This window comes from Chanodichthys erythropterus, chromosome 18 (genome assembly GCF_024489055.1).
Source record: "Chanodichthys erythropterus isolate Z2021 chromosome 18, ASM2448905v1, whole genome shotgun sequence".
In the NCBI taxonomy this organism is placed as follows: domain Eukaryota; kingdom Metazoa; phylum Chordata; class Actinopteri; order Cypriniformes; family Xenocyprididae; genus Chanodichthys; species Chanodichthys erythropterus.
The window spans coordinates 26,437,594-26,581,772 of NC_090238.1; the positions used below are offsets into that span (position 1 = coordinate 26,437,594).

The following is a 144,179-nucleotide window of genomic DNA, read 5'->3' on the forward strand; positions in this document are numbered from 1 at the left end:
GTTTGCACCGCGCAGAGAATCGGATCTGTTGGATTTACAACCCGTGAATTTATCCACTTCTCCCGAAATACATGAAATAGTGTGCCGGTGAACTGGGGAAGAATAGAGTAAGCTTTTAAGTTACTTTCACAATGTATATCTGATATGAATTAAACGTGTTGTCAAGTTATAATGGAAAGGGTTGTTATTTCCGCTTCTATGGACATCATTGTGTATTTTACAAACTCTAAATATATTGTTTTGTTAGTACTCATGTGTATTTAAATGTCTGAAACCTGAAATGAACATTATTTGGTTGAAAACACTGCATATATGTGATGAAAAGCGCTGCGTGTGTCTAGCGCCAGTTAAAGCGCGCACGCACATTTGAATTTGGCAGTTGATCACGTAATGCACTGAACGTTCTAATCACACCGGTGTGATCGTACGCGTCAAAGGGTTAATTGTGAAGCTGTGGGTTGTAAATAGTTCCTTCAAAAGTAGAAAAAATAGATGCTATAACTTTCTTTTTTTTAAGTTTCTAAGCTATTTTAGTGATAAATCACAGGACAGAGCTGACAACAAGTTTCTGCGTTCCTCTGTGTGCGCGCGATCTTCATGTTTTTCGCAGCTGTTTGTGTGAGTGTTCGTGCCACATGCAGCTGCGCGAGCGCGGCATAGATATATGTATATATCTATGCGAGCGCGGTAGCTCGATATAATAATACACATCCGATCGTCCGAATGTCCAAACCATAAACAAATACAACTGACAAAGTTTAGTGAAGACGCAAGGCTCACCACTCGCGCGCCACCACTATGTGTTGAACCGGCGTTCACCTCCGTGTTTTGCTTTTATGCCACTGACTGGACGGGGCGGAGTCACGCGGCTACACACGCAGTTATGTTTTTAAGGGGGAACTATTAACAGGATTAAAAAACCGAAATAACCGACATGGGGAAATTACGTCGGTTAGAGGTTCTGAATTTCGGTTTCGATTACTTTTCGATTAATCGTCCAGCCCTAACACAAATTAAGATATTTTTGATAAAATTCGCTGGCTCAGTGAGGCCTCTATTTCCAGCAATGTCACTGAACCTCTCAAGATCCAGAAAGCTACTAAAGACATATTTAAAACAGTTCATGTGAGTACAGTGGTTCATCCTTAATGTTATGAAGTGATGAGAATACTTTTTGTGTGTTAAAAAAAAAAAAAAAAAAAAAAAAAAATCAACTATGTCTAGTGATGGGCGAAACCGCGGGCAAAAAGACACCTCTGACCGCGGGCAAAAAGACACCTCTGACCGCGCGCGATCCCAATATACACATATACACAGAATTTCAGTATTTCAAATTATCTGTCTTGTAGAGAATTCAAGTAAACATTATCTGTTATGTCATGTAGGATTCATGTAGGATTTTAGGTTGCTAGGTGATTTTGTTTTGGAACCTTCAGAAAACTACAACTCAATTTTTCTCAAAATTAAATTTGCTGATCGACTTCAAACAGGTAGTTCAGTCATTTTTTTGTCGTTTTCAACAAATCGAACATCACTTCAAAGGGGTTTTAATAGAGACTGTGAAAATGACATTAATTCATTTTTGACAATAACATTAATTTTTGAAAATAACATTAATTTTTGACAATTTGCTCATTCTGATTCCTTTTGCCAGCACGGGTCACATATGTAAAGCGCTTTGAGTACCCAGAAAAGCGCTATATAAATGTCGCAAATTATTAGACTAGTATAGTATAGACATAGTTATTGGCATTTTTATCTTCCTTAATGTTAAAATGCCTTTAACATAAATAAAATAAAATAAATGTTTCATTACTCAAAAATAAGCTAAATTAAATGGATAATGGCCACAAAATAATTAAATAAGTTTTAGTTTTTTGTTTTTTTGTTTTTTTCAATTAAACATTTCTAAATGATACCAGTTAGCACATTAGCCTACCTTTAGAATCCCTAAAATATTAAAACTAAAACTAAAAAAAAAATTGTGATGACTACATTTAGTCATCACATACCCCTAAAAGCAACTTATGCTCCGATTCCTTCTGCAGTATTTAGGATTGGTCATTAGGATTTCACAATGTCCTCTACAATCAATTTAAATTGTGTTGTCACAAAGTCCTTCCGAAATCAAATCAAGTGGGGAAAAATCCTTTATCTGTGTAATTATTTCCCAATCATTTTCTCTCACTATCTCAGTGCTTTCTATCATGAGGAGGATGTGAGGCATACATTTGATGATTAGCTGGATGGCTCTCGTGCTGTTTGCCTTGTGTAGGTCACGGCTCACCTGTGGAGAGTAGCATGTAATCTGGACCGAAGCGCTACAGTGATTCTGGCTGAGAAATAGATGTGCCTGTCACATCGAATTAAATTTTTGAAGAGCTGGTCTGGACCTTGATGAAAAGAGAAGCTTCTCTACACCAGAAAACAGAAAGAGGTGAAGGGAGGTGGAGTACTGAAAAATACAAGGTATGAAGGACAAACACACAGCAGTATCAACAAGCTAAACAACATTCTCACAGATGTGAACCAGTCTGCCTTGTAAATGCTATTAGTAGTCTTTTATCTGACTCGACAGCACACTAAATGCAGGATGGTCCCTCTGGAGTAATTGGGCGGATGAATGTCTTTGCTCAAGGGCACAGAGGCGATAGCGGATCTGTGTAACTCTCCAGTTCATAGGTCAGTGTCATCTTGATTCAAAACCATGAGCTTGTGGTTGTCAAGTTTTAAAGGTGCCCTAGAATCAGAATTTGAATTTTCCTCGGCATAGTTGAATAACAAGAGTTCAGTACATGGAAAAGACATACATTGAGTTTCAAACTCCATTGTTTCCTCCTTCTTATGTAAATCTCATTTGTTTAAAAGACTTCCGTAAAACACTCGGATCTCAACATAACACCGACTGTTACGTAACAGTCGGGATCATTAATATGTATGACCCCAATATTTGCATAATGCCAGCCCATTCGACGCATTAGACAAGGAAAGGCAGTATTAACGTCTGGATCTGTGCACAGACAAGGTAAGCAAGCAAGAACAACAGCGAAAAATGGCAGATGGAGCAATAATAACTGACATGATCCATGATAGCATGATATTTTTAGTGATATTTGTAAATTGTCTTTCTAAATGTTTCATTAGCATGTTGCTAATGTACTGTTAAATGTGGTTAGTTACCATAGTTTATTACTGTATTCACGGAGACAAGAGCCGTCATTATTTTCATTATTAAACACTTGCAGTCTGTATAATTCATAAACACAACTTCATTCTTTATAAATCTCTCCAACAGTGTGTAATGTTAGCTTTAGCCACAGAGCATAGCCTCAAACTCACACAGAATCAAACGTAACCATCTAAATAAATACTTTACTCACATAATTCGAAGCATGCATACAGCATGCATGACGAACATCTTGTAAAGATCCATTTGAGGGTTATATTAGCTGTGTGAACTGTGTTTATGCAATGTATATATAGTCGAGAGCTCGTGGGGCAGAGGAAGCGCATCTCTTAAAGGGGCCGTGCTGAAAAAATCAGTGCACATTTAATGAAGCAGTTAGGCAGTTAAAAAAAAAATTAATTTAAAAAAATCTATGGGGTATTTTGAGCTGAAACTTCACAGACACATTCAGGGGACACCTTAGACTTATATTACATCTTGTAAAAAAACAATCTAGGTCACCTTTAAAACTAACCATACTCTTAAAAAAGGTTCCAAAAAGTTTTTTTGTAATAGAATCTGAATGTTTGTGTTGGCTAGTCTACTGGTCACCTAGTAAACACAGGAATTAGCCTATGTTTTCACTCTTATACAGTAGGGGGCATTGTTACGCATCTTCTGAAAGAGTACAGAATCTCCAGATCAAAACACAGGAGAAGAAGAAGCTGAAACAAGTGAAAAAAGATTGCTCACGCAAATGTAAATTGTAAAGTTTTTTGTTTGTTTTAGTGTTGATAAAAAAGGATGCATGAAGCTAGAGTAAAATATTTTTACATTTAGTTTAAGTACAGTTAAAGGTATTTTCAAGTATAAAAATGAATACCTAAATAGGAACATAGTGGTATACTTAAAGTGCAAAAATAATATATAAATATTAAACTATAAGTATGATGTTATGTTCACTTAACAGAACTTACACGTATACTTGCAGTATAAAACTACTAAACTAATAGTTTACTGAGTGTATACTTCAAAGTGTACTTTCATAAACTAAAATAATGTACTACAAGTATTAAAATAGTAAACTACTAGTATACTTAGTATGTACTACAGATACAGTACAAATGAGAAATGTAGCTGTGAACTAGTTGTACACTTAAAATTGACTAGCCTACTGTTACACTTTTTATATACTGGACCAATTTAGTCCCAAGCATTTTAAAATAGTACACTTACAAGTTTACTAGTATATTGATATTAGTATATTTACTACATAATGTATGCTTAAAAATATACTTAAACATTACTTAGTTATATTTCATAAAATGAACTTAAAATATACTTTTTCATTAGAGAACCAACAAACACAAGCCATGAAACAAGTAGATAGGACTTAGTCTTTGGATGCCGAAACAGCTGCCAGGCGTTGCAAATGGCCACCAAGTGAACATACTTTCCTTGAAAGGGACTTTATCTTTAGGCTAGTGAGTTTTCTGCTTTTGTCAATCCGAAACTAACCAGGAACTGTTACTGTGATGCAGCCTATACTACTTGTGTTCATTCGCTTGTACGTTAACAGAAAATATATATTTTTTAAAAACAAGTGTGATATTTCTGTGGCACAAATACAAGTAGTGTTACTAGAGTGCATGACAGCATCAATTTGGAGAAGGCCTATTTATTCTTAATACAACTAAGAAAAAGCCATAGCTTCTCTTTAAATGGACTAGCCTGATCAGTAGCATGAGAAAAAAAATAAAAGTAATTTTAGGAGCTATCAGTTGCTATTTGTTATTTTTGTTGATGATTTTGAATGTTATGTACTGCTGTTATGGAGATTTTGGTCTTTCCCATTCAAGTAGATAGGCTTACATAGAAATAAAGCTGCCCGACATCTTACGCATGCCTGCCACATTTTTAAGATGCCATTTCACTGCATCTAGTAGCTTTTTTTTCTTTAAACACGAGCATGTCCTGTATGAATGGTCCCTTTGAACATCTAAGACCTTGTCTGCCCTCTGGGAACACTTTCTCTCCCGCGCTCTCTGTGCAGAAGCTTCTTTGACAAGAGAGATTAATCTAAGATAGAGGAGCATGGAGTTTAATGTTTACACCCACCAAACAGATTAATTAGAGGAATAGAGGAAGCACACAGTCAGGGACAAAATGCTCATTTATCATGAAGGGAAATGATGGAGAGCGAGCAAGATGGAGTAAGAGAGAGGCGCAGATGTTAATGCACAGTCCGTCTCTACAGAAAGGAAGTCGACGTAGTGTTAATTGTAGCGAATCATATTACATGCTTCTCAACCTTTGAAAACGAACACCATTCGGACACATCCAGTTATGACAGTTTGCAATTCACTTCTTCCTGTGTGAGAAAATTTGGCTTTGGACTTTGAAACCTCCCACGACAGCCGTTCTTCTGTCAATCACTCAGTCGTACTCTTCACAGACTGCTTCAAGAAGTCAATGATCGTGCACAAGTCTATTGAATCCAGTCAGAGAGTATCAGAAAATGCTATATGAGCTGCAAGTTTTTTGTCAATATTTTGATTGATATTCACAAATTACCAATTCTTTGTGCATGTAGACTTATAGGTAGGTCATATAAAGTCTTCTGATGAATCAAATGAGTAAATTCTGTTTAAATTCCCTGTTATTTTACCCCAGCAAAATGAAGTGGAATCATTTTGTGGCCATTATGTGCACTGCAGTCCAACATTAACTATTGCAGTAAGGATACCACAATTATAATTTTCGGGAACCGAGTTAAACATAAATTGTAACCATTGATCTCTAAGTACAGCATCCCCGGGAAGGCCAAACAAAGGTGATTGGACTGCGGGATGAAAATAACAGCGTTTCGACGACATGAAGACAAACACACTCTACAAACGCAACTCTTGCTCTTCTCCGTGGGAGCGCAACAAGACCACGCCCCCCTTTTTTGTGTATTCCTGTGGGCGGAGGTTAGTCAAAAAACTGTTTTAGTGACATCATTAAAGAAGGAAGTAGAGGGATGTAGTCCAAACTGGCTGTTCAATGTAGGCGACTTCTGTTAAATAAAATATCTCGCTTGGCATTGAACTTTGAGCTTTAAAATTTTACAGATTTTATTTATACTCTAACAACAACATTACACACTATCTAAAGTTTGAAACATGGGATCACGAAGAACGGGACCTTTAAAGGTGCCCTAGAACTTTTTAAAAAAAGATGTAATATAAGTTATATATAAGGTGTCCCATGAATATGTCTGTGAAGTTTCAGCTCAAAATACCCCATATATTTTTTTTTAATACATTTTTTTAACTGCCTATTTTGGGGCATCACTATACTTTAATTCTCGTGCTCCACGCCCACGGAGCTTGCTCTTGCCTTGAACAGTGCATAAACAAAGTTTACACAGCTAATATAACCCTCAAATGGATCTTTACAAAGTGTTTGTCATGCATGCGGCATGAATGCGATGGATTATGTGAGTATTGTATACTGTTATATTGTTTACATTTGATTCTGAATGAATTTGAGGCTATGCTCCGTGGCTAACGGCTAATGCTACACTGTTGGAGAGATTTATAAAGAATGAAGTTATGTTTATGAATTATACAGACTGCATGAATACAGTCAGAAACGATGGTAACTTTAACCACATTTAATAGTAGGCTACATTAGCAACATGCTAATGAAACATTTAGAAAGACAATTCACAAATATCACTAAAAATATCATGTTACATTGGATCATGTCAGTTATTATTGCTCCATCTGCCATTTTTCACTATTTGTTCTTGCTTGCTTACCTAGTCTGATGATTCAGCTGTGTAGATCCAGACGTTCTGCCCTTGTCTAATGCCTTTCATAATGTTGGGAACATGGGCTGGCATATGCAAATATTGGAGGCGTTCATATTAATGATCCCGACTGTTACGTAACAGTCGGTGTTATGTTGAGATTCGCCTGTTCTTCGGAGGTCTTTTAAACAAATGAGATTTATATAAGGAGGAGGAAACAATGGAGTTTGAGACTCACTGTATGTCATTTCCATGTACTGAACTCTTGTTATTCAACTATGCCAAGATAAATTCAATTTTTCATTCGAGGGCACCTTTAAAGGCTCAATCTGTATTTTTTTCGTCGCTAGGGGTCGCTAAGCTCAGATTGATGACGCAGTGAAGAGCGTGAAATCATGGAACTTGTCTTCATTATGGATGAGTGAATGCATTCCTTTTTAACATGACTGTGACTGTGGTATTAAGCAGGGCGTGGCCGCGAATCTCGGGCGCGATTGCTAATGAGAGACAGATATAAGTGCCACACGCGAAAGAGGACATTTCATTCTACCGAAATATTTGCAAGTGCTGAAATACTTCTCATACAGGTCAGTTTATTTGATGAATTACAATAGTGAGGTAGCGCAGCGCTGTTTCACTTGGTCTAACGTTACACTATCATACTAAACTGCATTTGAGTGTGTTGCAAGTTGTAATGTTATTCTATGTATTAGTTTGTTGATCATCACCTTGGAATTCTGAGATTTTTGTCAAAACTGAGTTTGTCTTATACATATTCTTGTTCTGTGATAACTTATTTACATTATGTGATGTTTTTTTTTTTTTTTGAAAACAAAAAGGGTCTATTTCCACAAAGTAGTATAAAGTGCAAAAACTTTGAAGCTCAATATCTCAAAACTGCTGAGAATTCAGATAGATCCCTATAATTCCAAGGTGGTGAAATAGTATGTTCTTCCTCTCAATAAACAGGACTTGGAATGGTAGAAAGTTCTTAAACACCAGCTGGTCATTGAGACCTGAAGCACAAGACACCATTCATCAACCTCCACGAGATGCCAAAAACACATAGAACAGAGCATCTCTCTCCTTCACACACAGAAATACACACACCACACACAGCTGTGTCCTGATGAATGCTCCTGATTTATTCTGCAGGAACTGGGAACATTTGTTACTTGTGACACCCCCCTCTCTTCCTCTCTCTTTCTTGCTTTGATAAAGCTGCCAGCTGCTCCAGTTACAAACTCTCTTTTGATCTCTCGACTTCTGCTGGCCAAAACTGGCTTCCGTCTTTATAAAATAAAAAAATAAATAAAAAATCCCACCCAGAGCAAGAGACAATGGGGTGCCAGAGCACAGCCTAGCCATGGGGCAATGGATTGAGAGACGTACTGTTTGAGTAAGATATAAGTTTAAAATCCATTCTAAACTTAATCTATAGATCCCCCTTTTTAAGCATTCATGAAACGTTACAGTAGGTCAGATTCTCTAGGGAGATATTGTGCCTTCTGAAGAGAAGCGATGCGTTTGTGCAAAAAAATATCCATATTTAACAAGTTATGAAGTAAAATACCTAGCTTCCACACAAGCCGCCTTCCATATTCACTGTACGAAGAAATTGTTAAACTCTAGCAGTTCAAAGTGCTACGCCTTCCCTATTTAACTTATGGAAAGTGTAACTGAAATGCCAGTTTACACTTTCCTCATAACTTGAATATGTAAGGTGGTCTGATGAAAGCTAGATATTTTACTTAATAACTTGTTAAATATCGATTTTCTTCTTTTTTTTTACTTTACACAAAATGCATTGCTTCATTTCAGAAGGCAACCTTGTTGAAAGCTTGGATGCGTCAGGATATTTATTAATACTTCTCCGATTGTGTTCATCAGAAACAAGAAAGTCATATACACCTAGGATAGCTTGAGGGTAAGTCAAGCTTGGGCTAATTTTTATTTCAAAGTGAACTGATCCTTTAACTGTGCTCATCCATTTTAGACACATCATTGGCACCCCTATACATTCTTATGAGTAAAATATCTCATAAGTAAATTCCACTTCATATTTACTTTTTATTTTTAGCACACCAGGGTGAATAGGAACATGTCTGTCCAGCCATGATGACTATCAAATGACATCAGATTAAAAAAATAAAAAAATCAAAACTTACGCTACTGCTAGAAATCTTATTTGAATCTTCCATCAGGACAATGATCCAAAACAAACATCAAAATCAACACAAAAAATGGGTCACTGAGCACAAAATTAAGGTTCTGTCATGGCCACTCCAGTCCCCTGACCCGAATCCAATAGAAAACTGAAGAGGAGAGTGTATCAACACAGACTTGGGAGTTTGAAAGATCTGGAGAGATTCTGTATGAAGGAATGGTCTCTGATCTCTTGTCAGGTGTTCTCCAAACTCATCAGGCATTATAGAAGACGACTCAAAGCTATCTTGGCAAAAGGAGGTTGCAATAAATACTACTGAAAAAAGGGACACAGTAATTGTGGCTAATGTGTATAAGAGAAAACATTTATTTCATAATTATATTTCATAATGATATTTCCCTCCCATTTTTAATTGTTTTATTTCAATGAAAGGTTAGATTTTTTAAATAAAAGGTCAAAAGGATTAATGCAGATTTATTTTCACAAGTTTCATTGTTCATATTTACCAAAATTCTGACCAGGACTGTAGTTTATATTTAGATTGGATTTCAGAGTCTGTATCAAGTTCACAGTAAGAACAAATAACATCCATCAGTTTTTGCCCTACAGGTCAGACTTCACCGAATCTGCTTCATTGTAGACTGTACAGTAAATGAACCTGTGACATTTAGACTTGCTGCCATTTCTTTAATTGAATATAACTTACCTGAGCACCAGGCCACAAATTCAAAACTGCAGTGAGCTCGCTCTGATGTCCTCGGTGAAGAACGGTTTAAATAAAACAATCTTATCTTACAAGCAATCAGACTGTACCATACGGAAAACACTGCCCTTTATTTCACACATCACATGAATAACAGGTTGTTTTTTCACAACTTCTGTTTCATCTCATACTGTTTTATACAGAATATAAAAGCTATAATAAAGAGTGATTTCAATTTTTGCACGCTTTGATATATACTCAGTGTTCTTATGTATTTACGAAAAATAAAACGTATTGTTAATTCAATATTTTAATTAAATATATATATTATAAATACACACACATTAGCAAAATGGACATAAAAGCAAAAAAAAATATTGCTGAATAGCAAAAAGAATCAAAGGCTGCATATTAAATATTTGGGATTTTTTGATAACTTTTGAAAAACTCAATCTTTGCGCAAAATGCAAAGGTTTTGGGACATTTCAGCACCAATGACTTTAAAAACAAAAGAAAACACTCTTGCACTGAAGCTTTTATTATTCACAAGGTTTTACTGCTAACAGGCCATTGAGAAATGTGCTACATTAATTCAAATGATACCATTCAGTTCCTTGAAGTGGCTTGAAGTACAGGTGCATCAAAATCAGATGAATTATTAAAACAATTAATTAACCAATTAGAAGCTGGTGATTGTGACCTGTGAGGAAACATTCCCTGAGGGTTTTTTTTTTTGCTTGAGAAACCTTCCCTTTATTAGTATAATATTAAGGCTTTGTTGATTGCTCTTCAAAATGAAGATGAATACAAAGTCAGTAAACATATAAAGCACGTTTTTCATTCTGAAGCTTCACTCAGTGGGATGAAAATGGTCTAAAAAACACTTTTTATTTGTGCAGTTGCAATGCATTTCAAATGAGTAAAAAAAATTTAGGATGAGGACAAAAAAAAAAAAAAAAAATCACATTAATACATATTGTGCTTAGGTTGTGTTTACAAAACATTTCCCCATAGAAAAACTATAAATAAAAAGAAAATTAAATTTCACTTATCCTAAATATCTCATACAGTGAGGACACTGCCTTTAGTCTCCATGGCAACAAGACCCAAGCAGTTCCTACAAGGGTTAGTATATTTGCCCACTTAGATGCTGTGAAAGCAAACAGTCAGCAGCCCCTCCAGACACAATCTCGCCGCCGCCTCTGCAGGTCAAACGACCTTCAAAAACTCCATATGACCCGTTACATATGAAGTCTGATGGCTGAATGGAGGAGCAGAGTCGAGATCAGATGCACTAAAGAATACTGGACAAGATGGACATTAATTTGCTCTGACATAGGAGCGTGATAACTTAAGTCACGCTAAAACAATACATTCGATTCGGCAGTACATGCACTGATTCCTGAGGCTCGCCAGGTTATTACTGGACATTATTTAATGTTCAGAGCCTATTCAAGGGAGAGAGAGAGAGAGAGAGAGAGAGGAAAAAAAAGGGTCAAATACTTCCAGTTATTGTTGGGTTTTGTAGCAGAAAGTTATGAGGTTTAACTCTACATAGATCTAAATCCCAATTACATCCAGTTCTACAGAAAGCAGCGTTTTTCCCCCAAACAAAACAAAAAGGAAACACCAGTAGCACCGATAAACTGCGTGAACAGTGAGGCAGACAAGGCATGGCAGCACGCGCTTGGGAAGATTTCTACAGCGACAAAGATGAGAGTGCAGGAGCGGAGTGAAGGACGGACTGCCTCGTGCACATTTACCTGTTAGACTGCGTGGAAGTGAGTGAGTGTGTGTGTGTGGTGTAAATGTGTATGGACCTCTGAAAAATGCATTTGAGTGAATGCGTGTGTGTGTGTGTGTGTGTGCGTATCTGTGAGAAATTGTGAGGGTGTTCACACACCAGATTTAATCGTGTTAGTCCGTGAACCAGACCAAGGTAGTAGATTCATTAAACTTGTTAAAAAAAGAACACAACACAAAACAATATCAGCAAGTTAGTAAAATTCTTACTAAGAATGTTTTATTAAAATAAATGCCAAGGAGGTTAATAAGAAAAAAATAACAGCATACACCATAAAAACTAAATGCAAGCATGTAAAAATACCTATGACAAGAGGAACTAATAAGTTGCTAATGAGTTAAACAAGCTAAAGAATCAGCAAGAAAACAAAAACTGTAGGAAAAGGCAACGCTCCCAATGAGAGAGACAGATCTGAGTAAAGAGTGGGCCGGGAGGGAGGGCAGAGGAGGAGAGAGGACATGGAAAACCAAAAAAACTAAACAAAAAAAGGTGTAGTGGGTTTCATCACAAAAGGAGATCAGAAAAAATGACTTGTACATAGAAAATGAAGTTAGAAAAATACATTAGAAACCTGTAACAATGGCTGTAATTTACATTATTACACATGTAGTAGGCAGGCAGGAAGAGATTTCTCCATACACCTGATAGACAAACCCAACTCCAAAACATTAACAGCACGTAGTAACATGGCAGAGGGGATTCGTTTAATACTGTCCATTTCTCTGTAGTCATCTCTTCTCCTCTCTAATATTGCATTTCATTATTTCAATGATTAAAAAACATGTATTTAACACTGAGAAAAGAGGAAAAAAAAGACATTGACCTTTTTCGTGTAACAAAAGTGAAGAACAAGGCTAAACCAGAGCCTGCCAGGGTTACAAGACACAAAGTTGAACGTGATCTTATTAAATCTGACCAACACCTCCAGTTGTTTCAACGATTGAAAACTGCTCGGGGGAGATTTGATCTTTAGATCGTGATTTGATACTGCGGCTCTTGTGTGCCTGTTCGGGTTTGGCACTGACGGACATTCTTGTGACCTTCCTCTCAGTAATACTTTTAATAAATTGCTATAGTTTCTCTCCCCTTGCATTATTTGTTCTTCTCAGATCAGTGCACTGTAAAGCTACATATATCGGTTGTGAAACACAACACCAAGAAGGCCTTTCCCAAAGAGAGCTAAATATTTATTTTCCTTCTGCCCTTCTCTCTCCTGGTCTTCGAAAACAAAATGCAAAATGCAAAAAAAATAAAAAATAATAATAATATCACTTCCTTGGCATAAAAATAAGTAAGTTTTGGCAAACATGATTGTGAAAATGATCATAAGTTTCCAGTTTGCAAGTCTTGAAACAAGAGGAGGTTTCAGGTGAAGTCCAATTAAATGATTTCTTTCAGAAAACTCCATTCTAAAACACCTGGCAGACTTCCACATAATGATTGGCAGTTGTTCTTAAAAATCACAGTAACCAAATACATAGACAGCATTGCTGATTTTGTCCTCATAATATAAGAATAATAATGCAATAAAATAAAGAGAAAATAAAACACTTTGTTCAAATAGGGATTAAAAGGAAAAACAACAAAAAAAACCCCAACAAGACTTCAACTTAATTTTGGGAAGACGAATCATGGCACATATTTAGCTGGTCAAATGACTGCTATTCCTTTGCATAGAATAGATTCAGTGGCACAACACTGCAACAGCCTTGTGGTTTAACTCTTGGGGTGTTTCCTCTTCACAAACCCTCCCTCGCTCTGCGCTCTCACTAGTTGGTGCTGGATATTATTGAACAGAATGCAACACTCGGAAAAAGAAACGACCATCTGTAAGGCACTTATCTCTCTAACTGTACTCTTCTCCTCTCTCGTCATGCAATTCCTCCAACATTCCAAGGTTTGACTATTTTGGTCTGCTTTTTTCCCCCCTGGCCAATAGTATCCAAAGTCACGCAACATTTCTTTACCACCTTTTGCTGTACTACTCTACAAATGTTTTTATATATATTTTTTTGTATTACGTTTCATATTTTGTAACTGCAAGTTAAGTATAAAAAGCTAAAATTGCCAAAAATATATATTTCTTCTCCAGCACCCTGTAAAAGTATCTAATTTTGATCTTTCTGTATTATAATATGCAATGACATATCTACATTTGTATACATTTTATATATATATCATGTATGTATAAAGCAATTCGAACAGGCAGACATGGCTTTCACATCCTATGTTTTCTTGAGAGGGTGTATAGAAATGAGAGAGTGGGCTCAGTAGCTGGGGGTGTGCAGGACACATTGTGGATGGGCTATCTGATTCGGGTGTTTGAAACAAATCGAAATGACTCACTCGTGGATTTAAGTTCATAAAGGCATTTACAAGAACACCTGCATTTTGTTTCAGCTCAGCTGACTAATTTTTGAAAGGTGGGCAGGGGGAAAGATATTTAAGATTTGATTTTTTTTTCTTCTTTTTTTTTTTAAGATAAATCAGCAGAAACAAAAGAAAGAAAAGTGTATACATACAGCAGTGAGGTTATGCCCTCCCCCGTTCTGTCTACCTCATTCATCTTCCTTAGTGTTCTTTATTTTTTATACATCCAAGGAAATTAGCGTCTTGTGGGATAATAACACCATTTCATCCATTTTTGATTCACTATTATAACAAACAGATAGGCATGACATCAAACCTTTTTTCAAACTCTAGACTAAAATGACAGAACCCTTGGCGGTTAGATACATACTCATATATATATGAAATTCAATAAATGGAAACCCTTTGGCTAAATGCACACACATAATACTTCGTTTTTGTTTTTTTTTTTGTCTTTTTTTTTTTTTTCATCTTATCTCACAGCTCATTCAAAGAAAAAATTGTAGAAAGTTCAGGCACTGTATGTGGGGAGGGGTTGAGAGTTTTTGGGATGGCATAGTTCGGTAAACTGATTCCGGTTCATATCCCAGCTGTCCAACCCTGAATATCCTAGATTTAAAGACTCCAAAAACACTTCACCCCAAACTCTCCTGCTATTGCCCTGCCTGACTCTGCCTACTGCCCCCTAATGAGCTGGCACAGATACTGCAATGAGCAGCACGTATAAATCTCCAAGTATTGCCAAACGCTAATAAGATACATGGAAACATAAGCAATTAAATAGGGAGAAGTAACAGAACAAAGAAATCAAAACAAGCTTTTTGCAGTCTGTCATTGTAGCCATGCTCTAAGTCAGCTGGACAGGCACACCCAGAATGTGTCAGCACAGTAAAAACTCATCAACTGAAAAACACAGGATTACATCAGAGAAGGACAGGAAATACACAAGTTGGTGTGAGTGCAGATTTCTTTCCTTCTTTTTCTTTTGTTGATTCATAATGACAGTTTAAATGGGTGGGGTAGCGTATAGACATAAACTGGATCCTGATGCCCCGTTTAGCGTTATGACTGATAAAACTGGGGTCATCATTTATTTTTTTTAACTGGAGATTTGCAAGTATAAATGCATTTAAGGGCTGAATTAGCAGAAGACGCGTCTTTATTGCTTTTAAACTTCAGTGCAGATTTTTGGGTAACGCAACATCACTGTTAACATCCACCCATTCATTTGAGGTTTAAAAAGAAAAAGAAAGAAATAATAAAAAAACAACATAAAATAGAGTATCATCGTTGTTATCGCTACACAACGTGTTGGTATGGAGGGTTGGTGTGTTTTATGTTGGTTTGTGTTAGGATCACTGCTCGGACAGGTGCCTCTCTCTCTGCGTCCACCAGGCTAGCAAAAGGCAATTACCAGTTAATCTGATCAGCAGGCAGGCTTGGGCGGCTCATCATTGGGTGAAGAGTTCAGAGTTCAGAGGTCATTTGTTAGTTGCCGGTGGCGGCTAGGTGGTTAGGAACAAAAAACAAAACAAAAAAAAACAAAAAAAAAAAAAAAGGAAAAAAAAAAAAAAAAGGTAGAAAAGATATTAGTTAGCAAGAAGAGACCGGAATGACATCATTTTAACAGCAAAATGAATGCAATCTTTGTTTAAACCCCCTTAATTCCATGGCCAAGAGACAAACACAGGCTAAACCTCGTTATGATCATGACACACTAACATCATGATCAGAGTTCAATCAGAACGTTATTACATGTAATTAAAGCGCTAAAATGCCCCATGTTCCCACAAACAAAAGCAGAGAGGTATCACGTAGACAAACGAGAAACACATACAAACAAACTAGTAACATTTTAGTGTCGAGTCGAAATGCGTGTTACGAACAGTGTAATTAGTTGTGAGGGGGAATCAGAGAGCTAGTGCTATGTTACGCAAATAAACAGATAAAGGTCGCAAAATATCACTTTGGATTTTTCTCTTTATTTTCAGTGAATGTATACAAAGGATTCAAAAACACATCTGCTATATATATATATATATATATATATATATATATATATATATATATATATATATATATATATATATATATATATATATATATATATATATATATATATATATATAAAAAAATAAAATAAAAAAATAGTACCTTCAGTAAAACTAAAAGATAACTAGGTGTGAAGTACATTTTACACTTAGAGATGAACAAACAAAATCCGAACCTGAGACATAAAAAAAAAAGTGAGGTAATAACTTAAGCATTTAGCCAATGGCTTTGCTGGCAATGGAAACTTATTCCAGTCCCTTCTTTGTACTTTAAAACGATTTAAACAAATCAGAAAAACAAAGCAACACAAAACAGAGTACAATCTGTTTTTTTGATCTAGACGCAAGTAAGGAATGCACTGATATATAAAGCTATTAAACAAACGAAATTTAATTCAGTTACAGTCATGTGTTTCCGTAAACCTGAGTGTTTTCAGAGGCATTTGATATGTAAACATTTCCACAGTAAATATATGCAGTGTATATAAACATGTACGATACCCCGTTCAGAGATGATGCAATACAAAGATAAAAAAGGTAGAAGTATCTTTTCTAACTAACCTCTGTCTGTGGTCACTATCCTTTGGTAAGGATGGACCCGTGAATCATGTCTCCGCACTTTAGTAGCCATTGCACCTAGATTACAACAGGTCCATAAGGTTAGAAATGTTTCAGCCCAGGCAAAAAACACATGTAAAGCCTGTGGAGCACAGCTACAAACACTGCAGCAGAATTGTACAAACCAGAAATACAGAGCATTTTGACCTTTTATTTAAGAGATCCATTTAAAATGAGGCTCAATTTGAGCAGGCTAGCTGTGAAACAGGCTTTACATGAATTCTCCTCTATATGTTTAAATTTAAATTGTTTCTACATAGAATACATATTCACAATATCAACACATTGGGTAGAAAATTCATAAAAAAATACAAGCGTAATAAATGCATACAAAAAAAACCCAGAATTTAATAAATGTATAACTTACAACTTAAAATTACATAGTAATTTGTTTGACTCAAAAGATAATAAAATAGTTTGAGACGGGCAGGCAAGGAATCATGGGTTAAAAAAAATGTGTGTTTTAGGAAAAAATAAATGACTACAGTGGAAGCAGCGTCATTTGATAGCAAATTGTAAATCGAGTTTTGACACCCTGTGATTACTGTATGACAGCACCTGGCTTATGCTTTCTACATCTCAGCAAACCGGCTAAAATACAAACTCTCTCTGCTCACAAGAATACATAAGTAAAAAGACAAGATGGTAAAAGTGAAAACCAAAATAGATGGCAAATAGACGTTGATGATACAATTTATTTATTTACATTATCTCCTTGGCCAATCTCAAAGGTAACGCACAGAACTAATTGATCTGAAAACACTGGGGCAGTACCCTCAGGTACAAAAGTGTACTAATATGTACCTTTAAGGTACTAATATATACCATTTAGGGGTAAATAAGGTAGAAAGATATATCTTTTCACTTTTGTACCTTAGGATACTGCCCCAGTGACAGTGCCATATTTTTTTTCTGAGAGTGTAGCTGTTGATAGAGTAGTAATTGCTTCCATGGTGAAGGCCAAGAGCAAAAGTGAGTGAAAATGTACATGCACACATGAATGAAGAGTTGTTTTTCTTTTATGCCATGTTAATTGCTCTCTATGATCAATCAGTAAAATATATATATATATTTTTAATCTTGTGCCTGGAATAGAATGCCAGATAGATGTGGAGCCGGCATTTGTTAATATTGTTAGTCTCAGATTGAAAACAACAAACAAATAGTGATAACAGACAAGATGTACATATCAATGCGCAAAACTGAATGAGGCTTGCATTATCACTTGTATTATCTGTATTATCAGATTTTAGAATGCAACCAAACTGATAAAACAAATTTCACTTTCACTCAGATTCAAAGGTTATTTTGTTATAAAGTGAAAAAAAAAAGAAAAAAAAGATGGGTTGTATTTTTCATTTAAGCAAGATCATTTTGTATAATCAGATGGGTTGATGTAACATTAAATTGCCACAGTTATGTTTTGTTTTGCTCTTGGCATGCACAGACTTTGAGACAGATTTGTGAAGGAAGTCTTTTCAGTCTTACAATTATTGAGTGAGACCAGGAGAGGAATGAGTCTGAATCTTCATTATTGATTTAAGCATTAGTAAATGACTCTGTGGAGCTCCATGAGGTGTGACGACTATCAAATCACAATGACATCACAGAATAGTTGCTAAGGACAAATATTTTTACTGCAAAAGTGATTTTTTATTGCAAAATTCTGGATTCGCTAACCTTTCCCTTTAACTGTGTGTGTTCATGTGTGTGTGCATGTATACGCCCACATGCTATGCTGCAACAGCAGATGTCCAGCAAATCACTTCTGATTGCACAGAAGCCCAGCGAGTGAAAGAGAGAGAGAGTGTGAGAGAGAACATGGTCTCGTCTGGGGGTGGTTTGATGTTGGATCGATACTATAAGTAAATAAAAGGCTGCTAAGCTTGTGAGTGTTTAAGTTTAAAAGTGGAACCCGGCACTGTCAGAACAGCAGAAGACTCAAATGTGCCAACTGTACAAGATTCAGTTAAATGAACTCAGAAAGCCCTCCATCGAGTCAAAGATGAGGACAAACTGAAGCTTTTCAAGCGCAATATTAAGCTGCTGGCACATGTGACTTCATCATGCTATTGATTGCCATGTCCACTTAAACAATTGATTTGTAAATGTTTGCATTGCCTGTGTCTGTAAAAGAGGTTGTGATGTCGTAGTTATTATCTATCTTTGCGAGTGCTTGCAGAAGCCCATCGCTAGGCAGGGGAGCATGGGTAATTCTCTCTGAATAGGGTCGAGCACTCAAGTTCACAAGGGTAAAAATAAGACAATTGGATACAGTGAGAATAGTGGAAGAATTTAATGAACATCCCCAACGGGACTCTGGGCTCTTTCTCTCTCTCTGCCGCTCGGCACCGGTACCAAGGCCTGCTACAGCAGGGAAGAGAGAAATGATTTCAAAAGCCAGGAGAAATCCAAGGGGATCCACCAGTAGCCTGCCTGACAAAGCCTCCGGCAAGAAAGAGAGAGACGGGGAAAAAAAGAAAAGAAAAAGATGTGTGCAAGCAAGCATGTCGCCACTGTCTGCGAGAGCGAATGTGTGTGCGTCCTGAGAAAAGACTTCTTACGCAGCAGCAAAAAAAATAAACTTTAGAAAGACTAATATACCTCGTTTTAGACACAGTTAAGTGGTCCCTTTCCCAGCCCGTCTCAGTGGCATAAAACGTTTCTTTTTGTGCCTATGTAGCTATGTCTTTAATCACCTGAATTACCCAGCCCGCTAGCATGAGCTAGTCATTACATATTTACCTTTCATTGAGTCCTGAACGGGGCCGGGTGACGCCCCATCGAACATTCCCCCGTAAAACACCCCAGCAAAGCCCTCTTGCGGGGCACCAAAGGGTGAAGTGCCAAGCCCCCACGCCCGCTTACCTAGGACTCCGCTGTGCTCGATGGGATATTCCAGCAGAGACGTGGGTGCCAAGGCATAAGGGTAATCGTAGGGTGTGGTGTAGATAATGCCCCCGTCAGGTGTCGGGGGCACCAAGGTAGGGGTGCCGTTGGGTAGCACAGTGGCCATCTGAGTGGGCCGGATGATGTTCATGATGGGGGTCCCTGCCGGAGTGGGGGGCCTGAGGGCAGCCGGGGGGAGGACCTGACCCGCAGGGGCTGCGATCAAACGCGGGCCTTGAGCAGCCGCTGCCGCTGCTGCAAGAGAGAACGCAAGGGTGGCTGCCGTAAAACGAAAGAGTGAAAGATAGAAAGAGTGAAAGGGAGAGAAAGAGACAGGATGACACGGAGAAAAAAGTAATGGAAGAGATAGAGCCATAGGAGGAGGTTGGGTGTGTGAACGTGTGTAAAATTTTTAGAGCAGAAGGGGGAAAATAGAAATGGACAGAAGGCACAAAAACAGATGTGAGAAAAGCACAGGCAGGGAAAGGAAAACAGAAGTACATGAAAAGAGGGAAAAAAGAGGGTGGGGGGAAAAATAAAGGAAAATTAGTCCATGCGATGGTCAATGAACCACAAAAAAAGTTACATTCTAAAGCAAACTAAAACAAACCCCACAACCAAAATCATTACAAAAAATTAAATCAAAACTAAAACACAAGGAGAAACTGATGATTGATCATACCAGGGCAAACCGATCATCAAAACACAGGCACTAATACACAACATAGAGTAACTGATTCAAAGCAGCACATCTGATTGTAATGTCCTGTGGCATTTAGAGGACGCACAACTTCATTGGTTTGTGTGCTAAAACATGATGGAATTTTCTTATTGTTGTACAATGGACTTTCTAGAATAGATTCAACTAACTTGCCATAAGCTTTCCCACATGAATCAAAACCTCTACATGCCACTGGGACATTTAGTGCAGATGTGGAGAGGAAAGAACCACAACAGGGCTGAAAATTAAAATGCTTGTAAACATCTTGCACTGAAGCGAACAGAATCAGATGTGCTTCTTCCAAAGAAATATCCCCATCATATATATCCAAATATGCATGCACACAATCATAAATCCATACACTCATATGTATACAATCATGCAAATATTACTTTACAGAGCAGTATACAAGAGCCCAAATCTCTCTATGTCAATGTGGATATGCATTGCAGTAATGAATATGTATGACATGGGTGGAGTTGTATGCAAATACCTTTGAGCAATAATACACATTTATGACCTGAAGACAACCTAAAAATCACACAATCATGCAGTAAAATGATTCTGTGTGCCACACCAAGATTACGCAGGCTGTGATTGCATTTGGAACAGCTTTGAAAGGAAGTGGGAGAAAGAGAGAGGGAGAAAGAGAAAAAGAGAGAGGGAGGGATAAAGAGAGACAGAAATACTAGACTGTGGGCAGATGATTAGATGTTTTCATGAGGAGTCTGCAGTGAAAAGGATTCCTTCTAGAATTAACACGAGCATCTTATGTCTGATGACTCTAAAGTGCTCTGCTTTTTTTAATCGCTCATTTATGGTCAGAAAAAAATGTGTTCTATGTGTCACTGCGTGTGTGTGTGTGCATGTGTGTGCATTTACACATGGATTAAGGATGGATATAAGATGGATTATGGCTGGTTTTGATTTTATATTTTTGTGCAAGCTCTGCACATATGGGTGTGATTTAAACAAATGTCTTTAGTCACTGTGAACACAATCACAGCTGAACTCATTCTTTAATGGTTGTCTTGTGGGTGTGCCGTCATTTCATTCTGGAGTGTGTGTTTATGTAAAGTTCTTAAGTGTCTAGCTGTTGGTGTGTGAATGTCTCCTTACGCGTTTTGATGTTGGTGTCTCTGTATGTTCCGTTCAGAATGGCCAGCTCCATCAGCTGCATCTTCTTTAGGTTATCTTCTCCTTCAGCCTAAGAAAAGAAATCGACAAATCAGAGGGACTCTCATTACTTGCACAAACAATCACCAACTGGTAGAAAATGTAGAAATGAGGACAGTCTGGTTAGGAAAAAAAAAAAAAAAAAAGTTGAATAAAATCTAAAAATTAAAAAAGGGAATGCAAGTAAAGCATGTAAAAGCACATGCAATAAGGTAAAAATAAAGTTTTTCCTCTTTTTAAAAGTAAAATCAGAGACAAAATTATTCATAAAAGAAAATAATGCTGCTAACTAATAGTATCTAATTATATAAAATAAGAATGATATGCATAATTCCAATAATTTAAATGAACATTACTTTAACATACTAAGTGTTAGAGAAGAATGCAGTAAACACATCTACTCTCAGCAGGAACTAAAAGTCTAGTGCTTCTAGACAGAGAAAGATGCACACTTTTGATTACTAAGAAAGAGTAAAGAGTAAACCAAACATGAGATCTCTCAACGCAGAGCAGCTAAAATGCAAAAAATTGTAAAGGTACTCATACTTCCAACTGCAGAGAGGAGGAGGAGAGAGAGAGAGACGGAGATTTACACATCAAGCAACAGACACACTAGAGGACTGGGGTACCTTTAACTTTTCATGGTGTTTCAGAGTTAACTTGGGAGAGCACACATCAAAGGCTAAACTACTTTGACAGACACCATATTTGAGTGGTATTGTGAGAGTTGCCCTTAAGGGACTTGACTGCAGAATTAACGCTGCTCTAGATGCGTACAAATCTACACATCCACATGATTCAAAGCTTAGCGAGACCCCGAGTAATTTCCTCAATCAGAGAGAGGAAAAAAAAAAAAAAAAGATTAAAAACTGTGCACTAAAGCTACGGAATGCCCCCGCATGAATGACTCACCCATTCCTAAGCACTTCAGTAATTCAATAGAGACACAAAACATTCTCTTCTAGAAAGCAAAGCTTTTGTTTGGACCATTCACATTCAAGGAGCGCATGGAGAGCCAATGAAGATGCATCTATGAGCTTGTTACAATAACGCTACTCATGTGAAGACAGAACAAAGCAAGCAGACTCGGGTTAAATCAAACGCAGCACAGAAAGAGAAAAAAAATCTTAAATTGTCCATTTAACTTCTTCTGAGCCTGACAGTTGAAGAGAGTTTCCAGTGCCGTCCTGAACACGTTTCACCTAGGATTAGTCCTGTGAATTTTAAGACCAGATCAAATCCTCTACCACTAACCTACCATAAACAGTGAAACTGAACTGACATGCACACATTGAAAGTTTCCAATGACCGAGCAGCATTCCTGTCACACATCCTTCCTCCGCCTTACAAATGATGTCTGTTCACTCTTATACTGGCCAGCAGATCTCAGTTCCGGCACAGCTGCTCTAATACCGTCTGAACTGACAATGAGTCGGCCATTCAACAAGTGCAAAGATTTTCTCCAGGGTTTCCTGCTCAAGCAAATACACTGGACCTTAGCCAGTAAGGGTGAACCACCACTACAGAGCCACACCAATACAATAAGCCCAAAAGTGTGTCATTTACTTACCCTCATGTCATTCCAAGCCCATGTGATTAGCAGAATATCTTGCCTACTCTTTTTCCAAAATCACAATTTCTGCTTCAAGCTGACTTTAATGAGAAACAAATACGTAAATCACCACATACATCATTATATAAATTATTATGTAAAAAACAAAACAAAACCATTACTAAAAACAACCTATACAAGCAAAAAACAATAGGTAACTCATTATATTATAAGCAATGTGTCAGTGCAAGGAGGGAAATCAGAGTCTGGGGCAGCCGGGCCTATTTATCCCTCTAAGAGAGGTGAGGAAGAGGATAAACGAGTCAAAAAAAAGAGCCCCAAAACACCATAAACAATCATGCTCTTATTTCTGCTGAAGCAGGACTTTGTGTGGTTGGCTCAGCTCTAAATCCAAATAACAACATCTCAGTGCTGACCGTAAAAGCAGATGGAGTCGATTTTCTCTCGTCCCACAAACTAAGACAGTGTTTCTGGCTCATTCTGCAGGGTATTTAATGAGGCTGCAGTGCCTTTGGTCAGTAACAGTAACTCCCCACTGGTCTATGATGACACGGGGGTTAGTGGAGCACAGACTTCCTTCGAGTCACTGTAGAGTGGACATTTTCTGTTTGAGGTCAGGTCAGATTTTTTTCCTTCATTCCTTTTATAACGCCCTCTTTCTTTGATTCTTCCTCTCGAGATGAGGCATTGTCAGGATGTTTTTTAAAAAATTTAGAGATTATTCCAGGTGAGGGAGGGAGGGAGGGAGGGAGGGAGGAAGTAAAATAAAGTGTGTTTCAGAGAGCTGTGTGTCATCAGATGGTAAGAGGCTCTGGGGAGACATCCCTCTGATTTAAGCAACAAAAGCTGACACAGAGAGAACGTTTCCACACATACTCTGGGTGTGACACATCAGGAAAGGCTGCTCAATAATCCTGCTCTATCCACAGGAATCAGATTCAATCAGTGGGGTCTATTTGTAAGGGCAACGGAGTGAAGCGGCTCTCATTGGCCGTGGGGGAGGATGGGACGGTAGACTGTGAAAGCAAAGCTTTTGAGCACATCAATTTTGTTACACGCACAGAAGTACAGCATTTCCTCTACATATTAAAACGTTTACAGCCATTTCTGAGTCCATTTCCTTTTTCAGTGTAGCTCTGTGGGACAGCTGGTGTCCTTCATCAAGTGTCCAGAAGAGAAACTTGCATGCTTTATCTGAAGACAATTGGAATTAAGTATTACATACACAGAGCAAAGTCAGCTTTTTATGAGTTTAAATTATAATTGAAGATCATCTTTTACTAAAACACAGACCACCAGATAAGAAAAGCGCTGTCACACTACAAAAAAAAAAAAAAAAAAAAAGTAGAGAGAAAGCTCTATTTGACATCATAGGCTTATGACCATTACCTTTATCACTTCCAGCACTTCCAAAGTTCCCTTTTAATACAAAAATATCTTTCAACTCCACCGTCACCAGCAATTCTCCAACAATCCACATGATTCAGACAGTTTTAGCTCAGAAATGATGTCAAAAACCTTGACTGTGTTGTGAAAGCTTCCGCATGAACTTCAGCAGTCACCCAGTCAGCGGAGAGAGATTACGGTGCATGACAAGCAGTTACACCACCCTTCTTGCTGTCAACTACATGGAGGTAATGCCCTGTATATGCTCAGACAGTTGACTTGAGTGGAACTAAACCTGAGCTCAAGACATTTTCAGAGTAAAACTAATGTTATTACTCCTAATGTTTTTTTCTATTCAGTTTGTGGATGGAACACAGGGTTTCAAGTTTGGTAGAGTAAAGCACAGATGTGTTGCAGATGTGTCCCCTAGTTGGGAACTTTCACCGAAAAGCAGCCTGCAAACAAAGGCATCAATATCCTCAATGTACAGTGACAAAAAATAAAATAAATGTATAATTTATTGTAAATATATATATATATAAAAAAAACAAACAATAAAAAAAGGGCTTTAATTTTTTTACTTTTATTAAGTGATCAATAATGCCTTATTTTAAAAATATCAGCTGAAGAAGATCAGGAACTCAGATCCACACATAAAAGTAATAGATGGTGACTGAAATGAGATTACACGCATCAAGCAAGCATTCTCACAGTGAACCTAATTTTACTACATATAGTGACATCCAGGCAGTTACATCTCTAGGCTAAAAATGCAAAAGGTTGCAAATTTGATTTATGAGCAGTCTTCTTCTAAGTCAAGATTCACAATGCGTCATGTACAGTGCTTTGGATAAAAAAGATCTGCGAAATGATCACCATATAATATGTAGGCCAGGTTGGAGTGTGATAGCTGTATTTAAAATGCTGCACAGATGTTTACATGCACTGGACAAAGGCACCCATACGGGATTACGCTGGATTTCACCAAAGCGGGCTGTGAGGACAGAGATCAGAGTGAGCGAACAAACAAAATAGAGCACAACAGAAGATGAGGGAGGGAGGGGTGCAGAAACAGAGGGAACATTAAAGTGATCCATGATTTCCATTGGTGCAACACATTGTAAAACCTTCAGCTGACTCGCCCTCTTCTCTCTCTCTCTTTCTAATTTTCCCTCCTCTCTTCCTATTTCTCTCTCTCTCTTTCTCGCAGCCAGACGATGTTTTGTTCTGCTCCTATGATCCTTTAATGCCACCCAATCGAGCCGAGAATATCTTGAAAGGATTTGGGAAGGCTGATCTGGAGGTTTAAATACTGCCGGATTTGCATCAGATTCTGAGATTTGAGAGTCAAAGCTGATCCGCGTGCTCTCTGTGCCGCCTGGGCTGTCAGTTCTGGATTGTGACCCAACCTTGCCCGGTTTACAACCCCCTTAACCTTGTGTTCATCTGGGGCAAATGAGAGGAATGAATCAGCTGGGGAAAAAAGGCCTGAATAAATAAATCTGCAAATCCCAATAAAAGCAGCGCTGCCCCTTGAACATGCAGTGGGGACTGATAGACCATATTGAGGCTAATTTGAAAACAGTGCTTCCCCAACAGCCTAGACGAGGTTACTTCACAGTCAAGGATAGCAGCTGCAAAGCAAATACACAAAATGAAAAGTGTTGGCCAGTGCAGTCAAGGTCTCTACTGTGATAGCCAAACTGCTCTGTGGGTCAGGGCCAATATATTAGCAAGCAGAAGGCACAGAGCCTAATATACCAATGCATGCTGCGCGAAAAGATGCTTTGCTTGAGCAAAATTGAAAAACATTGAATTTGAAAGAGTCCACACACAATCTTGATGACGTGTTCAGTTCTGCTGACTTCAGGAGACACTCTGCACTGGCAATGGGAGATCACAAATGAAGAGTAATGGAGATGCATTGGGCCAAATTGCAACCAAAAACTCCTGGAGAAGGTCAGGATAAACAGATTTAAATTAAATTGGGGAAAGAAAAAAAAAAATCTCAAATCAGGCTTCTTGGACATTTGTTGCCTATGGACTCTGCTAACTATGGCCCAAGATAGGAGGGATAAAATGCTCTACATGCAAGCAAATTTTGGTATTGTCTACTACTGCTAACGTATGACCTAACAATCTTTTTCTGCCCTCGAAAACAGTGCAAGAAGATGAAAGGAATCATTCCTGGCTCTCTCCATGAGATTGGTTCGAGAGGATTCTCTAGATGCCAGGACTGATCCTTAGTGGTCCCTGTCCTCATCTGACTCTGAATGAGTGGATAATTAGCCCAGACACCATGTAACAGGGGTGGGAGTGCAGAAAGCCAAAGGGGGGCACAAAAACATCCCTGTAACTAGGCTAGAGTGCAAACACTAGCGTTTCAGTCTGCAGCAATTCTCCCCAAAGTAAAAGGATTAGTAGCCTGTTCAAAGGAAATGCAGTTGGACTGATGTCCGCAGGGGGTCTTTTATTGGAACCAGAAGAGATTGCAGCCAACTGTTTTCAGAAGAGTCAGGGGCTGGACTAACCTCTAGAGGTGGACTGCAAACTAAGAGGTTTATGTTATTTACCCAGATAGCTTGTTACAGGAAGGAGAGCTTGGGGATGGACTCTTTAACTTTTCAAAGTCACAAGTTGACTTTGGGGCTCTTTCTGGAACAAGTTATGGATGTAACCAATACCCAATTCAGAGTCTTTGTCCAGGGCCATCTTAAGATGTCATCTCAGCAGCCAACTTAATAAAAAGCAGATGTCATCAAACCTACAGACTGTTATTGCTGAAATATCATCCTTCACCGTCAAAGATCTGTCACACTGTATGTAAATGATAACTTGAAAAAGGTAAGGGGGGGGGGGGGAATATATATATATCAACCCTTTATCAGTTATCAGCAAAAATATATATATATATATATATTTTTTTTTGTTGTTTGTTGTTTTGTTTTTTTGCTGATAACTGATAAAGGGTTGATATTAAAATTCTATACTATTTTGTATAAATAAAATTAAAACAGACAAAAAAAAAAGTATAATCAATGGTGATTTTATGTATCAAAACGTACATTTGACAGTTATAAATCTGAATGTAAAAGGAAATGAGCATGTACAATTTAATATACAATATATATTATTGCTAGTTAAATACGGTACAGATTAATTGAGCATCCCTATTTCAGAACATCACAGAGCCCTGCTAATTTAGCAGTGAGTCTTTTTAACATTACAGATTTACTTTCCACCACTCTCTCTGGCAGAAGCATTCCCAGATTTCCAATAAGAGGTCAAGGATTGGAAGGGATTGGAAATTAAAGCAGCTCCATCTCTTTTTATGAAGATTCATCCTTGACTTTCTGCATAGTTGAATAAATATAATTTCTCCAAAAGCTTTCTGCTGGCAGTTCAGCACAGCTACAGTCAGAAAAGGAAACTGCAGTAGAAAAATGTATCACCTTTCACAAAGGGTTGTACAAATAAAATTTCAATTATCAGCATTTCTAACTTTGCTCTCGCTTTTTTCTCTAGGGCCTAACGTTGATATTTTGTGGGTAGGGGGAAGGGTACAGCTAATTTGGGCTGACATAAGTGCATGCTAAGAGATGGGGTCACACTAGCTAAAACTGAGTTATTTGGTTCAGCTTATTTGCTTTGATGCAAATAGACTGATCTCTTCATTTGAATCTACATTTCTTGCTTAACTAAACCTGGGACAACACTGAAAAGTGTAGCACCACTTCTGTCTCAGCTGAATTATGCTGTTTTACATGCTGCTATGCAGCACAGTGTACTCTGAAATGTGTAGTTAGCCGATAACTGGAAGGCCCTCAGGGTCACTGTTGGAGCACTTTACAGGGCCACAGCAGTCTGTGAAGAGTGGGCAATTGAAATCCCAGAGAGAACAACAACTTAACGAGACCGCATGTTCACTAGCTGAGATGAGTGGCATTAACCCAAAAGCACAAAATGTTGCCTGTCTTTGTAAATTATGCATCAGTATCATAAAAAGATGGTCTAATAGAACAGTAAAAAAAAAAACAGTTTACTAAAACGCTCCCTACAGCATCAGTTTATCATTTCCACTTCAGAAAGGCGCTTAACATTAGACCGCAGACAAGAGCATCTAAAATAATGTGATGCGAAATGTGATTTTTAGACAGTAAATAAACACCAGTCTTCTATCTAGGAAACTACTTTCTCATTTGTAGTGACACTTGTTAAGCCAGGAAAATCACTTTAAAGCTGAAAATGAATAGACAAATCCCACTGCACTGTGTGAAGTGGTTCGCTTCGCACATCGCTGCTTGAATTTGTGCCTTAAAAACGGCAGGTGCTCAGGTGAAAATAGGCACACAGTAAATCCCAGTCTATTTTGGGTCTGCTCTTTCCATTCTGTTCAGAGAGTCTGACGAACTGCCAGTCCAATGGAGCGTTTGAAGCTGCTGCCAGCAAAGGACGGATTAGCATACAGACCCCAAGAGAAGCTTTTTCCTGTTGCGGTTCTGGTGGTCAGTAAGCCTGGGGTGCAAACCATGGCTCCAACCAAGAAGACCACGAAAAGTAAAAGAGGACAGCTGCTTTAGGGAAGAAGATAAAGAGGGAGAGCATACTATAATGCAGGACATAGCACAGAAGGATAACAATCTCAACCTATTGGGCCTCTAGTTCTGAAAAAGTCAACACTACCAGGACAAGCTACCATATCGACACCATCAGATGGCCAATGCTCCAAGAAAATGGTAAAGACTACATTTAACAGTGTTAAATCAAATTATTAGTGTTTCTAAAGATTACTTTTAAGTGACTGTTAGATGACCCACCTGCAATCTGAATGTGAAAAATAGCTAAATCAGCATGCACAAATAAATATCCAATATCGACAAATATTCAATATTGACCAATACAATATTGACTTAATAAAATTTAAATTTCTAATATCAGATAACAATTACATAAACATATTCAGTGAATCCCTAATTAAGAATTTAATTGTAACCTTTTAAACAACTCTACATATGCAGAACACAACACTGTGCTTTAAGTATGTCTACAGTATCAAGTCCCTTAACCCTTTCTTCTGCTTGTACCAACACTTATGCAAGGAGGAGCAATGAGCGCTGATGTCTCTCCAGCTATCTACGAGCCACGTCACAGAGGCAGTGCACAGGGCTTTTACAAGCTCACGGCTGAGGATGTTCCCATTACCCATGATCCTATGCTCTAGACCCTGCAGCTGGGGCTTGAGTCTGATCGGATGCGACACATGCTCTGAAAACAGGGACACAAAAGCACTCTTGGACGGGTTGCACTGACCTGCAGGGCAACTTGCATGCATTTCAGGAGGCTGTCGTCACAGGTGGTTGCATTCACTATGATTTTTTTTTTCCTCGTCTTTTGTCCTCCAAGATCTCCAATGATCTCAGCCAGTGAAACTCAAGCCTCACTGAATTTGTCCCGTACAATACAGTTACATTCCAGCCATTGTAAAGATAAATGCAGCTGCATGCTTAAAGAGACATTCTCTCTCTCTCTCTCTCTCTCTCTCAAAAAAAAGGACTCCACTGACATACAAGTCATACAAGTTTCGAACAACATGTAAATGAGGGCATGATCTTTTTTTTTTTTTTTTTTTTTTAGGGTGAATTATCCTCTATAATGCTCAAATCAAAGCCAAAAAAAAATAAAAAATATAAGCAGCAACAGTGGGAACGAGAGCATATATTATATTATATTATATTATATTATATTATATTATATTATATTATATTATATATTATCTCATCTCATGCCCACTGTTGGTGCTTTCAGCAGTGGACAGGGGTCAGCATGGGCACCCTGACTGGTCTGTAGCTATGCAGCCCCATACGCAAAAAAAACAAACAAACAAAAAAACTGCGATGTACTGTGTATTCTGACACCTTTTTTTTTTTTTTTCAGAACCAGCATTAACTTCTTGAGCAATCTGAGCTACAGTAGCTCGTCTGTTAGATCGGACCAAACAGGCCAGCCTTTGCTCCCCACGTGCATCAACGAACCTTGGCCGGCCATGACCCTGTCGCCGGTTCACCACCGTTCCTTCCTTGGACCACTTTTGATAGATACTGACCACTGCAGACCGGGAACACCCCACAAGAGCTACAGTTTTGGAGATGTTCTGACCCAGTCGTCTAGCAATCACAATTTGGCCCTTGTCAAACTCGCTTAAATTCTTACGCTTTTTTTCTGCATCTAACACATCAACTTTGAGGACAAAACAGCTTACTTGCTGCCTAATATATCCCACCCACTAAGAGGTGCCGTGATGAAGAGATAAGTGTTATCAGTGTTATTCATTTCACCTGTCAGTGGTCAACGTTATGCCTGATGGGTATAATATGTACAGGCATTCTCATACCAAAGCAGCAACTAGATTGCATTTTGTACTTGTTTGTTACATGGGTCTGAAAGGAGGTGAGAGTGATTATGTATGTTCGAGTAAAGGTGTTTATTGATCACGATGAGCTGGCTGCCCAGAACAGTCTTCATTTCTACAAGATACACAGCCCGCGAGCTGACGGCAAGAATTTGGCTGACGAGGACGTTACGCCCCACAGACCATGACGCCTGTCGTATATTATACACCATCTGTCTCTCCCTCGCCTTTCCTCTGAGCCCAAGAGTGAGTGAGAGGTCTATAACCAGGTGTATGGTGTGAAATTAACTGCATTCCTGAATTGAGAAAAGATTACAAATGCAAAGCACCCATGACAACTCAGAGAGGCTTGAAACCTCTCCAGATCGGGGACTCATTGTGCCTGGCACAGGTGCTGAATGTGATGGTTATTGGAGTACACGGGATAAAAGATGTGCCAAGAGAGACCGTGTGAGAGAGAGTGGGTGTGTGTGTGTGTGAGAAAAGAAGAGACAAGAGAAAGGAACAGGGCTCCAGGCTACAGTGCAAACACTGCTAACCCAGTCACTTTGTTACAGGCAAGGACAAGCCCATTCACAGAGATGCTGGGAGCGTTGTGTGAGCAAAGCTCCCCATTCCTCCTCTTCTCTCTCACCTCCCTCCCCTTCTTTTGTGGCTTTTAAGATATTGGAAGCATCATGGAGGACACAGGGTGCAGCAAGTTGGTTCTCTAGTCGATTTCTGCCTACAAGCACAAGCGGAGCTGAAACAAATTTCAGAAAAAAAGGAAAGCCATAAGAAAGGAAGGAATAAAGGAAAGGGCCAGACTGAAGAACTGAGCTCTGGATGCATAACTGTTACTATAGATGTCACAATCTAGCAGGAAGTTCCTCCCTGACAAACATAGAACAAAAAGAGATGCTACATGCTCCTTATAGCCAGGGGCATCCACAAAAGAAAGTATTAGTAGTACTGAATATAAATAAGTTCTGTCCACCATTATGAATTCAAACCTTTGCTTGCTCCTGTCGACCCAGCACACTAAAATAACCCAGAAAAATATTTTGACATGCCACTTTAATTAGCCGAGGTAAAGGGAATGGACACATAGTGGCCTAGATTCTTAATGAGATGTCATAGGTGTGAGCTTCTATTTCCCATCATTCCCTAGTGCACCAATACCAACTGGGAGCAGACATGCTAAAGAACGTTTGTGTAGATATAGCGCACCGTTCGCAGCGACGGGGTATTTAGGGTGAATATCTCAGGCTAGCATTTTCCCAGAAGGTCTTTCACTGGGCCTCTGAGAATGTTGGAACACCAGGATTAACACTGACCTCAAATACCAACACAGCTATTGTCAATGATAAAAAGTGACTTTCTGCTGTCTGTTAGACAGATTCGCTCTCTCAAACACACACCTTGAGGGGAAATGTGCAATATCACCTTGTAGCACAGAATCACTCATGGCAACTTTGACACATTGCATCTGTAAAAATCTAAATCCACAACACCCATCGCAGGCGGCAGCTCTCCTGGGTTTAGCACCCCTAACGAGAAAACCAATTTGTCAGGTTTTTAACACATTTGAGAGCCTAATTACTTTGTTGGAAGGAATCATACTGTTTTATTCTCTCTGATCATTTCCAAATAGGTTGGAGTATAAACGAGTAAATTAAATTAACAGGGATCTGATATGTAGATGTGTCCCTGGACTTCAGCGCATCTCTGTTTGTGGCATCTGCTTGTCATCCAATCTGCTGGAAATTAGAGCTGCTTCGTAAGCGCACTTGCTATAATCCGTGCAGCTTTCTGTCTTCAAAAACTGGGCCTCGGCTTTGAGAAACTGGGAAAGCAAGCACCCAAGTCTGCAAATTCAGAGACAAACGATTACAGGACAAATTGGCATACAGGATGGAGTGATGTTGCCTAATCTTGTTGGATACAAGTGACTAGATCTACTCAACACAATACAATCAACCCACATCAATGGAAATGAGCAAATGCTGTTTCAGAGATAAGATCACCAATTAGTTTTTAATCAATGCTATTCTTAATCACTGGTGGATTCAGCAAAAACAAGGAGTCTGCACATTCTAAGAGAAAATAATTATTTTTAACACTTCATAATATAGACGTAAGTCATAGTTAATGCATGACCATAAGGATGAGCAAACTACATTTTTACAATTGATTTTAATTTTTAACTTTTCAAAAATAGTTGGACAGAGAACAATGTGAAGGAACAAAACATGATTTCAAAGATGCAATTTATCTGAAGGTTTTACCCTACAAAATACAATCAGTGTCTAATCGGTCCACACTCCACACCTGAATTTGTCTCCAACTTCCTCTATTTCTGTTAAGCAGTAGGGTATTAGCATCACAGCTTATAGAGAGCGATTTGTTCCACAATTCTCACAACATAATACATTTTAACTGTCATCTTAGAAAGATTCATCAGCCCCCCTATGCCTTGTGCTCCCACTGAGTGAACCGCTTGACTTCTAAAGTTACTGATCATTTGCTGAGCTGTAAATGTACAAAACAGAGTAAAACATAATATGGCGGTGGGCCAGGGTGTGAAGCTCTAAATCTGAATTTTAACTCAAAAAGATTTGTAGACCTGTGTTGCTCAGTGTTTTGTAGGTCACAGTTTTATACATCACCGTGTGTCTGCACTTTCACAAACAAAGACAGGGTGTCCCTGCAGTGAAGTGGCACACAGAGGACATTGAGAGGAAATTGAGAGGGAGAGAAAAACAGTTTGACCAGCATCTGGTAACCCTTTTCCACCTAAATGATGCTGATGCTCATGCCGGGAAAGTTGTGCAAGCATATTTAAATAACCAAAAGTAACTTAATTCCATATAAAGCTGCTTTTGAGGCAACAGTCATAGACATTTAAATAAATAATAAATGATAGAAATCAATGTACAAAAATAATGAGATATTCCAATTCTGACAAAAAGTACTAAAAATTAAACATTAAATAAATAATTTTAAATGTTGACGATATAGATATAAAAACAACTCCAACAAAAAAGAAATATCGTACATGTACTGATGTGGACACCAATTTATTTTGTGCCTCCCTATGGATAACATCCATCAATTCACAAATATGATATATAATAAAATTTATTAAAAAAGCTACTATACGAAATTATATTAGTACCGGTACTTTAAGAATGACAGCATTCTAATAAGATCTGCATTTCTTAATTTGCGTCGATGTGTGACACCAGAAGTCAGGACGTGTGTGCAGAGCACTGCTTCCTCTCCCTGCAGGGACTAAAATATATTTGTGCAGCGCATTACAAAGAAAGAAACATGCATCAATGAGAAAAGGCACGGGACACTCGTAGCCTACCTGAAAAAAGTAAAGCACTGTTAACTTCATTTGTATCTTTCTTATTTAGAATATGTCATTGTTTGACTGCATATTTGCTTATTTTTTGTAACCAAGATAAAAAATAAATAAAAAAATTAACTATATTGTGATTATTAAATGATGATTAAAAAACAAACATTAAATTACTCATATAATGAAATAAGACTTTGGTCATAATTTTGTTATGACAACACTAAGCAGCACAAGGGAAGTAATTTGGTGGATATCTGAATGACAGCAGAAAGGCTGTGCGTGATACTATGGGTAAGTGAAAAGACAAGCGAGAGAACTGTGGGAAGCAATCCGCATATAAAAGTGTGGCTCGATCCTTATCTTTTTCCTTCCATTACGTTACTGCCTTAATCCTTTCACTCGCTACTACCTTCATTACCAGCCCACCTTCGACTCAAATCTCTCTGTGTGTCTCTCCCTTCCTCTGTCTCTCGCTGGGAGTTGAAAAGTTCACAGGGCCTTTGAGCCGAATCTCTCAATCACCCCCTTCTACCCTTGGCCTCTGAGGCTGTGTGTGCACATACCCACCGTTCATGCACTCTCTCAGAGTCTGACGATCATTCAAATGCTGTGTGTGGAACTGATTCCTTGAGCAAGGCTGAAAATTTCAATTTGGTCTCTGCGAGCAGGAACCGTTCGGCTGTGGCAACTCTTCAGGGCCCAAGCCAGGATTACAGATTCATGCGGTAATGTGCTAGCTGCCTCTCAAGTTAGGTAAAAATCAATATCGCAGATGTTTATAAAACAGAGCTTCTCTCTGAGAGCTCTGAAACGCTACTGCCCTCCTTTTTTTTTGCTCTACCCAATCAAATCCGTTCTAAAATGACAAAACCAAGAGTCGAGGGGAAACAGACTGTGACCCAGTCTGTTTTATGATGTATTTAATAAGACAATTTCATGCCTCTAAATGAGCCAAAGATATCCTTCATTAAGACTGCATGGGCTGCGATGGACGATTTGTCATTTAATCCAGTTTAGCTTGGCATGATAAAGGGCATTAGAGTCAATCTGCCACACACAGAATTAGCTGAAAAAGCATGTTTAAGAAGAACTTTATCTGTATGGATGGACAGATCAACCAAAAATGAAAGTTCTGCAATCATTTACTTAAATTTATTCAATGATCACATAGTTGTAATCACGGTCATAATGCCACCAACTGGCAGCGGGAAGTGTGTGTCACTTACAAAGGCTTTGAAATCATCCTCTAACATTTACGCAAACTGCTTTAAGCAAACTTGTTAAGAAACGGCTGATGTAAAATTGGAAAAAGTATACGTGATATTATAAATAGTAGGGGTGTAATGATACGCTCAGGTCTTGATATGGTACGTATCTCCATACTGAGTTCACGGTACGATACATATGACGATATTTTGAACAAAATGAAACTGAAAATCAAATAAAATTTATTTAAAAAACATTAACAAATTTTAATAATTTTCCTTGTTGTACATAAAAGATCACATTTCAAGGTTTAATAAAAAATCTTCGCCATTCAAATTATCAGCTGAATAGGTCTGTCTGTCACTGAAAAAAAATGTTGAATTTAACATGAACTCTCCAAGAGCAGTACGCCGTTTCAGCAAAGGATAAATTGATTTCTAGCCCTTGCATTACTTTTACTACTAGATATATCTACTAGATATATTTATGGAGATAAGATATAAAAATCACCCTGTACAGCTATGATCAGCTGTTCGGCTGAGATTTTGATGTTTTGTTACGGAAAGGCCATAGCTGATTGGTTGGTTCTTGTTACATGGCCTGTGGTGCGCTTGCGGCATTCTGAAAAGTTGAGATATTTTCATCTCGATGCGCCTGGAAAACGCACCACTGCCATTATTCCATTGTGGTGCTTCCATAATGAGCGCGCCGTCAGTCTCTCTGCAAGAGACTGACGCGAGAAACGTTTAAACCTACTTGCAAGATTCGATGTGTGGGCGAAACACTTACTGAACTAGAGAGCTGATTGAGACACGCCCTTAATATGCGGTGACAACCCGGCTTGTCTCACTGCCACCTCCATGTTGTAGAGTAGGTCACATCAACCAATAAGATTGGCCGTCATATCGTAGAAGTATCGCCATCACTCTACGATACATATCGTAACATTTTTGCATCGCGAAATATATCGTTACACCCCTAATAAATAGTGTTACTAAAAAGGTAACACCAAAGTTTAATACTCTTTTTGCACATTTGAGGCTTTTAGCATGCTTAGAATTCATTAAAATTCAGCACACACATATTCATACAAAAGATGATATTTAGAATAATGGTTCAAATGGACAAAAACATTTGTGTCCACAAAATGAAAGTCAGCAGGGTCCAAAACAAGACTAAACCACATTGATTGCCATTATGTGGTCAAAAAACTTCAATATTCCTTCTCTTGTGTTCCACCAAAGGAAAAAAAAATTCATACAGGGTTAGAACCACATGAGGCTGAGCAATGATGACAGCTCTCAGTTTTGGTTATACTATCCCTTTAAACAAATTAAAAGATGAGATACAAATATGTACAGTATGTTGGACCTATGCTGTAAAAACTGTTCTGATTTTTTTTTTGCTTTGTATAAAATACCAAAAGTGTTGTGTAACATTGAATGAAATACACGAGTAGAGCAAATACAGGCCACCAGAGACATTAAGCATTGTTTGTGTGTGTGTTTATGGCAATGGAGGGATATACACAGTGAAGATGACTTTGATCTCAGGGGTTCATAGGGTCGGTGCGAAAATTTGGAGAGCATGTAGCCATTTACTCATCTTCCACCCACACACAGTACAGAATGACTCACACACTCTCAGCCGGCTGTGTATGTTTGTTTTCTTTCTGACTAGCGTGTGTGTGTACTCATGTGCATGTGTGTGGAAGGTTTAAGGCCTCCCTGCTCAAATGGAACAAAAGAGAATTGAGCATAAAGGAGGGGGGAAAAAACAATTCACAAACAAGAGGCAAACTGTGAGATTTCTGGCCAAGAGAGAGATGGGGAAAAAACCCTGCAAAAAGAAACAGGAGAAAACAAGTGCCTGAAAGCAGTCAGAGAACGCCCAGGACACTGTGTCCCGCTCTGAAATGAAGTGAGAGGCACATGGCTGGGCGGAACGGCTGCTTCTGGCCGAGTTTCAGCAGGTCGAAGCCTTTCCACCATGTTGCCTGATAGGGAACAGGCTCTTGCAGCTGTCCAGCCATTCTGTTCGCTGCAGGCAAAACAGCCTGGAGCCAGAGACCCTGACATAAGCGCCCCCACCCCCTGCAGAAACTGACGGAAGAGCGGAGAATAGAAAGGTGGAATGGGGCGGAAATACGTGGGAAGCAGGTTGCAGAGCACCATTTGTTCTCTGTTGGGAGCCTGAGATAAAAATATCAAATCTAGCAGAAGATTGAAGCCAGGGGTCAAGGGTGGGATTAAAATCCACCCCATATGCACAAAGGCGTCACACCCAGAAAAGGAAGCATGATAAGAGTTTTGCCAAATTCAACACTGTTGCCTTACATCAAATCACAAGCCTTGGGCAAGTCTGTGGAGATGATCTCAGAGGTCAAAACATTTGTAACATATCACTTTCACTACCACAAGTACGTTCAGGAAGTATAAATGTGTTCGCAACTTACTGCAGGCACCAGTAGCTTCTTGACCTCTTCGACAGCTCTTCTCATCTTGATCTCGGCACGTGTCTGTGTGTCCTCCACTGTGATCAGCACATGCAGGTCTTCATTTAGGTGCTCCCAGTTTGGCTTCCCTCTGTTCTGCTCCTCCTGAGAAACAGAGAGAGAGAGAGAGAGAGAGAGAGAGAGAGAGAGAGAGAGAGAGAGAGAGAGAGAGAGAGAGAGATGTTAGTAGCAGCAGTGACAGGATTTTTTTTTTTTTAACAGGGCATCAAACTTTGAGTCAGTGTGAGAGAGTGTGACACTTTCTTGCCATAGATGACAGCCAGCACTATGATGCAGACTCACAGTGAGTTAAAGACTGCTGCTCTTCAAACAGCAAACAGCAGCTATTACCACAGAAAACATTAACACAAGCTGGGAATCTGAGTAGAATATTTACCACCACATTCACAATTAGTCAGTTAGCTGCTGCATGCAATCACACACACACACACACACACACAAAAAAAAAAAAAAAAAAAAAAAAAAAAAAAAACTAAAAATGTCATAAAAAAAAAAAGTCTTCCCACAAATTTATTATAATCATGTTTTTCAGAACACACTAAAGTTTCATGGAGCAGCAATACAAGCAAATCAAATAAATAAAAGAAATCTCACAAAAAATGGGAAAATGAAAAAAACTATTAATTAAAACCTTTGCATATTAGCCAAATGCAAATTGACAGGTTAAAAATAAAAGGCTGCAGTTTATTTGATCAGTGTAAGTCCAATGCATTCTAACACAGTGATCGTAGAGAAGGCCAAAAATATTTCAATTTTAAGCAGAACGGGCAAAGCAACAAGCACAATTCTCCTGGTGATCATTTAAAATGCCCTGCAGTTGGTGTGCATGACCGTTTGATTGGCCTGGGTTAACAGCGGCCCATTATGCTACAGTAGAGCTGTCTGAACAGTTGAGGTGCTAAACTGTAGAAAAAAGAAAAAAAAAATGATAAAGGTTTTTCACTCTTGAGGGTGGGCCTTTTCTAAAGCCAACAATTACCCACCACCCAAGCTTTCAACACCTCTCAAAAGCCTGACAGTTCAGTTCATCCTCACTTGCACTATTTTTTAACCTGCTCAAAAAGATAAGCCCTCTTTGGAGGATTATTGAGAGAAACTGAGTAATATGGGACACCAAGCTCTGGTGTACATTTCAATCTTCATCACAAGCAAAGCTACAGTAAGATTCTGTAGGGAGCAATTAATGCTAAAACATTTTATTTTAAAGGCATATCCACTTCCCATCGCACACCTCTTATGCATGAAACGATCAGTAACACAAAGAGAGGATTCCAAGGGAAGTAATTTAAAGACCACTTGACCGGCCCTAAATGCTTCTTGTTCACATTGATTACAAGTACACTGTCAGCATCTGTCCCTCCCCCAATGATTCCAGTGATGCTTTCAGATCATTGCTCAGTCAGACACCTCAATTAGCATGCCGCTTCACAAACGAGCACAGAGTGGTGGATCTCAGCGGGGAGGAGGAGAAAGGTCCACCTGACACGCTTACTAATACACTGACTGAGACCCAGTCGAGTGCCTATCACACTGCTTTCCACGCCACTGCCATGGATACTGTTGCTATGACAATGATCAAAGTACAATACACTGTGAATGTGTGCATTAGGGCTGTCAAAATATCAGATTTTTACTATACAATCATTATTGCCAAAAGAATTCACGATAAAGATATCATTGTGATATTTTAAAAGAAGAAAAAAAATAATGCTATCAAATTCACCTGTTTTGTGTTGGCAACCAGCATTAAGGTGCAATACCTACTATGCTGGAGTGTCAACCAGATAAAACAATTACAATATTATCACACATGTAATATTACAATAGTATTACAAAACAATTTCACTTTTTAAAATATAGTAATCGTCAGTACCGTGACATAATGTGACATCACCAACATAGGGAATCACAAGAATAATGTACAGATTATCTACACATGTAATTCAGCTTCATGTCAACTGACCAATCAGAAGCTCTCAAACTGTGCACTGATGATCCCATTCATCCTTTATGAATAGAAACACAGGAAAGGATACTTGGATCTGCCAAAAGTACCAATCAGCCTTACCTTTTAAAAACAGACAAACAGATTGATAATCATCATTTCTAGATGATCATCAAGTGTTCTAAAACAGAAGCAACTAAATTGGTAGAGTATACATACAATACACATGTGTGTCTAATTTCAATTCTATGGCCTTTGTGTAGATATTTAAAGATGTATTTAAGCATGACTGTTTGGATATATATATAAAATGGTAACAGTTTATGGCAACACAAATGGTCAGTCCATTTGTAACATTAAGGTTAATAAATGCTGTAGAAGAATTGTTCATTGCTAAATCATGTTCATTTAAACATTTAGGCCTAATAAATTTAAATTTAAATCTCTTATTATTCAATGTATTATGAACTAACATGACTGATCATGGTATAATTAATTTATTAATATTTATACATTTAATTAAAAATGACAGTACATTTTCATGGTCCAGTATAGGTTTTTTATTTTTTTATTTTTTTATTTTGTAATGAAGTTCAGCACTATTTTACATGAAATGTTATGTTTGTATTCATTCAGTATCCATTTTTAAAAATTATCGGTTGATTAATCGGTTATCTGCCAGTGAGGTCTAACCTAGTTATTGTTATTGGTAAATTCCACTATGGGTCAACCTCTAAACTGTACATAGTACTTTTAAAAGCAAAAGTTACTGCATTATTCTCAAGGTGAACACAAAAAGCTTTGGGATCCATGTATGGAGAGAGGCCTTCAGCTGAGAGCAGAGCAAAGACATGGACTATAAACACACACCCACCCACCCCTGCCCATCAAGGAGCAAGGTCATTCCATGTCCTCTAAGGGTGGGTGAGGGGCGGGTAGCGCCGGGAAGGGAGAACAACCTGAAAGCCTCTGAAGAGGGCAAAGATTCTGTTTACCGACATACGAAACCAGCGGAGGGGTGACCCGCATGTGACAGGAGACACATGCGATGACAGACCTATAAAAGTACAAGAATGAATCCAAAAGCAGCTCGTCAGATGTGAGTGGGTCTGTGAACCTTTAGCATGTGCATATGGTCCGAGCTGTCACTCTGACTGTATGTGCACCAAAAGCAACAGAGCAAAATAAACCGTGCAAAGTTTTCACCCTGCACAGGTTCGATTCCACTGGCAGTCGGCCTGGCTGGAAATAATCCCAGGACCCTATAAATAATGTTCATATCAACCAGAGCAGACTGAACTCAAGCTACATTCTTGAACAGCTGTGCCGGGTGGAGTAGTTTACAGACACCTGTTTAGCAGGAGTGGAAAATTGACTGGAAAAAAAGCTCAAAATACCAACATGGGCAGGAGAGTGGTTCAAGGAGGCTCTTTTGAATGAACATGAGGAAGATTCTAACATTGTTCACATTCATATTCTTGGCACATACCTACGAAATAACTAAACTAGCACAAGATATTCCTAAGAAGTGGCTCTTCAGACAAATGCACAAACTCAAAGAAAATGGTAACAGCCAAGTTTCCATCTGAGATTTTATTTAGCAAATAAAAGGTTTAGCACATCAAATGTTAATTAATTTAAAGTGTTTTCGTTTAACTTTAATCAAATGAATGTCAATGCTTTAACTGTCACCATCCCACTAGTGGGATGCTTGGCGCTGTTTATTTATTGCCTTTGTTTGCATCACATTTTTTAGAAATCGTAAATCATAAATTAGGTATCATTCAAAAGCTCAAACTCAAAATTCACCCTGTGAAAACCATTTTGAAAGCGGACATAGCATTACCATGGAAACCGTACTTTAAATCTTTAAGCGGGCTCCTCTCCTTAAGCCGAGTTCAGACTGCACGATTTTCAAAGTAGTCGGGTCACTGTTCTTTTCACACTGCATGACTATCTTGGCCAGCATTCAGTTGCTGCTGTGCTCAAACTGCACGATGGATCGGCGATAGAAGGTTTCACACTGCATGACTTTACAATAGGAAGAATCGCAGACAACTCTGTCTGGCACGCAAACTACGTTTCACAACCAAACACAGATGTGACAAGGAAACAGCGCGATATCACGCGTGCAGGACCTGAATTATTATTATTAAAATTATTATTAAAAATGGTAGCCGGCAAGAAGCTTGCAATATGAATTGCTGGTGCGCAGATTTGCTGCGAATATAAGAAAAAAAAAAAAAAAAAAAAAAAAATGGAGGAGGAAATGGTTGGGGAGACTGTGGATTGTGTGTTCTGCAACGAGAGTTGGAGGTAAATAAATAACTTTTCAATGTGCTGCTGTTGCGGATGGTCAAGCAAATGTCTGTGTTGTTTTCATTTGATAGAATTGTAATGTTTATGTGAATGAAGCCATGCTTGCTGATGTTGTGGTCTATAACTCCTTCCCGAACTCCCCGCACTCTGTATCCTGCTCTCTCATTGGCTGTCAAGTCATCGCTGATGTAGTTTTGAATCGCAGACAGGTCCAGATATTTAGCATGCCAAATATCTCACGGGCGTCGGCGACTCGTCAGCGATTTTCTCAGATCGCGTCTTTGCTCATTCACACTGCGTGATTGTCACTCGCGTGAACGAGCACAGATTTGCCTGTGATTTCGGGCATTTGTCGGCGATTTCTCAAAACCTGTCGGCGAGCCAAAATCGGGGCTAAAATCGTGCAGTCTGAACTCGGCATTAGTGAACGTTGTGTTTCATATTACAAAATTTATTTTAATACTTTAGTCAAAACTTTTCTAATCTTGACAAAACATTGCCGGAAAGGTCTGAATCTCAAGCTTCCATATTTGGAGTCTGTTTTGTGATAGAAGTGATATTTGGACAAAAATGTATTAATTTGTTACAGGAGAATGCATCAAAAATATTCAATGGAACATGGATGGCATGTGGCGGACATTTTTGGAACAAAGCCTAAACAAAATTTGATGTAAATGTCAATTTTTGTAATATCAACATCAAATTGGGAACACTACTTGGTTAGATATGACTTTGATTTTATATCAATTTTAGAGTAAAAATTATTTTGTAAAATAAATATTTTATATAAAATAAATTTAGTACAGTACAATTGATTCAGTTAATTTAAACAGTAAAAATTATTTTTCACACTTTCATTTTTTTAAAATAGCTTTTACTTCAGCAACAATCTTCTGAGTGTCGTCTTTTAAACAGGACCAAACTTGGGTCTATATTCCAAAGCATTCGTGAATTACAATGATTTAAGTTTGGAGAGTGCATTTTCATGTCTATGCTCAAAAGAGGAGGGGGTCACAAAACTTCAAAAACTTCTAAATGTTGGTAAAAACTTTTTTAATGCAACTTAATTATAAATTCATTCAATCGGGTTTCATTTTTTGTTTTTATTTTGATCTTGTAATTTTTCATTAAAATTTCTCCAATCATTTAGTTTGCATAAATCCCACCGATTCCATACAGCTGACTGCAAACTCTCATTCAGATCTGCCTCTATCCAAACAATCAACAATCATTGGATTGTTAAAAACAATTTACTTTTCCATGAATGTCACAACACAAATTTAAGTAACTTATTTCCTATTGTGATCTGAGCAGTAATGCAGGTGTAAAGAAAAAAAGGAAGGAGACTCAATTTAACCAAGAACAAAGAGTAAAAACTAAAAAGAGAGGGAAGACAGAAGAGAAAAAAGCTTTAGAGAGAATACTGCGCATCTCTGGAGAGGTTCTGTGATGCTCCGGTGAGGGTGGCCGTCTGTTACATTTGATCTATGCTGAGAGGTTTCTGAGAGTCCTCAATTTGAACAGTGTTTGATCAGAGGACAAGGCTACACAGAGGGACAGGTTATTATCCAGAGTTTGTCTGTCCTGTCCTCACCCATTACGTCTGCTTGAGATTGGCTTCAGTACGCACACACACAACAACGTGAGGACGTAGTGTCTCTTGAGGCTGTGTGAACTGGTGTGTATGCAGTTCTTGAGAGGTTAAATGGGGTTAAACCACCTTTAGGGAGCTGTTAAATAAAATGTCAGTCTGATTTAACGAAGCATTTTCGCCTGAGGCTTCAGGTGATCCACGCCTTTACCTTTCATAGCAAACATTTAACACATCACTAACAAACAACTCATTTCACCGTTGCATCCCTACAAATGACCTGGAACCAAACCTTGTATTATGAGAAAGACTCCCACTGCACCTCGTCTCTAAGTCACTCTTTTCTCTTTCCCTCCATTTCTCTACATCTCCATTGCTCTCTCAGTCCCCAGAGGCAGCAGCACTTAAATTATTTAGAGGACAAAAACAGCTTTTCTAATGGACGCTAAATAAACAACCCCCTCAGCCCCTCAGCCCTTCTCCTTCTCAAGTCTCTCTGTTTAGATAGGTCTAACCATAATCACAACTGTCAGTTTCGGTGTGCGTGTCTCTCGTTCACTACTGAAACGTTAAGACACAACAGCATTTTTCTCTTCGCCATCAAGGTTTATTTGACAAAAATCACCGTCTGTTCTAACTACTCAGCCTCTAAAACTGCAAAAGGTCGTTGAATTAAAATATTCTGGATGTTAAAGTCATGATGGATTGAAGCAGCGACAGATCTGTTCTTCTGTATTGTGATCTACCTCCTAGTGAAACAAATTATCAAAAAATAAATGCAGGTAAGGGTTTTTCTATTGGTTCCATTGGTTGATGATTGTATGGAGGCAGATCTGAATGAGAGCTTGCAGTTGACTGTAAGGAAAGGGTACCCCAGCCAAGGATCGGCCATACTTCGGTGGAAAAGGATATGACAGAGTCAGTCAGGAGAATATTCTGAGAAACTCTGTTAGGAAGCAGAAGAGATCAATCTAGTGTTGAAGAGTATTACAGCAAGTATAAGATTAGTCATCCAGACAGTATATGTTTTGCATTCAGCAGGGCAACTGAAGACATAACCACAAAATACTATATTTATAAAAAAAATAAATAAATAAAAAAAACTTATTTCGAGGATTAAAGCCTTTATTTCTGCATCAAGCCCTTCAGTTCACACATATGGCTTCTCCAGAGAGAAGCACAGCTGGGGCCCAGGTGTGTGTGTGTTAATGCTAATGCACAGTGATGGGGATTTCCTGATAAAATAGCTCCACTGGGATGCTGACAGAGATACGAAGAGAAAGACTAGACCAGACAAATGTTGCTGATTCCTGGCAAAAAGGTCTCTGTGGGTTGTTTAAGACTTTAGAATTAAATCAACTCAGTTGCTTACTACAGAATCAGCCATTTCTTCTGATTTTTCAGCATGTAGTGCTGAGCAGATACACGTACAAATGTCATTTCTCCCAACCCTCGAGAAAGTCTCTGCTAGAGCTGACGGGGCAGTACTGTTATGTCTCCGTGCTACATAACTCACACCTGAAGCCATAATTTCCCATCATTCAGGCTTTAGCTCTTCCTCTGCTGATCATACAGTGGGTCCCTTCTGAGACTGTAAGGGAAGATCTGAGTCCTACTTTCCAGTGCGTCTACCATGTGCTTTTGTTCTCTCTGACACCCACACCACCACAGCCAGGCCTGAAATAGAACTGGGCCTCAGCCGGAGTGCTGCAAGCTAACTGTGAGTGTGCTGAAGAGAGAAAAAGACATTGGACAGAACAAATGAGTGAATTGGCTCATTAAGGACAAACTGGTTCCAAATGGCTAACGTCAGCAGAACGCTGTCTGTGAAGGAGGAAGAGGGGCTTGAGGAAGATCCAAATTGTGACTAAGTGGTCACATTTGTCCAAGCTGGTTCGACATGTCCTACTGCTGTGTCAATTTTTGTCGTGCTGGTGCCCCATTTTTTTATTATGTGGTGCAATTTTTTCACAAAATGAACCATGCAGACAATGGCCCAATGGACAGTGCAGATCAGAACAACATGCAAAAGACCAATTTAAACATTGCTTATAAGTAAATTCAGTATTGATTCATTCCGTTGTAAAAATCAATAGTTATTAGTTTAGTTAATTTATCTATACACAAGCACTGGAGAAAACAGTGATGTCATCGTCCAGCTCAGGTCCGTTCACATACATTGTTGTCAATGCAGGCAGATCAAAAACTTTGTTGAATATCAAGTGTCAAGTGTCCCCAACTAAGCAAGCCAAAGGCGACGGTGGCAAGGAACCCAAACTCCAACAGGTTACATCAGGTGAAAAACAGGTGATAAAAATGGAGGAAAAAGAAAACCTTGGGAGAAACCAGGCTCAGTCAGGGGGACCAGTTCTCCTCTGGCAGACAGCAGACAGTGCTTGATTATGATTCAGGCAGCTGAATCAAATCCCAAGTCCGATTGGGATTTCAACAGTCAAAATATTTAATCCAGTTCCATCTAACTGTGCCGTGTTAGAAGCACGGCTCTGTCCACTTAAATTTGGGCACAGTACTCTATTTAAATTGTCCCTGTATAAAACTTTTTACAGACTTTACTGTTGTTAATATCAGTAAATGTAAAACTTTATCATCTCAAAATCAAATGTTTCTGTGTATCTCACCTTCTTTCTGTCTCTCATGGAGCTCCTCCCTCTCACCATGATCTTGCAGCCAGTCTCTGCCTCCAGTTGCTTTGCCGTGAGTCCACGAGGGCCAAGTATTCTCCCGACAAAATTATACTGGAAAAACAAGAGTAAGGGAGAGAGATTAGAATGCATTCAGAAACTAAGGAAATATTTTTTTTTTTTTTAGAAAACAAGATGTTGCATATACACAAAAATTGCTGCTAAAGTCACACTTGAACTTGAAAATAGTTTATCTATGAATAAATGTATCATTTAATCACCTTTCTGTAGTTTCAAACCAGTATAACTTTAATTGAAAAATATTTAATTGCAACTATTCTATACAATGAAAGTAAATGGTGACAGACTGTCATCCTGCCTAATGTCTCCTTTTGCCATACAGGTTAGGACATGATGGTGGATAAATGATGACAATTTTCATTTTTGGGTGAACTATTCATTTAAGATGCATTTGATGAGTTATATATAATATTTTGACTCTGCAGCAGTCCTGACGACACACACACACCCCAGAATAATCTGAGTAGTGGCATCAAGAATCAGGGAGTACAGATAGCTGTATGTACTGGAATGACATTGGGTGAAAGAAAAAAAAAAAAAAGACGATATTTTAATTAGCTGTACAATAAAATCTGACACCGAGCACAGTGTGCAAATGTGTATTTCAAGAAATAAGCCAAAAAAGGCTCCTCTCTCTCCCACACTAATAATTTAATTAACTCCAATGTAGATTTCTGACCAGTAAACGTCGAGACGCTTTCATTTGTGGGGACTTTCAAATTAAATAAATTAAAAAACAACAACAACAACAACAACAACAACAACAACAACAACACCACCACAAATCAAGTGACGCGAATACCACAACTGACCAGGCAGCTAATCACTCCTTCTCCTCTGGCAGCCGCTTATGAGCTATGGCCTCAGCAAATCAGGAAGCCGGATAGAAAAATGAGAGCTTGAAAACATCTTCAAGCTCATGTTTGCCAAACAGAATGCTAAGAAGCGCTGCAAAGCCCCTTTCTTGGTTTTCCTCCTTCCTGCTCTTCATTTTTTATGTCCTTCATAATTCTTTCTTTTGGTTATCGTGCTCCGAGGGATGGAAAAGGGAAAAGCCGGCTGTACGTAATGTAAATAAGAAATGAAACAACGGGAGAGAATTAAAGTAGGGGAGGGGTCTTATCGTGGCCCTTGTCCCTGACGCTGTGCTTCAGGGCTTTGTCTGAGAGCACGCTTTATTTACCTCCGTAATCCTCCCAGCTTTACTGCGCCTCTCGACAGCACAGCTCAAAATAAAAATAATAAAATAAAATCCACTCTTTTTCAGTCTTTATCTCTATCAGTTCACTTCTCTAGCTCAGGGTAAAGACAGAAAGTCAGTCGTCTTGTAAGTGCTTAATCCTGTCCTGTACGAATACAGGCCACATACACACTGCAGCTTAATTCGGTTGTCGCTCCTCTTCTGAGTGCTTAATCCAGTTCTGCACCCACAAAGTTTGGTTATTTTAGTTTGAGAACTAAAACAATTACTCCTAAACAGCTCAGGTAATGACAACCCAAATCTGCAGTGTGCAATACAGAACTCTTATACAGAAGTTACTCTTGGTGCAAGTCAGCTTGCGCAGGCAGTCTGCCGGAAACTAGTTATTTTAGTTTATAAAATTTTAAAACCCATTGATTCGCTTCAAAAGGCCTTTATTAACCCCTGGAGTCATATGGATTTCTTTTATGATTGATGGGTGTACTTTTTTTGGCTTCAAAATCAGGAGCCCCATTCATTACCATTAAAAAGCTTGGAAGAGCAATATAAACCTAGGATGGCTTAAAAGATGAGTAAATCATGGGAAAATTTCCATTTTTTTGAAAACTATCCCTTTAAATGAACAACTTATTAATTTCTTTATTTCAACTAAATGCACCAATAATTTAAAAAAATTAGCAATTTTATAATAGGACTCAATAACGTACTTAAAAACGGGGGTTAGACGTGTGAACATGAGCCGGAACAATATTATGAATTAAAGGGGTGGTTACATGCGATTTCACTTTTTTAACTTATTGTGTAATGTTGCTGCTGGAGCATAGTATCTGCAAAGTTACAGCGCTGAAAGTTCAATGCAAATGGAGATACTGTCTTTTAAAGTTATAGCAGTTTAATGCCTACAAAAACGCCAGGGTTGGACTACAATGAGCTTCTTCCTGGGTTGATGACATCATAAACCCTTGCTATTAACATAAACACTGCCCCCGGGAACACGCAACAAAGTGGGCGAGGCCATGTGGCACAATATAATGGAAGCGGAAGAGTTACACCGAACGCGAGTTGCGTGACGCGACGCGTCAAAAGATATAGAACCCGTTATAATCTGTGATATTTTCTACACTGGATGCGGTGCTGAAGACAGCTTCCAGAATCTACACGAGTTCAATACTGGTTTTGCACAAAGGCTTTTACTGAAAGATGGAGCAGTTCCCACTTTAAAAGCAGAAGCTGCTGTTTATTGGCTTCAAACTGTAAGTACGTTTTATTGTTTGTACATGTCTTTTAAATGTATAGTTCTGTTGCTATTTTTAATTTATCAAGGACATAAACAAAGAGCAACTCGTTTTTGCTAGCCAGTTAGCCAGGTTCTAGTGCAACAAACTCCAACAAACGTCTATGTTCACAGACAAACAGTTGTTCATGCTATAAATTAAACGCTACCTTTACAAAAATGCGACTAAGTCATGTATTCGGCTGCAGTAAAGCTTTAATCAGGATAAAAGCTAACAAACAGCAGTGACAGCTTATCTAAACACTTTGACACAAATACTAAATGAAATACCATTCATAAACATCCTTTAAAAGCCGTGATTGCAAAGGTTCTGCTTTACCCTCTTCATCTGGTTCTGATTCTGGCTCAATTTGATACAGCAGTATAGGCGCTATTATTTACATTTCCTCTGAAGCGCTAAATACGGATTGTAAGGGGCGTGGCGTTTCCGGACGCTTCAGTGAATCACGATACACTGGGCCAGCTACCAACCTGCTAACCAATCTGAGCACATTGCATATTTCGGAGGGAGTGGCTTCATAGAAGCAGGAAATCAAACAAGCTGTTTATATGACAGTGGAAACAGAGGTGTAGAATAAAGCCAAAATATTTAAAAAATACAAAAAATAAAAATAATAATATTGTGAAATATGATTACAATTTAAAATGAATGCTTTCTATTTTAATATATTTTAAAACAATTTATTCCTGTGATGGCAAAGCTTATTTTTCAGTAGCCATTAACAGTCTTCAGTGTCACATGATCGTTCAGAAATAATTCTAATATGTTGATTTGGTGCACAATAAATATTTCTTCTTATCACCAATGTTGAAAATGGTTGTGTTTTTCCTCATATTTGCGGAAACCGTCAGAAACCTGAGCAGAAAGTTAAATTTTTTTTTTTTTTTAATATCATAAAAGGTCTTCACTGTCACTTTTGATCAATTTAATTCATCCTTGTTGCATGAAATAATAATAATAATAATAATAATAATAATAATAATAATAATATTAAAAAAGCACTAATCCCAGACTTTTGAATGGTATCTGCATTATGAGAGGCTTTACATTAATGTTTTGTGGAGCTTTGAGCAAAAATTAACCTGCTCTGGTCATGTGAACATTTTTAATTGGCTTATGTAAAGAAAACATTAACAACTAGCCCCCTCAAACTGAACACTAAATTTCATTCAAAAAAGTAACCCATGGGATTAAATGGGTTTTAAAGAACAAAAACAAACAAAACTGGACAATTTGTCACCAGTTGTTGCTGTCATCTTGGTAATCTGACAGCTAAAAGGTTAAACTTTTGCCATGTTTCTTTTAACCAGCCATAGATGCCAAAATGTCAACCATCAGGAGTGACTCCTCCACGCCGTACACGATTCAATACCCACAATTAATCACAGTTGTCACTCCTACAATTTTGCAGAGTGCATTATAAGCCAACAGAAAGAAAACTCAAAAGACAGACTCATGATTAGTCAAACCCAAAGAACAGGCAGCATGACCTGCCTGAATAAATAGATAAACAATGCTGTATCGCTCTTACGGCTTATTGTTCAAACACAGATGACGCAGCGTAATCCGACAGCTCCGACTGTGTAGGTGGATCAGATCCGCTGGAGTTCTTCACATACATTCCAAAATGCTCTCTCATGAGACGCTGAGCAGGATACACGTGTAAAAATGTGTACTAAAGCAGCAGTGCCACACACCACATCACATTACATCATCTTCATGAGACAGCCAGAAGTGACAAAGCCTTAGGTGAACATGTGCGGTGACTGTCCCTCTCATCACAGTCACGCAATTGTAAACAAAGAAGACGGTGAAAAAAACAGTAGCAAAAATACATATGCAACAACACCGCACGCACAGAGCAATATCAGGATGATCAGATATCATCAGAAGTTCATCACTCCCTCTCTTCCACAGGAGCGCACCTGCACGATCCCTCTCTCCATGCAGATGAGAGAGGATTCTCCTCTGTGCGTATGTGTGTTGATGTTGATTGGACATGGCAGAGAGCAGCGGCCTGATGCGGTGAGGGAAATTGCTCACTTTGAATACTGGAACCAGACAGTAATTACAGCCTGGAGGAGATGCCACCATTTTACTTCCTGTAGAGGGAGGAATGGAGGCATGAGGGGAATGATAGAGGAGAAATAGAGAAATACTATAGTTGTTAGACGACAGGATAAGGGAATGTTTTGACTGTATGTTGGCATGTCATGTTTTTGAGAGAGTCTGAGAGGGGCAGAGAGCAACCGCAAAAAAAGCCTGGAAAATTCCACCCTACTGCCACACAAACATCTGCCACAGATAAAAACAGGGCTCTGGGTCACACATCAGCTCATTTAGTGATCTCACCAACAAGGAAAATAAAATAAAATCTAGACACCAGACAGACTGAAAACAACAATTTGACTGCTTATTTTTACAAGTAAAAAAGTAACCCACAGCAACCAATCCACATTTAAACAATTTCAGACAGACAAAAGGAAGAATAGCCGACAAGGATAGCTCTACAACCTCAAAAAATAAAGATCTAAAAGACACTTAATAATATTATTATTAAGAGGTCATGACATAACAAAAACAAATTTGCCTTGATCTTTTGACATATAAGAGGTCTTTGTACCATTTAAACACCCTGCCAGTTTCAAAGCTTAAAATGTCCAGCTCATTATAAACAAAGCATTTATTTAATTCAAGCTCCACAAACAGCTTGTTTAGATATTGGGGGACTTGTGACGTCACACGTGCCAAGACATTTGCATATGACTGCCTTCTGAGCAAGACATTGACGAATACTTTCACATCGTCGCACCATAGGCCCTGCCACTGGTGTTCAGTCTGATACTTGCCTACACCAGAGCATCGCGTCAAAAGCAAATAGAAACCATGATAATCACAGATGCTGTCTACACTGCATACCGTATATAAATGCATGTTCACTTTACTCCAATCGCTTGAGTCTGCAAACAAGAGGACAAATGGAAAAGTAAACAGAAGCATAAAGAAAAAATTGCTTTGACATCCTGTTTAAACAACTTTTTTGCATCTCTGTACAGACTTCAGAATGATACCAGTGTCAGAAACAAGTGGATGGTTTATGTTTAATGGTGTCCTGGATCGCGTTGCAGGATATGTTTGTTCAGAGAATTTGACTGCATATTGTTTGGTAAATGAGGCACAGTGTAATGGAAAGTTTGCAAGGAAAATTTTGACAGATGAAGCAGTCAGCTGTATTGGATCTGACAGCAGCTGCATCACAAACCGCAAGTAAACGATTTCATAATGCTTTGTCTGTAAATGACGGCTTTATAATGTTTTCAAAACACTTGCTCATGTGCAATAGCGAGTGGGCATTAATAATGTTTCCTATGCAATGACTCTCATATCAGTGGCATTATACTGACAAGCCTTAAACGAGCCACCCCTTAAAAACAGATCATTTCAGATAGAGCATCAGAATGAGGGTTGGAAATAATTGTTTGAAACATGTTTTTTGTGTGCGCGTGTGTGTGCGCGTGTGTGCGCGTGTGTGCGCGTGTGTGCGCGTGTGTGTGCGCGTGTGCGCGTGTGCGCGTGTGCGCGTGTGCGCGTGTGCGCGTGTGCGCGTGTGCGCGTGTGCGCGTGTGCGTGTGTGCGCGTGTGTGTGTGTGTGTGTGTGTGTGTATTTTTTTTTATTTACCTTATTAATTTTATTTAAAAATTTTAATGTTCCCGGAGGTTCACTTTATTTACATAAGTGAACTTCAGGGAACATTAATTTTAGAAAATCCATGTCATGACCTCTTTAATATTAATAATAAATTATTATTTATAACAGAACGTAATTAGTTGAAAATTAATAACCTCCATTAAATTAGAGTAATTTATTATAATTATTAAATAATACTGGCTAATCTGTTTTTTTTTTTAGCATAATAAACAATAAATAAGGTAACACTTTACAATATGGTTCATTAGTTAACATTAGTTCATGTATAAACTAACAAACTAACCATGAGCAATACATGTTACTATATTTATTCATCTTTGTTAATGTTAGTTAATAAAAAAATATAGCTGTTCATAGGTTGTTCATGTTACTTCACAGTGCATTAACTAATGTTAAATACAACTCTTGATTTTAATAATGTATTATTAAATGTTGAAATTAACATTAACAATGATTAATAAATGCTGTAGAAGTGCAGTTCATTATTAGTTTGTTAATGTACCTTATTGTAAAGTGATACAATAAATAATAATAACATTTATTTTTTATTATCCTAAAAGGGTACTGAAAACACTGATTAGCCAATATTATTATTATTAATAATAATCACTAATTAGTCATTATTATTATTATTTATTATTAACATCATAAAACTTCAATACCCACCATCATATCCGACAACACTAATTCGAATGATCCTCAATGACTATGAATGATTTGATGAACAGGGGTCCTAATAGAGGGTAAAGAGAGAATCAATGCCTTTTTGTTGCCATTTCGTTACGTCACCATGAACCCTGGTAACACGTCTGCATAACTGAAAAATCTATATGCCGTGCACAGGAGTGTGTGTGCGAGGATGTCAGTGTTAAGCTGTAGGGATGTATAACAGAACAGCCTAAATGTGAGAGCAAGTGGAGAGTTGAGCAGTTCAGGGACGCAGCCAAGGGACCTGACAGAGACAAACGAGCAGCAACAATAATGCAACATTATACCTCCTGCCCACCCACTCCCTTCTCTCTCCTCCTACCTCGCTATCCTCCATCACAATCACTCCACCCTGCTCCTAAGGTCACGCTCCTTCATTGCTGAACATTTAACACACACACTCGTAACGGCATCACCAAGAACACACAGAAATTGCAGAGAAAAAAAAAATGAAGAGGAAAATGGGATTATCAGAAAGGCTGTCACTCATCTGGGATGGAAAAAGCATGGTGTGAGGGAGGGATAGAGGCGAAACTATAACATTAAGATGTGTGAAGGTCAAAGTTTAAAAGCTCAAGTGTTGAAGATCACAGAGGGGGCATCCAGAATAAAATGTGCACCTGCGATTAGTTTGCCTAGTGTAACCATAGGCTGTGCCTCGTCTGGAGTCAGTGTTTCTAAATAAGGCCATGTCTTTTGATAGGGTGCATTCAGACACACTCTCAGCTTCTCCACAGCCAATCAAAACACAGCAGTCAGCATTCATGCCAATCAGACTGCACCTGTCAGCATTTATTCAAATCAACCAGTATATGTTGACATGACAAATCAACACACAAGGCCAAAAGGGTCAAACAACGGAGCAAATAAGCTTACATGTATAGTCTTAGATGTTAAGCTCCATGCTGACTACTAATAAACATTTCATCTTAGAAGTCCAAAAAAAGAAAAATGAGTGCTTCTATAAAAATTTTGTACAGACTGTTAATACTTCAAGCTGATTTGACCCACACACAAACTGAGGGGCTACAGAGGCATTAAAATGAAATGGAAATTTACACTGTTTTCAAAATGCATATTATAAGATCTTACTGTAAATGATTCATCAATGCGTGTTTTATTTATATATATATATATATATATATATATATATATATATATATATATATATATATATATATATATATATATATATATATATATATATATATATATATATATATATATATATATATATAATTAAAAAAAGTAAGACTACTTCTCTTTAGTGATATATGCCAGACTTTTCCAATCATTTCGTCCACGTGAACCACATCTCTTTCTTACATTTAACTGCAAGAAATGGACAACCAATGGAAAGGAACAAGTTCTCACCCTACACTTTTTTTCTTTTCAATAATCATAAAGTAAAAATAAAGTTTCACTCAAATGTATATCACAATATGTAAGAAAAGTTCTCTCACTACTTCATCATTCAGTGCTCTTTTGTTTATAAAGGCTGGGTATCAGTACAAATTATTTGATTTGATTTCAATTTTAGTATAATTTACAACTACAAAAACATTCATTTAAAAATTTGACAACAGAGATCAAACCATGCAGAAGAGTAAGTAAATCAGAAAATCAGCCCTATTTGCTTAAATGCATTTATCAGCTGAGGGCAGAAAGAAAGAAAACAAGTACAGTACAGTACTGCATTAAACATACTGATCAGGTTCTGATCAGTTGTGGACAGCACAAGAGAAACAGAGGAGGGAGCTCAAGTGTAGAGCGGAGCAACAGTGCTGAAAACAGCTAATCCAGCGAGTTGGAAAAGAAAATCTGAGGTAATGCATCCAACTGTGGCCTCCCAGTGGAGTGATACAAGACACGCTTTCCACACACACACACACACCGAAATAACAATCTGCTCACCACAGTGTAAGCACATCTGTCACTGGAGTTGTGAAGAAAAGCGTCAGAAAACAGTCTTCTCTCTCACCACATCACTTCTGTATTCTACCCTGTCCTTTGTTTTTTCAGTTCGTTCTGTAAACAGGTGTTGCACACAGCATCACCCTTGCCTCAACTCCCTCCTCCTCTGCAGCTTTACACATCCTCTATTCAGCACTTCATTTCTTACCTTAGTCATTCCAGTACACCTCTCTCTCTCTCTCTCTGCCCCATATTTGCATTATGTCTTGCTCTCTGCATCACATTTAGTTCAATCCTCCAGAGGGAAAAAGGAAAACATTACAACCCATGATCATTCTGCTGCCGTCTCTGCAGTGTCTGCTTGGTTTTCTGTATTATTTCATCATAAAAATGAAATCTCAAAAGTTTCAGCATATAATTAAATTAATCTGTATGCCATATATCTAAGAGAGAAACCGAGATAGAGAAACCGAGTGTAAGAGAGTGAGGGAGGGAGAGAGAAGCAGAGATAACCTATCGGATGCCCTTGCTAATTACTAATTAACCTGTGTCAAGCAAGCGTGTGGTGTGGCAGAGCTGAGAAACAGTTTAATCTCCAATGGCAGCTGTGGATCTGAGTCAGGTTAGGAATCGAGATCCAGTTCTTGTTCAGAACTTTTTCTCAGAATTCTTCCACCAATGCAGATGGAAATCTATACTGTAATACAGGGTTTCCTATGTTACTACTGAATCTAGTTGGAGTTGTGAGCTTGCAGTCTGAACTGAATATGATGATAATACTAGGGATGCACGATCCGATATTCAGATCGTGTATTGGCTCCGATACTGCCATTTTTATCGGATCGGGTATCAGCAGGACGGGACCGATCCAAATCCGATACTGTGCGTGTACTATTGTGTGTTATTGTTAAGCTCCACAAAAGGCACAAAAACAATAAAAAGCACCATAAAGGTTCTGTGCACAATATTCCAAGTGTTCAGAAGACATTCCATAGTTTAATTTGAGGTACAGATGAATATTTAAGTCGTTAAATTAAAGTTCACGTAAATGCCTCCCTCCGCTGCGGCTGTCAGTCATTCTCCATTCAGCATTCAGACTGCGTGTCGCGTTCGGTTACGACAGTCAACACAATGAAACTCTCTCCAAGATGAATCAATGTTTCTATTATTATACTTCATCTGTAGACAACGATACCGGTAATACAATACGCATCAATATATCTTCACTTTGTGCTTTGAACTTTTCAATGCGGAGCGCTGTGACTCCATGATGCTTCAAGCGCATCATTCTGCACACGGGATGTGCATAAGCGCTTTGTGCCACTCTGTATGGGAACCGTTCATATTATAATACTTTTGCGCAATGAAAGATTGTTAATAGCATTTTTTTTTTTTTGTTCTGTCCTATCTTTCATATGTTGCTGCATCATTTTAAATTTTTATATTTTAATGATAAGACATTTAATAGCTTTCGCTTTTTTTTTTTTTTTTTATAGATTTCGTCCACATTTTCATATTTATTCACAAACTTATAGGATAAACAAACAGGCCTAGGCTATGCATTTATTTATATTATGAAAAGAAAGTATTATTAAAAAAAAGTTCAAGTCTGCATCACTTTTCAGTTTTCATCAAACGCTTGAGGATCGTGAGTGAACGCGATCATCTCTTCCTTTTAACTACTTTACAGAAGAAAATAAACATGAATGAAAATCAAAAAATATGTTGAAAGTTGCAGTAGCTTACTGAAATCTGTATAACGCCAGTTCAATCAGTGTTGTAAACAATGTCACGTATATACCTCAGAAAAACTATTCGTTGACCATAAACTTAAAGTCAACAGCAAGAAAAATAAAACAAACTATTTAAAAAAACCGAAATGGATTAGAAACTTAAGTATTATAATATATAATAAAATGAACAAACTGGGTACGTGTAATCAAGCGCATCGTTTTCATTTTGTTCTGGAGACGGAAAATTCTCAGTTAATGCGACCTTCGGTGGCGCGGTTGTCATGCTGACCGTCACAGCTCGTGAGGCATACAGTTTATTAGGTAATTTAGCACTTTTCTTATTACTTGAATATCGGATCGGTATTGGCCGATACTGAATCCCAGGTATCGGAATCGGTATCAGAAGCGGATCAGTGCATCAACTAGAGAATACAAAGGCAATAAATAGACAAAATATCTTACAAACTAGCTGTCCTTACTGGCTGCCCACAACAAACATGCAAACTCATAAGTTAAGGCTGGAATACACTACTTGACTTGTACATGTGCTAAATTTTGTAAATATACTGATGTATTCTCCTGTGTTGGCGTAGGTTTATAAATGATTTACCTTACAAATCTGATGAAATTGTGCACATTGCGTTACCAGATGAATGTTATAAGCAAACCAAACTCACAGTATGCAGAGATGGAGTTTGAGACACGCTCCATGCAAATAAATGATAAGAGTTCATGTGGAGTAGCATTTACTGTGAACGGAGCCGCTCTGAGATGCACGTAACCTACACGCTTGGAAATAATTAAAGCGCACATATATTAAACCTGAAGGGCATATATTTATTTAATTAAATGGCAGCCTTTGTGAATTCATAATATACCTATGCTAAAGTATGGATTTTAAATGATTTTAATACATTGTGCAGCCATAGAAAACAATATGTGGAATGCACCACTTCCGGTATTTTTCGAGTACTCTAAATTCAAGTACGAAATTGAGTAATAAAATATATAAGTACTGACTGACTGCTCATATGACAACATAATACTAAACAACAAAAAAACTAAAATAATGGAACCATTCCAATTTATTCCAAATTAATTGTAGCCAGTAATGATTTCTGCCAAATGCACAACAACACACCATCATATGGGATGCTTTTATGCATATTGCACACAAACAATCGGCAGTATCTGGCAGGAAAAAAAAAAAATAAATAAAAATTAATCAATATGGCTTTTACACAAAAAAACGGGAGGCTAAAGCAGTGTTACAGATTAGAGTTTTCTTGGAGATTTCTGTTGAGTTCAACAATCAAATGAGCTATCAAGGATCAGTTGAGAGTATCGCTCCTTACAGATTTATACACACACCAAAAGAAATGCACACACAAACTCCAGATGATCTCATCCAAACTGAACAACACATAAAAGTTGCAAAACGACAGTCCAACAGTCCAAACCTTGAGTAGTTGGTCCAAATTAGACTTCTATTCTCCACTCTTCTATATCCCTCACTCTCCTCTATGTGTGTGTGTGTATGTGTAATAATTTGGAGGGCAGAAAATCCAATCTGAAACATTATGACACAAGTCCTTTGAGAGCAAAGTAATTACTCTCTCTAAAGAGAGAGAGAGAGAGAGAGAGAGAGAGAGAGAGAGAGAGAGAGAGAGAGAGAGAGAGAGAGAGAGAGAGAGAGAGAGAGAGAGAGAGAGAGAGAGAGAGAGAGAGAGAGAGAGAGAGAGAGAGAGAGAGAGAGTAGAGAGAGTAGAGAGAGTAGAGAGAGTAGAGAGGCAGCCTGTTATCCCTAATATAAATCATCTTTTTTCATCTAGTTACCTCTCGTTCTCTCTTGTTTAATCCTTTCTAAACACCAGGAGCAAAATCAATCTTTGTAAGCTCCCAGCATTTAGTCCTGACACACAATAACAAAATATAAGCAAACAAAAGCCACATGAGCACAGAGGTGATGTGGTAAACAGGTGGTTTAACAGATGACTAGTGTTACTAAAAGCTACAGTTCCATTAACATTTAATCTCTTAGTAGACACTTTTATCCAAAGCGACTTACAAATGAAGAAAAGCATAAGCAATTTATCATTCGAGAGTCAGCAATATTAGTAGTACTGCAATATTGAATATCAAGAGCAAGTACAAACAAACATTACAAAACAGAGCAGAAGTTTAACTGTGGAAAAAGTACAATTTTTTTATTAAATGCTAAGTACAAACAATTTACATGTATAATATCCAGACAAGGAACAACATATTACTAAAACAGAGGTGAATAGTACTGTTATTGTTAAGACAAAGTTACGGACACTGATTTGAGAAGAACTAGTGGATGAAACCTGCATCACTTCTTGTTTTGCCTGTCAGTTCTGCCCTCTTTCTCTCTGAGCCAAATGTAATTTGTGTCTGAATTAACACGAGCATGCTGAACAGGGCAAAGGAGGCAGCGAGGATGTAATCTCTCTCTCTCTCTCTCTCTCTCTCTCTCTCTCTCCCCGAGTCAGCCCACTGCACTGGACACACACACACACACACAAAATTTCATATGCATCCCTGAAGATGCTGTTGGCTTCTAGTCCACCTGCCAAGTCTGTCTGCAGAGGCCCCCAATTACAGTCTCTGAAATTCATCAGCCACACACAGTGGCTTAGTTTCAAAAACACAGCAAGTTGCCTACATTGACAGTGTTTTTGGGCATCACAGGCATGTCGGAACACACCCATGGTGGGCAAATCTGCCATCTTGGTACAAGACAAGGCAACTAGTCATCCAATAATTTGGTAGGTTGAATACTAATGATTTTTTCGTAGTTTCGTAGTATCTTTATTACATCCCTATTATGTAGAAAACTCATTAGATTTAAAATGCAGTTTGAGGCCTAAACTGTGACATGACCATGTGGCTTTTCTGACAATTACAGAACGTTTTCCTCGAGTTCTGCAGGACAACCTACATTAAAAATGTTCCAAATGAGCAGCGCTGCTATAATTTTTAAACTGCACTTCTGAGAGCATGCAGAAAATATGAAACATCTGCATGTACAAATGGCAATTAAGAACGAATGTCAGGGAAATGAAAAGGCGCGCATCTACAGAAAAGCATAAGTGGCAATGAGGGGTCTGTGTGTGCAGGCGGGCCGCCTCTGTTGAATCGGTGAGCTTTTCAGAAATGGCTCGATGTCATTTGCAAGGCTCGATTGGAGTCCTTTGGCTTCAAAAGCCCCAGTAATAACCTGCAAATTAAAACTGGAGGCTTTAGTCTGATCTCCAACCTACCAAACCTTAATATTGCCTCACATAAACAGCTTTCCATCCCCCAATAAGCCCACCACCCTGCTTTCCCATCAGACAGGGAAGAAAATCACTTTGAAAACCCTTCAATAACAATCCTAGCATTAGACACCCATAAGTTCTCAGTTCAAGGATGACTCTATTAATAGCATGTTGCTTCGGTGAGCTGATTGCAGCCGAACAGCCGCGTTGCTGCCGTTAAGTGAGCCAGAACCCAGAGGTGACCACTTCCTGAATCTCAGAGAAGAGATCAGATGGTTCAACTGCACACATATGGCCTGAATAATGCCGTTATGCACCCAAGAGAGAATTTAGCTGGAAAAGAACTGCCGGATCCCAGCACAAATTATATGTTCTTATGCAGATGTGTCTGTGTACAGTCCTACAGGTGTTTGTAGGGCATGTGAACAAAATTACAATATATAACCAGCTAAATGAATCAGAATTTACATAGTCCTGTGCCCATTAGGGGTGGGACAAAATATAGATGTGGCAATATATCATCGTCTTTCTCTGTGCAATACAAGAATCGATATGCTGCGCCAAATATCGATATTTTAATTGATAAAATAAGATGCAATAAATAGATTTCTCTGCTCAAAGTGTCGCTACTTCAAGGCGGCGCTCAATATATGAATGAGGGAAACGTGAACATAAGTTAAACAGCCTTAAGCCACGTACACACCGGGACGAATACCGCACGTGCTTATCGCCAGCGTTTTGAGATGTTTTTCATGTTTGATTTTCATTGGCGATGCGCCAAGTGAACGTGCAAATTCACTCCCTGACAGTATATGGGGCTTGTGCTGAACAGTAGTGCAAATAAAAATATTTACGATATAAAATTAAAGAAGATAAAAATACAGAAATTAAATGGCATATATGTAGGGCCCTATAATTTCCACGATAACGGAATCGCGGACAGAATCACGGAATCCATTCATAAAAATTTACTATATACGCGGAATGTCAAGAAATTTGTCAAATTTTTGATGAATTAAAAGCAGGTCAGTACACTTAAATTAAATCGCGATATAGACTAGTGTGTGAATATTACAACGCAAAAAGACTATTTAAACATGAATCCTGCATGTCTGTGTGACTCCGAAATTAATGATGCGGAAGCGCGGTTTCATTTACCTCACACCGCCTCACACACACTCGTGCGGGGGCGCACAGACGCTGAAGCACATGTGGCGCTCGCGGTGTTTTCGTCCTCTGTTGCCTTACTATATGAACGCACAAATTCATCTCCAGAGCTGCTCTGAAAGTCACTTCATCAGCATTTAACCGCTTCGTTTGAGAAAACTACCTTCATAAACACAGAGAATCTCAAAGCTCTAGACAAACCGTCAAAATAAAAGTTCGATTTAACATGCTTTTTGATTATTAAAATGGAATTAAACCATTAAAATGGAATCCAGAAAACAGAATTTGGTAAAAATAAAATTTGAGGGGAAAGAATAAAACGTTTATCATAGGGCCCTAAATTTGTAAAAAAAAATTTTGTTAAACTTTTATTAAATTGTTGGTAAATTGGACAAGATTCATTATTTTAATTAATTAGACATGCTTTTTGATAGCTAAAATTTAATTAACCATTAAAATGGAGTCAAAAAATAAATAAAACTGAAAAAAACGAAATCCAGAAAAATTAAAACGGAAAAAACGGAATTTGGGAAAAAATAAGGCTTTTTTTTTAAATGACGCTTTTATGCCTGCCGTTTTTCGCGTCGGGGTGCACACTTACATTGGCGCCCTTTGTTTAGTCACGAGGCGTTAAACGGCAGCGATAATCGCACGCGATGTTCATCCCGGTGTGTACAGGCCTTAAGAAAAAGAGGTTTTTAACAGGATGGCATACAGCAGTGTGAGTAAAACAGATGCCCCAGCCACGTTTAAGTTCAAAGTCTTGACACACTTTTATACCAGTGATGTAACAAACGTAGACATCTTTGACGTTCTTCACTGAGTGCTTAGATATACACGGGAGCATTTGAAAGCATATATTAGGGATCCGCTGATAGACACCTGCTTTCGAACGCTCCTGTGTATATCTGTGTAAGCGTTTGGTGAGGAACGTCATAGGGTCTTGTTTGCACCTGGTCACTGTTTAGCAATATATCGATTATACACTAAACCACAGACATCTTCATAACAGTGTGTTTGGCCTGCAACACACACAGAGACTGCAATGTTACAGCAGAAAGCAGTTTGTAGAAGACAGGTGATGTAATAGGATTTTGTCCAAGGAGAGAGCGCACTAAACGTCTTGCTGAAACTCACTGGCAGCACTAGAGGAAAGACAAAGATAGAGCGAGAGAGAGGGGGAGGAAAAGTGTCACTTCCAGATAGACCTGGTCTGTCAGCCATCTTTTTTTCTTCCCAGACGTACAAGTCAGACTATTCCATCTGAAAAGCTCAGGAGAGAGAGACTGTTACTGTATATAGACAGAGGTTTATAAACAGGGCAGCTACCAGTGCGTTCAGAGATGTTTTGAAGGTTGTGGTTCGACCCCAGTGTTTGATCTAAGGTTAGATTCTTTGGCTTGGCTGCACAACTGAGCACAAACTCACAGATACAAACACTTGTAAACCAATGGTCACATTCACAGGACAAGCTATTTTTATGAAATGGACACTCTGTGCTAAAGACAGAGGAACAAAGACCTAATTACCCATGAGTGAGAGTTAGATTCCAGTTGATATACTATATATATTTAACCATCTACAATGCGAGTAAATCACTCGCATATGCAACTAAATCTTCACTCTGGGTAACTAAATAATGTCTATAATTAGTCATGGGCTAATAAATTCTTAGATTTTACTCACCTGTGTGTGTGTGTGTGTGTGTGTGTGTGTGTGTGTGTGTGTGTGTGTGTGTGTTAGAGGCTAAGTATAAGCTTAGCATAGATATATTTTCACTCACTGAACACTTCTGCTCTCCATCAAGCGATCTGTACCATTTCAGCTCAATGGATGCACAGCGTACCTTTATTTGATGTACCACAAACTCTAGTGTGAGGACTAGGACTCGCCGTCGCTTTCTCACATACACGCAAAGAACGAGGGCGAGAACTCTTGAATACCATGCAGAATCGATGCGCTACATGTAAACGATATTCTTTGTTATATCTTCCTGTCAAAATAACAGAGTTAATTTGGAATTATACAGCTTTTTAGAACAAGTAGAAGATATGCTGGTTTCTCAGATAGTGGGCGAAACTAATATGCAAACGGCAATCTCTATTTCAGTTCCTGTTTTGATTTCAGCAAATCAGTTTGAGCGAAAAAAAGATATCGTGATTAATATTCATGAACCCAGCAGCTCATCAATCCTTAGTGCGTTATATATTGCTATTAGTAATAGTATTAGTACCAAGTTTTATTTCTAATTGCTAAAGTTCTATCATTAAATAGTGCTTAATTATCATAATATAATGCTTGATTGACTCATCTTAAGAGTGTGCTTTCAGATATTTAAAAAGCTGTGCCATTTTACAAAGATAAGCTGATTTGGTGGAATCATAGTATATTAGTGTGGCGAGTAAGCTTAAAAAAATAAATAAATAAAAATAAAAAATACTAACCAGTTTGGTTACTACCCAAGGTTTGCATAGAGGGTTGATTTTCTACATTTTTTTGTATTTGTATTCCTGAGAATACATTTTTTTTTTTTTTGTATTTCCTGTTTACTCTATGTTCCTTTATTTATATTTCGAATTTATTTTTTTTCCTATGTCCTTTATAAATATGGAAATGTGAAAATATTGAAAACGATCAAACACGTTTGTTTTATTATATTAGTGAGGATTAGGGATGTCCCGATCACGTTTTTTTGCCCTCGAGTCCGAGTCAGAGTCATTTGATTTTGAGTATCTACCGATACCGAGTCCCGATCCGATACTTCTATAATACATTAAAAAGAATAAAGAATAGCGAAAAAACAGATCCAGGAACAGTGCTTTTCAGGTTTTTCAGGTATCTAACAGTCGTTTTCAGGTACAGAAAATGGATAAAGTAATCAAATATAAATTATCACTGCATATTATCTTTACTGTATAAAATAAAGATTAATAATTATTGAAGTTACAAAAACTATTCAGTCAAGAGTAGTAACTTAAGTGATTTCTTTGTTATTTGATTTAACATTAAAAACAGGCAGCAGGAATAGTTTTTCTCCCTTTAAGACATGCACGATCCAGTACATATACTGTTACACATGCGCTGTCTTTCTCGACTAATATACGTTCACTTAAGACATAACCGACTATGTTTGCTAGGAAGCTCGCTAAGACGGGCATTTTGAAATAATTTGTGTATGAATTTGTCCGCTGAAGCGCTAGACTTGAAAGAGAACTTTATTTGCGCGCTGACTGGAATAAGCGTGTGCGCGCTTCGGATGAGCGCACACAAATCTTCTCACAGCGCGCGCGAGTTCTCTTTCGCGTCTTGTTCTTGAAGGTTTAAATCAGCAAGGCTTAAATGAGTTAGTTTAAACAGATAGCAACGTGTGCTGTTCAGGTCTCACCTGCGCTCGCGCACTATCAACACCCGGGTGATGACGGCGTAAATGACTGGACATGAGAGCAGACGGCACTCGCAGTTAACAGTTAACAAAGAGTGACTGTTTTGTCCACGCTTTTTGATTATCGTTGTTGTAACGTTTTGCGCATCCATCGACTGAAACGTACATTATTTGAACTCTGTCTGTCTGTTTTCCACGTTGCTATTTTAAACAAACCATACGTTACTGTTAGATTTTTTACCGTGAACCGTTGCACCCCTAATACATATCCGAGTCCTGATCGGGAGGTAACGTCCGATTCCGATCGAGTCTGAAACAACGTGATCGGGCCCGATTTCCGATCACATGATCGGATCTGGACATCCCTAGTGAGGATATTGCATAAGTTAATGATATTTTCTCATGATATCGCCTAACCCAACCCCTACCCCTAAACCTACCAATCATGTGTGCAAAGTACTAGATTTCAATAAAAACCAGTAAAATGTCCTCACTAGTCAGTTGTCATAATATTTCGCTACATAAGTGAGGACATTTGGACATAGCCAAATCTGTACACCCACCCACCCAGAAAAGTCCAGGACTCTAAAAGCAGAGTCTGTTTTCTGTTTATTCTCAAAGCAATAAAGCGCGAACAGACGTTTAGTCTGGAATAAGGGGTCTGACCTAGGTGGATGAGCCCACGTGCGGTTCATCCTAGCGCGCTTTTATCTTCTCACTCAACACTTTAAACAAGACCTCTCTCCTCTATTAGACTTCACTTTAAAATAACCTTTTACAATGTAAGTGATAGAATTGTGAATTGAGCTCAAAATATAAAGCAAACTCCCTTTCTTCCTGAGCTGTAACTAGATCAGGTGTCAAACCTGTGGGTTTATTATACAGCAAGTTTTAGGGCTGTGACGATATAACTGCATTACTGCATGACCACGGTATTGAGATGCCTACCACGGTGTTGAGGTAATCACCGTCATCACTGCACTTTTTGTGCAGTGCATATGGTGTATGATATGAACTATAAACACAATAATCATTGTTTATCATAATTCACTGTCTTCTGTCCTATATTCAAGTACTTTTGGATAAATAAACAGCTTCGCACAAAAGGGAGGGACAGTCCAAACATATGGGCAGGGCTCAACAATAAGGACTGCCCAATGGCCCGGGGCCAGTGTGAACGACGCTCGGGACAGTAGGCGGAATGGTCACTTGCCCGATCAGGCCAGTGCTGTAGGGTGTGCGATATATATAGTCTATCTATGATATCATAACTGTTGTTTTAATGATCTCAAATTATCGAGTACGTCCCTCACTTTACAAAAAACAAACAAAAACACACCCATTGAGTGCACGCATACACTATGTGACATAGTCTAGTAGATTAGACCAGTGGTTCTCAAACCTGTCCTAGGGACCCCTCACCACTGCACATTTTGCATGTTTCCCTCATCTAACACACCTGATTCAACTTATCAACTAATTAGTAGAAACTGCAACAGTTGAATTGGGTGTGTCTGATGAGGGAGACATACAAAATGTGCAGTGGTAAGGGGTCCCCAGGACAGGTTTGAGATCCACTGGATTAGACTAGTGAACGCGCATTTTTAGAGTATACGCTTTCACTGCGTGATTTAGTATATTAAAATGCCTTTAGAATTCCCCTCAGAATTCAAGATAAGGGGCAAAAATGCCCTTTATATATTTCATATTTATATAATTTAATATAGTTAACCAATATTACACAAAGAACGCAATTTTTCTCCAAATATCAGCATGACTACAAATGTGATATTGATTTTATTCAGCATACAGTTTAATGAACAAGAACCTAATATCAAGTGACTTACATTTTAGACACCAAATCGACAAATTTCGCCAACGAAAATAGTTCCGAAGTCCACAGCAACACTTCCTGAATGAATCAGCCGTTTGAATGAATCGGTTGAATCTGGTTCACTCATTAACAGTGATTTGCTGCCACCTACTGGTGGGTTTAATTTCACATTTAACCCACCAGTTTTTTTTCTTCATTTTTTTTTTTATATAATTTCAAATAACAGTATTTAACGTTTATATTTTCAACATTAAAAACATTTTTATGCATCTGTAACTTCAATAAAGTTTAATCAATTCTATAGTTAGTTATACATTAGATTACAATTTCTGTACCTGAAAATCTCCTGTTTAAACCTACATGAAAAACTTGAAAAGCACCATTTATTTCATTTATATGTTTGTTCTGTTGTATTTATTTGTGCTATTAGTAACAAATAATGAAATTACTTGTTACTATTTTATTACTTACTGTTATTTGTTTAACAATATTTAAAATATAAGTTAATCTAGTAGCTTTTGGTGTCATAACCCTATTTATTGAGGTTAAATGTAACAAAGACAACGAAAAAAATAACTATGCTTATTTTATAGGCCCATTTTCTTGTCTTTTACTTTTATAATTTTTTTTGTTGTGGGGCCACTGGCCCAACCGGCCTGGAAGAAAAAATCCTTAGCGTTGAGCCCTGATATGGGGGATTTATTTTGTGCATGTGTCTGATTATTATTAATTAACTGCTAGGTTCCAGGACTTGCGATTTCTATAGATAATGTTTAACTAAAATATATTGTTAGACCAACAATATCTTATCAATTAATTATGACATTCACACCCGACGTTCTTGGTTTTCTTCCTATTTATTAAATCCAGGCAATTGGTTGATAAAACAATTAAAATTAAGATTTTTATACAAAATATATACAAAACAAAATTCACTTTAAAGATAGGCTCACTATAAAACAAAACTTAATGAAGTGATCAAAATCATGTCTGACCCACTGCATGTCTCCCGACATATTGCACATCTTATTAGCCTATCTTAGTCATGCTGTTCACTTTTCATTATCAACATAAATTAAACTTAAAAACTAATGTTAGGCCATAGTCTAATATTCAATCATAAATATGAAATAGGCTAAATAGGCTGTTTTCTTTGACCGTCTCGCCAACAAACTTGTCCCCACAACCCCACCACTTTTTGCAACATCTCGCGGCACACACGGATATACCTAAAAGAAAGAAACATCTCAATTCGATAGCTTAAGAAATTTGTTGGTCTGTGTTAAATAAGAGGCGATCTCTCACTGGAATTAGTTGTTTTTACTCGTTGCCGCTGTGATCAGTTATTTTGGCGCTCTGTGTACAATGCGCAGTCTTTACACAGACAATCAAGCGCTTCGTTCTGGTAAAAGCACACAACAAAATGCAGACAAGCATGTCCTTGTTCTTGATATACAATCACTGATGAACACCTTTGGTTTTAATGAGAAAACCGCCAAACCACGGGATTTGTTGCTTCATCACCGCGGTAAGAAAAAAACCCATACCGTCACAGCACCTAGCAAGTTTACATTATAAAACAGTACACCAATACAATTTTTTCCATCCAACTGAGAGGAAACTGAGAAAGAATTATATAAATATCAACACCTATGAATCAACAATCATGGACACTTTATCCTCAAATCAAGCTGCAGATTGGATGACCGTGCCAAACTCCTGCCTAAAAGAGCAAATCAGAGAGACCGTGACTGAAGTGAATGCTAGCATTCCCCTGCTCAATAACAAACCAGTAACGGCTACAATTGAAGAGATTGGTTCCAAAACGCGATAAACGCCATTTTCAAAAAAATTTTGTTTCTGCCAAAATCAGTTTTGTGTCTGGTCGGTATTGAAAAGTCATTTATTAATTTTGCGCAAAATGCGATATCCGTTGTGTTATTCTGTCATGTTTTCTCCCTTTCTTTCCAAAACGCGACAAACGCCAGTCTCCCTTCTCTGCAGAACGCGATATATCCGCTCAACCAATCACAGCGCACCATTCCATGCACTGTAAACCGTAATGGCGGCGCTCTGAATACACCCCGCATCCTTTATCTACTTTGTACTTTGTGATCAACAAAAACAGAAAAATGAATAATTTCGATGAACATTGCTGAACCTGTTGTGGTTTCTGCAGTGGGGAAGAAACGCAAGCCATCGAAATCATTTACGTGAGGAGATTAAGAAGGCGAGGCACTCGAGTCGGGAGGAGGAAAAATGCCGGCTGTTGCTTGTTTCACGACAGCATCAAACTTCTATCACGCTCCCTAAACTGAACTGTTTATTTTAACGATGCGGTGACGCCAGATACGCCTTGATCGGTAATGACAAACAGAGACATAATTAATTTATAACATTAACAAGATGACTCGTTGAATTCATTTTGGGAGCGACGACTGAATGTATTTTTAGTCAAATGCATGTACATAAGATTAGTATTGACAAAGTTCAGAGGCTGTCATATATGTGAATTAACTTACTTTCAATATGAAAAAATAACTTTTATATCGATGGATTAATTGCATTTTGAAAAAAAAAAAATCAAAACAAAAAAAAACGTGTCATGCATTTATTGCATTTTGGGGAAAAAATAATAATTTTTTATAATAAACCTTTGAAAATCAAAATCTAGATTTGAATTTTTAATGTTTTTATAACCAAAAGATGCAATGTGAAAGTTTGAAACAGAAAAGAGTGGTTTTCATTTTGCCACTTTCTTGGTAAAGAAAACACCTTTTTACTCAAATTAATCAAAATGGATTTATAGCGTTTTGGAACCAAACTCTTCAATTATTCTTCCTTTTCCTGCGTGTTTAGAACATTAGGGTGGAAACGTCTATGTGTGTGTGTTTTGAAACAGTGACTCATGCTAACCACCAGGGGGAAGAATAATGAGGAGAGACATGCAGGGAACACAGTGAGAGAGAAACAGTTTTGAGGGGGTCAGCTGGGGATTCTTTGTACACTTGTGTGTGTGTGTGTGTGTGTGAGACACTGGAATTACGACGTAAACATGAAATATGAGGACATTTCATGACTCCTCGTATTTAAAATAGGTTTAAACACATACCAAATGTTTTATTAAAAATGCAGAATGTTTTTCTGTGATGGGTAGATTTAGGGGTAGAGGTAGTGTAAGGGGATAGAATGTACTGTACAGTTTGTACAGTATAAAAACCATTACACCTATGGAATGACCTTACGAAGATAGCAAAACAGACCTGTATATATGTGTGTGTGTGTCTTCCCACTTGCATTTGCTCAAACACACAAACAGTTACTCTATATTTTCCATGGCATGACGGAACTGTGGTGTTCATTCTATACTGGTCAGCCATGTTTCCCAGTAGTTGTTCCTGCTATTCTGAGATGGAAGGTCACATGAACACACTCTTAGACATCTTGTGCATAAGATTCAGGGCACGAATTTTGGCACGGGATTGTGGGTATTGCGCATAATTTTACTAATTCCCGCAGGTTTCGCGCTAATAAAGGCAAGAAATTCACGCAAAAAGTTATTCAATTAGCTTGTTGGTTGAATGAGCAAATTAATCCACACAGATTATCAGATCAAATCAGTAATTTGAAAACTTACATAATTACATAAAAAGACAATTTCACAAACAGCGCAAGTGATTCGGCGCTACCGCGTCTTCCCTCTCTTTTTCAAAATCACCACATTGTCTGTACAATCGAGCTGCAAGCTGCGATTTAAGACTTTCTCTTGCATTTCGGGACAGAATGGTAACTTGCCCAATCAGGCCAGTGTTGCATTGTTACTAAAGTTTATCATAAAGATTAAGATTCCTATTTCAAATAAAATGCTGTTCTTTTGAACTTTTAACCCTTGTGCATTCAAAAAAAAAAGTTACACTTAGGTTAAAAATGGACAAAAATGTCCATGCCAAAAAACTGTCATAGAAATATGATTTATTAATATTTTTTTCCACTTTCACTGATGTCAATTTAACCAGCATCTGTTCTATACATAGATACCAAATATTCATTAATTTTAAGAACTTTAACCCTTTAAATGCTGGTTTGTTTACATAATGCCATAGGTGTTTTTTTATGAAAAAATTAAAAATAGTAGTTAATTTTCATAAACTAAATGCTAAGCAGAATTTTTTTTCTTTGCTTATTAGATTCTTGGGTGGGTCAATGAAGAACAACAACATTAATTTTGAGGCATTTATATTTTTTATGTAGTGTCAATTTTTTTAAAAAACTAACACTTAGGTTAAAAATGGACAAAAATGTCCATGCCAAAAAACTGTCATAGAAATATGATGTATTAATATTTTTTTCCACTTTCACTGATGTCAATTTTTTAACCAGCATCTGTTCTATCCATAGATACCAAATATTCATTAATTTTAAGAACTTTAACCCTTTAAATGCTGGTTTGTTTACATAATGCCATAGGTGTTTTTTTATGAAAAAAATAAAAATAGTAGTTAATTTTCATAAACTAAATGCTAAGCAGATTTTTTTTTCTTTGCTTATTAGATTCTTGGGTGGGTCAATGAAGAACAACAACATTAATTTTGAGGCATTTATATTTTTTATGTAGTGTCAGATTTTTTACAAAAAATAACACTTAGGTCAATAATGGACAAAAATGTCCATGCCAAAAAACTGCCATAGAAATATTATATATTAATATTTTTTCCACTTTCACTGATGTCAATTTTTTAACCAGCATCTGTTCTATCCATAGATACCAAACATTCATTCATTTTCAGAATTTTAACACTTTACAAATCGGTTTCTTTACATCCTCGGCTTCTAATGCACCCATGTGCTCAGTGTCAGTGGGCAGCACTAGTTTCAGAGCTTCCTCTGCTGAGTAACGTCTCTTCAAACAATGAAATGATCAACCCCTCAAGCACCACATATGTATAGGTTTGGCTGTGAGGACACCTGTGTGAACTCAAACTTTGTATAAAATCTACCAGACTAAAAAATCAGTATTTTCTTTTGGTGAAAACTAAAATAATGTGTTTAGGGGCTTCTGAACGTCTACTTCAAATTCAAGCGTAACTTTTATCTCCGTACAAAAACAATAACAAGTGAAAAAGTGCAATCAAGGGTTAAGATGTGTGTTTGGTCAAAAAGAAGAACCTTAAAGCCTTCTTTGACCTTTTTCATAGTTTTCACCTGACCCTATGACCCTGCCAAGGGTGTGACTCATACATGGAGTGGGATTTTTGATTGCCAGTATGATATAATTTCTTTCAAACTAATTACACAAATTAAATTTTCAGTAAACACCTGCAAACTACACTCTGACATCCTTACCAGTATACCCACACAATTATAGCTGCATTATTTTTCAAATTGACTTTATCATAGACTATAATATGCATAAGCAGAAAACACAAATAAAGCGAGTATTTCTTTTATAAGCCAAATTTGAAAATATGGCACAATCTAGTAAAAAATGGTAAAAATGTAAAATTTGAAGCCTTGCCGATAGAATGAATGCCTATTTGCAAATATTGTATCATTTTATAGTCAAATGGCCCTGGGTTAAAAAATTGCAGTTTTAATGGGTTTCAATGTGGACATTTTTGTCCTTAAGGTCCTAAGTGTGAGTATTTTTTGTACAGAGGGTAAAATTGATTTTTTGAAGGAAATGAGGGTAAAATATTAAAATTCCAATAAAAATAAACACCTGAGCCAAAATTCATGTAGATGGCATTAACAAAGGCACACTTATAACAAAAAACAAAACTGAAATGGACAAAAATGTCCATAAGGATGCACAAGGGTTAATTCAAAGAATCCTGAAAAAAAAAAAAAAAAAAAAAAGTGTACAAATGATTTCCACAAAATTAAGCAGTTATGTTTTCAACATTGATATTAGAATAATTTCTGAAGGGCTGTGTGACACTGAAGAACTGGAGTAAATGCTGTTGAAAATTTAGCTTTGACATAAGGATAAATAGAAAAAAGTTATTTTAAATTGTAATATTTCACAATATCACTATTTTACTGTATTTATAATCAAATAACTGCAGCCTCTGTGAGAGCAAGACACTTCTTTCACTGACCCAAACTTACTTACTGCTCAAATTTGGGTATTGTTGATGCCTTTATCCATAGTAAAATTACACAGATTTCCAGGTCACACAGAGGTGAATATATTTATCAAGTAAAGCAGCACTCATTACAGGAAGTGCTTAAAAGTAAAAGCCAGTTTAAAAAAGTAACATTCTGCAAAAAATAAAGATAAGCAGAGCAGCAGCCACCAAAATAATTATCTCTGCTTCAAACTCAGAGAAACCTGGGGTTACGTACGTGTGTGTGTGTGTGTGTGTGTGTGTGTGTGTGTGTGTGTGTGTGTGTGTGTGTGTGTGTGTGTGTGTGTGTGTGTGTGTGTGTGTGTGTGTGTGTGTGTGTGTGTGTGTGTGTGTGTGTGTGTGTGTGTGTGTGTGTGTGTGTGTGTGTGCGCGTGTGCGCGTGTGTGGTGGACCGCTGGGACAGATGGGGTGGCCTTTATCAGGGCCGTCAGAGGGAAAACGCATTTCATGCTCTGCTGACCCCCTTTTTCTCTCTCCTCCCCTCTTCCTTGTCCACCCAGCAGAAGAATTAGGCAGCAAAATTGCTCCCTGTGTGACATGGCCACCGATGTGTGTGTGTTTGTGTCTGAGAATATGAGAGAAATGTCAAACAAGAGCATCGAAACGTCAAGCTACATTACGTGCACTGGAGGAAACACTTCTCTTAAACTTCTCAAACGCACAACAGACGTTAAAAAGATCCTACTCTACTACTAGAACATGGCCTGTGGCATTCCGGCACTTTCCCAGCTCCCTACAGGGGACTGATACTGGAAAAACTACTATTGCTGAACTAGCTTTTGACAGGGAGTCCTTATTTACTCCCAAACGTCATGTTTTCACCAGGAGTAAACCTTCTCACTCTAGATTTCATCAGACACTGTAACTGTCAATCACCTGTCACTATAGCAACAGTCAATCACTGTGATTGATTCTAAAAGAACAGGTAACATCATGAAACAGAAAAATGCACAAAGTGAGTAAAACTCACATCTGGGTACTCTTTGACCGGTACAAAGAGTTTCTCCTGCAGATGTACGATGGGTCCCACTGCTTCGGGTAACTCCAGCGGGTGCTTGTCCACCAGACCGTTCACTGTGTCGTTATACATGTCTTTCCTCACTCTGGTTATCTCTGCAGGTAGACAAAAAAGACAAACAGATCAGAAATGGCTGAGTGAGAGAGAGAGAAAAAAAAAAAAGACTAAAAAGGTATCAAATGCAACACCCCCTTTATTAACATGAGATTCTAGAGCAATTTTGTTTTACCTAAATCTGTTGCCAAATCATATGAGAAAAATCAACAAATACATATTTTTCACAGTAACAGGAACTTGCATACACACATTGAGATCTTTTAAACAGACTTTTTCAAAGCTGGCAGCCCCAGATTGAGGTTAAACTGCTGCTGCCAAAATATGATTAAGCTCTGGATGTCCATTCCTGCCATGCTTATACACACACACACACACACACACACACACACACACAAACAAACACACACACACACACACACACACACACACACACACACACACACACACACACACACACACACACACACACACACACACACACACACACACACACACACACACACACACACACACACACACACACACACACACACACACACGACCCCTTATGATCATTCCCTTCATCACACACAGAGGCTGTGTTTTAAAAACTAGTGAGCTAAATGAGCTGATAGCTAAGGATTGAAAACCAGATGTTGCAGCAAACACACACCTGCCGGATATGGGGGTAATCTAGATAAAGAACAATTGCTAAAGACGCACCAATCTGATATCTGGAAAAGTGGTAGTATGAGAGTGTGACCTTTTGAATTGGATTGAGTATCAGGCATGCAAATCTAATACTAGGTTTAGTCTTGGTTGTACAAAAACGTAAAATGAATAATGTGCTATATTCCTAGTGTTCTGGAGTAATATGATAACCTTGATGAGCATGCAGGAATTCAAGTCTGCTGCTCTCAAATGTCATTCACTTCTTAATCTAAAATTCAGCAATATTGCAAAATATAATCATTTAAAATAACCGTTTTCTATTTGTAATTTAATTATTCAGTCTTCAGCATTACATGGTCCTTCAGAGATGATTCTAATACCAAGGAACATTTCTTAATAATAATTAGGGATGCAGCGATATTTTTTGGGGCCGATAACGATTTTAACAAACAATTATTGGCAGATACCGATATTTGTCACTTCCTCTCTTATTTGAAATTGTCATCAAAATCATGTTTTAAATAAGCAAAGATCAAAAACACCTGCATAAAAATATACTAGCAGGTTCATTGCTGCATCAGCAAATAATTTTTAATAAACATGGATTGGATCCATTTAACATTCAGCAGGCCTACATAAATACAAATGAACAATGATATATATGAAATAAACAGTGCTTTTTAGCCCGGTTTAGGCCACTGTATAAATTAAATACATATTAATCCTTCTTTATCGTAGCAGACTTTATTGTGATTAATCTTCTAATTTGTTATTGTATTCATTAATATTTTTTGTAAGTTTAAATATGTATGAGATCTGCACTGTCTCCTTTACTAAGACTCTTATTTTGACGGGTGTTCTATTCTAAGGAGCTTTAATAAAGGTAATGGAGAGCAAGCAGTTCTTCAGTTATTTTGCATATTTAAAGTTTGTCCGTTTATTAAGAATCCCCCGAAAAGGCATCTGTGATGTAAAAAAAGATCTGTATGTATTTGTTAACTGTTAGTTGTAGTAAGTGTTTTGAGTAATTTGCTGTATGTTGATGATAATGCAATGGAGAGAGAGTTTAATGCGCACTTATTGTGCTCTGTAATGTTTAGCTTTTATGGTTGTTTGGAGTGAAAATGGACACAATAAACTTAATAAAACATTAATAAAGTTTTAGTCATCATTCGGATGGGGTCCGCTACACTTATGAAAGTTACAAAAGTTATTTAGTCAAGAATAGTGTGCGATCTTTTGTTATTTGATTAATATTAAAGCACAGACAGCAGCGCTACGATTATGCAACAGTCATTATACAGCTCAGTGCCTTCACACAGTTAATTTATAAACTATTGGTTTGTTATATCGGCTTTTTTCCTGCTTCAGCCGATATGCCGATGGTTGTAAATTGAGCAAAAACATAAATCGGCACATCGGTGCATCCCTAATAATAATGTTGAAAACAGTTGTGCTACTGACTAAATTTTTTGTGGAAACACTGATAAGTTTTTTTCAGGATTCAGGTTTGAAAGATCAGTATATTAGCAAAAATATAGGAACAACTGAAACCACACATATGCAAAAGCTTTATATAATTGTGTTAAGTTCTCTCATCTTATCACATCTATATTTATATTACAAAATTATATCATGAATTCATAAATAATACAATTTAATTTCAACTTAAATATTTCATCATATAGTCTAGTGTGAAAAGAAAAAAAAAAAAAAAGAATTTATAGATTTTATAGCTAGAGTTGTAGCTTCAGCTGCTAGGTTTCTCTGAATAAAGCAGCAGATAGACATGTATGTACAGCTGGCTAATCAGAGGTCTGTAATCTGGGCCTGTATAAAACGTGTTGTGTTTGAACTGGTTTTGAGAATGGATCACAGCATTACTAGTGCTTACACACACTGACAAGACTGTTCGAAAGCTAGGAAAGTGTAAGATCCATAAAATTGAGCAGAAATCCAGCAAATTGGATTTCCTAAAAGACAACTGGAAACTCCCTGAAATTCTCATTGGTTGATGGATGCCTACCTAAGAGTGTGCTCAAATTTTTGGTCACGTTTACTGACGCAAACCCTTGCATTTTTACCTTTACGGCAGTCCTTATTTAATTCAATGGATTTGCAGCATTCTCTGACGAAGTGCAAACTAGTCTGTGTAGGTGCACTGAAGGTGACCGTGGAGAACTGACTAAGGAAGCATATAACACTGACACCATGTGTCGTGTGTGCGTGTTTTTTCATGGGGCCCTGGAATCCTGGGAGGGGTTGAAGGGTGACGCAACACCCAGATCCGAATAACAGCAGCTCATGGGCCATGTAAGGAGGAAACCTTTAACACAACGTATCTTCACTCACACATGCAATAAGTCCCAGAGGAGGTGACTCAACCACTGCAAGTATATTAGTCACATTTACAGAATTCAATCCATCTTCTCTCTCGCGACCCGAGAGCAACCTCATGTTCCTCCACCCTCTGTCTCACCATTTCTCTCCCTCCACCTTTCTCACACTAGAGCATAAGGATGGGTATCGTTAAGGATTTAACGGTTTTACTACTTTTACCGATAATGCTTTTTGATCCGGTACTTAGACGGTATTCTTATCAGTTCTTTTTGTTATATTTTTTATTTAAAAATAAATAAAGAATTAACAGCTATTTATATTCTGAAAAGTAAAAAATATCTCTAGCAAAAGAAACAGCAATGTTTAAACAAAAATTTTAAAACATTGATTTGTAAATGCACCAGTTTGCAGGAATAATGGCCCAGTTTCACAGACAGGGCTTAGACTAAGCCAGGATTAGGCCTTAGTTCAATTAGGGCATTTAAGTAGCTTTTATAAACGTTCACTAGGAAAAAAAAAGCAAAAAAAAAAAATTATTGGTGTGCATCTTGAGACAAAACAATGGCAATGACATATTTTAAGATGTCAGTACAATTTACTTTCAGTTAAAACATGCATTTTAGTCTAGGAATAGCTTAAGCCTCGTCTGTGAAACTGGGGGTTTTGTGTTTTATATGCATAAAAACAAGAACAAAGAAACAAAGTACAAACAAATGGACAAATAAATACAATATAACAAATATAGAAATTAAATGAAGAGTGCTTTAATTTTTTTTCAGGAAGGTCTATTAACATTACTGTTCAGGTAAGTAAATATATAGCCAAAAAAAAAAAAAAAAATCTAATAAAGTAATCAAATTTAAAATAATACTGCATAGCTTTCACTGTATGAATTGAAAGAGTAATGCTTATTATAGCTATAAGTTATTCAGTCAAGAGCACTAGAGCAGTGAGTGATTTTCTTTGTCTTTTGTTGTTTTATTAACATTAATGGCAGAATCAGCAGCCAAGGTTTATTGGATTATTTATTAAACTATCAGTATATAAACTGTATACAGCAAATAATATTTTCTCTCAACAGTTTACCTCAACATAAACAACTGCGTTTAAGTGAATACTCCCCAAGCTGGTCATTTTGACATATTTGTGTGTATTTGATCGTTTAGACGTGCACCTGAAGCCCAAAGTATAATTTATTTGCGGCCCGTTTCAAAGCGTGCACAAAGAAAGCCACATTGGGAAAGAATCTCTTGCAAAGATTGTGTTTTTAATAACTTTTTGTCAAAAACATCCTGCAATTTGGCAACATAAGACTGCATGCTATAAAAAAAAAAAAAGAAGAATTTTGCGGATTCTGACATTAATTTTGGGCTTTTAGGGAGGTACAAATGTGCACCGCTATAAAGGAAATTAAAAGGAAGGTGCACTAGATGGAATGCCGCTAGTTTTAAATAGTTTTACCTCAAATATCTTCTTTTCATAATTCTTGGAAGCCAAAATCAAAATAAATTAGATAAAATTATATGTTTAGTTCAACGTATAGGTTCCTTCATCGTCACTCACTAAGCAGGGGCTTTCTGCAAGACAGATCTGTCTTCTGGATTGTGAATATCAAAAAATGCATCACAGACAATTGTCTTAACATTATTGTATAAAGAAATGGCTGGCAAGATAGAATTTGCAAGATAATATTTGCTACTGCTATATAGGTGTTAAGTGCATTTTCCTAATATCCCCAGTACTGACAGCAGAACCGATAACGGAGTTTATCGATACCGCGGCCTTTCATAATTTAGCCCCGGGACTCACTTAATACCAGGTTTCGGTACCCATCCTTATTAGAGCAGGAAGGATTTATCTCTGGTTCTCGGGAGAAAAAGTGCTGCATGTCTGCATGTTTAATATTCTTGGACTGCAAGAGAGTAGTTTAAAGTAAAAGCAGGAATTAAAAAATTTAAATATCCTCGACTGAACAAGAAATGGGTCATGAACAAGAACAAGAACATGTTCATTTAATCTTCTCCCAGGCTACCACAGTATACATCCCTGACCATGTGACCTTTCAATATACATCTGAAATAAACGTCAGTGTAAATGATAATCTACAGTGCACATTACTTCATTTGTAGCATTTTATTTTTTATCTTTCTCACACACGCACACACACTAAACCCTCCCTTTTAAAAGCACTTTTAGTATGCACTTAAAAAAAAAAGAGCCAATGAAAAATAGAAACTAAAGTGTTTCTGTCCTTTGGCTGAAGGAGAGAGGCACAGTGAAATGCCACATTACCATAAAGTAGTAGCGAGAGAGCGAGTAAGCGATAGAGCACATGCCATTAACAGGCACAAACTAAGAGGTGAGTCCTAATTTCAATGTCCAGGCCACTGGTAGTCTAATAGTTAAGTACCTTGTTTGCCAGCACAAAGGTCGCAGTTTAAACTCAACTAAGGGGTGAGGCAGGAATGTGGAGAAGTGGTGACATCAGATCCGGGTCTATTAAGCAGGACACAGAGACTTACAATCGCTCAGTGTTCAGGCTGCTGGTCTGGGGGTGCAACGGTTTACGTATCTGATCATTAATTTATTTACAGATTTAATAATTTACTTTGTTTTATCATCACAGGAAATGAGAATCGTTTCTTTTATTTTGCAAGCAAAGATGGAGTTGGTGATGAAGAAAAATGTCATGTCGCATAGAAAAATTTCACACAAAAGGAGAGCCCGTGGATATCACACATGTAATTTGCAAAGAGTTATGCCAGTGAAGGACTCTCAAACCACAGTCAATTATTCCCTGAAAGTAGTGTCAAGCGTACAGACTTCAATACCAAGTCGATACCGAAATTTAAAAATGTGACGCTTTGAGCGCTGTTAAGCGGATTCATAAATACCTCTGATTGGCCACTGTGTTCACGCACTCATCAATGCAATGATCAACGCACAGGACAGTTTGAATTTGAGAGCGTTTTGAAAGTCAAGCTAGAGCGTTTGAAAGCATGTGTCTGTCAGTGTTGGTCCACTGATAGATGCCTGCTTTCAAATGCTCTCGTGTGTTTCTGTGTAAGCGCTCAGTGAGGAGTGTTGTTGATGTCTATTTACACCATGTTTTTGAAGTGTTGCTCATAGTAGCCAATCACAAACATATCTGATAAGCACGTGAACACAATGACCAAACAGAGGTGTTTACGAATCCGCTCAACAGCACTCAAAACATCACATTTTTAATTTCAGTACTTGGTATCGAAGGTGGTACTTTTGACAACACTACCTGAAATTGAAAGCAAAAACTGACTGAGCTTTTGGAATCTCACTATTAATTCTCTCAGACACAAGAGCTGAATCTACCTCAATGCTACAGTATAACAACTATCTTATTTAATTGGCTTCATATTTCTCTTTTGGACCATGCATTAATCATAGTAAAAAAAAAAAAAAAATGAGAATATTCAATATTTCTTGTTAAACAAGTTTGGAAAATGAGCATATTATCATTATTTACTGAAATAAACTTATTGAAATAAGTTTTTTAATCTTTTTTTAAAACAATGAAAGTCTTTAGAGTCACTTTTGATAAATTTAATGCATCCTCGTTGAATAAAACAAAACAAAAAAACAACTTTTGAACAGTAATGTATGAAGGGCAACACGGTGAAAGTTAAGAAACGTGAAGAAGGAGAAACTGCATGTAAGAACGAAAGACAACATTTGCTGATCTAACACTGCACAATATTGGAAAGCAAGGAGGACAGACACTTATTAAAAAAAAAAAAAAAAAAAAAAAATCCTCAAAACTGTAGGTAAACAAGGTTAAACATCCTGAGTCCCTGAAAAGGAGGAATATCAGAACAGGCTATTCTCTTTTTCTCTCTGGCCCTTTCACTGCCAACCCATCCATCAAAAGAACCATCCTGTCCTTATGTTTGCTAATATAAGCAACGTTACTACCACAGTAAAGATGATCTAACCATATAAAATGGTTTCTATAAAATGTATATAAATGCTATCCAATAGCATACAAAGACCCGGCTCTCATGTTAGAATCAAATCTGAACAGGAAAACGCTGACAGGATAATGCTGCTTTTAGCACTTCAGCAAACATCAGCATCCATCTGTCTGAGGACTAGTTAGTTGGGAGCTATTAAGCAGATATTTAAAGTAATTAAGCAGAAGTGAAAGGGAGCAACAGTCACAACATGCTTATGATCAATTAAAGTAATAGTTCACCCAGAAATTATTATTTAGGCCTACTTACCCTCACATCATTTCAAACCACTTCAGAAGAACACAATATATATATATGTATATATGTATATATATGTATATATGTATATATATGTGTATATATATATATATATATATATATATATATATGTATATATATATGTACATATATATATATATATATATATATACATATATATACATATATATATATACATATATATATATACATATACATATATATATATATATATATAAATATATATAAATATACATATATATATATATAAATATATATAGATATATATACATATACATACATATAAATATATATATATATATATATATATATATATATATATATATATATATATATATATATATATATACACATATATATACATATATACATATATATACATATATACATATATATACATATATACATATATATACATATATACATATATATACATATATATACATATATACATATATATACATATATACATATATACACATATACACATATATACACATATATACACATATATACATATATACATATATATATATATATATATATATATATTTTTTTTTAAATATAGGGAAAAAAAAAAAAAAAAAAAAAACACAGCTGCCATTCTCTTAATGGGGGCCTCTTATGTTTTTCTTTAGTGTGTTATGTTCCTTTTTGAGCATGAAAAATGTTAAACCACAAAATGTAATACAAAGGAAGCTATTCTCTATATCCCTGAAACGCCTCAAGTTTTCTTCAAAGAATGTACACGTCACAATATTCCTCATTTAAAATGATTCCCGCCCAAAGCATATGCAAAAAAAAAAAAAAAAAAAGTTATGTCCGTAGTGTGTTGAAACTCACTGTTATGGTAAGGGCTGTGACATTTGAAAAACACTCTCCAACAGTTGGCCAATCACAACACACTGGTACAGCTGACCAATCAGAGCATATTGCACTTTTGAAAATGAGGGGCTTCATAAAGACCACAATAATGTAAAATGTGTGAAAAATATTTTTTTGGACATTCAAACAATAAAACCTATTATAGTAGACCTCAAAAATAAATTCAAGGCTTTGTGAAAAGGCATAATATGGACTCTCTAATATTCCAAAATATTCCCTGCATTATGAAGAAAGGAAAAAATGAACCAGAGCGAGCAGCGAGAGTTTAAAGAAACTGATTTCACTGGTACTTTAGTAGATGCTATACAAAAGGATGGAGAGTGCTCAAAGCTCTTTAAGATTAAAATAAAAGAGATAGGTGCTTGAGATGAAAGTCTGCTGATGTACAAGTTTTTCCACTTTGAAGCTATGCACTTTAGCTATCATAAAGCACAGCTAGCCTCTGCAGCCACACGATTCCTGCTTAATGCATTTGCTGCTTTATTCAACCTGTAAACGACTTTATCTCAACAGACAATATAATTCTGCACTTAAAGATTCTGCACCAAAAAGAGAAACAAGAGGATTCTTTTGGGGGAAAATAAAACAGTATGCTCGAGATAGGGCCTTCAGAGAGTGTGTATGTTTCTCAGTCTTATCAAATGCCCACACCTTTTTTTTTTCTTTTTCTAAGTGTAAAATCCTCTGCAATTCAGTATATTTCATTGCTGACAACCAGCTACTAAAACTTCTTTCAGAAAGCTTTGGTTCATGCATGAATTCTGTGAACTCAGCACTGCATTTCATGTATTTTCCTGCAGCATTATTATGGCTCTTCCAGAGAAATATGCTGCAGAGTTTAAACGAGATGCAACAGCTTGTCAAAAACAGGTGATGGGAGCTTGTTTACGCACCTACAACATGCAAGAGATTCTGAATTTTCTTGAAGCAGTCCAAGTTTCCCATGTCATCAATAAAGAATTAAACACTTCACAACACAAAAAAATCATTACGGAAATATGCTATACAAAATTTGGAGGGTGAATAAGAATATAGTATATATAAACAAGGTTCTGTATGTCTGTGTCCATCCCTACTAGGAAATAATAATAATAAAAAAAAAAAATAAATAAAAAAAAACAGTATAGAGAGTATATAGGGGGGTTTATTGCAGCTTCTTTCCTTTAAATGATTAGAGTAGAGGCCTAAAGTAAAAACTACTCAGAATCATTTTCAGACTGTCTTCTGTAAATATTAGAGCTGAATTTCATAAATAAACATTCATTATTTTGGGCAGTGCCTCAGCTCCCTGTCAGAAGGAAAAAAAGAAAAAAAATTCTGCTTCTGAGAAAGAGGAAAGGAGTGGTGAATAAGTCAAACAGAGAAGAAAAAAATCTGTGTCTCTCTCATTCAGAGCTTACATGGTTGGTGCCGCCACGCACCAAGTCAAATGTAATCAGTTACCAGAGACCGAACTACAACACTCCCACTGAATCCTACAACATGCAGAAAGGAATTTATTGAAAGGAATTTAACAATTCTGGTTCCAGTTCGACTATGATTTATTTAATATTTTTCACTTATTCAAATCGATAACTCATGAGTTTGAAAATGACTGCAATAAATCTCAGAGTTAAGAGTTCACCCAAAAATGGAAATTCCATTATATTCTGCCCTAATACTGTATCAGACCCTTCTATGGAACACAAAAGGAGATATTTTGCAAAATATTGGTAAAGTTTTGTTTGCAGGTGACCAAAAAAAACAAACAAACAAAAAAAAAAAAAAAAAAAAAAAAACGACTCAAAATATCTTTTTTACATTCAACAGAAGAAAGAGATCTGGAATGATGTGAGGTTTTGGGTGAACCGTCCCTTTAAGTATTTATATTAAAGGGATAGTTCACCCAAAAATGAAAATTTGATGACCGTTGCCGTCTGTCAGTCAAATAATGCAAGTGAATGGGAACTCTATCAATAAGAGTCGAAAAAAACTTGCATAGACAAATCCAAATTAAACCCTGCGGCTTGTGACGACACATTGATGTCCTAAGACACGAAATGATCAATTTGTGCGAGAAACCAAACAGTATTTATATTATTTTTTAAAAACACCACTATGTCCAACTGCGTTCAGCACTCGGTTAGTGAGGTCTGATCGCGCTCTGACAACGGCAGTAATGTCTCGCACTCATTGAAGTATAAGCGCGAGACATCACTTCAGTTGTCAGAGCGCGATCAGACCTCACTAAGCGAATGTCACCTACATCTTGGATGTGCTGGGGGTAAGCAGACAAACTTCAAATTTTCATTTTTGGGTGAACTATCCCTTTAAGTGAAACGAACATCAGTTAGGTGCAGTGCTGTTGTTGTTTTAAATACTGAAGAAGATCCAGTTCTGAATTCCCAACCCTAATGTGACCCCTAGCAGCCAGTACCCAGTCTGGTCACATTGCAGGCTGTGCAAAGTGTCACATTGTAATTGTTCAGCTCAATTCAGTGGAAGTGCAGGCTGATTCTGAGAGATCCCCTGGATGAGCACCAGCATCGGTTCAGTGTAAAAGGGTAAGTGAAGGCAGTGGTGGGGGCTCTCAAAAAACACACACACACACACACACACACACACACACACACACACACACACACACACACACACACACACACACACACACACACACACCACTAAGTAATAGACCCTTGAACCCTTAAGATTCAAAAGCAGACATACTACAAAACTCAAACAAGTCCCAGCGTCGCAATATGTCGAAATGGAGCATTTCAGTTTAGGCCAGATACTGCATGGAAGAAAAGATGGGGTGTCCAAGTATGTCTGCTGTTTTCACCAGCTATGAGGAAACACATCAACTCTATTAGAAACTGCAACACGTCATCAGATGGAGAAGGAGGAGGGGAAAAAAATCATTCCAGAGGGAGAAGATAATTTCAGAGAGCACCAACATGTCCAACAACCAACAGGTCACAAAGATTATTCATGTAGCGATCCCTGCCAACAAAAACAGGTGTTTCTCAGTTATATGATATCAGAAAGACTGAGGATTAAAAGATTAGAATGCTGGACATTTGTACTAGAATGAACCTGATCCCTGACCAACACACACTCCAATCTCTCTATCTTCACCCTGCGCATTCCCAGATTGTCCTGCTGCAGTCCGGGTTTCCGCAGAGCCATTATGAGGAGCTAAATTTAGCAGGGAGGCTTGTCACACTTGATGATATGGTGCAGGGTTATAGAGTAGAGCTGTTAGGGAGGGGGTGGGTTTGGGTTATCATTCAGGACGAGAGCACAACAGTTACTGCGGTGGTTTAATGGCTGCCCAGCAGGGCACAGGGTCTAACCACAGCCTTTAGATTACTCTTACACCCAACCCATGTGCTATACAGGGAACCCAACAGCGTCAAGAAGCCTCTGGTCACAAGAAGAGGCTGGTCACAGCTGGTCTGTTCAGAGGCAGGTGAGTATGGGACACTGGGGAACAAAAGAACTGACACAGCCCAGACGATCCAGCCAAATACACATGAATGCACGAGTGTTTCCTGCATCGCCATTCAGCTATGGTGCTGCTGTTAAATCACCATTGTAAAAAAAATATTTTTTTACAGTGATGAGAGTTTCTAGACTAAACCGGATGTGATTAAATAGACTGGATGCCATGAAATAAAAATATAAATAAACATTCATTGTTTATCGATTATATGAACACTGTAGTCTGATTTATGAACAAATAACTCTTATGGGTTTCTTTGAATCTGTGAAGAAGAAGAAAGAAAAAAAAAAAATGTACTCAAAAATAAATAAATAAATAAATAAATAAATATGTGCTCTTGAGGGCTTTTCAGCAGTTTCAAAATATAAGCCAGTTTGATAAAATTCCAAATAATGGCAAATATATCACCCATGATAATATATTGGTCGACCAATACAAAATACTAAGGCTGGGACAATAAATCTTTGAATCACAAATCGAGAAAAATGATTCTGGATCGATTCTGAGATTTTCCAAATGCATTGTGATTATCTCTTGAATCAATTATGAGCTTAGTTTTTAACAGAAGATGGCACTGTGTGCTACAAAAACAGCTATACTTGAACTTGATACATACCACTTGAACCCTCTATAAAATAATAATTTATAAAGTTCAAAAAGGTTGAAGTGGGTGTTCAACGGTGTTCGCAGTGGGCTGTTTACATTAATCTCATGTCATAAAAGCATTCTGAGGTGCAAGTACTTCGCCGAATGCACGAACGGTCTTCGTCAGCATTTGAGCGTACGTTTAAAAACTAGCCTAGAGCGCCATCTGCTGTTTAAAAACTAAGCTCAGTATAAATTCAAGAGAGAATCACGATGAATTCGGAAAATCTCGATGAATCAATATATTGTCCCAGACCTACAAAACAGTATCATTTTGTTTAGCATGTAGTTGAGAATAAACATGCAAGTAGTGTAAAAACAGTAGGAAACCTTGGTGCAGGAAAACGCAGATTTCAACAAAATTGGCAACAACTACAACCAACCTACTAAATTACAACAACACAACTCTCCAAGAACTGCAAGTAAACCTCGGCCAGCAGGCGGACCGAGACGCTTCAATATCTCACTCTCTCTCGCGCTCACACAAAGGCAGAGCAGATGTTTCTGGAATTAAACAGGTTGTACTAGTGAGATAAGAAAAACTGATTATACCATTTACAAATTTACAGATAATTCACTCCATTTGCCAAATGACTTGTTGACTGCACTCCATCTGTGCACACACACAAACCAACACATGCATAATCACACAACGACACTTCAGCAGGATGAGGATCGGAGGAATAACAGGAAGTAAACGGAGGATTCTGAACTTGTGCAGAAAGGAAAAGCCATCGATGTTTCCACAGACCATCAGTGTGCAAGACTTCCTGAGAGCATGTGACTGCTCAGAAAAGAGGATCCTGTGACATTAGTATGAGATACATGAACCATCTCAGACCAAATAAATAAATAAATTGTACTCAAGGTGAAAATCTACTTGTGATTACTTTGGGCATCTAATTATTTATTCATTTCTGAGAAATGCTTTCACTGACCACACACACACAGAAAATGCAGTGAACTTGCTGAACAATGACAGGAAGAACTGAATGCTCAAGCAGGAAGGAAGGAACCAGTCAGTAAATGTGCTAAGAGCAGATAACTAAACACCTCCTTCCTCCTGGACAGGACACCCCCCTTATCCTCCTGAAACGTGGTAACAAACTTGCTTAGTATGACAAACCAAAAACAAACAAGAACAAACCGAGTTTCTTTGTTCCCCTTTCCATTCAAAAACAAACTTATTCAAAGCCTCTCTTTAAATAACTTGCTGTGGTGTCAAAAACACCAATATTAGCACTAATCACCAGTGGTGTAAAGGAGGGCAGAACTAATCTGATTTTGTGGTTTCATCTCTGATGTCATGGTCAAAAGCTAGCACTGGCGAAAACCGCCGGCTTGTACTCTTCCTTTTCATCATCCCTTCTTTTTTCCTGTCCTCTATTAGCAGGAGATGGAGTGGCAGAGCTGCGTTCCTCTGCTTTTAATTAGCAGGAAATGAGGGCAGCCAATGACAAGGACCATTTACACCAGTGAACGAGAGAGAAGAGAGAGTGAGTGAGATCTCAAGGTGCTAGTTTTACTATGTAACCGATCTCATAAGAGATGCCTGGGGACACAGGATGGCAGACAACACAACGTGTCACCCTTCACGGGAGTAGTAATGACAGCAAAGCACTCTGGGTAACAGCACCACAACAACAGAAGCTTCCAGACAAGCCTGAGCACAACCGTGTACGACAGGAAGGAGACTGTCTGCCAGTCTTGAAGACACGTTACACCAATTTTATTAAAGAGTCATAGATGAGTATATTATAGAACTGATTTCTCACTCCGTCACTCTGACAGTTCATTCTAATGTTTAGGTATCCTGGGCCACCCATGTCAAGACAAAACCTGTAATAAGAGCGATAAGGTAGATATCTATCAAGGAACTTTCCAGTCATGCAGCGCAGATCAGCAGATGTGTAAAACCGGTTCATTGGCATTCTGAAGAGAAACTGATACAAAATCCAAAGACCAATCAAAGAGCAGAGTTACCTGGAGGTTCAGTAATTAAAATTAAGCTGCCTACGGCAACTAAGATAAAAAACAAATATTTACAGAAATACTGTGAATGTGTGTGTGAGAGTGTGAGTGAGGAAATGTGAACTGATTGAAACTCCAGCATTAGACGGACAACAGTAAGATGCTATTTTGTTCTCCACACACATTCATATATGAGGAAAAATGAATGTCATGACTTAGCAGCTGTCACAATGAGTTTTGTCCACCATGAGCTTTCAGCTGATGGTCTTAAAGACAGGAACAGAAAGATGCAGGGAGAATGGAAAGAAAGTGTAACATACTAAAAGCAGCATCCGCATAGGACTCTTGACTAATGCAAACAGACAGACTGTGTTATAGTCTTTAAATGTGAGCAAAAGTCTTTAAAGAGAAGAAATGCAGCCCTCCGGCACAGAAACTAAGAAAACAGGGAGTGAGAAAGAGATAGAAAATGTATTTGAAATGGCTCGTGCTCAATAAGGCTACATTTATTTGATCAAAATTATAGTAATTATAGTAGTAAAATTACAGCAAATTATAGTAATTTTTACAATAAGTGTTTTATTAATAAATGTCTATTATAATCCAAATTAAAACGTCTTAAATGTGGTTTATTACTGTGAGGAAAAGCTGAATTTTCAGCATCATTACTTGTGATGTCTTCAGTGTCACATGATCCATCAGAAATACATCATATGTTGATTTGGTGCTCATGAAACATTCATTATTAATGAAAAATGTTGTACTGCTTAATATTTTGTGTGGAAACCGTGATGCATTTTTTTTCTTCATGATTTTTTGATTAATAGAAAGTTCAGAAGAACAGCATTTATTCGAAGCAGAAATCTATCTTTACATTATAAATGTCATTGCTGTCACATTTGATGCATCCTAGCATTTCTTTAAAAAAATCGTAACCCTAATTTTTGGAATGATAGTGTACTACATGGCAATATCAATAATATTATATGAATCAATTTAATTTTATCATATTAATTTGTTTGTGTAATTACTGTGTTCAGACACTTTACATTCAGTGTGAAACCTGGATCCTGAAACAAAACCATTTTGCAAGATGCACTTTTAGGAAACGATCAACAGTTTAAACCAGAGGTTTTAAAAATTTTTGAATGCCAAGGACAACCAAATATGATGACCCCTTTGTGAGGGAAGCCCTTCCTAAATATAAAAGCAGCCAAATAATTATGCACACAGGCCCATTTACATCGTATATAAAGAGTGAATGCTAATTTACATTCTTAAACCCATTTTAAGACCCATGTATTTTATAGAATTTTCCACCAACCCCCCAGGCCCAAGTCTGAAAACCCTACCAACAACACTTTAAAGAGAATCTTGCAGAGTTACACCGTGTCTACATCAGAACTGACTGTGCCACAACAGCTAGAAGCCATCTACACTGGACATAAAGTGATTGTCGCAAATTAATTTGTCCTTCCTATAGCGAGTGCATGGAGTACGTCATAAATAGAACGAGGCATCAGTTTGCTGCTAGAGATTATGTCGTGTCATGCCACATTCAGTATAGACAACATCACTGATTGTAACGCGTTCTATTGTCTTTTGCCACTACGCATCGCACCGTTCACATCCGGTGTAGACACAATGTTAGTTAGCTAAACTGAAGCAGTTTTTTGTTAGCTACCTGAATAACATCCATTTATTTGTACAGACATCTGAAGGTCTGTGCTTTGTTGCCTCTACATTAATGAAAAAACGCATGTTAACTATATCAGGATGGCACAGAACGCTTTCGTGTCCGTATACACGTTAAATGCGTTTATGGCTTCCTTTTATTGCAACAAGCTTATCTAAACCACTTCAGTCATAAATCCAAATTAATTTATAGTATCTATCAATGCTTTGTGTGGCTTCTGTTGCGAGGCTTTCTGCACATTGAAAGAGAGAAAGAATGCAATGACACAATCAGTCACTGTGACCAGTGCTGGTTACACCGGTGGTGCAAAAAAGACCCAACAAACAGGAAACTGTAACCAAGGTCACGTCCCGTATGCCGAAGCAGTGATGTCATGTGTGTGTGAGAGAGTTATGTTGAACATAATGCTTCATTGTTCGAGTGTAGACGTGTCTGTGAAGCCCCACAGACACTGGGCCACCCCCCTCCATGCAGGCTGACCGCATTTCACAACACATACTATTTGTCTTTCCATGTCTCTTTCTAGCCGTTTTCTGCCACCCGGCTCTGTTCGACCCTGCCATCTCTCTCTCTGTGCACACAATCAATCTGTTTGACCCCACTAGCGCACTAAACCTTCTCACAAAAGCACAGTCATGACATAGTCTTCCTCTCCCATGATGCTCTTTTGTTTTTGACACATTTAAGAGCTAATTGAGCACAAATGCAGCAGTGTAAAGAGGAGCTTGCAGACAAAGAAAAGGCTTTGTGCAGCACGAAGGGACGGCAATGGCTTCTCTGTTGTATTTGACAGCGGAATTGATGGAGGCCGATATAACATCCACAGTGAAACAGAAATCTCTCTCTCTCACACACACACACAGAGTTGGCTGTAGTGGAATGTTAAAATTACAACAGGTGACTAAGCTTCAGTTTAGCCTTTAGAACACACACACACACACACACAGACAAAACCACAAAGGCTTACACACACACACACGCAGTCATCTGCCCAGAGTAAAACAGCTGTTCATATCTGTTGTTAAGTGCTCTAGAAATAGTCAATGGTTTGTTCTAGACTGTTGGTCTTGGTTTCACAATTGTTTTTTTCTGAACATACAAAAGGTTAAAAATTAGGGACGTCGCAGTGAAAGGAATATCCCTTGCGGTGATTTTGAGTGTCTCAACATTGCGATACATAATATCTTTTTTTTTTTTTTTTTTTTGACCAAAAACAACTGAAACAAGAGCTATATAAACAGGGGTAGAACAAAGAAAAGCAAACTAGACATATGTGATACAAACGAGGCCATAATCAGTAACCAAAACTAAACAGAACAGGGACACAGGAACTAAAGGAAACAGAACATGTCAAAAATAAGGTTCCACATAACAGAACACTAACCTGAAAATAAGCTTGTTGGGCAACTGAAATATGTTTAACAAGCTGTTTCAATTACCCTTTAACCCTTTCAACATGTACGTTTAAAATATTCTGGCTGAGCCCCCAATGTGAATTTTTCAAGATGAACGTTATTTAGAAAGTATCACTTTGTTTCCATGGTGACACGTCATCGCTTGTCACATAACACACCACAGCGCTGTATTACTGATTATCTGCTTTTATTCAATTTCTCCTTTTTTATTCAAAATATTGACAACTTTGTTAACTATGGTATGAAATATCTGATATTCTGATATTTTGAATATCTGAAACCAGTGCTTTAACGGCCGCTGCAGTGACATGATGACTTTACCAGTCGGCGACTGGCTCTTATTTAGAAGGCGGAACTTATTCCGCCATATTGCACGTTACACTTTCTCCCGTTCAAAACAATACGAGTGACACGTCTTGTGTTATTCTATAGTCTTTGGCTATATGCGCGATGAGTGCCGCCATTTTAGTTTGCACCGCACAGAGAATCGGATCTGTTGGATTTACAACACGCAAATTCATCTACTTTTCCGCAAATACATGAAAGTAAGTGAGTCGGTGAACTGGGAGAAGAATAGAGCAAACTTTGAAGTTACTTACACAATGTGTATCTGATATGAATAAAACGTGTCGTCTAATTATAATGGAAAGTATTGTTATTGCCGCTTCTATAGATATCAGTGTATTTATTATTTGACTCTAAATGTGTTGTTTTGGTAGTAGTCATGTGTATTTAAATGTCTGAAATCTAAAATAAACATTATGTGATTGAAAACACTGCATGTGTGTGATATAAAAAAAGCGCTGAGCTCGTCTGGCTCTGGCTCAGTGCCAGCCAAAGCGCGTAAGCACATTTGAATTTAGCAGATGATCACATAATGCGCTGAACATTCTAATCATACCGGTGTGATCCTATTCGTCAAAGGGTTAAATTGCGCAAATTGAAATTGCGAACTGAAAATATGCCCACTGGAACCATACAAATATCGAAAAAACTCCCATATATTGCAAAAAGGTTTTTACGCTCACGTGAATATTTTGCAAAATTACAATGGAAACTTTTTTTTTTTTTTGCATTTACAGGTTATCTGGCATTCGTAAATGTCGATCATTCTTTAATGATGGCGTGGTATGTTTGAACAGAAGACGAGACAGTTCTTTATTAAACTCATAAAAGACAAAAGCGGTGGCTGCATAAACCTACTAACATCCGCTGCCATTATTTTTGGAACGACTTATCAGGAGAGAGAGAAAAAAAAAAAAAAATGCTTTAGTCACATAACATCGGTTAGTGCATGCAGTCATTTCACAATAGTTTTTTTTTTTTTTTAAATCAACATTTAAAAATTTCACAAGTTTTGTGCAAATCTGTAATGGAAACCCGGCTACAGTTAGTTCTGATCCTCGAATCTGACTAGTCAAGAGTCTTTCTAAGAGTACTGATATTTCCCAATAGTATCCAGCATCAGCACTGCTTGTCTCTGGCATTCTAGACAGGACAGTCAGTGCATGTTACATTGTTAAGCCACTAGGTGGGTTACATTGTTAAGCCACTTCTGGAATGCTACTGCGTGTTCAAAAGAATGACGCTGCCCTAACCATGCACAACAAGATTCCAACGGCAGGCAGTTTATCCATCCGCAATGAACCTGAATATGCTGCGTGACGAGACACAATCACACTTGCAATGCACTGTGTAAAACACATACTTTGAATTGTATTACTGCGGAGATGAGGCATACACTACAGTTCAAATGTTTGGGGACAGTTTTTTTTGTTGTTGTTGAAAGGAATGAATACTAAATTGATTAAAAGTGACAGTAAAGGCAGTGTGTTTGTGTAATCTGTGTATGTGTGTGTGTGAGAGTGCAAAATATTCTATAAGCAAGTGAGAATTATAACAAAATGGCAACTACAGATGATGTGAACTGAATCAGTCTGATATCATTTACTGTAGAAGAGACAGACAAATAACCCACTTATTTCACAATGACATCTGTGCCCTCCCATGAGGCCTGGTGCGCGGTACGCTCTGATTGGTCCTCTATTAGGCAACACTCAAAACAGACAGAAACACATTTGGTTTGGAGACACCTATTTCTACGGAAAAATAAAAACTGCAGTGATGCCTATCTGCTGCTGAGAGCGAATAGGAGGTGAAGAGTTGAAATCACAGGGTGAGACAGTCAAACAGAACCACCTCCGGCCGAGGCTGAGGCCACAGTCCACGTGGATCAATTGAAGGACCATTTTCCAGCCCAAACAAAATAAGAGCAATTATAATTACACCTAATTAAAGCATTTAAGGAGACAGAACAAACATTAGATGGATTCAATTGCTTAATGAATGTGAAGATGAGCGCTAAGGAATACTGCAGTCTGATTTAGCCAAACAATTCCTCTGTTGCTCAATTAGTGAGAGCGAGAACTCGAGGAAAACGCAAAGACAAACACGTTGTCTCCAAGCTGCTGGTTTAAAAACAGAGAAAAACAGCACAGAAATGGCATGAAAGAGGAGTGTGAAGGGGTGTGGAGATATTTCAGGCAGCTGTGGAATGTAAAAGGGTGAGGCCCTTCCCCCCACTCTGGAGTGAGGGGATAAACACCAACCGCTCCTGGACAGACTCTCCCGACCACATTAGAACTACTCACAGTAAAACTACAGACACACACGATGCCTCATGCTATAAAAGCATGACTTTTTTAGTTGAGAAACTTTTTTGGGTTCTTATGAAAAGGACTCCTCCACTTCCAAAACCACTGAATCAGCCTCTTCCTGTGTAAGCTGGCCCATGAAAGCCCTGCTGTTCTCCTACAGGAAGCACATGAGCATGAGTGTAGGCATTTAGTGACCGTGTCTGAATCATTGCATCGGCTTTAGCCTATCAGGCTCCCAGCTACGGCGGCCAGAATAGAAGTTAGAATCTGGCTCAACGAGAGCAAAAATGTTGCAGCTGTACCATCTAAATAAATTCTTCACTGTACCTGGGTGGAAAAGTTGTTGAAGGGTGTGTGCCAGTGTCTGTGCATCAGGCAGACAGTGGAGCTGGCAGGGCCGAGTCTGATAAGAAACCCCTGCACTCGTAAGGGAGACCCCCTGATAACGGGGCACAGCCTAACGCACACAGACATGACTTTATCAGGGGCCACACAAGGGCCAAGTCAGGGGCCAGTCCACACACACACCGCCACTAGGGGGGAAGGGAGAGAGAAAATGAGCGAGACTCCTCTGTTCCCAGCGCTAACCCTGTCAACCTCTTCCTGCTATCCAATTTATCACCGCCCAGCAGGACATAGAAAAAGAGAGAAACAAAGATAGAGAGAATAAAATTATCTGCACACTCACTCTACTGATCCCTGGCTCGAGCCGAGTACCTGAGCTAATGGATCCAGATAGCTAATTAAACTAGATGCAGTAAAGGGGTCCCACGGGTCCCAGCCTATAAGAATCACTTCCTGTTAGCACCTGGAATGACCTCGAACACGAATGTTGCATCTAAATTACTGTACTTTCAGAGTACTGAATCTAATGAAGAAATGACTTCCTGATCACTAATGAAGTGGAAAATTCTACCTCAGGACACTGAAGATGGTGACACAAAGTGACATTTCATCGGAAGATTTCCAGCTGGCTTATATTATTGTGGAAGTCCTTAAGAACGTTTCGTGCATATGGTAAATTCTCACTGTTAAGATTAAAAGATGTATAATATGGTTTTGCAGAATAAGGCATTAACATGTGCTTTATAAGTATTAATAAACAGCAAATATACTAGTAATATGCATGCTAATAGGCAACTAGTTAATAGTGAGAATTGGACCCTAAACCAAAGTGTTACCGAAAACAGAGTTATTTTAAAATAACAATAAATTCATAATATTACTTTTTAAAAATGTACTGTATTTTCAATCAAATTAATACAGCCTTGATGAGCATAAGAGACTTTTCAAAAACATTCTTATGACTCTAAACATTTGAACAGTGGTGTATATATTTCCAAGAGACACAAACCACTTCATGACAGGATAATTTCACAACACCCTGTGCGACCATGAGAAATCAAGATCTTTAACCTTGACTCGTTCCCTCCATCACTGAACACTCCTGCATTGAGCTCTGGCACTGGACGCAGCTGCCACTGCCTTATCAAAGACAGCTCTAAAAACACCCGCAGGGTCACCTCTGAAGATCACAAGCATGCTGCAAACCTGTCTTTCTCTCGTCAGCCTGACACACACTTGCGCAGTGCAGGGAGAGGGAGGGAGAGCAGTTGTCTTGTGTGGGGAACAGAGAGGGTGACGAGGGAGACGTAAGGGTGTTGGTTTTCCTTTGCCATGACAACAGCTGCAAACACACACAATCCATTCGAGTTATGAGCGTTTGTGCGCAGCTGTCACCAGAACTCTTACAAGGAGACAACTCAAGAGAGCATTCCCATATTTCACCTCCAAACCCCCACACGCCGTCTCTTTCATCTAGCAGGAAAGTGTGAAGCTGCAATGAAATGTTTTAAGTCTGCTTTATTTACACATTAAACACCCCACAATAACAACAGCAATGCTTAATGAAATACTTAAGATACTATCATCTGTCTACACTTCTCAGATCAATTTCTGCTGGAAACACCACAACAACCTACGCCTTTAACAACTGATCTGCAACAGACCTCATCCTGTAACAGCACAGATCTAGAGTGAAACCTGATCTTGAATCAGTGCAATACACAGTCAAGATGAAGCACACACCCCCCCCTAAAACTCGTGACAGACCAACACTTCAGCCAATTTGTCCATTTTGCGATTATTCACATCAATAACTGTGTCTGATTAACAGAAGTAATCATTTCGGCTGGTTTCAGCTCCATAATCTACCGCCAGCTTTGCCAATCAATATTGCACATTCATTTTTTCTTTTGGTTTTAATAAATGTTGTTTACTTAATATGCTATATCACCCTGCTGTCTAGACACCAGTATCAGTCATTTAAAAACCCGTATTGGCTTGATGTAAAGCAGAGGTCACGAGAGATAGCAGACGCTGTGTGTAGCGGTACAAATTTTCCTCCCTACGCATTAAGTCTGAGTATTTACCGTTACAAATACATGACTGGCCCACATCACCCTGAGCTGCTGATTTGCATAGGCAAATCAGTATGCAAATTCAGCAGAGCGCAGCAGAGATTTTACACCTAGTCCAATCCATGTGTGTGTTCAAAGAAATGTGTGTCATAGGGGGAAAAAAAAAAAACGAAGGATGAAGTTGTCCTCAGCGGTTTTTAGCATTTTTGAGTGGATTGAGGAGAACTGATTACAGCAAGAGAAGAGCAAAGTTCAGGTAAACAGAGCAGAATGAATGCAGATACACAAACATGAGGCTGTATCACTGCAGGAGAAACTAACACCTCGCCGTTTGGTGTCAGAGCACACAGCTTCATGAGAAATCTCTCATGGAGACACTAAGGGACAAAGTAGAAGGCTTCTTACGAAAACACATCTGTGCCATTTACGCAGAGAGAGAGAGAGAGAGAGAGAGAGAAGAAAAAGTCCTGCTGTAGATGTAAAAAGTTTAGTAGTTTGATAGCTCACTGTCCACATACTAAAAAAAATGAGATATTAAAGGGACAGTACACCTAAAAATGAAAATGCCGTTTTCTCACTTATGTCATTCTAAACCTATTCAAGATTTACTTCTGTGAAAGATAAAAGATGATATTTTGAAAAATATGTTTTTTGGTCCATATATGACGAAAGTCAATGGGCTCTAAAAAATGTTTGGTTGCCAACGTTCTTCAAAATATATTCTTGATTGAGTAAATTGACATTTTATTTTGGCGAAATTTCCCTTTAAAGCACGTTTACTCCTACAATAAAAACAAACAAACAAAAAAATCTGAACATTTAAATCTCTGACGACAAGTTCCGTCATGAACTTGGCAGTTAGCACAAGCAGAAAGTTTAGCGGTGCGACTGAATGTCAAAAATCAAACAACCAATCCAAAGTGCGGTTTCTGGGGTTGTGTGTCGGTATGTGGAGTTGTGATCCTTCAAACCAAACTAGTTTATCCAGTGACGCACAGAGTGATTTTGCAACACTCCGAGAGAATACTAGCGCAAACAAAGCTGATATTAGATAGCATTGCGGCAGATTTTGCGGCGGCTCGTTCCTCTTTGTTACTAGACAAACAGAGCCGCGTGTTTGTATGTCAATAGCGCGAGCATTTGTGCACTTCATGAAACTAATTCCGACGGATACTGTGTGTGTGTGTGAATTCAAACCTCTCCGTATCGGAACAGAAGGAGATTAAAGCCTGACTATAAACTACATGTATTTCAGACACAAACAGCGCGTGTAAATAAACCAAGAACATGTGTGAAGTGAATGAGTGACAATATACAATAGATATACAAGCTGCAATGAGAGAAACCTGCTGCATATCACAGTCAGGAACAGTCTTTGCATGGTAAAAATGAAAAGCTTTACAAGCCATGTCTATGTCTAGAATAAACAGTAGTTTATGCTGAGCTATTGACACAGATGTGTCTAAGCATTTAGGCATGCTGCACAGTGCCTCTCTCTCTCTCTCTATAGGGCGCATTCATGCAAAACTCAACTGAATGCCTCAGGGAGAAATCTTAATCTGCAAACAAACAGCTAATTGTTCTGATTAAATCCTTTGTGTTCAGTACAGATATTAATATTTCAGTATACCCAAGTAAATCCACAGATTTATAGTAAATAATAAACGTTAAGTTTCTTGTGTGCAGCTACCAACTTCGGCTAACCTCACTCACACCCTAAAATAAGTTAGGAACCGTTCAAACGCCTGGTGGTGTGCAATTTACAACACGAGACAAACACTTAGAAGAAGAATAAACTCTTAAAGATCTTAAAAATATGATAAAGAAGTGAAAGTTAGCAAATCTGACGACGTGAAAAGTTGTTGATTTAGCAGACTGCTAACAGCGCTAGCGACCCACACACGAAATGACGGGGTGGAACTAACGTTACTTTTCAAATTCTAACTGTTAAAAACTGTCAAGAGCGGTTTAAACGTCTCAAACGAGACACAAAATGGTAAGCCTACTTGAAACAGAAACCCCAACCATCGGTTTGAGTCTCTTTCGCTGAAGACAAATAGTTTGTGAAGTTGTGAAACACCACATACACACTCGTGGTTCAAGTTTACACACACGTACCTTCGTCCAAGAGTCTCTCCAGGTGTGTGAAGATGCCGCACAGGTTCGGTAAACTCGTCATGAGCTTCTTCTCGTTTAATAACTGCATGAGATAGTCGGGACTCGGCCTCGGTCTCTCCTTCACCTCCATCTCCCCGACCATCATCTTTGCACACAAACGCTCACAATCCTTCCCCCAGAAAAGAAAAAAAAAAGAAAAACACAAAAGAAAAAAATAACGGTGCTGATCAAATCCCTTGTTCCCCCTCCAGGCTGTGGTGACGCTCTCCAGGTATAATGGCTGATTTTAAGGTGCAGTCTTTCTCTCTCTTTCTTTCTTTCCTTTCGATAGAGTCGCGCGATGTAGACTCGTTGGGTCCTCTTCGTTGTACTGAGCTAGCGCTGCCGCTCCGGACTGCCACCAGTGCGCGTTCGCTGAGGAACCTCCGAGAGAGCTCGACCCGCCTCGCGCGCAGTGGTGTGGCCAATCAGCGCATAGTTTTTGAGAGGCGGGACTAGTGCCTCAACCACATGAATCAGTGCCTGAGATGATGGACAGAGATCAGAGCCAATAGCACACAGGCTCGTGAATGCCAGGAGTCACCCGCGGGGATGATGTATTGTGAAACGTTGTGACAACATGTCTGTGACAACAAGTGTTTTTATTGGGTTTGGCATTACGTGTTGTTTTGCTTTTATAATTATATCGTTTTTTGTGTGTGTCTTTAATATGCACAGTCAGTTTTGCCATGGAATGTGTGATAAAATGTGTTTAAGCCAGGAACGTACGTTGCGCTACAAAAATGTGTCGGCGCACGACTCATAAACGAACCCGTTTATGTTTCTGGCCTTAAAATGTGGTTTGGTGTTATTCCATACATTATGGAGATACGACGAAATAGCCTACTATACTAAAGAACACATAGACATGTCAAGTTGTCTAAAAAAAACCCCACATATTATCATTCTATACCAGTGGTTCTCCCAAAAATGAAAAGTTGTCATTGTTTACTCACCTTCATGCTATTCCAACCCTACATGATTTTATTTTCTTCCGTGAAAGACTAACGTTAATATAATCAGTGAATAATGGCACAGATTTTCACGTTTTCCTCACTAGGTATGGATTTATTTATTTATTTTTGGTGTTTTTTGTTCATTAAAGGATTAGTTCACTTTCAAATAAAATTTTCCTGATAATGTCATCCAAGATGTTCATGTCTTTCTTTCTTCAGTCAAAAAGAAATTAAGGTTTTTGATGAAAACATTCCAGGATTTTTCTCCATATTTCTCCAATTGGTCGTTTTCCGTATTCTTCGAAAAGCTTACGCTGTATGTCCTACGCCTTCCTTATTCAAGTTGAGCGAACGCAGCGCCAGTTCAGTTTTTTTTTCCATAAGTAGAATAGGGAAGGCGTAGGACATACAACATAAGCTTTTTGAAGAATACAGAAAGCGGAAGTACGTGCAAGGCGATCATTTGTGTTTATAAAACATATAAATTTATATTTTTGTAGAAAATGACTGATTGTTTCACTAGATAAGACCCTTATTTCTCGTCTGGTATCATTTAAAGCCCTTTTGAAGTTGCACTGAAACTGTAATTTTGACCTTCAACCGTCTGGAGGCCATTGAAGTCCACTATAAGGAGAATAATCCTGGAATGTTTTCATCAAAAACCTTCATTTCTTTTCGACTGAACAAAGAAAGACATGAACATCTTGGATGACATTGGGTTGAGTAAATTATCAGGAAATTTTTATTTGAAAGTGGACTAATCCTTTAAGTAGATAAAGGTCATTTTCTATGGAAATAAACCTTCAGCAGTTGTTTAAACAGTAGCTTGGTTCTTTTAAACAATCTTCACCATTTTATGAAGCATCTGAAAGAAAAAAAAATGGATATCAGATATCAGTTTCACATTCATCAGTAAGTGAGACATAGGCTATGTGAACAGATGCTATATCAGGTTGTGACTTCATTCTTAGCTGACCTTCTCCAGATGCTCTGTTATCCACATACTAGATAACAGGACACATTCCTTCAACTAGTGACAACACAGCAGCCAATAATATCATATATTCACCATCAGAAAAGGACATATCCTGATGTCGTTTTCCTGTAGTTCCAGAGAGACATGGCTCCAAATAATGTACATAACTGGATGTAAATGAGCAAAAAAATAGGTTGCATTTTGAGATGAATGGAAATGATCCACATTATAGACCTTCTCATTTGTTGCCACAAACAAACATATCCATATGATTCACTATGCATCCTCCTATTCACTTGACTCATCATCCATTCTTCATTGAATCTAATTTTTCAGTTCAGTCACCTTCTTAGTATAAAAGACTGGGAAAAAAATCACCAATTTCTCAAGGCAGCACAAAAGATTTAGCATTTATCTCAGTCTGAGATAAGAATCCTTTGCTCTTATCAACACTGCCACATACATTTTCATTTGACTAGGCACCACATTTAAGACAGGCCACGTGTGTCTGCGTGGTGCTAGCGCTGAGTGTGTGTTTTGTAGTGTGAGATATTAATCCCCACCTAAACCCTGTATTTTCCTCCTCTGTTAATAACACGGGTTTCATTCTACAATTAATCCAATTAACGACACTTTAGATAAAAACTGAATGCGAAATCAAATGGTTGTAAAGCAGCAGGGAGCGGAGAGAGAGGAGGGAGAGGGGCTTCAGAAGGGGGCATCAGTCATGATCCTGTGGTCAGCGCCAGCAGCTGATTAGAAAAGCAGTAGGGGGCATGAATGTGTCTGGAATATAACGTGAGCTCCCTCAAAGCACACACGCTTGTTATTTTGTCTGAAGAAAGCATTGAGTATGAAAATAAACAATACAAAAGTATAAAACAAGAGAGATTACGTGTGGGTGCAGAAACACCAGAGAGAGAAATCTGGGACAATTGTGATATCTGAAGAGAGAAATCATACACTGTTGAGGTGAAGAGTGGCACATTCTCACTTCTGCATGAGTGTCATTGAGTATTTATGGGAGAGAGAGAGAGTAAAAGCATGTATAAACTTAAACTAAAAGAAATCAAGAAATAGCTTTCTCTTTCTGTGTAGTATGTGGTCAGATGTTGGGCGCTGACAGCACTGATGGATCCTGTTCTCTCCACCCAGTGCAGTATAATCTCACCGTGGGCCGCCAAGTCATTCATGGCCCTACCGATCCCCAGGGGTCTGCAGCGAAGATTACAGCAAACACACCATCCTTCATCATTCACTCGAGGACCATGGCCTTTACACCACACGTGACGACACACAATTTCTTCAAGACATAATTCAATGACATATGAGAATGCTCACACTTAAGAAAACAAAAAATACTCTTTGTATTCATGTTGATTTTATTAAGTTTTGAAAATAATTTTATACCATTTTCAAGAAAAGTTTATATAAAAATAATAAAAAATGCCATGTGGCATAACCATTAAGTAAAAGTAAATCATAATTTTTAAAAAATGTTTTAAACTATATTTTCAAGGTAAATTGTTTTGTTTTACAAAAGTCATGCATGGGCCATCTACAGAATTGGTTCAAGTCAGAGTTGGAAACATCTTGAAAAAAAAAAAAAAATGTATAATATCCAAAATACTTCTAGTATTTCTAGTAATTGTGCAGTTAATTCTCATATTGTATTTTCAAAAAAATTTCGAAATATTTTTTCTCTACCCAAATGTGTCACAACCGAAACATAATAATATAATTTAATAAGAAGGGTTACCTCTTAAGATTTTGTTGACATCTACCTTGTAAATATATTTTTTGCTATTTTATTAAAAAAAAACTTTTCACAGGTAAATCAATAACAATAACAATTTTAACAATATTTTAAGTGTAATTTATTAGATTTGTGGTGTTTTGAATCAAATCATACTGACTTCAAAGTTAAGGATTCATTAGTATGAATATACAATGAACCAAACACTATCATAACATCTTAGTTGATAATTCAATATACTTTATTTTTGACAAAACATTACGTTTCAGTCATGACTGCACATTTTCGGTAGTGACAATAATGTTTTGGTAGTGACCACATCACATTACAGGATTTTAACTCACTTACTAAACACTACTTAAACATACTAAAATACTAATGATTTGTATAACTGTACTAAAAAAAAATATTTCCCCCAAATAAAGGATTGTTTGCCCTTTTGTCACTACCAAAACAATGATGACATGTTTCAGTCGTGACTGTTTCGGTAGTGACAATTTTAGATACTTTTGAGCCTAGCTCAAAGATGCTAATCAGTACATCAGCACAACAGTTGTACACAATATTTACTAAATTTTATAGAATAACACCCCCCAAAAATGTGCTTAATTGCAGAAAAAAGGTTTGGTAGTGATGTTCCTTAAGGTTAGACAGATTTTCAGACTTTTGAACACATGGGACCTATCTACTATCTACTCACCATTTAGCTATGAGAAAGAGGGACACAGGAATATTTGTACTTTGCTGTGTATGTTGATGATAATGCAAGTGGGAGAGAGTTTATGGATAATATTTTAATGCCACTTTATTAAGCTCTTACAGTGATTTTTTAGAGTGAAAACAGACGCTTCATCTTTTGTGTGAAGTACAATAAACATCATAAAACTCATCTGTAAAATTTTTATATATAAGCTTTATATATAATAATAGTACTCGAAAATGAGACCTCAACATTTATTTTGATGTAGAATTGTAATTTAAGTTTAAGGAAATGATTACGTAATAAAATGGAATTAAATTCAAAGGAATTCATAGAAGTGCTGTTCAGGAAGTTTTTAAATTTCCAGGTGAATGTGTATGTTTATGGGTGTGTGATTGGTTCTCACGGTGGTCCAAAGGATAAGGATAGTGGTTGTACAGGCATTTGTGTGTGTGTGTGCAGAGCAACAGCAGATGTGTTTGAGTCTGATAAGAGCGTCTGGCTGAGGAGGAGGAGGAGCGAGGATCAGACAGCAGAACCCCACCGATCTGGAGCATGAGAGAGAAGAAGATCTCTCCAGCCTCCTGCTGAAAAACCATCGGCCTCCTGTGAGCCTTGTTCAAAACACACCATGCGCTCACACGCTACAAACCAGCACTGCTTTAAAGAAACTCTGTTTTCAAAGAGTCCAATATTAGAAAAGACTGCTCAATGAAACAGCTCAATTCTGCTGCTTGGAGAAAGACAAGATGTTTAGACAGAACTTCAGAATTGCTAAAATCCACTGACATAAAGTTAGAATGGAATATGCAACTAATTTTACTGCAATAATCTGATGTATGTCTGAGTAAAACAGGATTTTAAATGGGAAAAAAAAGTGTGGGACTCCATTTAGTCCACTGGGATTTGATTTGAGTGTGATTGGATTGTGAAAAGTGGGCGTTATGTACAAGAATGGATCCAGGTGGTTGTTTTGTTTCAAGGGAGGAGCAAGTTCTTACATTTTAATAAAATACAACTTTTTATTTGAAATAACATGTGCACAACAAGACCAGGAATGCTATGTTCTTTTAGAGCCGTAGTCGGTATGAAATGGAAGGTGCAATCGTATTTTATACCCTATATTGTGAGGTATATTCGACTGAAACGGGTAATATATGGGTCAAAGACGAGACTTCTAAATTTGGTCTCCAAAGGCCATTAATTTAACATAAAAAGATAAATATGTGTAAATATAATATTAAATCACTTAAAGGAAAACTCCACTTTTTTTAAAAAAATAGACTCATTTTCCAACTCCCCTAGAGTTAAACAGTTGAGTTTTACCGTTTTCGAATCCATTCAGCCGATCTCCGGGTCTGGCGGTACCACTTTTAGCATAGCTTAGCATAGTTCATTGAATCTGATTAGACCGTTAGCATCTCGCTTAAAAATGACCAAAGAGTTTCGATATTTTTCCTATTTAAAACTTGACTCTTCTGTAGTTACATCGTGTACTAAGACCGACAGAAAATGAAAAGTTGTGATTTTCCAGGCCGATATGGCTAGGGACTATACTCTCATTCCAGCCTAATAATCAAGGAACTTTGCTGCCGTATATGGGTGCAGCAGGCGCAATGATATTACACAGCGAAATGTCTCTCACAAATGTCTTGATGTACACGATGTAACTACAGAGTCAAGTTTTAAATAGGAAAAATATCGAAACTCTTTGGTCGTTTTTGAGCGAGATGCTAACGTTTTTGAGCGGAATGCTCTCCGCTGAATGGATTCAAAAAACGGTAAAACTCAACTGTTTAACTCTAGGGGAGATGGAAAATGAGCCTATTTTCAAAAAAAGTGGAGTGTTCCTTTAACTCTTACCCTTCTTTTGACCCAGAAAAATTTGTGTTGCAAACTATTAAAGTGAGTTATTGAGCTCTGAATATTGAGTGTCAAAATGTCATTCAGTGTAACTATCCAGATTAAAATTCTAATGACAAAAGTGTTTTTAAAATGTAGAAATTCATCCTAAAAATATAAATGAACACCCATTACATAACTGTGCTAGTGTCTGTAGCAATATGTAGAACAATGGGCAACAAACTGCTAAAAATTATTTTAAAACTTGAATAATATTTATCTAGACTTTTGTGCTTCATGAATGTCATTCAGTATAACAAAGATTAAAAAACTAAAATTTTAAAGCATATCACATGATGGTAATGTGTGACATCACAAAGAGGGCCCATTGAAGACCCTCTATCTATGGGATAAGGTGAGTAAATCTCTCTGAAATATTTGATGGTTTCACTTTTTCACTCTCTAGTAACCTTTGTAACTAAAGCACATGTCTTTCAGTACAACACAGAAAAGATACTTATAATGTTATTACTTTATAAAAAGCTATATTAAATAGCTATATTAAATAAGAGGATAATCTTTATAGGTAAAGGTCATTCCTTTATATAGGTGGCAAAGAAACAGCCTGTTAAATATGTTCATGTATGAAATCTGTCCTTCAGTATGACGCTTTTGTCCTTCAGCACAACAAAAGTTTCATGTTATACCACAACGTCACCCGTTATACTGAATGACAGTGGCTTTGTTATCCCACATTTTCAGTAGTTTACAACATTTAAATCATGCAATTCATATTTACTCGCTGTATGAAAACTGAATATTATCATATTAAACTATTTTGTGGCATTTTAAGGTATTTCAAGGCACATTATCTTTATACTGTAGATCCCATTGTTTATTAAGGAGAGAGCTGCATGGCACTGAAGAAAAAAAAAAAACAAAAAAAATCAATGCAGATCCAGCTGCCAGGGAAGAAAGACTAGCCAGAAGAAATCCAAGGTATTGTTTTCATGGTCTCATGGTATATAAATATATAGTATATAAAGCTGGGGGGATAACACTTAACATTAAGGTGTACTATTGTAGTTAAGGTTTTATTGCACTGCAGTTAAGGTATAACTGATGGATTATATTAGTTAATATAATATTGATATTACTTTGCGAAAGATATCCAATGTTTTGTAATGATTAAGGAAGGGTTTTTTTTTTTTTTTTTGCACAATGTTTCTGAAAATGTTTTGTAATTAATTGCTTTGTTTGAAATGTTTAATGCTACATGAAAGAAATTGTACCTCTTGCTTCAGATAAAGTATGTGTGTGGCATATGGATCATCTCTCTCACATTTTTAAACATCTCCATTTTTTTTTTTTTTTACACAGTTTTATAACTTAGAAAAAAAAAATATATATATATACTATTGCTGCTGCTAAAATCAGTAATGAAGGACTCACATTTAATCAGTATTTTTAGGCCGTAGTGATACGTGTCATTCAGGGTAAAATACTGGTGTCATACAACACCAGTATTTTATATTAAAATACAATCATTTTGTTTTATTCACTCAGAGAGATGAAAACAAATCTCAGAGGATTAAGTGAAAGATACTTTTAATAGATTTTAGCTTTTTTTTTCGTGTAAAACAGGAAATATTTGTAAAAGAAACTACAAATTTGATGCATCAAATCTGTGGTATTCAAAATAAAACTGGGTAGCTATATTTCTACAAGTCTAAGCATGGACATTTAACCTTGTGATTAAGTGTATTTTTAAAAATAATAATTTTATGCCCATTTTCCATAGTGTTATACTGAATGACATTTTACTAGGATACATTCATATCAGTCACAATAAAAATTAATTATTGGCTTTATTCTTGAATATAACTAATATAAGGGCATAAGTGACACTCCAATTAACATAAAAAAAAAACTTTTAGGGAATTGTAATTGCTGTTTTATTTTTTACTATTTTGAAAACCTTATACGTCTTTGAACCATATATATTACCTCCCTGAGAGTCCAAATCAATAACATTTTTAAGTGAAATTTTGGAATAAACATCAGAGATCTCGTCCGTTCTATGGAGTGGTGGTCTGGGGTTTTGAGGTGTGGGTGACACCTGAAGCATGAAGTCACTCTGAAATAAATCTCCATTGAGCTCAGGGCTTTGCACATGCTTACTGGCTGGCGTTGGGTTTCGTGCTGCCCCTGGCAGATGCGCTGAACAAGAAGAATAGGTCCCAGAGGGCTATTTATTCCTGCTGCTACCTTGGTTTCCCTCCCTCCCCTCTGCACTGTTGCTCCTAACAATCTGGCATTCTTACAATCTAATGTTTTTCCTTCCCTCAGCTCTCACATCAACATCTCCATCCTTGTTTATACTGAACATACCTGGATTTATATTCAGTTGACTGAATTAAAATACAGAGGAGCCAAATCAGGCAAACGAGAACAGTCATAAAGGAATAGTTCAACCAAAAATTCTGTCATCATTTATTCACTCTCACGCCATTCCAAATCTGCATGACTTTCTTTCTTCTGAGAAACAAGAATGACTGAGTGTATTTTGTCCATTCAATGAAAGTTGTTTTGGACAGCATTGACTTTCATTGGACAGCATTGACTTTCATTGTACAGGCAAAAACTGTTCAAAAATGACAAAATATCCTCTTCTGTGTTCCACATAAGAAAGTAAATCATACAAGTGTAAGAATAAAATTGAGTAAATGATTACTGAAGCTATTCCTCGCACCATCACAGTTTCTAGGACTGAAGCTGAGACTCCGGTGAGACTCCGGGTCTCTTTATTGACTCCGATTGTTGCAGTAAAACTGAGGGCAAAAACCACCTCAATTCCCCCATGTGTGTGTTAGGAGCTATAATTTACAGGTGTTGTGATAAAATCTAGATTGAACCAAGTTCAAATGTTCCAGAAATCTCAGCTCACTGTAAACCTTGGCTCATGGGACTCGCATTTAAAAATACAGGCCAGCACGGTTTTTGTCCTTGTAGCTGCCAAAGGAAATACTCTTGGCAAAACAATGCACATCCTTCCCGTTATGGTATGTTCATATGGCGGCATAATACATCAGTCAGAAAGTAATATACATGTGATTATGGGGGCCTGGTGTCCATAATTCCACAGATAGTTGATTCGTCTGATTGTAAAAGCATAAACTAAGAAGACTCTGAGAACATTATATGCTAGAAAATCACTATTCAGTGAAAAAAACTAAACTAGCACACACTTGAGGCGTCTGATTTCACAGGTAAGAAAAAATAGAAGCTGTTAAGCATGAGGGAAGCCCCCGACTGTGTGCGCGCGTATGTGTATAAATACCCAAAACAAAGAGCTGACCTGAAGAGATGGAGACAAAGAAAATGAAAAAGAAGATAAAGAAAGCAGGAAGCTGGGTTGTTGAAATGATCTGTTAGTAGAAGTCAAAAGTGGGAAGTCATATTAAAATGCTCAAAGCCTTTAAAAGGCCTAGTTGCCACGGATACAGATACCATTTGAAAGCATGATAACTACTTCCCAGTAATGTCAGTCACTAGTGTGTTTGCCAATAAGGATTTTTAATTACACCTAAAGTATTGAATATAAAACTGCATATTTTTAGCCAATATGACTTTTCTTTCTAGTAGGTTCACTTTCTGTCAGTGGCTCAACGCATAAACCATGGTTTATGAATATTATTTAAAGGTTAGTTCACACCAAAATTAAATTTCTGTCATTAATTACTCACCCTCATGTCGTTCCACACCCGTAAGACCTTTGTTCATCTTCGGAACACAAATTAGGATATGTTTGATGAAATCCGAGAGGTTTTTCTTATCCCCCATAGAAAGCAAAGTAAATACCAATTGCACTGTCTATACAATGTAAGCAGCATAGGAGATGACAGGGAAGAGAAGAACTATTCTTGTTTTATTTTTGCGCACAAAAAGTATTCTTGCCACAACATTAAGTTTGAACCACTGTAGTCACGCTGACTATTTTAACGTTGCCTTTACTATTTTTCTGGACCTTGAATGATGGTAATTACATTGCTTTATATGGGGAAAAAAAAAAAAAAAACTCTTGGATTTCATCAAAAATATCTTAATTTGTGTTCCAAAGATAAACAAAGGTGTTACGGGTGTGGAATGACATGAGGGTAACCCTTTGAGTGATGATTACCTGGTTTGCTGAAAGATGAAAGTTAAAACCAGCCAAAGAGGCAATATGCACTATAGTTATGTGGGCAAATATATTCCCAATTGACCCTTCACCGGGAGTTTTATTGACAAGCGATCTAACCAATCAGAATGCTGAATCCGCCATTTTGTCCAACAAAGCAGTCAGGAGTTAGAAGATTAACCTCGGTGGAGTTCAACTTGAAAAATTGTGTATATTGACGTCTTTCCACGTTTGAAACAACATTCATTCTCATGTTCATTTATGTTTATTTGATGTTATAAATGGACTAGTAGGAAAAGATGATCGGTTTACGAGCCTCTTGAGCTGAGGCGCTACAGCAATCTGTCACGACTATGGTCACGACACATTAAAGAGCCACAAAACGTTTTTTATTGTTTGAATTTCTTAAAAAAACTACACAGTTTGAAAGCTGGGACTTCGTTTAATATCATAAGTAACCTGGGTTGTCTTGTCTGTTGACGTGTTGTCAGTGTCCTCTTTGATCTGCAATGTATTTTTCACTTTGTGTGGCGTGACAGCGCCACGGCTTGTCGGACAAAGTAACAGTAACTAAGGGGGGCGGGTCTTTGCGAAGGGTCATTTACAATAGGTGGGAATAAACTGGTAGAAGAGATATACAGTGGTGTGAATAAGTGTTTGCCCCCTTCCTGATTTTTAATTTTTTTGCATGTTTGTCACACTTTAATGTTTCAGATCATCCAACTAATTTAATTATTAATCAAAGATAACACAAGTAAACACAGCATGCAGTTTTTAAACGAAGGTTTTTATTATGAAAAGAAAACAAAATCCAAACCCACATGGCCCTGTGTGAAAAAGTGCTTGCCCCCTAAACCTAATAACTGGTTGGGCCACCCTTAGCAGCGACAACTGCAATCAAGCGCTTCCGAAAACTTGAAATGAGTCTGTTCCAGCGCTGTGGAGGAATTTTGGCCCACTCATCTTTGCAGAATTGTTGTAATTCAGCCACATTGGAGGGTTTTCGAGCATGAGCCGCCTTTTTAAAGTCATGCCACAGCATCTCAATAGGATTGAGGTCAGGACTTTGACTAGGCCACTCCAAAGTCTTCATTTTGTGAATTCAGCAGAATTCATGGTTCCATTTATCACAGCAAGTCTTCCAGGTCATGAAGCAGCAAAACAGCCCCAGACCATCACACTACCACCACCATATTTTACTGTTGGTATGATTTTCTTTTTCTGAAATGCTGTGTTACTTTTACGCCAGACGTAATGGGACACACACCTTCCAAAAAGTTCAACTTTTGTCTCGTCAGTCCACAGAGTATTTTCCCAAACGTCTTGGGGATCATCAAGATGTTTTCTGGCAAAACTGAGACGAGCCTTTATGTTCTTTTTGCTCAGCAAAAAGTTTTCGTCTTGGAACTCTGCCATGCAGGCCATTTTTGCCCAGTCTCTTATTGTTGGAGTCATGAACACTGATCTTAACTGAAGCAAGTGAGGCCTGCAGTTCTTTGGATGTTTTTGTGGGGTCTTTTGTGACCTCTTGGATGAGTCGTGGCTACGCTCTCGGTGTAATTTTGGTCGGCCGGCCATTCCTGGCAAGGTTCACCACTGTTTCGTCATTTGTGGATAATGGCTCTCGCTGTGGTTCGCTGGAGTCCCAAAGCTTTAGAAATGGCTTTATAACCTTTTCCAGACTGATAGATCTCAATTACTTTCTTTCTCATTTGTTCCTGAATTTCTTTGGATCTCAACATGACGTGTAGCTTTTGAGGATCTTTTGGTCTACTTCACTTTGTCAGGCAGGTCCTATTTAAGTGATTTCTTGATTGCGAACAGGTGTGGCAGTAATCAGGCCTGGGTGTGGCTAGAGAAACTGAACTCAGGTGTGATAAACCACAGTTAAGTTATGTTTTTTCACACAGGGCCATGTGGGTTTGGATTTTGTTTTCACTTCATAATAAAAACCTTCATTTAAAAACTGCATGTTGTGTTTACTTGTGTTATCTTTGTTTTTGTTTGATGATCTGAAAAATAAAAGTGTGACAAACATGCAAAAAAATAAAAAATCAGGAAGAGGGCAAACACTTTTTCACACCACTGTATGAAGAGAGAGTTGGAAGGTGAAGAGCCAGAGGGAGAGTCTCACTATTTCTTTGTTTACATATATACATGTATATACAGTATATCTAATGATCCTTTTCCTTAATTTTGAGCATCATATTTTATTTTTTTTAGAATTTAAGAAGACCGATTTAAGCAAAATTTAGGTAAATAATTAAGCAAAAATAACTTATTCTTATACTAATAATAATTCTCCAAGACTGATCAATCAGGTAAAATAACTTCAATTTTGTTGCGTTGTTTCCTGTACCTGTGGCCAGCTTGTTTTGGATGTGCATACATTTTCTACATTTCTCTTTGTGTAATTCCCTACAGAATGAAAATTAAATGCAGGTTAGTTGCCACTGAGAGATTTATTGACCCATGTGCTCCTTGTGTCTGTTCATCTTCACAGGAAGCTATGTGTGAGTATGAGTGTTTTCTCCGATACAAACAGCGGTGTCGCACAGACTCATTTAATCTTCAATAAAGTCAGAAATTAGGAATGTAACATAAGGTGTGTGTGTTTACATGTTTGAATAAGAATGTGTATGTCTGTGTGTGTGTTTGCGAGTGAGTTCTCCGCTCTTTTTAGTTGAGGAGGCAGGACTCGTAGGTGGGCACCATGTATTTGATGTTGATGAAGGCATCCTCGCCCCCGTAGCGTTCAAACACCTCAAGCGTTTCCTGGATCAGGTCTCCAATGTTCTCCCTCTTCTGCTGACTGTAGTCAATACCGTCACCGGAGTTTTCTGCACACAAGACACACATTGCATTTAATTAGAATACTTTGTCATGTTTAAAAGTTTAAGAGCCCTAATAAAGACACACATATGCACACACTAATATTCTGAATGAAACTGCTCTGATGACTGTTAAAGATGTTTAGAAGGAGTATGTGTACCTCAGATACACTGAATAAATCTGTAATGTTTTATCAGGAGGATGTTCATGTGCATATCTCTGCTGCTCTCTGATATAACATTAGAGAAACCCATCAATCACTGGGTAACCTATTGCACACACACACACACACACACAGAAATCAATACATTCACACTTCTCCACCATCACACATACACACAACCTCCTCATAAACACACAAGCCCACACGCTATCTACCAAACAAACTTTCTTCTGAGGTCACAGGCCCAATTACACCTGCACAAGAAGTATGAACACACACACACATGCTCCTCTCTGTCTCTCCTGCCTGCTCATTAAAGGGAAGGATGACAGACAGATGAAAAGAGAGAAGTTAAGTAGGGAGTCTCTCTCTTCTAGCGTGTGTGAGCGATTGTTGTCTGACTAAAGTAATTGTATGTCTTCATCTGCTTTTCTTATTTACTGACTTGTGGATGTTCTCCGTACATCAACTCCTCACACACAGGTCTCAAAACCCACAGCCGTCAATAAAATATTAGAACAAAGAAAGTCTTGTGGTGTGTAAATATGCTCATCTGTGTCCTGTTTAAGCAGCTCTGTGTCCATAGTTATGTCCGCGGGCAGATGCCCAGCTAACAGGGAATGTTCTGGCTAATGCTCTGGCAAGGTTATGAACAAACATTTTTCCAATAGCTGTATAAAATGGAATGTTCCCTTAATGTTCACACAACCAAGAAAAAAAAACAAAACATCTTAAAACATTTCTTAAAAAACTGGATGTTTTGAATGTTCAGAAAACTTTGAGTATTACTTTTTCATAACTTAACATTCATGTTCTTTGAACATATTTTTTGTTAGCTGGTTCTTTAGGTTGAATGGGAAAAAATGAAATCACCACATGTGAAAGCTATAAAATCTGACTGGAATTAAATAATATCACTGATTTTATAATGAGCTTTTTAGCTAAAATCAGATAAAAACACAAAAGCAGTAATAATGTAAAATATATTATAATTAAAAACATTTTGTATTTTAATCTATTTTAAAATGTAATTAATTCCTGTGATGGCAAAGCTTAATTTTCAGCATCATTACTCCAGTCTTCAAAGTCACATGATCCTTCAGAAATCATTCTGATATGCTGATTTGGTGCTCAAGAATCATTTCTTATTTATTAACATTTATTATTCATTGTTATTATAAACGTTTAAAACAGCTGTGATGTTTAATGTCTTTGTGGAAAGATTCTACTTTTTTTATACATGATACACATTAATTTAAAATAGAATAGATCTTCTGTAACATTATATCTTTATCAATTTAATGTGTTCTTGCTGAATAAAAGACCCCAAACCATTTAATGGGAGTATATTCATAACTAGGTATGTTGAAAGTTACAAATTAAAGGCTGTGTGGACTGTCAAACCAAGCGTTTTTGAGTCGGTCTAGTTTTTTGGTGTGTTCCGCACTGCTGGCTCTAGGTTTTTGTTTGTTTGTTTGTTTGTTTGTTTGTTTTTTTTGGGGGGGGGGGGGGGGGGGGTTCAGCATGTTGAATCGGCATCTGGTTGTCGGTGATTGGCTGTTCAGCTTAGCGAACGAGTCAGTGCATGAGAATAAAAGCAAAATTGATGAAAGCGAGCAAAGAAGTCAAGGTTGTTATAATTTTACGTCATCTTATCTGAGCATTCGAATGCAGGACTATTTTCATAATAACATGAGCTGACTGAAATTAAGAAAGTAATCCGTGTGATTGATATTTAAAATGGTAAGCAAGCGCTGCTTTATTTACGTTTTGTATATCTGCAGTCCTAGGGCCCTATCATACACCTGGTGCAATGTGACACAAGTGTTGTTTTTTTTTTGCTAGTTTCAGCCCAAGTTATCATTTTCACATCCAGCGCCCACACTGTTTAACTAGCAAATGAACTCGCACCCATCTGTTCGCCCATGGGCGTGCTGGTCTGAAAACTTGGTGTGTTCAGGTGCATTGTTGGCATGTTGCTATTTTGAGGCTACTGCAAACGACTGCGCCATTGACCAACAAAAAACTAGTCTAAAGTCATTGGCGTGTTATTTTTTTTCCCCATTATTTAAAGGACGCGTTAGTAATATGCGCCTATAGGCGAGTGCACAACGCACGTACATTCTGTTTGTTACACACACAGGGATGCGCAGCAGCACACAAACCTGCCAAATATTAAAAATAAAAGAATTACAATGCTTTAAGCTCGCACACAAGCAGATCTGTTTCCTCTATGGAGAAGTGTTCAGTCTTTCTGCTTGCAAATTCCGCCATGTAAATAGCAATCAACCTTTTAAAGGGAATGGGAGATGACACTCTCATTGGTTTATTGCACGTTACGCCCAGAATACACCCATGACTCATTATGAGACTAGGTACAACTATTTTGAACCATTTTTTTCCTTCGTTAAACTAGCAAAAGTCGATTCAGACATGATATGTGCACCTGCGTCATGCGCTTCAAACCATGAGCTTAGATCATTAAAATAGGGCCCCTAGTTTCAGTTTCCCTTTTTGAATAGAAAATAGACTTAAAATAGACTATTGATTTCTGCTGATTTAGACAGATATTTACTTTCACGCAGACACAGAATGCACATGCTATTTGACAGTCACCTTTAGTCCTTTTGGTGTGTTCAAGCGCAGCTTTTTGACCAAGACGCACCTAACGAGAGGTGCCAACACAGTCAGTTTTTGTCACCACTAGTTCTTTGACGTCAGCTTGTTGTGTTCTGGGCTTAAGGCTTCATGTGGTCCACCTGTTGACTAGATATTCTCTATATAGTCAACCAGGATCCAAGAAAAGATACAATAGATCACTTTACACTGTCTGGACCCCAGACACTTATTTCGATGGTGTGACCAACTGTCTGTTGTGTACAGTATCTGTATCTGTACAGTTGTCTCCAACAGGCTGCACATATCCCTGTACTAACATGCTCAAGAAACTCGGCTCATGGGCCACACCAGAGAAAACTGCCAATCACACTGCAGGCCCTGCTTCATACACACATCGGCACAGCTCTCAAACACAGGAAAATAAAATCAACTCCCTCCGCTAATCCAGCCTTCAGGCTTCCTTCACTTTCTTTTTCTCATTCAGCATCTTTACACCAGAACAGGAGGAGAGAGAGAGAGAGAGAAAGTAGGGGGTTAGAATGGGCAGAGGGTTTAAAAAAAAAAAAAAAAACTTTTAAAGAAGAGAGGTATATGGAGAATGCTTTGAAGAGGTAGGAGAGCTTCATTTGCCATCTGTGCATGAACCACACAGATATGCTTCTGTTTGGAATCATGTGGAGTCCAGGCTCTGATCTATGGAGTTTTGGGGGTAGTGGGAAGTTCAAGCAGGAAGAAGGATTCAGCAGCTTTCAGAAACAGAAATCATACCAATAACCGCCCGGATAGAGGAAAACATAAATAAATAAATAAATAAATACACCTACTACAGTATTTCTGTAGCAGTTAAGATTATTCTCAGCCTCAGATTGCACATCCCCATACATGGATTGCTCAATAACCATCTGACATAGATTTAACACAAAAATGGCAAAAGCTTTCTGAAAATAATTACAATCTGATTCATGCGATTTCTGGGAATCAGAGTGCATAGATTTTTATCAGTCTGCCAGGAACCAAAGCTGTGTTTACAAGCTCCCATACAGTGAGGATCTCTGAAAAATAATTAGTTACTGATATGGAATTTTACAAGGTTCATGGCATCCAAAAATTTGTCTTTTTTTTTGTTTCCTCCACAAGATATCCACAATTAATCTTCTGCATATTCCAATATCTTAGTGTTATATCACATTTTCTTGGAAGCTCTTTCCTGTTTAAAGAATAAAAATAAATACCATTCAAAAGAATGGGGTCAGTAAGACCTTGTTTTTGAAGGTTCTTAGGGCCTGTTTACACCTGGTCACTTCATGCATTTTCTGAAATCAGATAGATATCTGATTTATCAAAATGATTCCATTAATACATGGGCCACATAAATGCGTTTCAGCAAACAGATCTTCCGATCTAAATCCGATCTTCAATTCCCAGGCTATATGCACCAAAGCAAGAAATATAAGCTACAATTACAAAATCAAAGACCGCAATAGGAGAGAACAGGGCAAAAGCGCTAGTAAGATCATGCAGTCTTATAACTTTTAATGAAGATGATTGTGTTTTGAGCATCTGAGACATACTTTCTGTTTCTGTAGCACCATATCTGGCAATAACATGTTATTTAGCCTATAACACACTCTCACATGTTTATTTTTTGCATTTTTGGAACGAGAAAAATTTCCATATGTCATTTCAACAACTAGATGCATTTGGACTTCAATTTTGACTGGAATGCATCTCAGACCACCTTCTGAAGTGGTTTGAGTGATCATATTTAAATCCATCTCAAATGCATTTCGGAAGGCATTTACACCCGGTCTTTTCACGATCGGATAGCTTTCCGATCAGAGAAAATGCATGAAGTGACCAGGTGTAAACAGGCCCTTATGTTCACCAAGGCTGAATTTATTTGACAAAAATACAGTTAAAAACAGCAATATAGTGAATATATTACTGTTTTTTTTTTTTTTCTTCCAGGATTCTTTGATGAATAGAAAGTTAAGTTTAGGTTTCGTTTTCACTGTGTTCTGTTCCTATTTTGCCCGCCTGAGTTCCTAGTTAGTTTCCTCAGTTGTTAATTAGTTCCACCTTTTCCTGTTCAGTTCATTATATCTCCCTGTTTCCTCAGTTTTTTGTTTAGTTTAGTTTATGTGTAGTGGTTATGTTCCCCTGTATTTCTCTGTAATCTCCTGAGTGTTAATAAAAGTTTTCTGTTTAAGTCATCATGCGATCACTGCAGCCCCTCATGACAATAAATGTCTTTACTGTCTCTTTTAATGTGATCAATTTAATGTGTCCTTGCTGAATTTCTTACTGACTCCAAAGTCACACTGTGTGATATAGAATTGAAATAAAGCCTCAGGTGTGAGAATGTTGTAATTGTGAGAAAAAAACTCATACTGTGAAATATCACAATTATATTTAAGTTTTCTGGAAACAAGATGGAAACAAGCTTCTATACATTTTATATTTACTCACCTAAACATAAAAAAAACAACTTGGCTTAATCACATTAAATGGTCAGACAGTCGCTTCCTGTGTAAGTGGGCAGTTCTTGGCCAGATTAAGTTGCAATATGGACCAAACATTAGTCACAACCTGGCAATTCAACTACATTCAAATTTTGAATCTGTGTGTGAACGGAGGATGTAATTTTGTCTTGAACAAATGTTTCTCTTTGAATTTCTCTGTCAAACGTCAATCATAAGGAAACCCATCTTTGTGAGTATATCGACACTCTCTCGCTCTTTCTCTCATCTCTTCATTGTAAGTGTGAGATGAGTTTCAACAGCTGTGTCTTTTTTATCCCCCCTCTTCGCCTCTTTTTCCACACCTCTATTCTCACCCCTCGCTCCATTCTTTCTCTCTTACTCTTCCCTCTTCAAATCTAGGCAGACAGGTTGGCGTCAAGAGGGTTGTCATGCCAGAGCAACTAATCCTTCTCTCTTTCTCAGTCTCTCTCTGGACATGTTCAGGGCTGGACGTCTGCTTTAGGGCAGCAGCTGGAGAACTGATGGTTCTTGTGTTTGGATTTAAACTGGCCTGATCTACACACAGAATGTTGATATTGGATTACACTCCCGCTAATGGCCGACAGGGTATAAAGAGAGATGTACAAACAGTACAACACTGTGAGGCAAGACATTTGCTAAAGGACTAAGTAAATCTGTCAATAAACACATGTTTCAGATGACTGCTCATCACATAAACAAAAGAAAAAACAAACAAACTGTACTACTTAAAAGAAAAATTGTGCTACTCTGAGTTCATTCGGCGGCTGCTATGAGACACTTGTTGCATACTGATCGATATTAGAATATCATATTAATAAATGCTGGATGGCTCGTGTTGATAAATGGCATGCAATTAATTTTAAAACATATTGTATGTCAGTGAAAATGCTGTATTACTGTTACTAAAAATAAAGCTGCATCTGATTATGCTATGTTAGCTACTTGACAAAATAGTGTTTTTTCTTTGAGGCATGGTGAAAACATCCAGTCGCGGAAAATCAAGAAAACGAGATTCAAACAATAAGACTAAACGTGTTCAGCTATATAACAATAATTAGTTTTCTGTCTATAATGTAACCAAACAGTTGTTCCCTTGTCTAATAAAACATGTAATATATTAAAGGGTTAGTTCACCCAAAAATGAAAATAATGCCATTTATTACTCACCCTCATATCGTTCCACACCCGTAAGTCCTTTGTTCATCTTCGGAACACAAATTAAGATATTTTTCATCAAATCCAATGGCTCAGTGAGGCCTGCATAGACAGCAATGGTACCTCCTCTCTCAAGATCCATAAAGGTACTAAAAACATATTTAAATCAGCTCATGTGAGTTCAGTGGTTCTACCTTAATATTATAAAGTGACGAGAATATTTTTTGTGTGCCATAATAAAACCGCAAATCGAGGGTAACAGGGGTGTGATGTCACTGATAGGTGACCCACAGACAAAGCTCCGTGTCCTGGTTAAAATTGCTTATTTCTCTGGATTCAAACATTCTTGGAAACATCTGGGATAGAGTACACAAGTCAACAAAATATATAACACTGTTCTAGTGGATTTTGGATATTTTAACCAAAAAATCGTACATATTGTGCCTTTAAATTAAACGAGCTGCTGAGAGAACGAGAGAAAGTGTGTCGTACATACGTACACCTCATCATCACTACCACTACTGCACTGCATCATTTCTGTCATCATTGTCACCTTATTAACAGATTATGTATGTAGCTCACACATACAGTTGCAAGAAAATGTATATGAACCCCTTGCGGAATCTGTGAAAATGTGAATAATTTTAACAAAATAAAGGAGATAATACAAAATGCATGTTATTTTTTATTTAGTACTGTCCTGAGTAAGATATTTTACATAAAGGATGTTTACATATAATCCACAAGACAAAACAATAGCTGAATTTATTAAAATAACCCCATTCATAAGTATGTGAAACACTGATTCTCAATACTGTGTGTGGTTACCTGATGATCCACGACTGTTTTAATGTTTTGTGATGGTTGTTCATGAGTCTCTTGTTTGTCCTGAGCAGTTAAACTGAGCTCTGTTCTTCAGAAAAATCCTCCAGGTCCTGCAGATTCATCAGTTTTCAAGCATTTTTGCATATTTGAACCCTTTCCAGCAGTGACTGTATGATTTTGAGATCCATCTTTTCACACTGAGGACAATTGAGGGACTCAAACTCAACTATTAAAAAAGGTTCAAACATTCACTGATGCTCCAGAAGGAAACACGATGCATTAAGAGCCAAGGGGTGAAAACATTTGGAATTTGAAGATCAAGGTAAATTGTATTTAATTTGTCTTCCGGGAAACATGAAAGTATCTTCTGTTGCTTTCAAAGAGCCATACTAAATGAAAAACAATGATATTTAAACAAAATAAGAAAAATTTTGACATCTTCATCCTGTTCAAAAGTTTTCACACCCCGACTCTTAATGCATCGTGTTTCCTTCTGGAGCATCAGTGAATGTTTGAACCTTTTTTAATAGTTGTGTTTGAGTCCCTCAATTCTCCTCAGTGTGAAAACACAGATCTCAAAATCATACAGTCACTGCTGGAAAGGGTTCAAATATGCGAAAATGCTTGAAAACTGATGAATCTGCAGGAGCTGGAGGATTTTTCTGAAGAACAGAGCTCAGTTTAACTGCTCAGGACAAACAAGAGACTCATGAACAACCATCACAAAACAAAAAAACAGTCATAGATCATCAGGTAACCACACAGTATTGAGAATCAGTGTTTCACATACTTATGAATGGGGTTATTTTAATAAATTCAGCTATTGTTTTGTCTTGTGGATTATATGTAAACATCTTTTATGTAAAATATCTTACTCAGGACAGTACTAAATAAAAAATAACATGCATTTTGTATTATCTCCTTTTTTTTTGTTAAAATTATTCACAAGTTGTTCACATACTTTTTCTTGCAACTGTACATACATTCTAATAAACACTTTTTGTTCTGTACATACACTTAAACCCACTACACATGCTTAAATGTACAGACACGTACACTATAGCTAACTCTGATGTAACATCACAAACTGCTAAACCTTCCTGTACTCATTCACACACACACACACACACATGTTTGTTTTTGTGAAATGTGGGGACATTCCATAGACATAATGGTTTTTATACTGTACAAACCGTATTTACTATCCCCCTACACTACCCCTACCCCTAAACCTAACCCTCACAGGAAACTGTGCACACTTTTACTTTCTCACAAAAACTCATTCTGTGTGATTTATAAGCCTTTTGAAAAGTGGGGACATGCTGAATGTCCTCATATTTCACCTTTTTTTGTAATACCCATGTCATACCCATGTCATTATACACATTTATGTCCTGATATTTCACAAAAACAAGTACACACACACACACACACACACACACACACACACACACACACACACACACACACACACACACACACACACACACACACACACACACACACACTCCAGGTGAGAACAAAGATGTCAAATTAGCAGTTACTCTAAATAATACATAAAAATGTCCTTATATTTTTTCAAACGTTCTCAGCATTTCCTCTCACAGGTCCTGACCTTGTGTGAGCTCTGCTAATGGTGGTAGCATTAATATTCATGTCTAACAGCTTGATGAAATGTACCTTTGCACCATGAACAGGTGTGCATGTGTGAATAGCTCATTTACACCTCATAATGGTTGCGGGCAATTGTTCATGCAGTAACAGCACAAGATAACAACTTTTTAAATATCATTTATATTCCTTTTTTTTTTCTTCAAAACAAAAGATGTGATTCATCTCAGAACTGGTTGGTTTGGTCCATGGCTTTGCATTCTTTGTGTGAAGAATTTGAAGAATGTTTAATTTGTTAAAATTAGTTACCTACATCAATTAAGATGAACTAACAATGAACAATATTTTACAGCATCTAATAATCTGTTAATGTTAATTTCTACATTTACTAATAAATTTTTTCAAATTAAAAGTTGTATATGTTGACATTACTCAATGCGCTCTGAGAAAAGGGGGTTGTGTAACGATGGCATCTGAGTAATCAGTGGTGTTAAGCTCAGCAGAAAAAGAGGTGTTAAGCTGAAATACAGAGACACACATACAGAAAGAAATGGGGAAATGTTCTGCATGTAACATGAGTGCTGAGCTGCTGTTTGTGAAAGATGAGCTGGGGGCCCAAGACAGCTGGGAATGAGATGAAGAGTTTTTACACCCATCACACTGAAGTATATGTAACGTGTTGGGGAGAAAGGAAGGTTATTTCGACGTTAGTTTAGTCATTTGCCCTGGCTATAGCTTTAGTAGCTGATACTTCAACTACAGTCAAGATCTTAGGGCATTTTCACACCTAGTTTGTTTAAGCACTCCAGGCGGTCTCAGGGCAATATAACATATGTGAACACCTCAAATGATCTCACACCCCTTTTCCACCAGAATGGTTTGCATTCTGGAGCCAGAGCCTGTCCTTGGCCAGGTGAACTGGAACCTGTCGCAAAGCGAGGAATGAACGGTGACATAGTGCTATTATGCTTGTTTACCTGACTATAACCAGACTAAAAACACATTGCACATCCCGGTGTTTGTGCAGGCAGTTGTCGCTGTTCACATTACCGAGATTGATTCTAGCAAACCGGCAGCTCACGGGAGTAACTGCCGGTATTCTAATCTGTTGTTTTTGGAGATAAATTAACATTAGCTATGTAACATTAGCCCCAGAGCATGCAGACAAAACGCAATAAACTCTGTCATGTTATCTTGCATTCAGATGCCTGGTGCTTGGGAACGCAATTGTGTGAGGCGCTTCTGGCAGGGAATTATACCGAACCACTTTAACAACTTTGATCAGGCATTACAGGATGACCAAAACAGCATTGCAGATGCTGTGCAACAAGATCTGTCCACTGGTTGATCCAGTTATGACATACCATTGCAAAGTCACATGTTTTTTGATGCACACCAAGGAATTTATTTGCTAAAAGTGTTTCCAACATTGTTTCGTAGCACATAAAAATGTATCCGACTCAGTTGAGCCCATAAGTTTTTTATGTGCTTTTTTAGAATGTATGTGCATCTTGGCGTTTACTGGCTTGGCTTGGGATATACGCAATATCCCAAAATGCACATAAAAATAGGTGGATGGAACCCATTGAAACTATTATAGCTATTGAAACCGCTGATTCACTTACTCTCTCACACACTGGGTTTCTCTCGAGCACATAGTTTTATATATTTAGATATAAAGAACATTGTAGTACAACATTATTACATTGCTCAACGAGACAGCGTCAGCATTTTTCGACTGTTCAAGACCTGCTTTTAGGGCCAGAGTTGAACCAATCTTCAAAAATGCCCTTTTGTAGTGTCTCTTTTTTAAAAATGTTTGGTAACACTTTACAATACGGTTCATTTGTTAAACATTAGTTAATGTATTAACTAACATGAACTAACAATGAGCAATACATTTGTTACTGTATTTACTAATCTTCGTTAGTGTTAGTTAATGAGAATACAGTTGTTCATTCTTTGTTCATGTTAGTTCACAGTGCATTAACTAATGTTAACAAGCTTTTAATAATGTATTAGTAAATTTTGAAATTAACATTAACAAAGATTAATAAATGCTGTATAAGTGCAGTTCATTATTAGTTCATGTTAACTAATGTAGTTAACTAATGTTAACTAATGAACCGTATTGTGAAGTGTTACCAAATGTTTTTTACTATTCTAATAATATTATATTTAGGTTGTAGTGACCAGTTGCAGTCAGATATGCAAATTATTACATAAGTAATGTGGTGGTGCCATGGTATAGTGATGTGAAACACATTTTAACAGTGTTTATTGTGATTTTTTTCTCGGTAACATCCATAATTGTAAAGACGGCAAGTTTCTTTAAAATAATAAATGAAATTGAAGCATTTTAGATAACTGCATGACATGTTGTATGCTATTTGGTTAGAAAAAAAAAATGCCTGCAAAAGGCAAAATCCCCAAAAAAGGAATCAAATACGTATATTCCCTAAAAAAAATATTTCAAACACTGCTGCCAACATTCATATATCAGCATTTGTTCAGTGCATCTTGGTCTATCCTAATAATTAATGGCATTACCAATGTGGGTTAGCCAATCATAAAAGAAGGTAGTCACATATACTAGTTTTAAGAGTAGAGCAGCAAAACCAGCCTGAGAAAAGATCAGAGAGAGAGAAAAAGGTCATATAAAATGAGATTACGACACTAAGACTCACATTACAAGTGAGATTTAGATAAAAATAAGTTAAAAGTGTAGAAAATGGGCTCTTTAAGCCCATTAAGCACTTTCCTATTTTATTGTATCATTTTGCTGAGATGTAATAAACACTAAAATGTCCATCTTTTATTGTCCCTGTGTTTGCTGTGATTGGTATTTCCTTACAGTGATCAGTCAGCTGCATGTCACACTAATGAATTAATGGTCTGTAGCACTTATGAACCTCTCCTCGTGTGTCCATGAGTTAAAATGCTCTCTGCTCCCTCCATTAGTGGGATGAAGAGCCTTTAGACGGAGCGTCTGATCCGTCTCTCCACTCCTTTACCTCCCCTATGGGGCCTATTAGCATTCCAATCCATTCCACTCCAGGGGTTTTCATTGGTGGAGGTTATTCATTTCTTTAATATGATTGGCTGTGGGGGAAAAGGGGAGGCGGGAAAGGAAACCATGGCCTGTCAGTGTGATTAAATGCATAGCCCAACCATGACACCAGAGCTCTGATAAGCTCTCACTTTCTCTTTCTTTCTTTCATTCCGTCTTACCAAAATCCAAAGCTATGTGACACAAAACATTCAGAGGGTTTGTGTTCTCTGTCTCTCACTATTACGAGAGGTACAGCTCTCCAGTAAATGAGTGTTTTATGGGTCTTCAGGCAGGAGTTCAGTCTTTATGGACAACACACCTCCTTAACTAGCAGAGTTTAAGAGAGCTACTTACATAAAGCCCAGTGTGTGTGTGTGTGTGTGTGTGTGGTTTGTGTATAAATGATAATTAGTGTTCTGTAAAAAGAAGTTTGGGGAGCAGCAGCTTTCCAGAACAACATAGGAAATCATAGGAATGAGGTAGCTTCTGTGAGCAAAACAACATACTGTATGACTCAAAGTCTAAACAAACCTGTTACACTGACAGATGCCATATCACTTGACAGATCAGAGATAAGATGTTTTTGTTCTCATTCAGGAAGACCAGATTCAGGAAACCATCAGGCTAAATTCCCAAAGCAAAAACTGCTAAAACAAACATCTTTCGTTCTGTGTGAGTGTGTTAGAGAGTTAGTGAACCATGTCAGAGTCTTAAGCGCATATGTTGGTTTTATCGCTAGCAGATGTCCTTTATTTAAAAGGAAGAGGAAATTGAGGTTACTCACAATGTGGTTTTCTATAATCTAGAGTAGTACCAAGTCTTTACAGTCATCATAAATTTAGAACAAGTAAAGTTCATGTCATCATGTCTTTCCAAATCTATATGACATTCTTCTGTGGAACACAAAAGTAGGTGTTCACGTATATTTAAAAAAGATTATATTATATTATATTATATTATATTATATTATATTATATTATATTATATTATATTATATTATATTATATTATATTATATTATATTATATTATATTATATTATATTATATTATATTATATTATATTATATTATTCCTAGTCTTCCAAAGTCACAATAGCAATAGTGAGAAGCCATTACATTTAAAGGGTTAGTTCACCCAAAAATGAAAATTCTGTCATTTATTACTCACCCTCAAGTCGTTCCTCACCCGTAAGACCTTCGTTCATCTTCAGAACACAAATTAAGATATTTTCGATGAAATCTGAGATGTATATGACTTGTTCTACAGCAATTTTACCGACAATTTCAAGGTCCAGAAAGATACTAAAGACATTGTTAAAACAGTCAACGTGACTGCAGTGGTTTATGAAGTGGGAATACTTTTTGTGTGCAAAAACAAAACGAAAATAGTGACTTTATTCAACAAAATCTTCTCTTCCATGTCATTCTCATACATTGTTTTACGTCCAGCACTTCCGTGTTCTATATCAGAACACTGACTCATTATTGGCCGGCTCCAGCGTCAAGTATCACATGCATGCTTCATGCTGCTCATAGCTTTGGCCAGTATGGAGACGGCATTTGGACGTGAACACGGAAGCCTTCACTGTGCTTACTGTGGCAATTACATAAGGTTAATGACAGGAAAGAGAAGAGATTGTTGAATAAAGTGGTTATTTTTGTTTTGTTTTTGCACACAAAAAGTATTCTCGTCGCTTCATAAAATTAAGGTTGAACCACTGCAGACACATCGACATTTTTAACAATGCATTTAGTACCTTTATGGACCTTGAAAGAGTCGGTTAAATATATACACTACCGTGTAAAAGTTTGGGATCGGTAAGATTTATAATATCTTTAAAAGAAGTTTCGTCTTCTTACCAAGGCTGCATTTATTTAATTAAAAATACAGTAAAATCAGTAATATTGTGAAATATTATTACAATTTAAAATAACTGTTTTCTATTTGAAAATATTTGAAAATTTAATTTATTCCTGTGATGGCAAAGCTGAATTTTCAGCATCATTACTCCAGTCTTCAGTGTCACATGATCCTTCAGAAATCATTCTAATTTGATGATTTGCTGCTCAAGAAACATTTATTGTGTACAATTGTACAAAATATTTGTGTACAATATTTTTTCAGGATTCTTTGATGAATAGAAAGTTCAAAAGAACAGCATTTATTTGAAATATAATCTTTTGTTACATTTTAAATGTCTTTACTGTCACTTTTGATCGATTTAATGCATCCTTGCTGAAAAAAAAATTAATTTCTTTAAATTCTTCTCAAAAAAATAAAAATAAAAATTCTTACTGTCCCCAAACTTTTGAACGGTAGTGTATAATATTACAAAAGCTTTGTACTTCAGATAAATGCTGTTCTTTTGAACTTTCTATTCATCAAGGAATCCTGTAAAAAGTATACAACTGTTTTTAACATTGATAATAGTAATAAATGTTTCTTGAGCAGGAAATCATCATTTTAAAATGATTTCTGAAGGATCATGTGACACTGAAGACTGGAGAAATGATGCTGAAAATTCAGCTTTTCCAACACAGAAATAAATTACATTTTATATTATATTCCAATAGAAAACAGTTATTTTAAATTGTAATAATATTTCACAATATTACTGTTTTTACTGTATTTTTAATTAAATAAATGCAATCTTGGTGAGCAGACAAAACTTATTTTAAAAATATTAAAAATCTTACCCCAAACAAATCGATCCCAAACTTTTGAACGGTAGTGTATACCTCACAGATTTCATCAAAAATATCTCAATTTGTGTTCTGAAGATGAACAAAGGTCTTATGGGTGTGGAACGACATGAGGGTGAGTAACTAATGACTAACTTTTAACTAACTTTTTAATTTAAATCATTATTCAATGAATAATAGCCATAACTCACCAACCTTATTTGTGCTGGCATATTTTTAAACTTGGCACAACATAAACAGTTCCGAGTCGTGTTCGATGTCAGTGATGTCAAATCTTGCATCGCTGACATAATTTTTAAACTAAAACACAGATTTTCAGTGCTTATTTGACAGTGTGACAGAAAACTCTATTCTATTGAGCCCAGAAAGAACATTGTGCTGAACCAATACTGTTCACTTTTCAACTCAGTTGAACATCATTACATGCACATTAAATGAGTTCCTTTGCTGAATTATTGCAAAACAAGCATTATAAATAAATATAGAGAGGGAAAGAAACCACTAGTAAGAAGTAAAAAGCATTACAGTAAGACAAAGAGAGCTAGAAATACAGGAAGGGAGAGAAAGACCTGCAGCGGGATGTGTTTTTTCACTTCGTCCCACATGACTACCCTCCTCATCAGTGGTGTAGTGGTAAAGGAATAGCCTCTCGCTGCTCACCTCATTACCGTCTGTATACATGACACAGACTCACTTCTTCCTCTCTCTTCTCCCTCAGGGTGGATGCTTAAATGACAGCTATTAGCCAAACACAGGGCTATTTGTTTTCATATTTCCTGGCCCTGTGCTATCTGACATGATTCTATTTGTGCCTGCAGTGTTACACCGCGTGTGTGATGACTGATGGGGCGCCAGGCAGAGCTGGTTTTGCTTGGCTGCTAAACTGGGGCATTCGCGGAGGTGGAGGGGCACAGGACACTGATATAACTCATTCATCATATGGAGAGATGGCGAGAGAGACAATTTATACATTCCATTTTTAGGAAATAGTGTGATTTGCATAGTCAAATTAATAAAACTTTTTGATTTGATTTTGACCCTAAAAGAGAAAGAGATGCATCATATAGCACCAAAAGGGAGCTATAACCATGGTAGACATCGACATCCTTCCAAATATTCAGATTAGTCTAATGATATGAAACAGTATTTTCATTGAAATATCATTAAATATGTTTATACTACAATTCAAAAATTTGACTTAAGTATGTTTCTTTCTTCTTCTTTTTTTCAGCAAAAGTTATTAAACTGATCAAAAATGACCAGAAAAAATATATATATATAAAAAAAAAGTGTATTATGGTATGGAAAATTCAGTTTTAAATAAATAAATATATATATATATATATATATATATATATATATATATATATATATATATATATATATATATATATATATATATATATATATATATATATATATATATATATATATATATTAGCTTAATATAATGTCTTAAAGAATTAGTCCACTTTCAAAGCGGAAGTACATGCAAGGCGATCATTTGTGTTTATAAACCATATTCAGTTGTATTTTTGTAGAAAATGACTGATCGTTTCACTAGATAAGACCCTTATACCTCGTCTGGTATCATTTAAAGCCCTTTTGAAGCTGCACTGAAACTGTAATTTTGACCTTCAACCGTCTGGAGGCCATTTAAGTCCACTATAAGGAGAATAATCCTGGAATGTTTTCATCAAAAACATTCATTATATATATATAAATAACTTCAAAGTTACTGGCCACTGGATTTATTTCCTCACCAAAGCTCCTTTTTAATCTCAAACTGCACTTGGCAAGTGTTAATTTTGGCCTCTGTAATTGAGGCACTGCATTCACACTTCACACAGGAACAAAACACACATGTTTTAACTTGAATGCATTTGTTTATGAACATGTTCAGTAAAATGATCTAGTGTTCAGTAAACAGCAGAGCTTCCCTGAGTGAACGCCAGACCTCTGTAACTCTCTTAGGGGGTCACATGACAAATGTTACCTGTCATTTCATGCTTTCTAAACTCAAATATTTTTTCCCCCTGTATGTTCCTTATGAGAGTAATCAGAGCTGCAACATTAAACAGAAGCCTGAATAAGGAGCAGTCAAGTTTATTACATCAGTGAAAGAATGAGAGTGAGAGAGACAGATGGGCCACCAGAGGCTACCACACGCTTCCTCTCTCTATCTATCTATCTATCTTCAATTACTCACCTCTCTTACTCACACCGTTTATGCCTTTTCTCTTAGATCATATTCCTGCTTTGTCATATGAGAGCAAGTAGGAGTGTGAGTGTAGCATGTTGGTGTTTCTTTAACTATATAGGCACTTTTATGTCACAGGGGTTGATTTTCAAGAAAACTTACAGATATAGAGCTGTTATTTATTTATTTATTTATTTTGCATATGAAAGTTACATTAAAATGGTCCTGGAAATTTTTTAGCATAAAACAAATTACAACAGTACCGCAATTGTGGCATCATCTCCACAAGTGACAAGTTATTGTGTTAAACATAATGTGTCCCAGCTGAAAAATCCAGCGCAAACCAGCATGAATTCCATGTTGGCTGGATTTTTTTAGCAGGAATGTGAAGAAAAAGAAAAATTACAGAAAATATCACCTCTCAACTGAATCTCAGGCTAAAAGTATAAAATTATGCAAAATTGTGAGAATGTTATTTGAATGTGTACTTAAGATACATTAAGTATTAAGGCCAGAACACACCAAGCCAACGCCGACGCACTAGTGGCGATGAAAGCAGACTGCATGGTTTGCTCACGTCGGCAGCATCTGTGTCCAAAGTTGCCCTGACAAACCAAACCGATGCTAAACAGCCAACTGCCAAGCAGCACGTCAGTTCTCAGTAGCTGAACAGCCAATCAGAATGATCAGATGGCCCGACGGACCGACGAGCTCCAACGCCGATTCAACATTTTGAATCGGCCGAAAAAAGGCAGACGAGGACCAACTTCAGCCGACGGTGTGGAACACACTGAGAAAACTTAGTCGGCCGACGAAGAAAAACTGCCCGACGGCCGACTGTCAGCTTGGTGTGTTCCGGCCTTCAGCGAATTAGCCTCAGCAAGATTAATGAATGTGACATTTTATTGCGAAAATGTTTAAATGTCATTATCATTGCTAGTGAATGTAATACAGAATGGAAAGCACTGATGTCTTTGAAAAGGAAAAATGAATAATGTAAATAAAGATAATAAAAAGATTAAACTTCACGCTGTTCATAAAATGATCCTGTCCATCAACGCCACTAGAAGTGAAGTGAAAAAATAGCAGAGGATGCAAGAGACAAAGAATGAAAAACTGTATTGACAGAAAACGAGAGGAACAGAGGGAGGGCCGAAGAAAAGCAATGTTCTTGTGAGTAAACTACTCACAATCAAACACTATGACACAACATGCTCTACCAAACACACTTTAAGGGTTAGTTCTCCCAAAAATGAAAATTCTGTCATTAATTACTCACCCTCATGTCGTTCCACACCCGTAAGACCTTCGTGCATCTTTGGAACACAAATTAAGATATTTTTGATAAAATCCGATGGCTCAGGCCTCTATTGAGAGCAAGATATTTAACACTTTCAGATGGCCAGAAAGCTACTAAAGACGTATTTAAAACAGTTCATGTGACTACAATGATTCAACCTGAATGTTATGAAGCAAAAAAAATACTTTTTGCGTGCCAAGAAAAAAAAGTAACAACTTTACTCAACAATATCTAGTGTGGAACGACATGAGGGTGAGTAATTAATGACAGAATTTTCATTTTTGAGTGAACTAACCCTTAAAGTACTCACTGCGTCAACTGTGTAGGAGACTGACAGGCAGGGGCGCAGGAGACATTTTCAAAGTGGGGGGGACCAAACTGCGTTCCGGGGGATATTGTTATGACCACGGATGGTGCATGTGTGCATACCGAACGCGGCTTTCCGCGCTCATGGGCAAAGGAGTTTCTTTGAAAGGCTCACGCGCGAGACTGAGCGGAATGCGGGAAATGAAGTATACCAGGGCCCTAAATTGTAATGGACTGGAGCTCACGGATCCCATCGAGAGAAATGGGAATGCGGGGACACCACGATGCGAAAGGGCACTTTCACTTTCGCGATCAAAGTGCATGCCACTGATAAGCTTTGTAAATGCAGCATTACAGTATACACATACCAATTAAACGCGCAGGTCTCCTCTCGTGCGTCCTCCCCACTGTGTCGCCGGTCGAGGCAATAACTTTCGTTTCGCTTTTAGATATCTCTTTTATAGATGCCATCAATGCTTTTAACTTTCTAGATGTAATTACCGAAATTAAAACAGTCCATAAACTACAAATCCTCATGAAAACTTCATTCAAGCCAGCTCGCGCTTCAACCTGAGAGATCAGCCTCCTTACCTTAAAGTGTCAAATTTCTCGGTTTCTAAATGGACGGTTTGGCTTGATTGACAAACGCTAACGTTCGGCCATGATTTATATACCATCGACCTGTCCTAAAACGCTAGCACGCTTTGATCGATTGCTTGGAGATCGCGTGTTTCTCCGTTCGAGAGCGCATTTCCTGTTCACAGTTGATTATTTACGGACAAAAGCTCAAAGAAACGTGAAAATGGTCTCATTTGAAAGAAAATATCCTAAGCTAAAAGATGATATATTGCGACTGATTGAAGCAGCCCTTATCAAAAGTGCGGGGGTTGATTTCTGTCTTTTCAAAACTGCGGGGGTCCTGACCCCCCTGTCCCCCATGCCAATGGCATGCCTGCTGACAGGGAAGAGGAAAAACTGTTAAATAAAGTTGCTATTTTTGTTTTGTTTTTGCACACAAAGAGTATTCTCGTCACTTCATAACATTAAGGTTGAACCACGTTGACTATTTTAATGATGTCTTTACACTTGACATTTGACTTGACGTTTGATATTCAACAGTATTCTTGACATTTATTCAACAGTGCTTTGATCTGCCTGCATTGACACTATTCTTGAAGAGCTGCTGTGCAGCAAAAATTATGTACCAGTTATCAATGTAAAGCTGCTTTGATACAATCTGCATTGTAAAAAGCGCTATATAAATAAAGGTGACTTGACTTGACTTGACTACATCTCTGGACCTTGAATGTGGTAATTTCGTTGCTTTCTATGGGAGATAAAAAATATCTTAATTAAAGATTAAAAATATCTTAAGTTGTGTTCCGAAGATGAATGAAGGTCTTACGAGTTTGGAACAACATGAGGGTGTCCAATGAGTGGCACTAAAAGTAGTTTTATCTGAAACAAATAAATATAAATCTGGCAACATTTTATTAAGTTGGTTGTTATGTATCGCAGCAGTTTGGAAGTGAAATGTCATGCGAGTATCGCTAAAAGGTTTATCGAGTTTGAACCGCGCACTCAAACCTACCCTATCCCTAACCATTAATGTTAACAAAATCAAAGGAGAGATAAAAATGCATTTGTTGAAAATACCATGCCATTTCAGCTTGCATCTACAAGTCTTTGGAGCGGTTTTATCGAGGCCCATGTTTATCGAGGCCCATGTCTCACGGGACTTTGTGGTATCGGTATCCTACCCAGGTGCTCCACATCCCAAGTGTTGTTTGTGTTTTACTGCCCCAGTGATTATTTCAGCTGGAAACTGCAGTGAATTATAGGTATAGGTACGCTTTTTGGAGTTTTTGCAAAAATGATTGCATGTTTTTCCAAAGTGCCTAGGTTGCAGATCTTCCTAAAATCGGTGTTGTGAGACATCAAAGCTCTCTGTGAGCTCAGAATGCTTTTATTTATCCATTTAGAAGAATCTGAGGTGCTCTTTACCTGTCAGTCATTTTTTGTGTTTGTGTTTGGTTTTGAGAGAGGAAGTTAGCGAAATGGCTAACACCACTAAAAGCACCTGCAAGCAAGATGACAGAAGGTCAAAACATGTTTGTACATGTGAGCATGTGACTGTGCCAACTAATCGTGTAAAACAGCCTAAACTGACATACACAGGTGTAAAACAAGAACTTTTGAGTTCAGTTTACCGCGTGCAAAACAAGACATTTGACTCACATGATCATGAACACAACTGAAATTCAGTTTCATCACCCATAAAACCTGTTTGAGAAGCTCACGAAATCTGTGCCAGTCTACATGTTCACACATGCACACAATTGATGTGGAATGTTGATTAAAGAGCAAAGATAAACACACACTCACTACTCACGCTTCAGAGTCATTAGTATTCAGCTCTAACCATCTACTCCCCAGTGTATGTCTCAGCAATGGCTGCAGGTAACAGTTTTATGAAAGCGAAGGACGAGAGAGGCAGAGAGGGAGGGAGGGAGGGAGGGAGGGAGGTAGAGAGGGAAATGCTTGCCTCTTTTTCTCCAAGAGAGAGAGAACAGATTAATCCTGTGATTTCAGCTGCCTGTATCTGCTCAATAGGGGAAATTACGGCTGGCACAAGGCTCCATTTTCATTAGAGTCCAGACTACATATATATTCAGGCTCTAATTGAGGCCAGGGCCCTCCTGCTCTATAATCGGGCCCTCCATAACTGTCTGTTTAGTTCTTTCTGCTCCTTTCCCTGCGTTTTAATGATTTCTGTGTGTAGCGGCCCATGGCTGTTTAACGGATCACTTCCTGCTCGGTTTGCCTGTTCGTTCCAAACAAAGTTCAGCGGAATGGAGACGATTCATCACTTCTGGGTTCGCCTTTGAGAGACTGAAAAAAGAGAATGCGGATAGCTTGCACATCCTCCGTATGCCAGATTTAATGAGTAATGTTTAGCGGAATGGGAGAGATGCATGCTGGGAGAATTTTCAAAAGGCATGTTTTTGTGCTTCCAAGACCGAGTGTGGATGTCAAAATGATTAGTTCTAGTTAAGCTAAAAACTCAACATACACTAAAATCACACATCACATACACACACTGTGCAGAAATGAAAAGGAAAGAGCTGAAAACAAACTGAAGCTCAGGAACTCAAGTGAGGAAGTGTATGTGTCACTGTTAAATGTGAGCATGTGTGTAGGTCTAAGTGCAGTGGTCATAGTTTGAGCTGTGTGTTCAGAGCTTGGGGGTTTGGGTAGGAGTAGGCTGTACCACCAAAACCTCTGTGTTTTATTACCACATACTGAATACACACAACTGTTCAAAAGATCGGTGAGGCTCTTATGCTCAACAAGGCTGCATTTATTGGTTTAAAAATACAGTAAAAACAGTAATACTGTGAAATACTATTACAATTGAAAAGAAATGTTTTCTTTTGTCTATTTAACTGTAATTTAAATGGAATTTAGTTCTGTGATGGCCATTAGTAAACAGCCATCACTATCCTTCAGAAATAATACTAATATGCTGATTTGGTTTTATATTGTTGTCTACCTGATAAAGTTCACTGGCTTTGCTTGATGTATTTTCCCGGCATCGAAATCAGGTACATATAAATGTCAGGAAACCCTATTCCTGGCCTCATGTTAATGTCCATGGAACACTAGTTCTTTGGCAAGTTGTAAAGAACAATTCAACTGACTTTAATTTAAGAAGACAATAGTTTGTTTTACTCCCTTTTTTCAGTTTCCTCTATTAAATCTAGTCATATTACAGGATGTTTTGCCACTTAGTCCAAAAGTGACGTCAATGCATACCTTCTATACTAGCAACAGCACATGTTAGCATGCTAAATATGAGATTTTGTTACATGTAGATAAAGCAAAAGAGACTGGACTGGCATGGTCTAACTAATATTAACTCTCACAAAATGGACCCATACAAAACATGCTGGGAACTAGAAACCCACTGTCCATTTTTTACGCCTTGATAAAGGATTTTCCTTTAAAGGTCTCCCTTTAAACCCCTCCTTTCTGAGAGCCTACCCTGCTCTGACTGGTCAGCCGGCCCACTGTGTTGTGATTGGCATTCCGCTTACAGCACATGTCTGAAACGAAACAGCTATTCCCATATATGAATTTCACCAATTTTGGGCACGTTACTTAAAAAAAGTTATTAGTTTTAGTTACTAGTTTCTTCTCACAAATAGTAACTGAGTTACATCTTTATAAAAGTAACTAATTACCAGGGAAAGTAACTAGTGTGTTACTTAAAAAAAAATCAAATATGTCAAATATCTTGGATGCCCCCAATATTAAATATAAGTCTAAAAATAAATTATTCTTGAACCAACTCGTAACTCATGATCCGCTCTTGCTCACGACATGAAATTTCTCTGTACTGTACTATGTGTTGTAGCCATTAAAGAAAACATAGTTTCATATTTATGTTGAAATAGGCCTATGTTATGTTTTAAATTAATCTATTTGATTATGAAAAGTGAACAGCATGAGTAAAATACCTCATAAGATGCTCAATATATCGGGAGACATGGAGTGACTCAGACATGATTTTGACCACTTCATAAATTTTTTGTAGAAAGCCTTTCTTTGAAGTGAATTTCATTTTGTAAAAATTGTATCTTAATTTGAATCAATGTTTCATCAACCAGTTGCCTGGATTTAATAAATAAGAAGCAAATATAGCAGACAATATAATCATGACATGGAAGCGCTGGCACGATCACTTGCACGTGAACTGGAGTGCGTCTTATAGGCTAAATGAACCGAAACTCAGTGTATAGGCTGCTTGCCTCATAGACATGAGAAATATATCTACAGAAAGCTCGAAATGTCTTCTTTTAAATGAAATAATTCAAAACGAAAATAAATAATTCAAAAAAAGAAAGGCTACTCTCCGAATGAAATGTGCATTCTCTCTCGAGTCAGCAATGTCAACTTCATCTTTGCAGCCGACACTGATTCAGAAAACTTTACTTTATTAATAAACAATTAAAATGTCTCCTTGCTGTCACATTCATAATCATTACTTTTGCCGGTTCTTTATGGCAAGCTTTATGCATGCAATTGATTGCTACATCTAGCCTATATTACATAAATGCTAATTTTTATGGTTTATTCTCTCCAGTATTTAAGAAATTAAATTAATATAAATGTGATTACGCTGATTAATAATGTTCTGAAGCTTCCTGAAGCAGCGTTTTGAAATCGGCCATCACTATATAAGTTGTTATTTTGTTTCTTTGGCGCACCAAAAATATTCTCGTTGCTTTATAATATTAATATTGAACCACTATACTCACATGAACTGATTTAAATATGTTTTTAGTACCTTTATGGATCTTGAGAGAGGAAATGTCATTGCTGGCTATGCAGGCCTCACTGAGCCATCGGATTTCAACAAAAATATCTTAATTTGCGTTTCGAAGATCAATGAAGGTCTTACGGGTGTGGACTGACATGAGGGTGAGTAATAAATGACAGAATTTTCATTTTTGGGTGAACTAATCCTTTAAGTACGCTTAAAATTACAATTTTAAGTGGATTGACCGTGATGAAATTAAGTTGGAATAAAATGTAGTTTTAGCTCATTTTAATTAAGCAAACTGTACTAGCAGTGGGCTATTAACTTTTTGGTGCATTGTAAAACCACAGAGAACCCATAAGAGGATTGTGGGAGATGTAGTTTTTGGGCTTAAGTGATGCGAGTGCTGAGCTGAAACAGAATGGAAGAGAAAAGAACAGTAGCGTCTGCAGAGGAAAGAAGAGGAGAGGAGAAAATGTGTCACAAATTGTTCGAGGCTGTAACAAGTCCAGTCTGGCCAAAGATGCAAACCATACACCACCCTGTTCACAGTAGGGTGCAGTTTCACGAGTGTGTGTATGTGTGTGTGTGTGTGTGTGTGTGTGTGTGTGTGTGTGTGTGTGTGTGTGTGTGTGTGTGTGTGTGTGTGTGTGTGTGTGTGTGTGTGTGCGTGTGCATGTGCGTGCAGACGAGAGGCTGAGGGATTGGTTGCCACGGAGATTCTGACACATTGGACCCCACTCCCTGCTGCCCTCAGTTTAGCCTTGACAAGGCAGAGAAAATGCTTGGAGGCGGGTAGGCTAATTTACCATCCCTTTCTCCCTTTTTTTCTCCATCTCTCTTTTTCCCCTGCCTTTCTCGTTTCATTCTCTCTTTCTCTCGCTCTTGCTGTGAGGTCTCGTTACAGAGTTAGAGGGTACTTGAGTAATTAATGTGGAATTCAAATGAGCTTATCAGGTCAAAAGCAGCTTTGCTCCTTTAGGATACTCTCCACTCATGAAAAACAGCTCTGACAAGCTTACAGTACAATACCACATTGTGAATACTGATGACAGCCCCAGATTCATTACAAAACAAAACTTACACACATTCTTTCTTCTTCTCAGGGAAAAGGGGATTAGCCAGCTTAACTTTATAGTGTAACAAAAATGCATTATTAACTGACACGGGAAGAACAACAGCTGAAAATAACACTCGAGGACTCTCGCACAAGCCTCTGGGACAACTTCAGGTTCATCATTTTATCGTGTTTGTTCCTTTGAAAGTTTTATGGTATGACAACAGGGATGGGCAAAATTCTCTTTCAATTCATGAGCTGGAATTTGAATTGGCTACATTACACAGGATTCTGAAGTGGAATGAATGGAAGAATTTACTGAATTGCCACTTACAGACATTCAACACAAGTAACAAATCAGAGGTATTTTATAAGTGCAACACAAGCTGCATCAAAGCACTGATGAATGCACATATTGACTGATTAGCTTATTGATTCACTGAACAATTTCTTTTTTACATTACAATTCAAATGTTCGGAAAGGGTTTCAATACTTTTATGCTCACAAAGGCAAAACTGTGATAACAAATGTTAAGTTTGTGAAATATTATTACAATTTAAAAGAACTCTTTTTTATTTTAACATATTTTAAAATGTAACTGAGTTTTCAGAAGCCATTACTACAGTCTTCAGTGTCACATGATCCTTCAGAAGTTTGGTTAATATGCTTTGGAAACCTTTAAGGATTTTTTGTTGAACAGAAAGTTCAAATGAACTGCATTTATTTGAGGCAGCAATCTTTTGTAATATTATAAATGTGTTTACTGTCAATTTTGATAATTGAATGCATCACTGCTGAATTAAAGCATTCATTTCTTTAAAAAAAAAAAAAAAATCTTATCGACCCCCAAACTTTTAAGTACTGTATATTGAAACATTTATATATTTGAGGAAATGAAACAGACACCTATATGTCAATAATTAACACATTAACATAGACATCTATTTAAATTTTTCCATATAGCACTGCAAAATGTCCACCACATTATTTCCATGTAACTTTATCCCCTGGTTTCACAGACAAGGCTTAAGCAAGTCCTAGACTAAAATGCATGTTTGAGCTGTTTTAACTACAAGCAACTTGTATTGACATACCTTAAAATATGTCAGTGCCATTGTTTTGTCTCAATATGCACACCAGTAATGTTTTTTTTTTTTCTAAGACATGTTTATAAAAGCAACTTAAATGCCCTAATTGAACTAAGGGTTAGCTTAATCCTGACTTAGGCTAAGCCCTGTCTGTGAAACCGGGCCTATATATATTTAAAATATTGAATACATTCTTAAACCATAAGAATCCCCCATTCTCAATTCAAATTACAAAATGAATCTGAATTCAAAAGGCATTCTAAATTAAATTCTGCATGGTACACAACCCTAAGCCAGTGAAGGAGATGGTAGAGGAGGTGGTACAGACAAGGCCTCTATACTGTTTATCACACTAACTCTTGACAAAACTATTGGTTCTTCCATTCTGGGGAAGCTCAGGCTGTCCAGAAAATGCAACAGCTGCAGAAATAGGATATTTCATTACAGCATGAGAATGTGTGTAATAGTGGAAACCGGTGATGGGATGAGAGAGGAAAATGGGAGTTGTGAGGGAGGCAGAAAATGAGAGAATGACAGAGAGGGTGGGAGACAGACCCCCTCAAACCCTCTGCTGCATGCATTTCATGTTTCATTGAGGCTTTCCATCTGTTTCACTGCTTCATTTGAAAAGCCGTCATATAACTTGATTTAAAACCAATCGGTGAGAGTGGCCTCAGTGTGTGTGTTGTGCCTTCCTAAACAAAATACATTTACCGTCATCCACAGATCCCAAGAAAAACTGGAAGCCAATATTCCTTTCAGTGAGATAGCACACACAAACACAAGCAGATGTTTTATAAATGAGGACCAAATATATTTATATTATTTTAATATAAAGCCTATCATAATCACTATATAAATCTACATACAAATACAAATCCTAAGGACATTCTTGGATGTCCCTAAAAAGGAATGATTTGGGACAAATTTATAAACAAACAACACATACATGTTGGATTTTCATGTTTTATAGGGACTTTCCATAGACATAATGATTTTTATATTGTACAAACTGTATATTCTAACCCCCAACCCTAACCCTAAACCTACTCATCACAGAAAACTTTCTGCATTTTTACATTTTCAAAAAAACATCACTTGTTTGTTGTATGATTTATAAGCTGTTTTCCTCATGGGGACTAAAAATGTCCCCACAAGGACAAGGATTTCTGATATTGCTATCTTTCTGGGGACATTTTGTCTGACTAACGTACCAGGACCACACACACACACAGAAACATTCCTCAAGGCAAACACATACAGGGCACCTTTTATAGAAAAATAAAGTTTGCAAAACAGAAAGCCATCTTGGCATGGAATTGTGGGACTTGTATTATTTCTCTTCTGACTGTATTGCATTTTCTCATTTCAGCTCTCATTAACTGCTGGTGTCATATCAGATGAGATCTGTTTACTCTAATCGGAGCTGAGGTTCAGCCCTATTACTCGCCGAAATCAAATCAGCCTGTAAACACATCAGTACAGTACCTCACAAATGGCAGTGTGTTTAATTACGTTACTTTGTTTGTGAACGTACAGATGCTGTCTCAACTTTCATGCAGGCACATATGGCGTTGATTAATTAATCTCTCCCTCTCCCGTTCTCTGTAATTTCCTCATTCTTCCTGTGCTTAACACCTGTCAAAAGAATCTGAACCCTCATCTGACAACTTCAATACAAGATGGCACACGGACACGGATGGCATCCTCAGCGAGTGCGGGCAAAGTTGGGCACGCATGCAAACAAAAGCACCGTATGCCCACGCTCCCTGCCAGAACCACATTTTCTGTAGTTCGAAGTTTGAGTGCAGAGATGCAGAATACCCAAAACTACAACAGATGTCCAGCAATAGGAAAGACGGCCAGAACGGACCGTCTTTGTAATTGATCCATTTATCATGAAAATGATCAGTTCAGTGGAAAGCTCAGATGGAAGTTGTCGGTGGTGCGCACGCACCAGAGAGCCTGAGGGGGTGCGGCCGTTTGGCTGGTTATTGAGAGTCATTAGAGTGTCTGAGACAGCAGGAGTTCCCCCTCCCTCATTCCTCTCCTTACAAGGGTTTCCCGTCAAACTGAGATTGTGAGCCAGAGGAGTTTAACCAAATCTCCATTCATGTCCACATCTGGAATCATGAGTAGTTCTGCATTTTATTTTCTCAAGTCTCACCCCTAAACAGTCTAATCTTGTTCTCTCTTATATTCCCCGACACAAAACTCTCCATTTTCTCCATTTTTGGTAACTTTTAAAAATTCATATGATTTTCGTTTGGCAATAAAAGTCCCATGGACTTACTGTAAAATGAGGCCTAGGTCATATCTTGAGATCAGAATAGCAGAGTGACTTGGAAGTGGTCTCTTTCCTATCGGGCCAGCAAGCAACCACCTGGCAACCTCATAGCAAACTCAACACTTCGCACACCTTAGCAAGCACGAACACCCTGACAACCAGACAGCATTTTAGTTTTGCACCCATCACATTTTCTTCAGAAACAAACCTTACTTTACAGACAGGACTCAACAGCAAGGATTGGTCAGGCCAGTAGTTTAGATTTCGATTTACCCTGCCAATGGTTTCAATGGTCTCAACATATATTTTTTTAAATGTTATTTTATCATATTTTTTATGAATTTTAAATTCATAATGTTACATTTATAATTTTAAATACAGTGTTTTTTAATATTTATAATATACTTTATACTTTAAAAATCTTATGCTCACCAAGGCTGCATTTATCTTTATAAAAAATACAGTAAAACCTTTAATATTGTACAATATTATTACAATTTAAAACAACATTTTTATTTTTTTTTCAGTATTTTTAAAATGCAATTTATTCAATTTATTTTCAAAGCAGCCATTACTCAAGTCTTCACTGTCACATGATCCTTCTGATATCACCTGATTTAGTTATTTTGAACAGTATTGAATTATTGAGTTTTGAATTAAAATTATTTCAAAAATATACTATGCTTAAAAATGTATTAGACCACCTATCATAATAAAGAGAAGACAGAAATATTTTAGGAATCTGTCAAAAACTTGTTTAAAACAAATATATATTTATATATATATAGTCAGACCCCCTTAAATTTTTCACTCTTTGTTATATTGCAGCCATTTGCTAAAATCATTTAAGTTCTTTTTTTCCTCATTAATGTACACACAGCACCCCATATTGACAGAAAAACACAGAATTGTTGACATTTTTGCTAATTTATTAAAAAAAGAAAAACTGAAATATCACATGGTCCTAAGTATTTAGCTCAGTATTTAGTAGAAGCACCCTTTTGATCTAATACAGCCATGAGTCTTTTTGCGAAAGATGCAACAAGTTTTTAACACCTGAATTTGGGGATGCTCTGCCATTCCTCCGTGCAGATCCTCTCCAGTTCTGTCAGGTTGGATGGTAAACGTTGGTGGACAGCCATTTTTAGGTCTCACCATCTTGGCAAACTCCATGTGGGCTTTCATGTGTCTTGCGCTGAGGAGAGGCTTCCGTCGGGCCACTCTGCCATAAAGCCCCGACTGGTGGAGGACTGCAGTGATGGTTGGCTTTCTGCACCTTTCTCCCATCTCCCGACTGCATGGAGCTCAGCCACAGTGATCTTTGGGTTCTTCTTTACCTCTCTCACCAAGGCTCTTCTCACCCGATAACTAAGTCTGGCCGGACGGCCAGCTCTAGGAGGGGTTATGGTCGTCCCAAACGTCTTCCATTTCAGGATTATAGAGGCCACTGTGCTCTTAGGAACCTTAAGTGCAGCAGAAATTTGTTTGTAACCTTGGCCAGATCTGTGCCTTGCCACAATTCTGTGTCTGAGCTCTTCAGGCAGTTCCTTTGACCTCATGATTCTCATTTGCTCTAACATGCACTGTGAGCTGTAAGGTCTTATACAGACAGGTGTATGGCTTTCCTAATCAAGTCCAATCAGTATAATCAAACACAGCTGGACTCAAATGAAGGTGTAGAACCATCACAAGGATGATCAGAAGAAATGGACAGCACCTGAGTTAAATATATGAGTGTCACAGCAAAGGGTCTGAACACTTAGGACCATGTGATATTTCAGCTTTTCTTTTTTAATAAATCTGCAAAAATGTCAACAATTCTGTATTTTTCTGTTAATATGGGGTGCTGTGTGTACATTAATGAGGGAAAAAAAATGAACTTAAATGATTTAAGCAAATGGCTGCAATATAACAAAGTGTGAAAAATTTAAGGGGGTCTGAATACTTTCTGTACCCACTGTATATATATATTATTTTTGTTTTGTATGGCCTCCTTTGGCCTTGATAACAGCTTGCATTCTTGCTGACATTGTTTTTATGTACTTTTCCACAGTCTCTTTTGTTATTGACTTGTTTCTGATTGTTCCCAAAGACTTGCTTTTGAAGAAACTTTTGTGCAATCTATCTTTGAATCCATTAAATGATTATATTTTTAATTATTACATTTTAGCATTAGAAACACTACTGTGACTATATACTGGTGTGGATTAACCATTATAGAAACATAAAAAATGTCATTCTTGCTATTTGAAAAGTTAGTGATAGCCAGTTAGATAATTTTAGCTGACAAGTTAAAAAAGTTGACAAGCAGAATTCACATTAATTCTGTCAAGGTATAACATAGGTATGAGATATTTGTCACCCTCTGTTACTCAAAACAGCATTATTATCAATTACCTGCAAATAATATTTACAGTAAAGCCATAAATATCTCACAGTGCATCATAACTGCACACCAGATAGTTTGCTACACCTTATTTCAGCAAAAGAGTCTGTACATTAAAAATAAACGCTCTCCCTCTCTCTTTCACAATTTGTCATATCCAGATACATTTAATGAGCTCACATTAGTTTCTGATTACAAACGTCTCCCGCATGTTCAAACCTCAGCCATGCACTGTAGAGAGAAAAAGAGTGTGTGTGATGACTTAATTTTTAATAGAATCATGATTGAAGAAATATCAAGTGAAAAAAAATCAATGGTGATATTCCCTGAAAGATGTGAGGCGGAGTGGGAAAATGTCACAGGCGACAGCTAATGAAGGGAAATAAGTTAGATAAATTATTTAAAGGTTGTCATTAAAAAATGTCCAGAAAGAACAGAGGGTTGATACTGGAAAGGTCAGAGCGATGAAGAAGAGATTCATTAACCTCAGTCCACCTCAACCATGCAATTATCACTGCGACTGATTTCTCTCTCTCCTTTTCTCTTTCTCTATATGGTGTTAAAGCAGAAAAATGCAGCTCAGATTGCTTCTCAAAGAGAAACCTCAACTACACGGAGGACTTTAAAAAGACCATCTCCTGTCGTCCGGTTTCTTCATGAGATCAGAAACAAACCAGTCCTGACCATTCCATATTGGTCTTTTAAGCAGTGAGATCCTCCATCCTGAGGTTCTTCATCAAAACTATAGTTTAGAATGAGAAATGGCATGAGAGTCTTTTATTTTCCCTTTAACCTGCTTTCTCTCTTTTTCTTTACTCTCTGAGTCTTGCATGCATGTAAGAGTGTTTTTCGTCTGGATCAAATTGGAAAGCTTTAGGAAGGCGTTCCCACTGAAGGAATGTTCTCTGGCATTCACGCTCAGCCCATGGATTTTGGGCTGTAATTGCCAGGCCGTTCTGCTAATTCTTCATTTGTGGGTCATGGGCCAACTGTTGGCCTCAGGGCTCTGAGCTTCGGTCAGCTCTCAACAGGCCAAACGCACAGTCTGAGGAAATTCTTGTTTTTATTATATTCTTTTTCTTTGCCCAGTCTCTCTTTCACTCTCTCTCTCTCTCTCTCTCTCTCTCTCAGAGAAAACAGGAAATGAAAGTGAAACACAGGATGGGTGGGCAGTGGTACACGTTTGAGTCATGTTTGTATTGTTTTTGTTAAAATAGGATCCAGTCTCAACAAACATTACCAGAAACATTTTTTCCTGCATCTTCCCTTAAAATCATTCATTCATTCTTTCTCTCTCAATTGGCAAAGCACAAACAAAAGTTCATAAATAAATAAACAAAAAAGAACAAAACAAAACTGCAATGTGTAAACCTGGCTTAAAGTTAGTAACAGAGACACAGACATGGCAAATGTCTTTCTCTCCACTTCTCATATGAAGGAAGATTAATACTCAACCACAAACCTAATTTGCCTCATTTTTCTGCTTTTATGCCACGTGAGTCAGCACTCTTGATACAAACCACACTGCTGTGTGACAGATGAAGGATCCATGCTGATATCAAATGAGATCTTACACGACTCCACCACAGGTCTGGTCATCAAAGCACACTCTGAGACTCAGCTTTTTGAAGACTATCCTTACTATACACTCAGATTAAAAACTCATCTTGATATATTTAGGTCAGATTCCTGTGGGAGTGGCGCAAAGGTGGGAGATTAATTGGCTGTAATCTGTGTGATTGAGGATACAAGATGAGAACAAGAACTCTGGAGTGAAGCGGTGCTTTAGAACATTAAACTGCTCTAGTATAATCTCCTCTGTTCCAAAACCTGTGCTGCCTACAAAGGCAGGATTTTAAGGTATTCCTGAC

General features: G+C 37.6%; 2 protein-coding genes across 6 annotated transcripts in view; both read right to left on the minus strand.

Moving 5' to 3' along the window:
* Positions 1-14,440: 14,440 nt before the first annotated feature.
* qkia (QKI, KH domain containing, RNA binding a) lies at positions 14,441-98,842 on the minus strand. Of its 4 annotated transcripts, none has more exons than XM_067366625.1 (8): positions 98,449-98,842; positions 73,797-73,939; positions 46,391-46,507; positions 37,837-37,980; positions 21,405-21,492; positions 19,544-19,819; positions 16,619-16,693; positions 14,441-15,511 (listed from the first exon to the last, which is right to left on the minus strand). In XM_067366625.1, exons 1-8 carry the CDS (start codon positions 98,591-98,593, stop codon positions 15,495-15,497), a joined length of 1,005 nt encoding a protein of 334 aa, XP_067222726.1. In that variant the 5' UTR covers positions 98,594-98,842; the 3' UTR covers positions 14,441-15,494. The 4 variants fall into 4 exon arrangements, with proteins under 4 accessions (XP_067222726.1, XP_067222723.1, XP_067222725.1 ...); XM_067366622.1 differs by having other exon boundaries at positions 19,421-19,819; XM_067366624.1 differs by having other exon boundaries at positions 19,544-19,843.
* A 12,176-nt stretch (positions 98,843-111,018) lies between these two features.
* pacrg (PARK2 co-regulated) overlaps positions 111,019-144,179 on the minus strand; it is a 134,158-nt gene continuing 100,997 nt past the window's right edge. For both annotated transcript variants that reach the window (XM_067368069.1, XM_067368068.1), the window contains one exon: positions 111,019-111,737. In XM_067368069.1, coding sequence (XP_067224170.1) covers positions 111,577-111,737 — 161 coding nt within the window. In that variant the 3' untranslated portion in view covers positions 111,019-111,576. The remainder of the gene's footprint in view (positions 111,738-144,179) is intronic.

Excerpts from the sequence above, each read along its gene's own strand:
- qkia (XM_067366621.1), bottom strand. The coding sequence starts at position 98,593 with ATGATGGTCGGGGAGATGGAGGTGAAGGAGAGACCGAGGCCGAGTCCC. Across the intron at positions 73,940-98,448 it reads GGAGAGACTCTTGGACGAAG|AGATAACCAGAGTGAGGAAA; the intron begins GTACGTGTGTGT and ends GTCTACCTGCAG. Across the intron at positions 21,493-37,836 it reads AGAAGCTACTGGTGCCTGCA|GCTGAAGGAGAAGATAACCT; the intron begins GTAAGTTGCGAA and ends TTCTTTTCTTAG.